Source organism: Procambarus clarkii, chromosome 41, assembly GCF_040958095.1.
Source record: "Procambarus clarkii isolate CNS0578487 chromosome 41, FALCON_Pclarkii_2.0, whole genome shotgun sequence".
NCBI lineage: Eukaryota > Metazoa > Arthropoda > Malacostraca > Decapoda > Cambaridae > Procambarus > Procambarus clarkii.
The window spans coordinates 10,584,165-10,728,343 of NC_091190.1; the positions used below are offsets into that span (position 1 = coordinate 10,584,165).

The 144,179-nt window shown below is 42.5% G+C and overlaps 1 protein-coding gene across 1 annotated transcript; it reads right to left on the reverse strand.

Moving 5' to 3' along the window:
• Nucleotides 1–30,322: 30,322 nt before the first annotated feature.
• Nucleotides 30,323–112,171, reverse strand: LOC138373091 (uncharacterized). Its single transcript, XM_069339116.1, has 4 exons — nt 112,055–112,171; nt 86,087–86,185; nt 83,290–83,388; nt 30,323–32,574 (listed from the first exon to the last, which is right to left on the reverse strand). Exons 1-4 carry the CDS (start codon nt 112,092–112,094, stop codon nt 32,381–32,383), a joined length of 432 nt encoding a protein of 143 aa, XP_069195217.1. The 5' UTR covers nt 112,095–112,171; the 3' UTR covers nt 30,323–32,380.
• Between the last annotated feature and the right edge of the window lie 32,008 nt (nt 112,172–144,179).

A 144,179-nucleotide genomic window follows, 5' to 3' on the forward strand; every position in this document is an offset into this window, starting at 1 on the left:
AAGAAACTGTAATACAAAGTTACAAAATATTGAATGAGATATCTGCATTATTCAAACAATATTAAATTTAGTTTAGCATAATAAGTAAATACTTTTCATTACATAGGAACACAATTAATCATCAAATCGTGTAGGGCGTTTAACATGACGTTTAGGACGAGAGTCCTTAAATGCAATAACATCCCTTGATGAATTGTTTGTCGGGTTATAACTATTTTTTTCTTTTTCTTTTGCATGACTTTGCACTTCATCATTTTCTACACTAGTTGGAATCACTTTGAAATAAGCCATATTACGTGTTATACTATGATCTCTATTACTAGCTGTTACCATAGTTCCTTTTACACTAATCACTTTATATGGTTTTGTATCATACGGCATATCTAACTTTCCCTCTTTTTTCTTTTTAACGAGAACAGTGTCACCAACCTTTATGAACTGTTCCTTTGCACGTTGATCATGAGCAATTTTCATTTTGCCCTTGGCTAGTGCATCCTTCTGAGCGAGACGTTTATCCGTTACCTCGGCTGGCATGACGGGTAGTGCGATTCTCATAGGACGTCCAAATAAAAGTTCACCAGGTGACTTGCCCAGTGTTCCATGCGGTGTTGCACGGTAGTTCCTGAGAAAAGCATACATAGCTTGTTTCCAGGATCGTCCTTCGGCATGAGCACAGCGTACCGCTTTCATGAGAGGTTGCATGAATCTCTCAACTTCTCCATTTGCTTGAGGATGTAGTGGCATCACACGGCGGTGTTTGAATCCAATATGCTCAGAAAAGTTGACGAAGTCTTGTCCATTGAATGGCGGTCCATTGTCTGTCTTGACAACTTCGGGAATGCCAAAGTTTGAAAAGATCTTGTCGAGTTTCGGGATGACAGCCTTTGCAGATGTGGAAGTGATGATTTCTACTTCTGGATAACGTGAGTGATCATCAATGACTACCATCAAGTACTCTCCAGTTGGTAGTGGTCCGCAGAAGTCCATTGATACTTCCGTCCATGGTGCAGCAGGTAGTGGTGAAGGTTGTAGAGGTGTTGGTCTTGAAGTATCCACTGCAGCTTGGCAAGGGATACAGGCATCATGCATATCCTTTGCTTGACGATCAATGCCAGAAAACCACACCTTTTCTCGTAGCAGCTGTTTGGTCCTAACAAGACCTTGGTGTCCTTGATGTGCAAGCTTCAGAGCACGTTGCTGGAGAACAGCTGGAATCACGATACGAGTACCTCGCAGCACAGTGTCGCGTTGTTGCGTAACACTTAATTCTGTCTGGATGCGTTCAAGTGCTTTGAATGCATCTTGGTCAACTCCTGAGGGTGGGATGCGTGGAAACTTTTTCTTAGTCAATGCATCCACTGTTGCTTGCAGAGTTGGGTCCTCTAGGGTTGCAGTACGGATTTCATCAAGAGTAAGAGCCTTAGGGACTGCATCACAGGTTACAGAGTGTACATATTCCTCGGCAACTTGCTGATGCTTGGTGATGGTGAAACTGTTTGCAGGATGTCGACTGATGTAATCAGCGGGATTGCCTGCACCCGGCTTGTATTTCACCGTAAAGTTGTATGGTTGCAGACGAAGAGCCCATCTCTCAATGCGAGCTGGTGGTTTGGACTTTGGATTATTGAAGATGGTCTCCAACGGTTTGTGGTCAGTGACCATCGTGGTGAAGGGCGCACCAAGCAGATACACATTGAAGTGTTCACAGCCCCATACAAGAGCAAGAGCTTCCTTCTCTGTCTGACTGTATCGTTGCTCAACATCTGTGAGAGAACGGCTGGCGTAGGCAATTACTACTCGGGAATCTGGTTGACCAGGTTTGTGTTGGGCTAAAACAGCACCTAAACCAACAGGACTAGCATCCACCGTTAACTCAGTGTCCATTGATGGATCAAAGTATGCAGCAGTCGCATTCTCTACTAGTGCATCTTTCACAGCATCAAATGCATTTTGCTCGATATCGCTCCAGTACCATGATGCATTTTTCTTCAGGAGCTCACGTAGAGGCTTTGTAATGGTAGCAAAATCTGGAATGAAGCGAGAACAGTAGTTTGCCATTCCCAGAAAACTATGTACTTCAGTGGACGTTGAAGGAGGTGCAGCATTCTTGATATCTGCAACTTTCTTAGGATCTGGAGACAGACCTTTGTCACTAAGTACATGTCCAAAGAATTCAATTTTATGTTGATTGAACTCACACTTTGCTCGGCTTAGCGTCAAATTCTTTTCTCGTAAGCGTTGCAATGTTGCACGAAGAGCTTTGTCGTGTTCAGCTTGGGTACGGCCATAAACAATGATGTCATCAGACATGTTGTCAGCATTAGGTATGTCTTGCAATACCTGGCTGATGATGTGCTGGAATACCTCGGCAGCACTGTTAATACCAAAACTCAGGCGCTTGTACCTATACAGACCTCGATGTGTCGTAAACGTTGTGATGAAGCGACTCTCATCATCAAGTTCAAGCTGATGATAGCCCTTGTTTAAATCTAACTTGCTGAATATAGTTGCACCATTCAAGCGGTAGATCATATCATCTACAGTCGGTGTAGGATGGCGTTCACGCATTATTGCCTTGTTGGGAACACGCATGTCCACACAAATGCGTATCTCATCTGGATTCTTCGGCTTTGGTGGAGTGACAATTGGGCTTACCCATGGTGTTGGGCCTGTTACTGGTTCAATGATATCTAGTTCTATCAGCCTATCCAGTTCAGCATCGACTTTCTTGCGAGTATGGAATGGTTGTCGGCGATGTGGTTGGGCAACTGGAATTACATCTGGGTTGATATGCAGATGTACTTTGCTATCAGTATAACAACCTATGGATTTAAATCGATCAGAAAATTCAGCAACAATACCATCAACATTGTTTGCAGATTCCACTGCTACAGCATTAGAAAGCTGAAGTAGCCCCAATTTGGTTGAAGTCTTGTAACTGAGTAAAGACTCCTTTGCATTCCTAACAACATGGAATGTAGTAATGAGCATTGCATTCTTTGACTTAATCTCTGCAGTGAAAGTTCCAATCACTGGCAAGGCTACCTTTGAAGCATAGGCAGTGGCTTTGCCATTATAGTTCTCAAGCTTTGGGAACTGTTTTTTAATTTTTTCATAGTGGCACTCAGCAATGGTGTCAATGTTTGATCCAGTGTCAATGAGAACCTTGAGACAAATACCAGCAATGTATACACATGTCTCTGGGTTGTTTGGAAGATCATTCCATTCTGTGATTGCTTGTACTCCATAAGTATAATCACATTCACTGTCATCTGAGACTGGTTGTAATGAAATGTTGTCTTGTACATTATTAACATTCTGGATATGAGGTGCAATATTGTGTTTACCACCTCGACCCCTATGACCTGATCCTCGTACAGTGCTTTTATTCATTGACTGTGGTTTCTTTAGTGCAGAACGACACATAGCACCAAAATTACCTAGTTTTCCACACTCATAGCACTTCTTACCTTGAGCAGGACAAACATTATCTTGGTGTGGGTAGTCTCCTCCACAATTGTAACATTTATTGTTGACACCCTCTGATGTGGGTCGTTGTGACTGCTTGAGCCTTGTTCCTTGACCCCAGTTGTGACGTGGTTCTCGGCTAAATTTACTGTTAGGTTTGCCATGATATCTTCTTTGATCACGGTGTCCTCCCTGAACCTTACGTACCTCATCACTGTTAGTAACAGTGGCAGAACCGTTATTAGCACTGCACTCCATGACACGAGCATCACGTGCAGCATCTTCCATTCGACGAGCCATATCCAGTATCTTGGTAAGAGAACTGTCATCATCAACAAGTTCTAGAGCTCTTCGACGAAGACGTGTAGATGTGCATGATTCAATTATTTGCTGTTTGATTTCTTTGTCAACATCAGCAAACTCACAATGGGCTGCTAAACCCTGCAGACGTGTGTGGTATTGATCCACAGTTTCATTAGAGAGTTGTTTTGCTCTCCTGAAATGCATAATTTCCATAGCAGTATTTTGCCTTGGTTTGAAATGCTCTGTTAGTTTGGCTTTGGCAGTGTCATAATCTTTGGCACCACCAGTGTCTTTCAGTGTGTCAAAGATGTCACAAACTCTATCACCTGCATAATGAAGTAGAAAGGCACGCTTTCTTTCAGCACTTTTGATGTCAGAAACTATCAACAAATTTTCAAACCTTTTAAGCCATTTGACCCACCTCTGTGACAGGTTTGTCTGGTCACAGTCAGGATCAAATGCAGGAAACTGAGGTATATTTGCCATTTTTACTGAATAAATGTAACTTATCACTTAAATGTTCCTCAGAATATTAAACACTTACTGCACTGTATATGTTAGTCAAGAATTCACTGTAATTACTTTAATTTTGCAAAGCACACAAGCATTTTAATGCAAAAATTCACAACAGTGCACAATATAGCAGCAACTGACTTCTTACCTAGCCCTTGTGTACATGTGTTGTTCCTACTCACAGCAGCAGCACAGCAGTTGGTACAGCAGCAGTTGGTACAGCAGTTGGTGCAGCAGTTGGTACAGCAGTTGGTGCAGCAGTTGGTACAGCAGTTGGTACAGCAGTCAGTTCAGTGTGATGAATTTTGTAGCACGAAGCGTCGTTTCGTAACCAAAACATCAGGTTTTGTACACATCAATGCGTCGTTTCGTACACAACGTCGGCAGATTCCTCAGTACACAGTTTCTTCAGCACAGCTTGGGTAGCACACAGCTTGGGTAGCACACAGCATCGGTTAGCACACAGCATCGTTTAGCACACAGCATCGTTTAGCACACAGCATTGGTTAGCACACAGCATCAGGTTAGCATACAGCATCGGGTATGGCGCTCACAGCTTCTCTTCCTCCTCCAGGCAGCATGCTTCTCCCTTGTGTTTGAAACTGAACAAATACCTGCGTTCACAGTTCATCCTCGTCGCCAATGTGGTGTTTGTGTGTTACTGAGGAAGTCTTGGTTGTAGGGTTGATGTAAAGTCATGACTTGGTTACTGACTTTAATACTTAATATGATTACATGACTAGTAGCTACCAAGCTTGGCGGGCGTCCTGTACGCTCTATTGTTTACCTTCTTTCCTCTGGCGTCTCAGCCGCCGCACATAGAAAACTGGATGGTACCATTTTCTGTGAACATGACAGAATGGAACACAAGTACTGACGAGATAAATGTCAAGTCAGTACAAACCGATAATTCATCCCTTACCATGAGAAAATTACTCTCGTATGTCAGTCAACCTTTTGACAGTTTAGGCTTACTTAGTCCTATATTAATAAGGGGCAAACTCCTAATGCAGGAATGCTGGCAGAAACATATGGGATGGGATGATCCGTTACCAAGTGAGTTACAAGCTAAATGGCAGATACTCACAACGGATTTTAATCAGTTAGGTGTTTTGAAATTTCCTCGTAATGCTTCAGGACCAAACTTGCATGTTTTTTGCGATGCCTCTGGCAAAGCGTATGGCACTGTAGCCTACTTAGTTAATAGTGCACAATCAATTTTGCTCACATCTAAAGCAAGAGTTGCTCCCATTAAGAAGAGATCTTTACCTCAAATGGAGTTAACTGCATTGCTGGTGGGAGTCAGATTGGCTCATTGCCTGGCCAAGACACTCAATAATATCCACTTTGGTGAGATTGTCGTGTGGTCAGACAATGAGGCAGTCTTACAATGGGTAAGAAACAACAATAATAAAACTCCCTACGTCAGTAATCGTGTTAGGGAAATTCATGAATTATCTGCTGGATATAAATTTAGACATGTTCCTACTAAGGACAATCCTGCAGATTATTTATCTCGAGGATTAACACTAAAACAACTTATCAAGTCTTCGATGTGGTTTAATGGACCCCCCTTTTCTCACTTCCTCTTTAGCATACCAGATATTCCCCCTCCCCCCAAAACCCTCTCACACAGTGGGACCCCCTCCATCTCCCTCACTCCCTCCCACCACCTGACCACCTGACCTGAAGTGACTGTCTCTGCCCCCCTCCCCCCAACAGTTTCCCACGCACCCCCCCCCCCCGCTACAAACACACACACACACACACGTCATGTCCAGAGGGACATGACGAGGGAGGAGAGGGCCATGGCGGCAGGAGCAAGGAAGAAGCGCAGGCCGAGAGGGGAAAACCAGGAAATCACAGCTCCCAACACATCACCCCCAGAGGCGAAGGGGGAACCCACAATCAGCTACCCAGTAACACCAGCGGGAAGGGCAACCCCACCACCCTCCTCTACATAGAAAACCCCCCTACCCCAAACCCTCCCTGCCCCCCCCCACTCAAATACCCAGCCAAATCTCCCTCCCCCCACACCCAATCCCCACTCTACTACCTCTCCCCTCCTCCTGCCGAGTCCCCCCTCCCCCCCTTTCCTTCCTGTCCTCCCTCCCCTTTCACCCCATACCCTCCCCCTTTACTTGACCCCCCCCACCCATCATCCCAGTATCCTCTGCAACCCTGTTATCCACCTCACAAATCCTCACACCCATGGAACAGCTTCCCCCAACAGCAGAACACTCAAGGAGGAGATTTGAGAAGGGAAAGAAGAAAGTGAGTCTCAAGGCAATGTACACTAATATAGATGGAATTACAAATAAAGCAAATGAACTTGGAGAATGGGTACTAGAGGAAAACCCAGACATAATAGCTCTCACAGAATAAAGCTAACGAAAACCATAACAAATGCAGTGTTCCCCACAGGACTATTATGTTATGAGGAAAGAGAGAGAAGGAAGAGGTGGTGGTGGTGGTGGTGTAGCCCTGCTGGTAAGAAAAGGCTGGGATTTTGAGGAGATGGTTGTTCAGGGATGTGAAGGTTTCAGTGACTACATAACAGGTACAATAACAACTGGAGGGCAAAAAATTATAGTCGTAGTCATATATAATCCACCACCAAATGACAGAAGACCTAGACAGGAATATGATAGAAACAACATGGCCACCATTAACATAATAGAGAGAGCAGCTTCTGTTGCTATCAGGAATGGATCTGGACTACTAATCATGAGAGACTTCAACCATGGGAAGATAGATTGGGAGAACAGAGACCCGCATGAAGGACCAGAAACATGGAGAGCTAAGCTGCTGGGCCTGGCAACAAGAAACTTTCTAAGCCAGCACATCAAGGAACCAACAAGAATGAGAGGAGAAGATGAACCAGCAATGCTTGATTTGATATTTACCCTAAATGAGTGGGATATAAGGGAAGTCAAGATGGAAGCACCCTTGGGAATGAGTGATCACAGTGTATTGAACTTTGAGTACCTGGTAGAGCTAGGAATTATCTCCCCCAAAAAAGAACTAGGAAACAAAAGGCTGGCATACCGAAAGGGAAATTATGAGGAGATGAAAGGCTTCCTAAGGGAAATACCTTGGGACACAGACCTCAGAGATAAGTCTGTACATGATATGATGGACTATGTCACCCAAAAGTGTTAGGAGGCAGTAAGCAGATACATCCCGGCCCAAAATGTAAAATCCGAGAAGCAAAAGAAGAATCCATGGTATAATAGGGCATGTATGGAAGGAAAGAAACTGAACAAAAGGGCGTGGATGAACTTCCGGAATAACAGAACACCAGAAAGCAGAGAGAGATACCAGAGAACCAGGAATGAGTATGTCAGGGTGAGAAGAGAAGCAGAGAAAAGTTAAGACCAAGACCAAACCACAGCTACTCCACAATCACATCAGAAGGAAAACAACAGTGAAAGAACAGGTAGTGAAACTTAGAACAGGCACGGACAAGTATACAGAGAATGACAAAGAGGTGTGTGAAGAACTCAACAAGAGGTTCCAGGAGGTCTTCACAACAGAACAAGGTGAGGTCACTGTGCTAGGAGAAAGAGAAGTAAACCAGGCGGCCTTGGAAGGGTTCAAAATTATGAGAGAGGAGGTCAAGAGACACCTGCTGGATCTGGATGTTAGAAAGGCTGTTGGTCCAGACGGGATCTCGCCATGGGTACTGAAAGAGTGTGCAGAGGCACTTTGCTTGCCACTCTCTATAGTGTATAGTAGGTCACTGGAGATGGGTGACCTAACAGAAATATGGAAGACGGCGAATGTGGTCTCAATATACAAAAAGGGCGACAGGCAAGAGGCACTGAACTACAGGCCAGTGTCCTTGACTTGTATACCATGCAAGGTGATGGAGAAGATCGTGAGAAAAAACCTAGTATCACATCTGGAGAGAAGGGACTTCGTGACAAATCGCCAACATGGGTTCAGCGAGGGTAAATCTTGCCTGACTGGCTTAATAGAATTCTACGACCAGGTGACAAAGATTAAACAAGAAAGAGTGGGCTGGGCGGACTGCATTTCTTGGATTGTCGGTAAGCTTTTGACACAGTACCGCATAAGAGGCTGGTACATAAGCTGGAGAGACAGGCAGGTGTAGCTGGTAAAGTGCTCCAGTGGATAAGGGAGTACCTAAGCAATAGGAAGCAGAGAGTTACGGTGAGGGGTGAGACCTCCGATTGGCGTGAAGTCCCACAGGGCTCTGTACTCGGTCCTATCTTGTTTCTGATATATGTAAATGATCTCCCGGAGGGTATAGATTTATTTCTCTCAATGTTTACGGACAATGTCAAAATTATGAGAAGGATTAAGACAGAAGAGGACTGTTTGAGGCTTCAAGAAGACCTAGACAGTCTGAAAGAATGGTCGAACAAATGGTTGTTAGAGTTTAACCCAACTAAATGTAATGTAATGAAGATAGGTGTAGGGAGCAGGAGGCCAGATATAAGGTATCATCTGGGAGAGGAAATTCTTGAGGAGTCAGAGAAAGAAAAAGACTTGGGGGTTGATATCACGCCAGACCTGTCTCCTGCTGCTCATATCAAGAGGATAACATCAGCGGCATATGCCAGGCTGGTCAAAATACGAATGGCATTCAGAAACTTGTGTAAAGAATCATTCAGAACATTGTATACTACATATGTCAGGCCAATCCTGGAGTATGCAGCCCCAGCATGGAGTCCATATCTAGTCAAGGATAAGACTAAACTGGAAAAGGTTCAAAGGTTTGCCACCAGACTAGTACCCGAGCTGAAAGGTATGAGCTACGAGGAGAGACTACGGGAATTAAACCTTACTTCGCTGGAAGACAGAAAAGTTAGGGGGGACATGATCACCACATTCAAGATTCTGAAGCGAATTGATAGGGTAGATAAAGACAGGCTATTTAACACAAGGGGCACATGCACAAGAGGACACAGGTGGAAACTGAGTGCCCACATGAGCCACAGAGATATTAGAAAGAACATTTTTAGTGTCAGAGTGTTTGACAAATGGAATGCATAAGGAAGTGATGTGGTGGAGGCTGACTCCATACACAGTTTCAAGTGTAGATATGATAGAGCCCAATAGGCTCAGGAACCTGTACACCTGTTGATTGACGGTTGAGAGGCACGACGAAGGAGCCAGAGCTCAACCCCCACAAACACAATTAGGTGAGTACACACGCACGCACGCATGCACGCACGCACGCACGTACGTATGAGGTATGAGCTACGAGGAGAGACTACGGGAATTAAACCTCACTTCGCTGGAAGACAGAAGAGTTAGGGGGGACATGATCACCACATTCAAGATTCTGAAGGGAATTGATAGGGTAGATAAAGACAGACTATTTAACACAAGGGGACACAGGTGGAAACTGAGTGCCCAAATGAGCCACAGAGATAGTAGAAAGAACTTTTTTAGTGTCAGAGTGGTGGACAAATGGAATGCATTAGGAAGAGATGTGGTGTAGGCTGACTCCATACACAGTTTCAAGTGTAGATATGATAGAGCCCGATAGGCTCAGGAATCTGTACACCTGTTGATTGACGGTTGAGAGGCGGGACCAAAGAGCCAGAGCTCAACCCCCACAAACACAACTAGGTGAGTACACACACGTACATGCTCAAAAACACACCCATAAGATGCACACACACACACATCTCACTCTCCCCCCCCCCCCAACCTTCTCCCTCTCTCCCATCCCCTACCCTCCCCCTTTCCCCCCCCCCAAGCCCTTCCCCCTCCACCAGTCTCCCCGTACCAGATCCTCCCAGCCCCCGCTCTCCCCAGATCCCACAGGTTCCCTCAGAGGAGAAGCATAAGAGAGTCAGTTTCTGGGTAATGTACTCGAACATAGATGGGATCACAAGCAAGGCAAGTGAACTAAGGGAAAGAACACAAGTAGTGAACCCAGATGTAATCGGACTCACAGAAACAAAACTCTCAGGAATCATAACGAATGCCGTGTTTCCCCAGAAGTACACAGTAATAAGGAAAGAGAGGGAAGGAAGGGGAGGAGGCGGAGTGACCCTACTAATAAAAAAGGAATGGAGTTTCAAGGAGATAGCTATTCCGGGCTGTGAAGGTTTCAGAGACTACATAGAAAGCACCATATCAATGGGAGGACCAAGAATAGTAGTAGCAGTAATATATATACAAGCCCTCCACCAAATGACAAAAGACCCAGTCAAGAGTATGACAACAACAACATGGCAGTTAACAGTATAATTGAGAGGGCAGCCTCTGCTGCCTGTAGAAATAGATCCGACCTGCACATCATGGGGGACTTCAATCACGAAAGGATTGACTGGGAGAACAAGGAACCGCATGAAGGCGAGGATACGTGGAGAGCCAAACTATTGAAGGTGGTGACTAGAAACTTTTTAACCCAGCATGTCAGAGAACCCACAAGGATGAGAGGAAATGACGAACCAGCGAGACTCGACCTAGTCTTCACTCTGAATGACTCCAACATAAGAAAAATCGGTTTTAAGAACCCAGTAGGAATGAGCGGCCACAGTGTACTGGCGTTTGAGTACCTGATTGAAGAAGGGTTATTGAACTCGAGGAATAGGAGTACTGAAAACAAGAGGCTGGCATTCCGAAAAGGAAACTATGAGGAGATAAGAAAATTTATAACAGATACAGCATGGGAAACAAAGCTCAGGGGAAAGACGGCCCAAGACATGATGGATTACATCACGCAGAAGTGCAACGAAGCAGCAAACAAGTTTGTCCCAGTCAAAAAAAAAAAAAACAGTGAAATGAAGATGAGAAACCCATGGTTTAATCAGAGATGTAGGCAAGCTAAGCAGGAAAGTAAAAGGGCGTGGAGAAACTATAGGAATAACAGGACACTTGAAAGCAGAGAAAGATACCAGAGTGCCAGGAATGAATATGTCAGGATGAGAAGAGAGACAGAAAAACAATATGAAAATAACATCGCAAACAAGGCTAAGACTCAGCCTAAATTGCTGCACAGCCACATCAGGAGAAAAACAACAGTAAAGGAACAGGTTATGAAATTAAGGATAGGGGCAGAAGGATTTACTACAAACGACAAGGAAGTGTGTGAGGAACTGAACAAGAAAATCCAGGAAGTCTTCACCTTAGAGGAAGGAGAAATTCCAGAGATAAGAGAGGGAATAGTTAACCAGGAACCACTGGAAGAGTTTGAGATTACCAGCGGGGAAGTAAGGAAGTGTTTACTAGAGTTGGATGATACAAAGGCTATAGGCCCAGATGAAATCTTCCCTTGGGTACTAAAGGAAGGAGCAGAAGAACTGTGCCTGCAACTCTCCATAGTGTATAACAAATCACTGGCAACAGGGGAATTGCCAGAAATTTGGAAAGCAGCTAATGTAGTCCCGATATACAACAAAAGGGATAGACAGGAGGCACTGAACTACAGGCCAGTGTCCCTAACCTGCATACCATGCATTCTGATGGAGAAGATTGTGCGAAGAAAGGTAGTGGAACATCTGAAGCAAAAGAACTTTGTAACACAGCATCAACATGGGTTCAGGGATGGCAAGTCCGGCCTCACAGAGTTACTTGAATTCTACGACCAGGCAAGAAAGAGAAGGGTGGGCAGACTGCATATTTTTGGATTGCCAGAAAGCCTTTGATACAGTACCACACAAGAGGCTAGTGAAAAAGCTGGAGATGCAGGTTGCAGTGAAAGAAAGGTACGCCATTGGATAAAGGAGTACCTAAGCAACAGGAGACAACGAGTCAATGTGAGGGGTGAGGTCTCAGATTGGCGAAATGTTACAAGCGGAGTCCCGCAGGGGTCAGTCCTTGGACCTGTACGGTTTCTGGTATATGTATATGATCTCCCAGAGAGAAATAGACTCGTTTCTCTCAATGTTTGCTGATAATGCAAAAATTATGAGGAGGATTGAAACAGAGGATGATAGTAGGAGGCTACAAGATGACCTAAACAGACTGAATGAATGGTGCAACAAATGGTTGTTAAAGTTCAACCCGAGTAAATGCAAAGTAATGAAACTAGGCTGTGGAAAAAGGAGGCCAGACACTGGATACAGAATAGGAGATGAAGTACTTAGTGAAACTGACAGAGAGAAACATCTAGGAGTTGATATTACACCGAACCTGTCTCCTGAAGCCCATATAAAAAAAATTATGTCTGTGGCATATGCGAGACTGGCTAACATCAGAACAGCCTTTAGGAACCTGTGTAAGGAATCATTCAGACTCTTGTATACCACATATGTAAGACCAATCCTGGAGTATGCGGCCCCAGCATGGAGCCCGTACCTTGTCAAGTTCAAAACGAAGCTGGAAAAAGTTCAAAGGTATGCCACTAGACTAGTCCCAGAACTTAGAGCCATGAGTTACGAGGAAAAGATGCGGGAAATGCACCTTACGACACTGAAAGACAGAAGAGTAAGGGGAGACATGATCACTACCTACAAAATTCTCAGCGGAATCGACCGGGTAGACAAGGATAAACTATTCAACACTGGTGGTACGCAAACAAGGGGACACAGGTGGAAACTGAGTACCCACATGAGCCACAGGGACATTAGACATTTTTTTTCGGTGTCAGAGAAGTTAACAGATGGAACGCATTAGGCAGAGATGTGGTGGAGGCTGACTCCATACACAGTTTCAAATGTAGATATGATAGAGCCCAGTAGGTTCAGGAATCTATACACCAGTTGATTGACAGTTAAAAGGCGGGACCAAAGAGACAAAGCTCAACCCCCGCAAGCACAAATAGGTGAGTACCCACACCAACACCCACCTTCCAACACCAACATCCACCTCCCAGCACCCACAACAACACCCACCTCCCAGCACCAATACCAACACCCACCTCCCAGCACCCACACCAACACCCACCTCCCAGCACCCACACCAACACCCACCTCCCAGCACCCACACCAACACCCACCTCCCAGCACCCACACCAACACCCACCTCCCAGCACCCACACCAACACCCACCTCCCAGCACCCACACCAACACCCACCTCCCAGCACCCACACCAACACCCACCTCCCAGCACCCACACCAACACCCACCTCCCATCACCAACACCAACACCCACCTCCCAGCACCCACACCAACACCAACACCCACCTCCCAGCACCCACACCAACACCAACACCCACCTCCTAGCATCCACACCAACACCAATACCAACACCCACCTCCCAGCACCAACACCCACCTCCCAGCACCCACACCAACACCAACACACACCTCCTAGCATCCACACCAACACCAACACCCACCTCCCAGCACCAACACCCACCTCCCAGCACCCACACCAACACCCACCTCCCAGCACCCACAACACCACCCACCTCCCAGCACCCACACCAACACCCACCTCCCAGCACCCACAACAACACCCACCTCCCAGCACCCACACCAACATCCACCTCCCAGCACCCACACCAACACTCACCTCCCAGCACCCACACCAACACTCACCTCCCAGCACCCAAACCAACACCTTCCTCCCAGCACCAACACCAACACTCACCTCCCAGCACCAACACCAACACTCACCTCCCAGCACCAACACCAACACCTTCCTCCCAGCACCCACACCAACACCCACCTCCTAGCATCCACACCAACACCCACCTCCCAGCACCCACACCAACACCCACCTCCCAGCACCCACAACAACACCCACCTCCCAGCACCCACAACAACACCCACCTCCCAGCACCCACAACAACACCCACCTCCCAGCACCCACACCAACACTCACCTCCCAAGACCCACACCAACACCCACCTCCCAGCACCCACACCAACACTCATCTCCCAGCACCCACACCAACACCCACCTCCCAGCACCAACACCAACACCCACCTCCCAGCACCAACACCCACCTCCCAGCACCCACACCAACACCCACCTCCCAGCACCCACAACACCACCCACCTCCCAGCACCCACACCAACACCCACCTCCCAGCACCCACAACAACACCCACCTCCCAGCACCCACACCAACATCCACCTCCCAGCACCCACACCAACACTCACCTCCCAGCACCCACACCAACACTCACCTCCCAGCACCCAAACCAACACCTTCCTCCCAGCACCCACAACAACACCCACCTCCCAGCACCCACACAAACACCCACCTCCCAGCACCCACAACAACACCCACCTCCCAGCACCCACACCAACACCCACCTCCCAGCACCCACACCAACACCCACCTCCCAGCACCCACAACAACACCCACCTCCCAGCACCCACACCAACACCCACCTCCCAGCACCCACAACAACACCCACCTCCCAGCACCCACAACAACACCCACCTCCCAGCACCCACACCAACACTCACCTCCCAAGACCCACACCAACACCCACCTCCCAGCACCCACACCAACACTCATCTCCCAGGACCCACACCAACACCCACCTCCCAGCACCAACACCAACACCCACCTCCCAGCACCAACACCAACACTCACCTCCCAGCACCAACACCAACACCTTCCTCCCAGCACCAACACCTTCCTCCCAGCACCAACACCAACACTCACTTCCCGGCACCAACACCAACACCCACCTCCCAGCACCCACACCAACACCCACCTCCCAGCACCAACACCAACACTCACCTCCCAGCACCAACACCAACACCCACCTCCCAGCACCAACACCAACACCCACCTCCCAGCACCAACACCTTCCTCCCAGCACCAACACCAACACTCACTTCCCGGCACCAACACCAACACCCACCTCCCAGCACCAACACCAACACCTTCCTCCCAGCACCAACACCAACACTCACTTCCCGGCACCAACACCAACACCCACCTCCCAGCACCCACACCAACACCCACCTCCCAGCACCAACACCAACACTCACCTCCCAGCACCAACACCAACACCCACCTCCCAGCACCCACATTAACACCCACCTCCCAACACCCACACCAACATCCACCTCCCAACACCCACACCAACACCCACTTCCCAGCACCCACACCAACACCCACCTCCCAGCACCCACACCAACACCCACCTCCCAGCACCCACACCAACACCCACAACAACACCCACCTCCCAACACCCACACCAACACCCACCTCCCAACACCCACACCAACACCCACCTCCCAGCACCCACACCAACACCCACCTTCCAACACCCACACCAACACCCACCTCCCAGCACCAACACCCACCTCCCAGCACCAACACCAACACCTTCCTCCCAGCACCCACATTAACACCCACCTCCCAGCACCAACACCAACACCCACACCAACACCCACCTCCCAGCACCCACACCAACACTCACTTCCCGGCACCAACACCAATACCCACCTCCCAACACCCACACCAACACCCACCTCCAAGCACCCACACCAACACCCACCTCCCAACACTCACACCAACACCCACCTCCCACACCAACACCCACCTCCCAACACCCACACCAACACCCACCTTCAAGCACCCACACCAACACCCACCTCCCAACACCCACACCAACACCCACCTTCAAGCACCCACACCAACACCCACCTCCCAACACTCACACCAACACCCACCTCCCAGCTTCAACGCAAACACCTTCCTCCCAGCACCCACATTAACACCCACCTCCCAGCACCCAACTCCCAACACTCACACCAACACCTATCTCCCATCACTCACACCAATACCCACCTCCCAGCATCGACACCATCACCCACCTCCCAGCACCAACACCAACACCCACCTCCCAGCACTCACACCAACACCCAACTCCCAACACCCACACCAACACCCACCTCACAGCACCCACACCAACACCCAGTTCTCAGCTTCAACACCAACACCCACCTCCCAACACTCACACTAACACCCACCTCCTAGCACCCACACCAAAAGAATATCATCAGCGGCATATGCTAACCTGGCAAATATAAGAACTGCCTTTAGAAACTTGTGTAAGGAATCGTTCAGGACCCTGTGTACCACTTCCCGGAACTGAGAGGAATGAGTTACGAGGAAAGGCTAAGGGAGCTGAACCTCACAACCCTGGAAAACAGAGGAGTAAGGAGAGACATGCTAACCACCTACAAAATTCCCAAGGGAATTGACAGGGTGGACAAAGACAAACTCTATACCGCGGGCGGAATACGAACAAGGGGACACAGGTGGAAACTTAGTACCCAGATGAGCCACAGAGACGTTAGAAAGAATTTTTTCAGTGTCAGGGTAGTTAACAAATGGAATGCATAAAGTAGTGTTGTGGTGGAGGCAGACTTCGTACACAGTTTCAAATATAGATATGATAGAGCCCAATGGGCTTAGGAATCTGTACACCAGTTGATTGACAGTTGAGAGGCAGGACCAAAGAGCCAGAGTTCAACCCCCGCAAACACAACTAGGTGAGTAACTAGGTGAGTACCAACACCCACCTCCCAGCACCAACACCATCACCTACCTCCCAACACCAACACCAACACCCACCTAGCTCCTAACACCCACCTAGCTCCTAACACCCACCTCGCAGCACCAACACCAACACCCCCTCCCAGCACCCACACCAACACCGACCACCCAGCACCCACAACAACACCCACCTCCACGCACCAACACCAACACCCACCTCACAGCACCCAAACCAACACCTACCTCCCAGCACCTACCACAACAACACCCACCTCCCAACACCCACACCAACGCCCACCTCCCAACACCCACACCAACACCCACCTCCCAGCACCCACACCAACATCCACCTCCCAGCACTCACACTAACACCCACCTCCCAGCACCCACACCAACACCCACCTCCCAGCACCTGCACCAACACCCACCTCCCAGCACCCACACCAACACCCACCTCCCAGCACCCACACCAACACCCACCTCCCAGCACCCACACCAACACCCACTTCCCAGCACTCACACCAACATCCAATCTCCCAGCACCCACACCAACACCCACCTCCCAGCACCCACACCAACACCCACTTCCCATTACTCACACCAACATCCACCTCCCAGCACCCACACCAACACCCACCTCCCAGCATCAACACCAACACCCACCTCCCAGCACCAACACCAACACCCACCTCCCAGCACCCACACCAACACCCACTTCCCAGCACTCACACCAACATCCAATCTCCCAGCATCCACACCAACACCCACCTCCCATTACTCACACCAACATCCACCTCCCAGCACCCACACCAACACCCACCTCCCAGCACCCACACCAACACCCACCTCCCAGCACCAACAGTAACACCCACCTCCCAGCACCCACAGTAACACCCACCTCCCAGCACCCACAGTAACACCCACCTCCCAGCACCCACACCAACACCCACCTCCCAGCACCCACAGTAACACCCACCTCCCAGCACCCACAGTAACACCCACCTCCCAGCACCCACACCAACACCCACCTCCCAGCATCAACACCCACCTCCCAGCACCAACAGTAACACCCACCTCCCAGCACCCACAGTAACACCCACCTCCCAGCACCCACAGTAACACCCACCTCCCAGCACCCACAGTAACACCCACCTCCCAGCACCCACACCAACACCCACCTCCCAGCATCAACACCAACACCCACCTCCCAGCACCCACATTAACACCCACCTCCCAGCACCAACACCCACCTCCCAGCACCTGCCTCCCAGCATCCACACCAACACCCACTTCCAAGCACCCACATTAACACCCATCTCCCAGCACCAGCACCCACGTCCCAGCACCTGCACCAACACCTGCCTCCCAGCATCAACACCAACACCCACCTCCCAGCACCCACATTAACACCCACCTCCCAGCACCAACACCCACCTCCCAGCACCTGCCTCCCAGCATCCACACCAACACCCACCTCCCATTACTCACACCAACACCCACCTCCCAGCACCAACAGTAACACCCACCTCCCAGCACCAACAGTAACACCCACCTCCCAGCACCCACAGTAACACCCACCTCCCAGCACCCACAGTAACACCCACCTCCCAGCACCCACAGTAACACCCACCTCCCAGCACCCACACCAACACCCACCTCCCAGCACCCACAGTAACACCCACCTCCTAGCACCCACACCAACACCCACCTCCCAGCATCAACACCCACCTCCCAGCACCAACAGTAACACCCACCTCCCAGCACCCACAGTAACACCCACCTCCCAGCACCCACAGTAACACCCACCTCCCAGCACCCACAGTAACACCCACCTCCCAGCACCCACACCAACATCCACCTCCCAGCATCAACACCAACACCCACCTCCCAGCACCCACATTAACACCCACCTCCCAGCACCAACACCCACCTCCCAGCACCTGCCTCCCAGCATCCACACCAACACCCACTTCCAAGCACCCACATTAACACCCACCTCACAGCACCCACATTAACACCCACCTCCCAGCATCCACACCAACACCCACCTCCTAGCACCCACATTAACACCCATCTCCCAGCACCAGCACCCACGTCCCAGCACCTGCACCAACACCCACCTCCCAGCATCAACACCAACACCCACCTCCCAGCACCCACATTAACACCCACCTCCCAGCACCAACACCCACCTCCCAGCACCTGCCTCCCAGCATCCACACCAACACCCACTTCCAAGCACCCACATTAACACCCACCTCACAGCACCCACACCAACACCCACCTCCTAGCATCCACACCAACACCCACCTCCCAGCACCCACACCAACACCCACCTCCCAGCACCCACAACAACACCCACCTCCCAGCACCCACAGTAACACCCACCTCCCAGCACCCACAGTAACACCCACCTCCCAGCACCCACACCAACACCCACCTCCCAGCATCAACACCAACACCCACCTCCCAGCACCCACATTAACACCCACCTCCCAGCACCAACACCCACCTCCCAGCACCTGCCTCCCAGCATCCACACCAACAACCGCTTCCAAGCACCCACATTAACACCCACCTCACAGCACCCACATTAACACCCACCTCCCAGCATCCACACCAACACCCACCTCCTAGCACCTACATTAACACCCATCTCCCAGCACCAGCACCCACGTCCCAGCACCTGCACCAACACCTGCCTCCCAGCGTCCACACCAACACTCACCTCCCAGCACCCACACCAACTCCCATCTCCCAGCACCAACACCCATATCCCAGCACTAACATCCACCTCCCAGCACCCACAGCAACTCCCACCTCCCAGCACCCACAGCAACACCCACCTCCCAGCACCAACACCCACCTCCAAGCACCCATCTCCCAGCATCCACACCAACACCCACTTCCCAGCACCCACATAGGGCACGGCGGGGTGTGGGAAAATCCTAGCAGGGTTTATTCCTTTTCCTTTTATGAATATTCAAATTTTACTTCATTTTAATTTTTGTTACTTGAATATTATAATATTATTTTTTGATTAATTTCTTAGTTTGTTAGTGGACTGTATATTATAATTTAGCCTGCTAAAACTTATCACACACAATGGGAGGGACAAATGCTTACACCACTGTGAGTAGATAACTGTAAGCATGTTTACCTTATTGTTAATATATAAACTATAAATCATACCACATATCGTGGCCTAATCTATTATTTTTATAAGTAATTTAATCATGTCTACTACTATCTACAGTATAAAATAAAAAAGGCCTTAGCTGAGTGGTTGTAATGGCCCAATTAGGCTGTCTATGTTCCACTTCAGATAAGGGTGTGGCCCTGTGCCTCAGAGTGCATAATATGGCGTCCTGAGCAAGCTGGCATAATAAGAGAAATAAGAGTTTAATATATATATACACGTCTGTTGGATGACGTCACGGAATACCCGTTCTCTGATTTCTTTAATGGGTAGCTGATGTTGTGTGTCGGATTTCCGACATAACTCAGGGGAAAGGGGGGCGGAGAAACACGGGTCGAAGTCCTGGTAAAGTCTACGAACACTTGATTCCTCTCATTCAGAATTTTAGTGTTGCTTTAATTTGAGCTTGCATTGTTGTGCAGCGGTCCGCTCGGGACGGACGTTCCTTACTGGGTCTTTGGGTGCTGGAAGTCGTTGCACATCTTCTTTTCCTGCGAGTTCTAAAGGAACTAATTTCTCTAATGTTGTGAGAATAGTGATGTCTCGGCATTTTACTTTCACTATTCTTGAGATGCCCTGTCTCGATGAACAGAGATGATTTGGCCTGTAGCCCACTTTGAGCGTGGCCCATTGCTGTCCACCAGAACTAAGCCACCAGGGTTCAAGTTCATTCTATTAGGGGTTGTTTGCCCCGTAATGATACTTCTTCAGAGCAGTAAGGTATTCTCGAGTCCATACGTCATTCCACCGACTTATCACCCCTGATAGATGTTTGAAACGTTGAACCAAATCACCCTCTCGGACATATGAAGGATCCTCTGGTTCCTCGTATGTAAGGGACACTAGGGTGATGAGAGGTCTCCCATACATCAGATGAGCTGGACTTAATAGTTCACGCTGTGAAACATCATCAGAGAGGTAGGTAAGTGGTCGGTTATTAACTCAAGCTTCTATCTCTATGGCAATGGTTTGGAGCTTCTACAGGTCAATCTTTTTCCAGTGTGGGGTTTTCCATAGAGAACGTTTCATTGTACCAATCATGCGTTCATAGAAGCCATGGTGCTCTGGGTTGTATGAATTTCCAGTAGAACTGCCGTTGATTTAGGGCCGTGCACACCTTTGGGTGGTTCCAGATTTTCCTCAGACATGCTTCTCCTGCCACTAAGTTGGACCCATTGTCTGAGATCATTAACTTAGGACAGGATCTATGTGAAGCAAACCTGCAGAAAGTCTGTAAGAATGCCTCGGCACTCATATCGAGAGTCACTTCTAGATGGACTGCCCTTGTTGTGGCACAAGTGAAAAGACAGATATATGCCTTCACTGGAATTTTGTCCTTGGTGCCTGTTAGTATTAGTGCTCCTGTGAAATCTACTCCTGTAGTCTCAAAGGGACGAATATGTACAACTCGTTCCTTTGGGAATGGAGAAGGTCCCGGATATGGACACACTCCGGCATCGTATCTCCGGCAACGTATCTCCGGCAAATTACACAGGATTTAATTATGGATTTACAGTCTGCCTACCTTGGGGTAGCCAGTACTGTTGTCTTAAGTCTGTGAGAGCATCTAATACCCCACCATGCAGAGTGTTGTATTTGTGTAGGTGTAACACAATCAGCTTGCTTACTATATGGTGATGAGGAAGCCATCTTGGTTTTTTTGCTTCCAGATCTATGTCCACATGCAGTAAGTGGCCTCCGCATCTGATTATGTTATAATTGTTGGTGTCCACTCAGAGACCCAGATCATTTTGTAGCTTCTTAGGGACATTGTTAAATTCTGTCCCGAAGGTCTCTGTCTGAGCTCTTTTGACCCAGTATCTTAGGGCACTAGGGAATTGATGCTTGATTCCTATTTTCTTTAGAAATTCAAACACAACTTGGGTGACACCTATTAGCTTGTTCAGTTCAGAGTACCGATTAGGATTAATTACCAGAGTCCGAGGTGGTTCTGGATTCTCGGTGGGAACAGTGACATTGGTCACAATGACTTGTGGCTTTTGTTCAGGTCGCTGACTAGCCACTGAGGTCCATTGAACCACATCTCTGCCTTTGTTAATTGCTATAAAGTCAGGCCTCGGGAGAGATAGTTAACTGGATTCTCTTTGGTGGGTACATATCTCAGTTTATACCCTGCCGACAACTCTCGTATTTCCTTAATGCGTTTACTCACGTAAGGATTTTTACTATTATTGTTTTTCACCCACTGCAGCACTGCCTCATTATCTGACTATATCACTGTTTCTTCAAAGTGAATGTTGCTTAAGGCCTTGATCAGATAATGAGTCAATCTTGTTCCTAGTAGTAAGGCTGTTAATTCCAGTTGTGGCAATGATCATTTCTTTAATGGTGCCACTCTGGCCTTTGATGTGACCATCAAAGAGACCAGGTAAGCTACTGTGCCATAGGCCTTTCCCAAGGCATCACAGAATACATGTAGCTTAATTGGTTCTTTTTCATTTACTGTGTTTCGAGGGAACTTAACAGACTCTAGGATACTTAAATCTTTCACTAGCCCCTACAACTTTTCTTGTAAAGTAGGTGTTAGAAGATCATCCCAGCCATTCTTTTGTTACCAACATTCCTGGATTATCAACTTCCCATTTATTAAGATTGGACTTAATGGGCTTAATTGGACAACCCAATGGGTTGAAGGGTTTGCTGACTTGGAGAGTAATTTTCTCATTATTAGGTTGGTGGTATCTGGCTCCACCGACTTGATTGTCAACTGATCTGCTGTCGTATCCGGCTCCACCGACTTGATTGTCAACTGATCTGCTGTCGTATCCCATTTGACACCTAGTACTTTTGTTTTCTCAGGTACCTGGTAGTTGGGAAACTCCTTTTCGATCAGTTGATTTAATTTGGCATTGCTGGAGACCCACAACTGGAGAGGCATATTTGCTCCCATTAATTCTTGATTGGCCTCATCATATATTTTCAGCAGATTGCTTTCACTGGTGGTTGTTCCTTGGAAATTGTCCACATACAAGTTATTGCTAATTTCTGTTTTAATTGGGCTATTTGACTTCATCAAGTGCATGTCTAAGGTAGCTTGAAGCAGAAATGGAGAAGAAGTGGCACTAAACAAAACAGACGCAAACCTGTAAGTAATTAATTCACTGTTTGGATCGTTAGGATCCTTAATCTATAGGAACTTGGTGTAATTATGGTCTTCTTCTTGGAGACCTACCCTAAGGAAAACTTTGCTAATGTCGGCCGTATATGCATAAGTCCTGATGCGGAACTTTAACAACATGTCGTATAGCCTTTGTGTCAGGCTAGGGCCAGTTTGAAGGTAGTCATTCAGTGATACACTCTTCGGCTTGGTCTTAGCACTGCAATTAAATACTATTTGTAGTGGGGTAGTAGCTGAATTTTTCAGTACAGGGTGATGTGGCAAGTAGTGTCCTTCCTTTGGGTTATCATTTGTGACAACTTCGATAAATCTGTCATCGAGTTGTTTCGTGATTATTTCATGGTACAATTTCAAGTTCTCAGGATGTCTTTGTAAGCACATTATCTGTGACCATAATTGATTTTGTGCCATAAAAGGGTTGACTGGTAGCTGAGGGTGATTCAGCTTCCATGGTAACCTGACCCAAAATTGTTTATCTCTGTTGACAACGGAATCTAAGTATTGTTTGTAAGTCCAGTCATCATCTGGACTAGGTTATTCAGGGACAATGCCGAGAGTTGCCAGGTCCCACAATTTATACACAGAGGGATCAAGCTCATCCTCGGACATGTCTCTGAACTGTAGTGGAGACTGTCCTCCTAGTCATGCAACCATTACTGGGTTGGCATGTTGGTGGTCTACAGGTATGGGTTGCTTCAGCCGTAATACTGGGCCTGTTAGCAAGTAGCCACCTGCAGATGGTAACAGGTTCATTCCCTGCTTTTCATCCTTTCCTTTGATAAACTTATGGTAGACATCTGATCCCATAAGGATTCCAATATTGGAGAGGTTGTCTGATGTGATTTTGTCAGACAATTTGATTCCCTTTTCTTCCAGGAATTTGGCTGTTGTTCCTAGACCATACACATACAGGTCTGATGCGAATTTATCTACTACAAGCTTGTATCGTTCAGACATAATCGCCTAAACGTACTTTAGGTTGTACTACCTTGAAGACTTGGACTTCGGAGTTAGTCAGGAATTCTGCTATGTTTATTCGTGTCTTGCATACAGGCTTGAGTTTCAAGGCATTGACCAACTCTTGTGAGATAAAAATCATTTGTGATCCTTGGTCAAATAATCCACGTATGGTGACCTTGGACTTTCCATTTTTAATGATCAATTGGGCAGTGGGTAAAGCTGATTTATGTTCAGATCTTGTTGTTAAGACACTTATGTCGGGCATTATTGTACAAAGCTGTACTGAAGTGGAAGTTCCTTCCTCCACTTGTGGTTTGGGAGACTTTGTACTTGAGTCCCCACACAGTGCTGAATGGTGTTGACCCTTATTCCACCTATTGCAGCTGCGTATTTGAGTTGCACAGGTATCAGGATTATGTGACCTTATACACCTGGTGCATTTATGTAACTCCTTAAGTCGTTTGATACGTGAAGCATGATCAGGGTAAGTTTTGCAGTTGTACATGGAATGTTGTTCTTCACAGAACAGACATGGCCTCAAAAACATTAATAGCATCTTGGGGAGTCACCGTTTTGGGTGACACATTAACTGTAGGTTTGGAGGGGACCCACTGCATATGTGCCCACGCTGCCTTGTTTCCACCTTGGGGATGGGGAAGTTGTTTTAGATTTATTTGCAGTACTGTTTGTGCTCTGTTGTTTAGTATTAGTGGTTAAAGAAGGTTTAGATGTTGTTTTTCCATCTGTGTTAAGTGATGGTAATTTGACTAAGTGATGATAATTTGACTTTTGGTTCTGCCGGGTTTTGGGAAGATGTGGTTGCAATGTTTGTAGTGGCCTTGTGTTTGGTTAATAACTTGATAAAGTGTTGTAACTTTGTATTGTATCTTCATAATCTGCATTGTTTTGTACGACAGCATCCATTGCTTCTTCATCTATGGTAGTATCAGCAAGAACATCCTGATATTTCAATATTTGGTTTCTTACATCCTCAAATTTGCTCTCTGCAACCTTATGATGGCCCTCCAGTTCAACATAATCAACTGGAGTTTGTTTACATAAATCATCACATTTATTGATCTGTCGGGTTAAATGCCTTTCATGCCTGTGTGGGTCGCTTTTTACAATTTTTGCAGAAGACATGATGCTGTATTTGCTAGCCGTGTTGCAGTTGTGCTAGGGCCAAGTCTTGTTGGACTTGAATTTGAACTGTTTCTAGTACTTGAGCTACTAGAGCTATTAGATTCCAAACTAGAGCTGTTTATCATTTAAATACACATTATATATAATCATACACACTATAATTTGAGTGGTAACCTTGTATCTATGCTGGATTTACCTCAAGTTAGCTCTTCTAAATCACTATTAGTTGGTACAGAGACACAGATTAACACTCAAAGGTGAAATGATTATAGTTAAATTGCATATGTTTATGGTAATATTATGTAGACAACACAACTCTGGTTATCTTGAGTACTGCACAGTAAAATATATATTCTTGCTAGGCTGTAATATAGGTTCAACTCTAGACAAGTGTAAGATCCTATCTTTACATCAGGTTAGCACAATAAAATAAGTTAAACTAGGTTGCTGTAAACCACCAGTCTAAATGTCCTACCCTTGTGTAAAAATTGGTTGAAAATTATGGCAAAAAATGCAGTAATTGTATAGAGCAATATTAAGTAATGTAATGTTTGTATATAAACACTTAAGAATTATGAAAATCATATACATTAATGGGTAAATTAGCCTCTTAGCAGCCTCTTGTAATGAAAAAGCACAATTGTTCTTTTAGTTAAGTCCTCAGAACAATAATATACAATAATATATAACTATAAGTTGTGTTCACTGTTAGCAGAGATTGAAAAAGTTAGGCAAGAAAATTGTATAGCAGTGTCTTCCTGCTATTATTAATATATGTGTATATTGCACTAATGTTAATATTCTATCCAGTTCGTTGAGGACCATATTTATGTTGGAAAATCCTAGCAAGTTTTATTCCTTTTCCTTTTATGAATATTCAAATTTTACTTCATTTTAACTTTTGTTACTTTAATATTATATTATTATTAATTGATTAATTTCATAGTATGTTAGTGGACTGTATATTATAATTCAGCCTGCTAAAACTTATCACACACACAATGGGAGGGACAAATGCTTACACCACTGTGAGTAGATAACTGTAAGCATGTTTACCTTATTGTTAATATATAAATTATAAATCATACAACATATGGTAGCCACATATCTACTATTCTTCTAACTAATTTAATCATGTCTACTAGTATCTACAGTATAAAATAAAAAAGGCTTTAGCTGAGTGGTTGTAATGGCCCAATTAGGATGTCAATTTTCCACTTCAGATTAGAGTGTGGCCCTGTGCCTCAGAGTGCATAAAATGGCGTCCTGAGCAAGCTGGCATCTTTGTGTACAACAGAGTAAAAATCACTCTTATATTGGTCTGCTCAGCTTTCAGTAACCTCCCTTACAATTGCCTGTTGCCTTACTCCAAGCTTGTACTAAAGAGGCACCCTTCTTGAGCCCGGATGGGCACATGTATAAGCAAGTAGATGGGGTCGCCATAGGTTCTACCCTAGGTGTCCTGTTTGCAAACTTCTACATGGGTACCATCGAGCAAAAGGTCTTAGCCGACATGAACTTGAAACCGGCCATATACTGCAGGTATGTTGACGACATTTTTACACAGGTGCCTGATGTCAGACATATGCAGGAGCTGAAGGAGGCATTTGAGCAGAATTCTGTGTTGCGTTTCACTTACGAGATGGAGAAGGAAGGGAAGCTGCCCTTTCTAGATGTAACAGTCATGGAAAGGAGCGGAGGTTTAAACACTGCAGTCTACACTAAGGAAACAAACATAGGAATGTGCCTAAATGCCAACAGTGACTGCCCAGACAGGTACAAGAGGAGTGTTGTTAATGCTTATGTCGACTGTGCTCTCAGCCACAGCTTAGGATGGAAGCAAGTCGATGAAGAACTCTGTAGGGTAAGGCAGGTCCTAGTCAACAACGGCTTCTCCAATGGTTTCGTTGAAGACATCATAAGAAGGAAGGTGAAACGCCATGCAACCTTTGAAGAGACAACTAACACAACACCTATACCCCCTATTAGACTATTTTACAGGAACTTCTTTTCCACAGCTCATAAAACGGAGGAAAGGGTCCTGAAAGATATTGTTATAGAAACGTCATCCCTACAGACAAAAATCAGAAGATACAACCGACGATTTACTATAAAACCAAAAAAAGGCCAACCTATTCATGAGAAACTCTCCAGACACAAAGCAGAATGCTTTAAAAGAGACCAACGTCGTCTATGCCTTCAAATGCCCACTTGGGGACTGTAAGCCTGAAAGAACTCGGTATATAGGCAAGACAACAACATCTCTTTCCAGGCGATTAACGATGCATAAGCAACAGGGCTCCAATAAGGAACATATAATCTCTTCCCACAACCAGACCATCACCAGTGAAATCTTAGCAAAAACACAGAAATCATCGATAGATACAGCGATAGTAGGCGGCTTGACATCTGCGAGGCACTACACATCAAGAAGTCAACACCAGCAATCAACAGCCAATTAATGCACAACTATATTCTACCCACTTCAAGACTCCGCTCCAATATAGAAACATCACGAAATATGGGCCAATAGGCCCTCTGCAGTTACTTCCATTCTTACCTTCAATTTACCCAATTAACACCCATTGTTTCGTGTTCTGTCCTGTGTTGAAAGTTTTGTTCACCTCATCCAAAACTGTTGTAACATATCACATCACCCAAAATGCAGGTATAAAATAAAATGAAAGCTGTTTAAATCATAGCATACTATGAACTCTGTTTAGTGTTTGCAGGTTATAGTTGTGTGTGTAAACTAAAAGTCTTTGAAAATGTAATAAGTTATTACGAAACGCGTTCAAGTGTCGCGTCAGACTAGAAATAAAAATGAATTTTGGAGAACTGATTTTTCAATTACCATCAACAGTGAAAAAAAACATACAAAAAATATTGAAAAAATTCATGTTAGAATTATTAATCTTACTTTTTCGGTCATATTTAATAATATATATATATATATATATATGTCGTACCTAATAGCCAGAACGCACTTCTCAGCCTACTATGTAAGGCCGAATTTGCCTAATAAGCCAAGTTTTCATGAATTAATTGTTTTTCGACTACCTAACCTAACCTAACTTTTTCGGCTACCTAACCTAACCTAACCTATAAAGATAGGTTAGGATAGGTGAGGTAGGGTTGGTTTGGTTCAGTCATATATCTACGTTAATTTTAACTCCAATAAAAAAAAAATTGACCTCATACATAATGAAATGGGTAGCTTTATCATTTCATAAGAAAAAATTAAAGAAAATATATTAATTCAGGAAAACTTGGGATATTAGGCAAATCGGGCCTTGCATAGTAGGCCGAGAAGTGCATTCTGGCTACTAGGTACGACATATATATATATATATATATATATATATATATATATATATAAATATATATATATATATATATATATATATATATATATATATATATATATATATATATACATATATATATATATATATATATATATATATATATATATGTCGTACCTAGTAGCCAGAACGCACTTCTCAGCCTACTATGCAAGGCCCAATTTGCCTAATAAGCCAAGTTTTCCTGAATTAATATATTTTCTCATATTTTTTTCTTATGAAATGATAAAGCTACCCATTTCATTATGTATGAGGTCAATTTTTTTTCTTTGGAATTAAAATTAACGTAGATATATGACCAAACCTAACCAACCCAACCTAACCTAACCTATCTTTATAGGTTAGGTTAGGTTAGGTAGCCGGAAATGTTAGGTTAGGTGGGTTAGGTAGTCGAAAAATAATGAATTCATGAAAACTTGGCGTATTAGGCAAATCGGGCCTTGCATAGTAGGCCGAGAAGTGCGTTCTGGCTACTAGGTACGACATATATATATATATATATATATATATATATATATATATATATATATATATATATATATATATATATATACGGATTATTTCTTCGTAAAGGAGTAAAAAGCACTACTCCTAACCAAAACATAAACCTGATAATATTCTACAAAACCAAGAAGACTTCCGAATTCCTTATCAAAAACAGCCCGAAGCCGACGGAGAACCCTCTACAGCAGTCAAGCGTTGTATACATGTACACTTGCCCCCACGAAGGATGTAACCTTCAATGTAAGTACATAGGTATGACGTCGACCAAGCTGACGAGGCGTTTGACATGCCATCTTCAATCTGGTGCCCCTAGGAATCACATGAGACAAGCCCATGACATTACTCTAACAAGAGAAATGTTGAACAAGAATACTTGCATAATAGACAAAACCCAAGATTCAAGAAGATTACAAATTCTTGAGGCAATTCACATAAGAATAGAGCGACCTACCATGAACACCCAAATCACGGAACTATTTACTCTACCCACCATGAGAGTAAGGACAAGACAAGAACATATCGATGCCAACACAGAAGACAATGTCCAACATAACAGGCCAATTACACTGGATTAATCTTTGTGTTTAGATAGGAGATGCCTCGTATGGGCCAATAAGCCTTCTGCAGCCCCTATGTTTATCCCTTATGTATCCCCCCATGTTTTTCACCTTCATTGTATTATCACCTGACCTAATGCGGGTATAAAATCAACTAGTATTGTAAGATCTGTTCACTTGAGAATGAACCATGGAGGTTCGAAACGTCGTGCAAATTATACAAATAAGTGTAATACACTCTATAATAAATCACTTCTTTTCTTCACCTTAAAAGTACGAAAATGAGTTTTGGAGAACTCCTATTCCAATTAAGCCCTGATGCTAAGAAAATAGTTAGAGGGATAGAACCCCTAAACCAGAAAATAATAAATACAGAATATGCGGTCATATTCAATGAAATTATATATATATATATATATATATATATATATATATATATATATATATATATATATATATATATATATATATATATATATATATATATATATATATATACTGTTACAATGAATTAGTGAGACAAATGTGTTCCAATGATCTTACTTAAATCGCCCTTTAATTGATCTATTATCAATTACAGGATAGATAGAAAAAAAAGGATTTTAATAGATCAATTAAAGGGCGATTTAAGTAGGATATATATATATATATATATATATATATATATATATATATATATATATATATATATATATATATATATATATATATATATATATATATATATAGTCACCCCCAGAAGTGACTCGAACCCATACTCCCAGGAGCAACGCAACTGGTAACTACAGGACGCCTTAATCTGCTTGACCATCACGACCAGACATAAGGAAGTGATAGCCAAAGCTATTTGAACCACTTCCCCGCCAGCACTCGAATGGTAATCTTGGGCATAGCATTTTATCAAATCACCTTATTCTTTGGGGCACACGTGAGAAACACAAATGCAAACAAGCCTGAATGGTCCCCAGGACTATATGCGACTGAAAATTCTTCTGAAAGTGACTGAAAGAGTCACTTCTGGGGTGTGAGTTTTCAGATTGAGGTAACAGGCCTTGTGTAACAAACCTAGTTTGTTACACAAGGCCCGATTTGCCTAATAAGCCAAGTTTTCCTGAATTTATATATTTTTCTAATTTTTTCTTATGAATTGATAAAGCTATTTATTTCATTATGTATGAACTCATTTTTTAAAATTTGAGTTAAAATAATGTAGATATATGACCGAACGTAACCAACCCTACCTAACCTAACCTAACCTATCTTAACCTAACCTAAACTAGCATAACTGAATCAATAATTTATGTTCTTAAGATAATATAGTAATAATATATAAAATAGACCAATAGGGCACAATTTATTGAAAATAAAAAAATCACTCGGCCTGTTAGGCAAATCGGGCTTTGCATAGTAGGCCGAGAAGTGCGTTCTGGCTACTAGGTACGACATATGTTTATATATATATATACATACATACATACACAAACACACACACGCACGCACACACACACACACACACACACACACACACACGGGGGCCTCGTAGCCTGGTGGATAGCGCGCAGGACTAGTAATTCTGTGGCGCGGGTTCGATTCCCGCACGAGGCAGAAACAAATGGGCAAAGTTTCTTTCACCCTAAGTGCCCCTGTTACCTAGCAGTAAATAGGTACCTGGGAGTTAGTCAGCTGTCACGGGCTGCTTCCTGGGGTGTGTGTGTGTGGTGTGGGGGAAAAAAAATAAGAAAGTAGTTAGTAAACAGTTGAGAGGCGGGCCGAAAGAGCAAAGCTCAACCCCACAAAACACAACTAGTAAATACACACACACACACACACACAGAAGAAAAAGAGGTGATATGATCACTACGTACAAAATAGTAACAGGAATTGATAAAATCGACAGGGAAGATTCCTGAGACCTGGAACTTTAAGAACAAGAGGTCATAGATTTAAACTAGCTAAACACAGATGCCGAAGAAATATAAGAAAATTCACCTTCGCAAGTAGAGTGGTAGACGGTTGGAACAAGTTAAGTGAGAAGGTGGTGGAGGCCAGACCGTCAGTAGTTTCAAAGCGTTATATGACAAAGAGTGCTGGGAAGGCGGGACACCACGAGCGTAGCTCTCATCCTGTAACTACACTTAGGTAATTACTTAGGTAATTACGCACACACACACACACGTCTGTTGGATGACGTCACGAAATACCCGTTCTCTGAATTCTTTAATGGGTAACCTATGTTATGTGTGTCGGATTTCTGAGAGGGGGTGTAAGAGTTGGAGGAGTGGGTTCAGTGGAACCTCGACCCTTCACCATGGGTGATGGTGACTTACTTGTGTACTGGTGGGTGTAGTTGAGCCTGGCCCCGTCACCATGGGTGATGATGACTTACTTGTGTACTGGTGGGTGTAGTTGAGCCTAGCCCCGTCACCATGGGTGATGGTGACTTACTTGTGTACTGGTGGGTGTAGTTGAGCCTGGCCCCGTCACCATGGGTGATGGTGACTTACTTGTGTACTGGTGGGTGTAGTTGAGCCTGGCCCCGTCACCATGGGTGATGGTGACTTACTTGTGTACTGGTGGGTGTAGTTGAGCCTGGCCCCGTCACCATTGGTGATGGTGACTTACTTGTGTACTGGTGGGTGTAGTTGAGCCTGGCCCCGTCACCATGGGTGATGGTGACTTACTTGTGTACTGGTGGGTGTAGTTGAGCCTGGCCCCTTCACCATGGGTGATAGTGACTTACTTGTGTACTGGTGGGTGTAGTTGAGCCTGGCCCCTTCACCATGGGTGATGGTGACTTACTTGTGTACTGGTGGGTGTAGTTGAGCCTGGCCCCGTCACCATGGGTGATGGTGACTTACTTGTGTACTGGTGGGTGTAGTTGAGCCTGGACCCTTCACCATGGGTGATGGTGACTTACTTGTGTACTGGTGGGTGTAGTTGAGCCTCGACCCTTCACCATGGGTGCAGATGCAGGCCAATACGTAGCCCTTGAAGATATGTACCCGCCCATTCGAGCCACAATTCTCTTCTGTTTAAGAAAATAAAGCAACTCAGTTTTATATTAATATTATGTCATATTTTGTAGGTTATGATTTCAAGTGTTTATGTAAGGTCTTGTGAAGACATTTTTATGTAAGGTCTTGTTTATGTAAGGTCTTGTTTATGTAAGGTCTTGTTTATGTAAGGCTTTGTTTATGTAAGGTCATTTTATGTAAGGTCTTGTGCATATAAGGTCTTATTTATGTAAGGTCTTATTTAAATAAGGTCTTGCTTATGTAAGTTCTTGTGTATATAAGGTCTTGTTTATAAGGTCTTGTTTATGTAAGGTCTTGTTTATGTAAGGTCTTGTTTATGTAAGGTTTTATATATGTAAGATCTTGTGTATATAAGGTCTTGTATATGTAAGGTCGTGTGTGATTATAAGGTCTTGTTTATGTAAGATCTTGTTTATGTAAGGTCATGTTTATATAAGGTCTTGTTTATGTAAGGTCTTGTTTATGTAAGGTCTTGTTTATGTAAGGTCTTGTTTATGTAAGGTCTTATTTATGTAAGGTCTTGTTTATGTAAGGTCTTGTTTATGTAAGGTCTTGTTTATGTAAGGTCTTGCTTATTTAAGGTCTTGTTTATGTGATGTCTTGTTTATGTAGGTTATTGTTTATTTATGGATGTGTTTATGTAAGGTCTTGTTTATGTAGGTTCTTGTTTATTTATGGATGTGTTTATTTAAGGTCTTGATTATATATGGTCTTATTTATATAGTCTTGTTTATATATGGTCTTGTTTATATAAGGTCTTGTTTATGTAAGGACTTTTATGTAAGGACTTGTTTATGTAAGGTCTTGTATATGTAAGGTCTTGTTTATGTAAGGTCTTGTTTATGTAAGGTCTTCTTTATAAGAGGTCTTATTTTTGTAAGGAGGTGTTTTTGTAAGGTCTTGTTTATTTTTGGTTGTGTTTATATAAGGATTTATGTAAAGTCTTGTTTATGTAAGGTCGTGTTTGTGAAAGGTCTTTTTTATGTAGGATCTTATTTATGAAAGGTCTTGTTTATGAAAGGTCTTGTTTATGTAAGGTCTTGTCATGTAAGGTCTTCTTTATGCAAGGTCTTGTTTATGAAAGGTCTTGTTTATGTAAGGTCTTGTCATGTAAGGTCTTCTTTATGCAAGGTCTTGTTTATGAAAGGTCTTGTTTATGTAAGGTCTTGTCATGTAAGGTCTTTTTTATGTAGGATCTTATTTATGAAAGGTCTTGTTTATGAAAGGTCTTGTTTATATAAGGTCTTGTCATGTAAGGTCTTCTTTATGTAAGGTTTTGTTTATGTAAGGTCTTGTTTGACATTTCGAGTTTATTTTTTGCTCATATTTATTTAAACTCGTGTTTAAGTCTGGTCGTTTTCATGAATGATCGTTTTTTTATACTGTTGTTTTACCCCGATCTTTTATGAACGTGACCATCCATAAACACAAACCTAAATAAACATAATCAATCCCAACCATATATTACCACGACCATACATAATCATAACAATATATAAACACGACCTTACATAATCACAAACATATATTAACACAACCATACATAATCACAGCCATATGTAAACACAACCATACATAATCACAAACATATATTAACACAACCATACATAATCACAGCTATATATAAACACGACCATATATAATCACAGCCATATATAAAAACGACCATACATAACCACTGCCATATATAAACACAACCAAACATAAACATAGCAATATATAAACACAACCATACATAATCGTAGCCATATAAATGCAACATGTGGGGAATATTTCCCCACATTTATTTATTCCCCCATATTTATATATTTCAAAATTAACTAACGGAAAATGGTGAGTACATTTGTTTTGAGGTTTTTATGTGTTTGATGAATATTGTACATGTGTAAACGTTATCTAAACTGTTATTCTTTATTTACAGAGATGAGGAGTGAATAGGACGGATATTATACAAGCGGATTGAGGAGCGAGCTTCTTAGAACTTCAGGATAAATGAGTTATTTATTATAAATTGTGTAAACTAAACTAAAATTAGATGAATAAATTAAATAAAAATAAATAAATATGTTTTATTAACGCCTAATGTATATATATAAATTATTACGGTGGTGAACGCAGACAATGACTGGCAGATGACGGGGCAGGTAATCAGGTGATGAAGGCCTCGGGGCAGGTAGCCGGCGGCAGCTTAGATAGTCTCGGCGGCAGCTTAAGTATTAAAGGTTACATTGAGATGACTCGGTTGATTTGTGTGTAAAACTGACTCGTTTAATGAAAAGGAACAAACGTAACGATGTATAAAATAGCTGTAAGGAATTATGAAGAAAAAACAATATGAAAGGAGAGAGGGAGTACTGTAATAGGCAGAGAGAGAGGGGGGGGGGAGGGATGGTCCAGATATTACGGAGACACACTGATAAGATTATGGAGGTGACCTGAAGGCAGCGTCTGGCTGGCGGCGTAAGGTTAACACAGGTGACGCGGGAGGTAGGGAGGGAAGGGGGTGTGAGGTATGAGCATGAGATGCAGGGGGGGAGGGGGATGGCAGGGTAATGATTCAGTTATATAGTCATATACTAGTTTCTAAGTAAGAATCCTACTTAAATGTATAAGGCCTAAATATCTGTTTATTCTTGGTATGATCTCTGAAAAATTGGAATTTCTCCCATAAGATCTCTTAACAAACTCATATGAACTTATTTTCATCATAAGAACTTTTAACAAACCTCTAAAAATCTCAGAAATTACTTTTCTCATAAGAAATCCTTAATTCCAAATCTGTGTCTGTCCAAATTCACCTAAAAACCCTGACTATTCACACACGATATTTGCCCAAAACAAAATATCGTGTGTGGATAGTCATCCCTACTACTGTTGTTAGTGGGTTGTGAGTCATTGTGTTGTTGGTAGTGGGTTGTGGGTCATTGTGTTGTTGCTAGTGGGTTGTGAGTCATTGTGTTGTTGTTAGTAGGTTGTGGGTCATTGTGTTCTTGGTAGTGGGTTGTGGGCCATTGTGCTGTTGCTAGTGGGTTGTGGGTCATTGTGTTGTTGCTAGTAGGTTGTAGGTCATTGTGTTGTTCCTAGTGGGTTGTGGGTCATTGTGTTGTTCCTAGTGGGTTGTGAGTCATTGTGTTGTTCCTAGTGGGTTGTGGGTCATTGTGTTGTTCCTAGTGGGTTGTGGGTCATTGTGTTGTTCCTAGTGGGTTGTGGGTCATTGTGTTGTTCCTAGTGGGTTGTGGGTCATTGTGTTGTTCCTAGTGGGTTGTGAGTCATTGTGTTGTTCCTAGTGGGTTGTGGGTCATTGTGTTGTTGCTAGTGGGTTGTGGGTCATTGTGCTGTTGTTAGTGGGTTGTAGGTCATTGTGTTGTTCCTAGTGGGTTGTAGGTCATTGTGTTGTTCCTAGTGGGTTGTAGGTCATTCTACAGCTACCACTGATCTTTTTCTTTCTAGCAGCTGACTGGTTCCTGTGAGGTGGCTGTTTGAATGGCTACCTCCCTCACTGTGGCCAATGCTTTTGAGCTCTTTTTCAGTATTTCCACAAATGTTTCATGTACAGAGGAATTTCTTTCCAATGCATCATTTCAATCTTCCCTTTGGATGATTACCTGATGCTCTGTCTCAGTATTTTCTCTGTAGAGGTTTTTATCTCCTCCTTTGCTGCTGTCAGCTCACTTTGAAGGTTATTTATTTTACCCTTTATTTCATGCATCTCCTTCCTGATTTCCTCCCAAACTTGGGTTAACATTTTCTTCATTAGGTCACTTTGACTTTCCCTGAGTCCTTGGTGCCCCCACCCTTGCCATTGCTTAATATGTTGTGATAGAGCTAGCCAGGGGTCTCTCTCTCTCTCTCTCTAGAGACAGAGAGAGAGAGAGAGACGTTTCCCTTCACAGACCTGATATCGATATAGTATGTATATACAAACCTATTCGTATGCAAATGGAACGATGTGTGAAAATTTCAAAGCAATCGGTGAAGAACTTTCAGAGATTAGCGATTTTGAAAATAAGAACATTTCCAATTTTATTTATTTAGATGAGAGTGCATTAGTGATTACGGTATGATATTATACAAACCTTGCACATTGTTGTAGACGTCAGAGAGTCATTTGCCAGTCCCCACAAGCACAGCTAGGCAAGTTTCGCGGCAGGTCTCCTCTCGTCCAACGATGTGTTGCCACTCCAGTTTGGTTTCTTTACATTGTTTGTTCTATCGTTAGCGAGTTCACCATGGCACGTTGCACCCTGCTTGCAGCACACTGCGTGAGGTACAATATTATGATCTACCCTGAGCCGGTCGGCCGAGCGGACAGCACACTGGACTTGTGATTCTGGGTTCGATCCCAGGCGCCGGCGAGAAACAATGGGCAGAGTTTCTTTCACCCTATGCTCCTGTTACCTAGCAGTAAAATAGGTACCTGGGTGTTAGTCAGCTGTCACGGGCTGCTTCCTGGGGGTGGAGGCCTGGTCGAGGACCGGGCCGCGGGGACACTAAAGCCCCGAAATCATCTCAAGATAACCTCAAGATCTCAAGAGGATACCCTCTATATCACTGCAATGTCCCGACTATTTGACATTTGCACTCACCTAGTTGTGCTTGCGGAGGTTGAGATCTGGCTCTTCGGTCAGTAGTAGGGATGACATGCCAGCGGCTCCTTTTTTTTTTGGGGCAGAGGACCCCTGTGGACTGTAGAGTCCAGCGGCTCCTTTTTTTTTTGGGCAGAGGACCCCTGTGGACTGTACAGTCCAGCGGCTCCTTTTTTTTTTTGGGCGAAAAGTTACCTGTGTGAGCCAAGGTTTTCAGGTAAATTTTGTCAGTCACAGATTTTAGAAGTAAGGATTTCTTATGATGAAAATAATTTCCAAGACATAGAAGTTTGTTAAGGGCTTATGGGAGAAATTCAAATATCGTGTGTAGCGCTTTAGGGTTTCCAGGAGAACTCTACGGACATATTTTACCTGTTTTCAACTTACAAAAATCGTCTATGTAAGCCATAGTTTTTCAGGTAAATTTAGAAAATCACCTGTGCGGACCAAGGTTTTCAGGTCTCGTACCTCACACCCCCTCCCTCCCCCTTACCTCACAATCTCTCGCGTCACCTTTATTTACCTTACGCCCGGCCAGCCAGACGCTTCGTGTAGGTCGCCTCTTATCTTATCTTATCTTCTCCATAATAATATCTGGACCGTCCCTCCACTCTCTCTCTCTCTCTCCTCCTATTTCCTTACAACTATTTTCAGAGTTTCAAATAATCATAGAAGTTTATTTATATGTTTATGACCGAATTTGTAAAAGGACCATTTTCAGAGAATATTGTCTTAGATGTTTTGTTAAGGAAAACAGACAACTTAGCCATAACATTTAGTTTTATATCCATTTACGGCTATTTCACCTGTAAAGACCAAAATTAGTCAGAGACAGTTTTAAGCTCATATTTCATCAGAGTCCAATTATCAACAGAAATTCGCCAGAGTCTACTTTGAGAGCAAAATTAGTCAGAGACAGTTTTAAGCTCATATTTCATCAGAGTCCAATTATCAACAGAAATTCGCCAGAGTCTACTTTGAGAGCAAAATTAGTCAGAGACAGTTTTAAGCTGAAATTTCATCAGAGTCCAATTATCAACAGAAATTCGCCAGTGTCTACTTTGAGAGCAAAATTAGTCAGAGACAGTTTTAAGCTCAAATTTCATCAGTGTCCTGTAATCTGTGAAAATTCATCAGAGTCCAATTAAAGACCCAAATTTGACAGAGACCACATTTTCACTACTAACAGTCCAATCCCCCTGAAATTTTAAACAGTCATATTTCAGACGTAGTAAATAAGATCAAGTCAGTTACTGAGCTCCAGCTCTTGTCCCCCTGTATTTGCATATTTTCTCTATATTCACTGTGTTCTTCGTATTCTCATCCGTGTTCACTCCATGTTCTTCAAATGTTCACAGTCCCATTCAGTTCATATTTTCACAAGTATCTCCATTTTTTCTGTAATCTTTCTCTTAGTCTCATTATGTTCTCTACAAATTCTAGTCATATTTTCTATGTTTTCATGTTCATCACATGTTCTCTTTACAACTTTTATACTCAATATTCATGCTAACCTCCATATTTTTGTGTTCTTTGTCAATATTCATGTTCCTCTACAAGTTCATGTTCCTCACAAGATCACTTCGTTTTTCACCTTCACTTACATGTTTTCTACATTCTTTGTCATATTCTCCATGTTCTTCACAAGTCCATTGTTCATTCTTTGTATTCCCTATTCTCCTTATCATGTTTTCATGTTCTCTGTAAGTTCATATTCCCAGCATGTTCACTGTATTCATCAACTTTTCTTACAAATGTTCTTTGCCATGTTCCCCATATGTTCTCTGGGTTTTTCCCCTTACATGTTATTTAACGTTCCTTAACTAAAAAATCTTTCGCCAATCAACTAAAACATAGTCACTTTCGTCATTTCTCAACTAAACTTATTATCCAGTCAACTAAAAATAGTCAGAAATAGCCTCGTTCAACACTGTTCTTAACTAAAACAACCTTTCTCTTAGCTAAAAATTGTCAAAGGAAACTTCTTTCAGCACTTTCTTAACAGCCGCTATGTTTCATCAAGTAAGAAAAAATTGTCAAAGGAAACTTTCCAAAACTGTTCATAACTAAACTTATTCCCTAGTCATCAGAAAATAACCATGTTCTTCATGTTTCATTTTCATTTCATAACTAAAATTATCCATCAATCAACAGAAAAAGCCATGTTCATCATGTTTTGTCTTTTTGCTTAACTAAAATTATGTTTTGTCAAGTAAGAAAAAATAACCAAAGATATCTTTCATCGCTGTTCTTAACTGACATTATACTTTGGGGAGCACAAAAAATAGTCTCCCTCGTCATGTTTTGTCTTTTTCCTTAACTAAAGCATTCATCAGTCAACTAAAAAATAGTTACTTCATCACGTTTCCTTGTCATTTCTTAACTGAAATATCACTTCTCTCATCTAAATAGTCATGTGTAGCCTCTTTCCAACATTGTTTTTAACTAAAGTAACCTTTCACTTCGCTAGAATAGTCATATTCATCGTTGTTCCTAACTAAAATTATATATCGTTAAGTAAGAAAAATAGTCAAAGGTGCTCTCCGTAACACCAAAGTTACTCTTCGAGATAACAAAAGACACTCTCAAACACTCAAAAATTTACTCGCATCCTCAAAGTTATTCTCAGAGTCATCAAAAAGTTAATCTCAGTCATCAAAATGCTATTCTCTAAGTAGCCTTTCATTCATCAGAGAAACTTTCTAAGACATCTTCGTTCATTAAAGTTAATCTCAGAGGCATAAAAGTTATTCTAAGAGTCATCAAAAAGTTAATCTCAGTCATCAAAATGCTATTCTCTAAGTAACCTTTCGTTCATCAGAGAAACTTTCTAAGACATCTTCGTTCATTAAAGTTAATCTCAGAGGCATAAAAGTTATTCTCAGAGTCATCAAAAAGTTAATCTCAGTCATCAAAATGCTATTCTCTAAGTAACCTTTCGTTCATCAGAGAATCTTTCTAAGACATCTTCGTTCATTAGAGTTAATCTCAGAGGCATAAAAGTTATTCTCAGAGCTATCAAACTTGTTCTCGATGCCATCAAAAAGTATTTTCTCGTTCATCAAAGTTAATCTCAGAGTTAACAAAGGTAATCTCTAACTCACTTTCGTTCAACATATTAATTCGCTAAGTCCTCAAAGTTATTCTCTAAGACGACAAAGTCTTTCTCAGAGCTATCAAACGTGTTCTCAAAGTCATCAAAGTTATTCACAGAGTCATCAAAGTTAATCTAAGACATCATTTTTTCATCAAAGATATTCTCTCTAAACCATCAATGTTCTTCTCTAAGACATAAAAGTTATTCTCAGAGTCACCTTCGTTCTTCAGAGAAACTTTCCAAAACATCTTTGTTCATCAAAGTTATTCTCGGAGTCATCAAAAGGTATTCTCTAACTCACTTTTGGTCATTAAAGTTAATTTCTATGTTATAAAAGTTTGTCTCAGAGACATCTAAAGTTAATCTTAGAGTTATCAAATGTAATCTCTAACTCACTTTTGTTCATCAAAGTTGATCTCAGAGTTAACAAAGGTAATCTCTAACTCACTCTCGTTCATCAAAGTTGTTTCAAAGACATCAAAGTTAATCTCAGAGTTATCCAAAGATATTCTCATGTCCACAAAAGTTATTCCAAGAGACGTCAAAGTTAATCTCAGACATCTTCGTTCATAAAAGTTATTCTCAGAGACATCTAAAGTTATTCTCTAAGACATCAAAGTTATTCTAAGAGCTATCAAAAGTTATTCTCAGTCATGATATGTTATTCTCTAAGTAACCTTCCATTCATCAAAGACATTCTCTAAGTCCTGAAAGTTATTCTCTAAGACAGCAAAGTTATTCTCAGAGTCATCAAAGTTATTCTCTATGTCATCAAAAAGTTATTCTCTGAGCTAACAAAATACTACTCATGTTCTCAGAAGTCATTCTCAAACTCATCAAAGTTATTCTCAGAGTCATCAAAAGTTGTTCTCTAAGACATCAATGTTGTTATCTACGACATCAAAGATGTTCTGTAAATCATAAAAGTTAATCTTTAAGTCACCTTCGTTCATTAGAGAAACTTTCCAATCCATATTCGTTGACCAGAGTTATTCTCAGAGTCATCAAAGCGATCTCTAATTCATCTTCGTTCTCCAAAAAGTTGTTCTCTAAGACACCTTCATTCATCAAAGAAACTCTCCTTCTTCCATCATGTTATTCTTTAAGACATCTTCAGTCATAAAATTTTCTCTCCAAATGTAACTAGTTCAGCTTTTCATACCAAACCTGCACTTGTTAAAATATATTTCCTTAGTCGCTTTACCCTAAACTGTTCTCTGAACTACACTGTTCAAACCTCCGTAACCTATCCTCTCCACCCAATGTTACTTACCTAACTTAACCTGCATAACCTAACTTTACCTATCTTACCTTACCTTACCTATCTTACCTAACCTAACCTAACTTAACCTGCATAACCTATCCTGCTTAACTTAACTTACCTTACCTATCTTACCTAACTTACCTACATTACCTAACTTAACTTAACCTGCTTAACCTAACTTCCTTACATTACCTATCTTAACTTAACCTGCACAACCTAACTTTACATATCCTAACTTACCTTACCTATCTTACCTAACTTTACCTATCTTACCTAACTTACATAACTTATCCTGCTTAACCTAACTTACCTACATTTACCTGACTTAACCTGCCTAACCTAACTTACCTTACCTTACCTATCATACCTACATTACCTAACTTAACCTGCATAACCTAACTTGCTTTACCTAACTTAATCTTACTTTCCCAAACTGATGTATCCTAACTTATCTAGTCAAACCAGACATGATCTAACTTACATAATTATTCCTTCTTGTCTTTTGTGTTTCGTCAATCATAGTCTCAAATTCATTTACTCATTTCATTAGTTAATTTCTCAAATGGTCACTTATGCATTTCAAGTGCTATTTGTTAGAGATTGGATATTTAAGCATTTCAAAGAATTTTTGTTATATATGGGCATTTACTCATTTCAAGGGATAAATTCTCAAATGGACGTTTTTGCATTTCAAGTGTTATTTGTTTAAGATTTGGTGTTTAACCATTTCAAAGGATTTTTGTTATATATGGGAACTTACTCGTTTCAAGGGCTAATTTCTGAAATGGTAATTTTTGCAGATCAAGGGTTATTTGTTAAAGTTCATCATGTTGCTCATAAGTTGTATTTATTATGTTTGTTATCATTTATTCTTATTCCCCAACCCCTTAACCTAACCTCTTGTAATCTTAGTGTATTTAGTAGGTTCTATCATATGTTCTTATTCCCCAACCCTTTTCCTAACCTTTCAGATGTAGTGTATTTAGTAGGTTCTATCATATGTTCTTATTCCCCAACCCCTTAACCTAACCTTTCAGATGTAGTTTATTGTGTTTTTTGACGTATTTGTTGAATATATTATCCTTTTCCTAACCTTTCAGATGTAGTTTTGTTTCTCCTTTTTGTATATTTTTACCCAAACCCACCATCCCACTTAACCTTCTTTCCTTCTTTTACTTTGTTTTACTCCTACTCCTTCTAACCCTCGTTTTCTATCTCTCTCCCTTATTCTCTCTCTTCCTCCCCCTCTCTTGTTTCTCAAATTCAAGTCTTAATGCTCCCATTCTCTCACCCTCACTCTCATTCACTTAGTTTTTCTTTTTTCTAAAATTCAAGTCTTAGTGCTCCCATGCTTTTCCACCCCCCTCTCTCTTACTCTTTTCTCCTCTTTTCATGCTCTCACTCACTTGCTCTCTTGTTTTTCTCAATTTCAAGTCTTAGTAGATCTGATTCTTTACTATTGTAATTTTTTTATTATTACTAAGATAAAGAATGAACTTATATGTGAAAACAAAGTAAAAGAAGGAAAGAAAGTTAAGTGGGATGGTGGGTTTGGGTAAAAATATACAAAAAGGAGAAACAAAACTACATCTGAAAGGTTAGGAAAAGGATAATATATTCAACAAATACGTCAAAAACGCAATAAACTACATCTGAAAGGTTAGGTTAAGGGGTTGGGGAATAAGAACATATGATAGAACCTACTAAATACACTACATCTGAAAGGTTAGGAAAAGGGTTGGGGAATAAGAACATATGATAGAACCTACTAAATACACTAAGATTACAAGAGGTTAGGTTAAGGGGTTGGGGAATAAGAATAAATGATAACAAACATAATAAATACAACTTATGAGCAACTTGATGAACTTTAACAAATAACCCTTGATCTGCAAAAATGACCATTTCAGAAATTAGCCCTTGAAACGAGTAAGTTCCCATATATAACAAAAATCCTTTGAAATGGTTAAACACCAAATCTTAAACAAATAACACTTGAAATGCAAAAACGTCCATTTGAGAATTTATCCCTTGAAATGAGTAAATGCCCATATATAACAAAAATTCTTTGAAATGCTTAAATATCCAATCTCTAACAAATAGCACTTGAAATGCATAAGTGACCATTTGAGAAATTAACTAATGAAATGAGTAAATGAATATGAGACAATGATTGACGAAACACAAAAGACAAGAAGGAATAATTATGTAAGTTAGATCATGTCTGGTTTGACTAGATAAGTTAGGATACATCAGTTTGGGAAAGTAAGATTAAGTTAGGTAAAGCAAGTTAGGTTATGCAGGTTAAGTTAGGTAATATAGGTATGATAGGTAAGGTAAGGTAAGTTAGGTTAGGCAGGTTAAGTCAGGTAAATGTAGGTAAGTTAGGTTAAGCAGGATAAGTTATGTAAGTTAGGTAAGATAGGTAAAGTTAGGTAAGATAGGTAAGGTAAGTTAGGATATGTAAAGTTAGGTTGTGCAGGTTAAGTTAAGATAGGTAATGTAAGGAAGTTAGGTTAAGCAGGTTAAGTTAAGTTAGGTAATGTAGGTAAGTTAGGTAAGATAGGTAAGGTAAGGTAAGTTAAGTTAAGCAGGATAGGTTATGCAGGTTAAGTTAGGTTAGGTTAGGTAAGATAGGTAAGGTAAGGTAAGATAGGTAAAGTTAGGTTATGCAGGTTAAGTTAGGTAAGTAACATTGGGTGGAGAGGATAGGTTACAGAGGTTTGAACAGTGTAGTTCAGAGAACAGTTTAGGGTAAAGCGACTAAGGAAATATATTTTAACAAGTGCAGGTTTGGTATGAAAAGCTGAACTAGTTACATTTGGAGAGAAAATTTTATGACTGAAGATGTCTTAAAGAATAACATGATGGAAGAAGGAGAGTTTCTTTGATGAATGAAGGTGTCTTAGAGAACAACTTTTTGGAGAACGAAGATGAATTAGAGATCGCTTTGATGACTCTGAGAATAACTCTGGTCAACGAATATGGATTGGAAAGTTTCTCTAATGAACGAAGGTGACTTAAAGATTAACTTTTATGATTTACAGAACATCTTTGATGTCGTAGATAACAACATTGATGTCTTAGAGAACAACTTTTGATGACTCTGAGAATAACTTTGATGAGTTTGAGAATGACTTCTGAGAACATGAGTAGTATTTTGTTAGCTCAGAGAATAACTTTTTGATGACATAGAGAATAACTTTGATGACTCTGAGAATAACTTTGCTGTCTTAGAGAATAACTTTCAGGACTTAGAGAATGTCTTTGATGAATGGAAGGTTACTTAGAGAATAACATATCATGACTGAGAATAACTTTTGATAGCTCTTAGAATAACTTTGATGTCTTAGAGAATAACTTTAGATGTCTCTGAGAATAACTTTTATGAACGAAGATGTCTGAGATTAACTTTGACGTCTCTTGGAATAACTTTTGTGGACATGAGAATATCTTTGGATAACTCTGAGATTAACTTTGATGTCTTTGAAACAACTTTGATGAACGAGAGTGAGTTAGAGATTACCTTTGTTAACTCTGAGATCAACTTTGATGAACAAAAGTGAGTTAGAGATTACATTTGATAACTCTAAGATTAACTTTAGATGTCTCTGAGACAAACTTTTATAACATAGAAATTAACTTTAATGACCAAAAGTGAGTTAGAGAATACCTTTTGATGACTCTGAGAATAACTTTGATGAACAAAGATGTTTTGGAAAGTTTCTCTGAAGAACGAAGGTGACTCTGAGAATAACTTTTATGTCTTAGAGAAGAACATTGATGGTTTAGAGAGAATATCTTTGATGAAAAAATGAAGTCTTAGATTAACTTTGATGACTCTGTGAATAACTTTGATGACTTTGAGAACAAGTTTGATAGCTCTGAGAAAGACTTTGTCGTCTTAGAGAATAACTTTGAGGACTTAGCGAATTAATATGTTGAACGAAAGTGAGTTAGAGATTACCTTTGTTAACTCTGAGATTAACTTTGATGAACGAGAAAATACTTTTTGATGGCATCGAGAACAAGTTTGATAGCTCTGAGAATAACTTTTATACCTCTGAGATTAACTCTAATGAACGAAGATGTCTTAGAAAGATTCTCTGATGAACGAAAGGTTACTTAGAGAATAGCATTTTGATGACTGAGATTAACTTTTTGATGACTCTGAGAATAACTTTTATGCCTCTGAGATTAACTTTAATGAACGAAGATGTCTTAGAAAGGTTCTCTGATGAACGAAAGGTTACTTAGAGAATAGCATTTTGATGACTGAGATTAACTTTTTGATGACTCTTGGAATAACTTTTATGCCTCTGAGATTAACTTTAATGAACGAAGATGTCTTAGAAAGTTTCTCTGATGAATGAAAGGCTACTTAGAGAATAGCATTTTGATGACTGAGATTAACTTTTTGATGACTCTGAGAATAACTTTGAGGATGCGAGTAAATTTTTGAGTGTTTGAGAGTGTCTTTTGTTATCTCGAAGAGTAACTTTGGTGTTACGGAGAGCACCTTTGACTATTTTTCTTACTTAACGATATATAATTTTAGTTAGGAACAACGATGAATATGACTATTCTAGCGAAGTGAAAGGTTACTTTAGTTAAAAACAATGTTGGAAAGAGGCTACACATGACTATTTAGATGAGAGAAGTGATATTTCAGTTAAGAAATGACAAGGAAACATGATGAAGTAACTATTTTTTAGTTGACTGATGAATACTTTAGTTAAGGAAAAAGACAAAACATGACGAGGGAGACTATTTTTTGTGCTCCCCAAAGTATAATGTCAGTTAAGAACAGCGATGAAAGATATCTTTGGTTATTTTTTCTTACTTGACAAAACATAATTTTAGTTAAGCAAAAAGACAAAACATGATGAACATGGCTTTTTTCTGTCGATTGATGGATAATTTTAGTTATGAAATGAAAATGAAACATGAAGAACATGGTTATTTTCTGATGACTAGGGAATAAGTTTAGTTATGAACAGTTTTGGAAAGTTTCCTTTGACAATTTTTTCTTACTTGATGAAACATAGCGGCTGTTAAGAAAGTGCTGAAAGAAGTTTCCTTTGACAATTTTTAGCTAAGAGAAAGGTTGTTTTAGTTAAGAACAGTGTTGAACGAGGCTATTTCTGACTATTTTTAGTTGACTGGATAATAAGTTTAGTTGAGAAATGACGAAAGTGACTATGTTTTAGTTGATTGGCGAAAGATTTTTTAGTTAAGGAACGTTAAATAACATGTAAGGGGAAAAACCCAGAGAACATATGGGGAACATGGCAAATAACATATGTAAGAAAAGTTGATGAATACAGTGAACATGCTGGGAATATGAACTTACAGAGAACATGAAAACATGATAAGGAGAATAGGGAATACAAAGAATGAACAATGGACTTGTGAAGAACATGGAGAATATGACAAAGAATGTAGAAAACATGTAAGTGAAGGTGAAAAACGAAGTGATCTTGTGAGGAACATGAACTTGTAGAGGATCATGAATATTGACAAAGAACACAAAAATATGGAGGTTAGCATGAATATTGAGTATAAAAGTTGTAAAGAGAACATGTGATGAACATGAAAACATAGAAAATATGACTAGAATTTGTAGAGAACATAATGAGACTAAGAGAAAGATTACAGAAAAAATGGAGATACTTGTGAAAATATGAACTGAATGGGACTGTGAACATTTGAAGAACATGGAGTGAACACGGATGAGAATACGAAGAACACAGTGAATATAGAGAAAATATGCAAATACAGGGGGACAAGAGCTGGAGCTCAGTAACTGACTTGATCTTATTTACTACGTCTGAAATATGACTGTTTAAAATTTCAGGGGGATTGGACTGTTAGTAGCGAAAATGTGGTCTCTGTCAAATTTGGGTCTTTAATTGGACTCTGATGAATTTTCACAGATTACAGGACACTGATGAAATTTGAGCTTAAAACTGTCTCTGACTAATTTTGCTCTCAAAGTAGACTCTGGCGAATTTCTGTTGATAATTGGACTCTGATGAAATTTCAGCTTAAAACTGTCTCTGACTAATTTTGCTCTCAAAGTAGACTCTGGCGAATTTCTGTTGATAATTGGACTCTGATGAAATTTCAGCTTAAAACTGTCTCTGACTAATTTTGCTCTCAAAGTAGACTGGCGAATTTCTGGTGATAATTGGACTCTGATGAAATATGAGCTTAAAACTGTCTCTGACTAATTTTGCTCTCAAAGTAGACTCTGGCGAATTTCTGTTGATAATTGGACTCTGATGAAATATGAGCTTAAAACTGTCTCTGACTAATTTTGGTCTTTACAGGTGAAATAGCCGTAAATGGATATAAAACTAAATGTTATGGCTAAGTTGTCTGTTTTCCTTAACAAAACATCTAAGACAATATTCTCTGAAAATGGTCCTTTTACAAATTCGGTCATAAACATATAAATAAACTTCTATGATTATTTGAAACTCTGAAAATAGTTGTAAGGAAATAGGAGGAGAGAGAGAGAGAGAGTGGAGGGACGGTCCAGATATTATTATGGAGAAGATAAGATAAGATAAGAGGCGACCTACACGAAGCGTCTGGCTGGCCGGGCGTAAGGTAAATAAAGGTGACGCGAGAGATTGTGAGGTAAGGGGGAGGGAGGGGGTGTGAGGTACGAGACCTGAAAACCTTGGTCCGCACAGGTGATTTTCTAAATTTACCTGAAAAACTATGGCTTACATAGACGATTTTTGTAAGTTGAAAACAGGTAAAATATGTCCGTAGAGTTCTTCTGGAGACCCTAAAGCGCTACACACGATATTTGAATTTCTCCCATAAGCCCTTAACAAACTTCTATGTCTTGGAAATTATTTTCATCATAAGAAATCCTTACTTCTAAAATCTGTGACTGACAAAATTTACCTGAAAACCCTGGCTCACACAGGTAACTTTTCGCCCCCAAAAAAAAGGAGCCGCTGGACTGTACAGTCCACAGGGGTCCTCTGCCAAAAAAAAAAAAGGAGCCGCTGGCATGTCATCTCTACTACTTCGGTCCTGTCTCTCAACTGTCAATCAACTGGTGTACAGATTCCTGAGCCTACTGGGCTCTATCATATCTACATTTGAAACCGTGTAACGTCCATGTGGCTCATTTGGCTACTCAGTTTCCACCTGTGTCCCCTTGTTCGCGCACCATCGGTGTTAAACAGTTTATCTTTATCTACCTTGTCAATTCTTCTGAGAATTTTGTAGGTAGTGATCATGTCTCCCCTTAGTCTTCTGTCTTCCAATGTCGTGAGGTTTATTTCACGCAGCCTTTCCTCGTAACTCATGCCACTTAGTTCTGGGACTAGCCTAGTGGCATACCTCTGAACTTTTTCAAGCTTTGACTTGTGCTTGACAAGGTATGGGCTCCATGCTGAGGACGCATACCCCAGGATTGGTCTTACGTATGTGGTATACAAGGTTCTGAATAATTCCTTGATAAGGTTCCTGAAGGCAGTTCTGATGTTAGCCAGCTTTGCATACGCCGCCGATGTTATTTTTTTTATGCGGGGCTTCAGGAGACAGGTTTGGTGTGATATCAGCTCCTAGATCTTTCTCTGTTCATTTCACGAAGTACCTCATCTCCCATTCCGTGTGTTGTGTCTGGCCTCCTGTTTTCACTGCCTAGTTTCATTACCTTATATTTACTCGGGTTGAACTTTAGTAGCCATTTGTTGAACCATTCATTCAGTCTGTCTAGATCATCTTGCACCCTCATACTGTTTTCCTCTGTCTAAATCCTCCTTATAATTTTTGCATCCATCAGCAAACAATTAGAGGAACGATTCTATACCCTCTGGGAGATCATTTACATATATCAGAAACAGTATAAGTTTAAGGATTGAACCCTGCAGGACTCCATTGGTGATGCCTCTCCAATTTGAGGCCTCACCCCTCACAGTGACTCGCTTTCTTCTGTTACTCAGGTACTCCCTTATCCAATGGAGTGCCTTCCCTTTCACTCCTGCCGGCATCTCCAGCTTTTGCACTAGTCTTTGGTGTGGTACTGTGGCTTTCTGACAATCCAAAAATATGTAATATGCCCACTCCTCTCTATCTTGCCTGATTCTTGTTGCCTGATCCTAGAATTCAATTAATCCTGTGAGGCATAACTTTCCATCCCTGAACACATGTTGATGTTGTGTCACAAAGTTCCTTCACTCCAGATGTTCCACTAGGTTTTTTCGCACATCCTTCTCCATCAGCTTGTGTGGTATGCAAGTTAGGGACACTAGCCTGTAGTTCAGTGAGTCCTGTCTACCCCCCTTCTTGTATATCGGGACTACATTTGCCGATATACCAAATTCCAAATTTGGACTTTCCCCCCCCAAAAAAAAAGTCCCAAATTTGGGACCTCCAAATTTCTGGCAGTTCACCTGTTACCAGTCATTTGTTATACGCCATGGAGAGTGGCAGGTAGGGTGCTTCTGCTCATTCCTGTAGTATCCATGGCGATATTCCATCTGGGGTTATAGCCTTTGTCCCATCCAACTCCAGCAAAAGCTTTCTTACATCCTTACTGGTAATCTCAAACTCCTCTAGTGGTGCCTGGTTAACAATTCCTTCTACTATCTCTGGAACTTCTCCATGCTCTAATGTGAAGACCTCTTGGAATTTCTTATTGAGTTCCTCACACACTTTATTTTCGCTTGTAGTGAATCCTTCTGCCCCTATCCTCAGTTTCATTACTTGTTCCTTCACTGTTGTTTTTCTCCTGATGTGACTGTGCAGCAATTTATGTTGAGTCTTTGCCTTGCTTGCTATGTCGTTTTCATTTTACCCTTCTGCCTCTCTTCTCACCCTGACGTATTCATTCCTGGCACTCTGGTATCGTTCTCTGCTCTCAAGTGCCCTGCTATTTTTATAGATTCTGCATGCCCTTTTACTTAGATGCTTTGCTAGCTTACATCTCTGATTACACCATCGGTTTCTCATCTGCATTTAATTTTTTCCTTTTGGACAGGGATAAACTTGTCTGCTATCTCCTCACATGATTTGCATGGTGTATTCCATCATGTCTTGGGCCGTCTTTCCCCTGAGATCTGTTTCCCATGTTATATCCGTTAGGAATTTTCTTATCTCCACATAGTTTTCCTTTCGGAATGCCAGCCTTTTGTTTTTAGGTCCCTTCCTTGAGTACTGTAACCCTTCTTCGACCAGATACTCAAACGTCAGTACACTGTGATCGCTCATACCTACTGGGGCCTCGAAGTTGATTTCGCTTATATTGAAGTCGTTCTGAGTGAAGACTACGTCGAGTCTCACTGGTTCATCGCCCCCCCCCCCCCCCCTCATCCTCTTGGGTTCCCTGGCATGCTGGCTTAAAAAGGTTTTTGTTGCCACCTTCAGTAGTTTAGCTCTTTAGTTTTTAACTCTATAAAGAGAGTTTAGCACTCTTTAGTGTGTGTGTTTACTCACCTAATTGTACTCACCTAATTGTGCTTGCGGGGGTTGAGCTTTGGCTCTTTGGTCCCGCCTCTCAACTGTCAATCAACTGGTGTACAGATTCCTGAGCCTACTGGGCTCTATCATATCTACATTTGAAACTGTGTATGGAGTCAGCCTCCACCACATCACTTCCTAGTGCATTCCATTTATTAACTACTCTGACACTGAAAAAATTCTTTCTAACGTCTCTGTGGCTCATCTGGGTACTAAGTTTCCACCTGTGTCCCCTTGTTCGTGTCCCACCCGTGCTGAAGAGTTTGTCTTTGTCCACTCTGTCAATTCCCCTGAGAATTTTGTAGGTGGTTATCATGTCTCCCCTTACTCTTCTGTTTTCCAGGGATGTGAGGTTCAGCTCCTTTAGCCTTTCCTCGTACCTCAATCCTCTCAGTTCCGGGACGAGCCTGGTGGCATACCGCTGAATCTTCTCTAACTTTGTCTTGTGTTTAACTAGGTATGGACTCCAGGCTGGAGCTGCATACTCCAGGATTGGTCTTACATAAGTGGTATACAGGGTTCTGAAAGATTCCTTACACAAGTTTCTGAAGGCAGTTCTTATGTTGGCCAGTCTAGCATATGCCGCTGATGATATTCTTTTGATGTGGGCCTCTGGGGACAGGTTCGGTGTGATATCAACCCCCAGATCCTTCTCTCTATTTGATTCTTGCAGGATTTCCCCTCCCAGATGATACCTTGTGTTCAGCCTCCTGCTCCCTTCGCCTAATTTCATCACCTTACACTTTCCAGAGTTGAACTTCAGCAGCCATTTTCTAGACCATTCCTCCAGTTTATCCAGGTCATCCTGTAGTCTCTGTCTATCTTCATCCGTCTTGATTCTTCTCATAATTTTTGCATCATCAGCAAACATCGAGAGGAATGAGTCTATACCCTCTGGAAGATCGTTCACATATATTAGAAACAGGATGGGTCCAAGTACTGAGCCCTGTGGGACTCCGCTGGTGACATCTCGCCACTCTGATGTCTTACCCCTCACCGTTACTCGCTGTTTCCTGTTGCTTAAGTACTCCCTTATCCACTGGAGCACCTTCCCTTTTACTCCTGCCTGTTGCTCCAACTTTATTAACAGCCTTTTATGGGGTACTGTGTCAAAGGCTTTTTGGCAATCCAGGAAAATGCAGTCGGCCCACCCTTCTCTTTCCTGCCTAATTTTCGTTGCCTGGTCATAAAATTCTATTAAACCTGTGAGGCACGATTTACCATCTCTGAACCCATGTTGGTGGTGCGTTACAAAAATATTTCCCTCCAGATGCTCTACGAGCCTTTTCCTCACGATCTTCTCCAGCACCTTGCATGGTATACAAGTTAAGGAAACTGGCCTGTAATTCAGTGCCTCTTGCCTGTCACCCTTTTTGTATATTGGGACCACGTTAGCTGTCTTCCAACTTTCTGGTAAGTCTCCCGTTTCCAGTGACCTTTTATACACCATAGAGAGTGGCACACTTAGTGCTTCTGCACCTTCCTTTAGTATCCATGGTGAGATTCTATCAGGCCCAACAGCCTTTGTCACATCCAGCTCCAGCAGACACCTTTTGACCTCATCACTGGTGAAGTCAAATTCCTCCAAGGTTGCTTGGTTTGCCGCCTCCTCATTTAGTGCAGGGGCTTCTACTTGTTCTATTGTGAAGACCTCCTGGAATCTCTTGCTGAGTTCTTCACACACCTCCTTGTCATTCTCTGTGTATCTGTTCTCCCCTTTCCGCAGCTTCATCACTTGTTCCTTCACTGCTGTTTTCCTCCTGATGTGGCTGTGGAGCAGCTTTGTTTGGGTCTTGGCTTTACTCGCGATGTCATTTTCAAACTGTCTCTCTGCTTCCCTCCTCACTCTGAGGTACTCATTTCTGGCCCTCTGGTATCTCTCCCTGCTCTCTAGTGTTCTGTTATTTCTGTAGTTTCTCCATGTTCTTTAATCTCAGTTGCTTCGCTACCTTACATTCCTGGTTGAACCATGGGTTTTTCTGTTGTTTTTCGTTTTTCTCCTTTTGGACGGGGATAAACCTGTCTGCAGCTTCCTGGCACTTCTGGGTGACAAAATCCATCATGACCTGCACATTCTTGTCTCTAAGTTCTGTTTCTCATGATATTCTCCTGAGGACGTTCTTCATCTCGTCATATTTTCCTCTTCGGTAATTTAGTCTTTTTCCCTCTGCTCCCATCCTTGGATAGGTTATCCTTACCTCCACCAAGTACTCAAAGGTCAGTACACTGTGGTCACTCATTCCTATGGGGGCTTCAACTTCGACTTCCCTTATTTCTGACTCATTCAGGGTGAATATTAAGTCGAGTCTAGCTGGTTCATCATTGCCTCTCACTCTTGTGGGTTCCTTGACATGCTGGCTCAGAAAATTCCTTGTTGCCACTTCCAAGAGTTTAGCTCGCCACGTATCTGCACCACCATGTGGGTCCCCATTCTCCCAGTCTATCTTTCCATGGTTGAAATCACCCATGATTAAGAGTCTTGAGCCATTCCTGCAGGCAACTGAAGCTGCTCTCTCTATTATATTAATGGTTGCCATGTTGTTCCTATCAAACTCCTGTCTAGGTCTTTTGTCATTTAGGGGAGGGTTGTAAATGACTGCCACTATTATCTTAGGTACACCCATTGTTATAGTTCCTGTTATGTAATCTCTGAATCTCATGTGTGTGTGTGTGTGTGTGTGTGTGTGTGTGTGTGTGTGTGTGTGTGTGTGTGTGTGTGTGTGTGTGTGTGTGTGTGTGTCTGTGTGTGTACTCACCTAGTTGTGCTTGCGGGGGTTAAGCTCTGGCTCTTTGGTCCCGCCTCTCAACCGTCAATCAACAGGTGTACAGGTTCCTGAGCCTATTGGGCTCTATTATATCTACACTTGAAACTGTGTATGGAGTCAGCCTCCATCACATCACTTCCTAATGCATTCCATTTGTCAACCACTCTGACACTAAAAAAGTTCTTTCTAATATCTCTGTGGCTCATTTGGGCACTCAGTTTCCACCTGTGTCCCCTAATGAGTGTGCCCCTTGTGTTGAATATCCTGTCTTTATCTACCCTGTCGATTCCCTTGAGAATCATTAATGTGGTGATCATGCCCCCCTACCTCTTCTGTCTTCCAACGAAGTGAGGTTTAATTCCTGTAGTCTCTCCTCGTAGCTCATACCTCGCAGCTCGGGTACTAGTCTGGTGGCAAACCTTTGAACCTTTTCCGGTTTAGTCTTATGATTGACTAGATATGGACTCCATGCTGGAGCCGCATACTCCAGGATTGGTCTGACATATGTGGTATATAATGTTCTGAAAGATTCCTTATTCAAGTTTCTAAAGGTCGTTCTTATGTTTGCCAACCTGACATATGCTGCTGATGTTATCCTCTTGATATGAGTTTTAGGGGACAGGTCTGGCGTGATATCAACCCCCAGGTCTTTCTCTCTCTCTCTCTCTCTGACTCTTGAAGTATTTCATCTCCCAAATGATACCTTGTATCTGGTCTCCTGCTTCCTACCCTTATCTTCATTACATTACATTTGCTTGGGTTAAACTCTAACAACCATTTGTTCGACCATTCCTGCAGCTTGTCCAGGTTTTCTTGAAGCCTCAAGCTGTCCTCCTCTGTCTTAATCAGTCTCATAATTTTGGCGTTGTCAGCAAACATTGAGAGGAATGAGTCTATACCCTCTGGGAGATCATTTACGTATATCAAAAGCAGGATAGGTCCGAGTACAGAGCCCTGTGGGACTAACTAACATACTCGTTCCTGGTTCTCTGGTATCTCTCTCTACTTTCTGGTGTTCTGTTATTAAGGAAGTTCCTCCATGCCCTTTTGTTCAGCTCCTTTGCTTTCATACATTCCCTATTAAACCACGAATTCTTACTTCTACTTACTTCTCTTACTTCTAAAGGGTTTTGCTTCTCTGTTTTTTCCTGTCGGGCTGGAACAAACCTGCTTACAGCCTCCTGACACTTTTGGGTGACATAATCCATCATGTCTTGTACGGACTTGGTTCTGAGTTCTGTGTCCCAATGTATATCCCTTAGGAATTTATTCATCTCCTCATAGTTTCCCTTTCGGTACGCCAGCCCTTTGTTTCCCAGTTCTTTTTGGAGGGTGATAATTCCTAGCTCAACCAGGTACTCAAAGCTCAATACACAATGATCACTCATTTCCAGGGGGGCTTCCAACTTAACTTCCCTTATATCCGACTTATTTAGGGTAAATATCAGATCAAGCATAGCTGGTTCATCCCCTCCTCTCATTCTTGTCGGTCCCTTGACGTGTTGACTTAGAAAGTTTCTTGTTGCCACATCCAGCAGTTTAGCTCTCCAAGTGTCTGGTCCTCCATGTGAGTCTCTGTTCCCCCAATCTACCTTACCATGGTTGAAGTCTCCCATGATTAGTAGTCTGGATCCGGTCCTGCTAGCAACAGAAGCTGCGCTCTCCATTATATTGATGGTGGCCAAATTGTTTCTATCATATTCCTGTCTGGGTCTTCTGTCATTCGGTGGGGGTTATATATGACTACTACTATAACTTTCTGTCCTCCATTTGCTATGGTGCCTGATATGTAGTCACTGAAACCTTCACAGTTCTGAATTACCATATCTTCAAAACTCCAACCTTTTCTTATCAGCAAAGCTACACCACCTCCTCCTCTCCCTTCTCTCTCTTTCCTCACTACATAGTAGCCCTGTGGAAACACTGCGTTTGTTATGGTTTTCGTTAGTTTTATTTCTGTGAGTGCTATCATCTGGGTTTTCTTCTAGTGCCCATTCTCCAAGTTCACTTGTTTTATTTGTAATCCCATCTATGTTAGTGTACATTGCCTTGAGACTCACTTTCTTCTGTTCATTTTCTTGTCCCCTTCTTGGCGAGCATTCTGCTGGTGTGGAAAGCTGTTCCCTGGGTGAGAAGATCTGTGAGGTGGTTTGCAGGGTCTCACAGGATTTTGGGGTGTGGGTTGGGGTTCAAGGGAAGGGGTGACAGGTAGGGTGTGGGTTAAGGAGATAGGGGGGACATGGAGGTTACGGGGTGAGGGGGGAGGAGGGATAGGGAGGGTATGGAATGAAAGGGGAGGGGGGCAGGGAGGGGGGAAGGCGGGAGGGGGGGGGTTATGGTGGGAATGGGGAAGGGGTGACAGGGTCAGAATGGGATGGGGGGAAAGGGAGGGTTGGGTGAACATTTGAGTGGGGGCAGGTAGGGTGAGGGGGAAGGGAGGGTTTCTATGCAGAGGGGGGTGGTGGTGTTGCCCTCCCCTCTGGTGTTGCTGGTATGCTGGTTGTGGGTTCCCCTCTTGTCTCTGGGACTATTGTACCAGTGTGTGTGTGTGTGTGTGTGTGTGTGTGTGTGTGTGTGTGTGTGTGTGTGTGTGTGTGTGTGTTTGTGTGTTTGTGTGTTTGTGTGTGTGTGTGTGTGTGTGTGTGTGTGTGTGTGTGTGTGTGTGTGTGTGTGTGTGTGTGTGTGAGTGTGTGTGTGTGTGTGTGTGTGTGTGTGTGTGTGTGTGTGTGTACTCACCTATTTGTACTCACCTATTTGTACTCACCTATTTGTGCTTGCGGGGGTTGAGCTCTGGCTCTTTGGTCCCGCCTCTCAACTGTCAATCAACTGGTGTACAGATTCCTGAGCCTACTGGGCTCTATCATATCTACATTTAAAACTGTGTATGGAGTCTGCCTCCACCACATCACTGCCTAATGCATTCCATCCGTTAACTACTCTGATACTGAAAAAGTTCCTTCTAACGTCTCTGTGGTTCATGTGGGTACTCAGTTTCCACCTGTGTCCCCTTGTTCGCGTCCCACCAGTGTTGAATAGTTTATCCTTGTTTACCCGGTCGATTCCTCTGAGGATTTTGTAGGTTGTGATCATGCCTCCCCTTACTCTTCTGTCTTCCAGTGTCGTAAGATGCATTTCCCGCAGCCTTTCCTCGTAACTCATACCTCTTAGTTCTGGGACTAGTCTAGTGGCATACCTTTGGACTTTTTCCAGCTTCGTCTTGTGCTTGACAAGGTACGGGCTCCATGCTGGGGCCGCATACTCCAGGATTGGTCTTACATATGTGGTGTACAAGATTCTGAATGATTCCTTACACAGGTTCCTGAACGCTGTTCTGATGTTAGCTAGCCTCGCATATGCCGCAGACGTTATTCTTTTTATGTGGGCTTCAGGAGACAGGTGTTGGATATTTCCAACATCGAATACAACATTGTTGTATTCTCATTACTTATTACTAATCATATTAATATTGTAGTAAGTAAAATTAACAACTCGTAGAATTCTCCTGTACTAATAATTCATCTGTGCATTAGGCTAGAATTCTCACGTCATCTAACGCTAGTATTGCGTCAGATTTCTTTACAGTAAAACACATTATATACAATTTGTGTGAGAATTAAATACGATTCTCCATAATTAAAGCATTCTGTATGACAACTGATTGCAGACGAATTGTTTTCTAACTAAAAGCCGAATAGAGCGTTAGAATTATACCGTCTACCTCGCGATAGTGTTAACGTCATCAATGAATGCTATGGGGAGACATTAATTCCTCTCCCTTATATATTTACTATTCTTAAATAGTTAAATAATAATATTTCGTTCCTCTAAATAATAAACCCGTCCAGTCTTTAGAGTTTCAAGCGCGAATGCGAGAAATATTAATGTTCATGCCAATAATTTGTGTAATGAACGTCGACTCGGCGTGGGGGGAGGGACGCGACGCCATGCTCACTCGGTGAGGGAGTCGGGACGCGTACACGTGGGGAACCGAAGAGAGGCAGACCTGCGCTTAACGTACGCACAAAAGACGCCATTGTCCAGTAAATAGGACACGTGTGTCTATCTACAGATGAAAGCCGCCACTGTGAGGCGTGAACGACCTTGCAGATAATATCTTCAACTAGTGCTGGTGTTAAATAAGGGACCCCTAGACTTGGTTCCTGACGACACGTGATCAGCCAACTTGAAACGCATCAATCCAGGATAGGTTCACCGGAGCCTGGGATGCGAAATTACGGCAATCTTAATACTTACACAGTGCCCACAGCTAAGTACCTTTTATTTGATGCATCATTTACAGGTTTAACAATAGCGGGGTGATTGCGCGTCACGCGGCACGACAACACCTAATAACAGGTGATTAGAAATTTCTCTGTAGATATCAATAATCTTGAATATGTATTGAGTAGTTAAATCAATTGCTACTGGTAGTTATTTATTTTGCAGCTCGAGAGACGAATTCCTCATGCTGTCTTCTCCATGTTAACCGTGTCTGACGTCGGTGTACCAGACTTGGAGATTAAGAGGACTGCCAGGGTTATCTAAAGGAATCTATTACCAGCTAAGGCTTATTTCTTTTACTCATAACATTGCAATTTGATACATTCAGAATGTTTTCAACATAATGTGTGATTTACTGTAATTCATTATTATGCTCATATTCATGTTCTTCTTTGTATGAATAATATTATATTCTACATTAATTATAGGATTAGATTATTATTAATAGAATTAGTGAACGAACCACACTGATTCCTGGACGTACTGACCTCCAGTAATAACCCCCCAATGTAGGTGTTTGAGGTTTGGTTTTAATAATACAGTCCATTAATTATTCTTATGATCATACTTTCTAGTCATATCCATAGTCACTGGTTTTCTCTAGAATTTTATCTAATGATCTGAAATTCTCAGTTTCCCTCTTTACTTTAAAAGCGGGTGGTCCTTCGTAATTTAATTTACTACTTTAATTATTAATTAATCAGAATCAAACCCAAATATCCCACAATATGGTCCTTATCGAACCGGATAGGCATTAAATTTATAATTAAAATATTAACCATTAATAACTAATCCTTGTGTGATAGAAGCTAAACTAACTATTTAATTAATTGTGTCAACTAACAGTGTAACACATCAGTTAGTCTAGATCACACTAACATAGCTACCTTATACATAGCTTTAGTGGGTCATAACCAAGTACCCACAACATTTAGACCTACACTTCATACTGAAGTAGAATCCTTAGGTCACCAAGAGCAACAGCTCATAACCTTATATTAATCACTAACACCAATTAAGTGTTAACCATTTAGGCTATACCAATGTTTCAATACATGGCTGTCAGCAGACTGTCCATTATAGCCTGAATCCATGTTAAAGTTACTGGTTCACTCAAGTCAGTGGATCATTAACATTTAGGGATCCAGTATACTAATATAAATTACTGATCTCATATTAGTTAATCATTACTAACCCTGATAACATTTTATTCCACAATTAGGAGTACATTTAGGAGTTAGATAATATTTACGGCAGTAGAATACTTGCCAAACACAATTAATTCTTTTGTGTTCATTTAATTTCTTATGCACATAATTACACAAGTGTATATTATATAAAATACAAAAAACCCCAAAACACAGCACAATTATTTGCACATTACTGCACCATAATATAATCTTTGCCAACCTTAGGTAGGTAGCAATTTAGGCTGTGATTGTGTTGAAATTGGCACAAGCACAGACTAAATATAGTTGTAGTTTCTCAAGTAGAAATTCTCACGACTAGGCTTGAGCTAGTTAGTGACACATATATTATTCTTTTGTGCTGACCCTATGAAGGGTGGGATTAACCATTTATTGTGTAATTATTTTATTGCATATTTCTATGTATGTCTTTGAGTGTTACTGTAAGTCCACTACCCATCCGAGGCTGATTTAGAAGAGCTAAGCTGAGGAACACCTGTAGTGAGACCAAGGTACCACTCAAATCTTAGTTGCTTATTATTAGGTAGGTAGCTAACCTCTAAATGAGGTAAATTACAACCAGCCTCAAGAAACATTAGGCTGTCAATACTTATACCTGCTCTACATCAAGGAGCAGACCATAGCTATACCACTAGCTATATAAGCCCTATCAGGCTGTCAATAATTATACCTGCTCTACATCAAGGAGCAGACTATAGCTATACCACTAGCTACATAAGCCTTATCAGGCTGTCAATAATTATACCTGCTCTGCATCAAGGAGCAGATTATAGCTATACCACTAGCTACATAAGCCCTATCAGGCTCAATTTACCGCAAGAATGAATCCTTTAGAAAGGAATGCAAGATTCTTGACAGCTCTTCAAGCTCCTTTAGGAAAACTGCTTGTGAAATGTCATTTCTGTGTCGAAACTGACCCAGGTGACGTCTACAGACTAGCAAGTTCCATAAGGATCGCCAGCCAAAAATATGACTACATCAAGACTGTAATCGAGACCCACAGGAATTTACTCCAAGCCGGTCATACTGTCTCAGACCACTTACGTCTAACAGAATCTGATCTCGATAACTATGAACATTCTGTTCAAACCAGTTTAGACCGATATAAGGAGGTGCTTGCGAAGCAAGATATTCCCGAGTGGGTGGATCAGATCATTAATAGACCTGTATCCAAGTTAACACTCAGCTCAGATGAAATACTTGAGCTAAATCAAGACGAGGAGAATCCTCTAATCAATGCTGATCACTATACAAGATCAACAACTGAAGATCAACCTTCATTTTCTAACCTCTCATCTAATACAGCTTCATGTGATGATTTGTTTACAGAGTCTGATCAAACTTCAGACCACTCTTCTCAATGTTCCCTGGATTCTATAAGTTCAATACATAATGCTACTGAATTAACTAGCTTATCACCAGAACCCAGAGAAACAAGTGAAGCTGCAGATGAAACAAGTGAAGCTGGAATGATCAGTGAATCTGAACCAGAAAATGATAAAGCTAATGCTGCAGCAGCAGCCGAAGCTGTAATCAAAACTGAGGCTAAACAAGAAGCCTTAAGCAACACAAGTAATGGTCACAATTGCTCACAACAGCCTTCTAAAGTAAGTGCTGACAATGAGAAGACTATTATAAACCTTGTGCACCAATTATTAAATTTATCTTCACCAGAACAATCAGTTAACTCTTTACAAGCTTTTAGTTTTCAGCTTGAGACTCTGATAAATTCTTTCAGTAAAGAGGTGGATCACCCAACTACTGAGTGGATGACTAAAATTATCATCCAAAGAAAATTGTCTGGTGACACACTTAATAAATTATATGTATGCCAGAATGGTAATACCCTGTCAATGCAGGATATATTTACAGGTTTGCGTAATATGAGCAATCATACAGCAGACCAAGCAATTAATGCTAAATCTGAATGCACCAAAACTGTACCTACATCAGTTTCCTTGCCTGAAACTCCTAAAGTGACACTGTCACTAGGTAACCAAGGTGCTAATACTCAATGTAACAACAATCAGTTAAATACTGATTCATCAGTGAGGCCTAAGAGTCCCACAGGTGCTCCTAAGAGACCTAATAGTCCAAAGAGCACTCCCAAGAGCCTGTTAATGGTTCCCCAGAGTACACCAAGTACTCACAAGAGAATAAATAACAAGCAAATGCAAGCAGCAAAACCATCACAACCTGCTAATACTGTTTTACCTAAACCGGTAACACCTAAACGATCTGCAGGATGGGGAATGTGTTTGTTTTGCAATCAAAAACATTCTCTGTACAAATGTACTAATTATCCTAATAGAGACACAAGAGTCAGACGACTCAAACATTTACACAAATGTACTAGGTGTCTCAAACCACATAATGTTAACAGCTGTGACACCCCACTGAACACCTGCAATAGGTGTAGAAGGGGCAAGCATCATGCTGCACTGTGCAAATTAGTTAGGACTAACTATGTCAATCCTAGAATAGGACGTAGAGAATCTACACCAGTACAGTGCTGCAAGGTGCGAGATGTGTACAGCGTAACTTCCCAAGCATCTCAAGTGGATGCTGCTTTGCCTACTGCCCAACTTCAAGTGAAGAACAGAGGAACCAAGATCACCATACGTGGATTATTTGATCAAGGTTCCCAGAGAACTTTCATTACTCAAAGGGCAGCAGAGGCACTTAATTTACAACCAATAGGACAGGTAAAATTAAACTTGTCAGGGTCCATGATAAATCGAGGAACCCATGAATACACAGTAGTTCAACCGCTTGTACGACTAGGTAGTCAAGCCAAGGCTGTCCAAGCCATTGTTGTAGATCAAATACCTTTAGACTTAAATATTAAGGGTCTGGGGTACACAGCCCACTTCCTGCAGGAACGTGAAATTAAATTGGCTGACAACAAATTAATGTCTGACCGCCTTAATAATGTAGATGTACTAGTAGGAGCCGACTACTATTACCAGTTCATAACTGGACATGTTAAACGATTGGGAATGAATATGCTCCAATCTGCAGGAGGCTACTTACTTACTGGTAAAGTTCTGAATGTGAACAAGCCTAAACCTGCCAACAATAATAAATTAGTCAGCAGTAAATCAATTCTCCAGCAGCAAGCTAAAGGGAGAAATACAGCTGAGTAATAAACTCAGATTGAATGTAGTACAATTGATACTCGCCGAGATGTTTCATAGCTCTCAGTGAAAATCAATGGTCCGTACTCAAACAAGTACAAGTCACAGCGACCAAACTATTGAATTCACTGCAGAGCTAGAATTATTCTCGACAAGTAGTAATTGACCACACTCAGTCTTCCTAGTTAAATTGTAATGTTAGGCTAGAGAAACTAGTACTCCCTAGGAATTAATCATGTTAGGCTAGAGAATCTAGCACTCAATGCCACTGGCATTTCCTGAATTTAATTATAAATTCACTAGGACCACTGGTCCACTATACTTGCGCTTAAAGGTTTGCCAAGAAAACCTTCTTAATACCATGTTTTCTGCACTAAGAGTTAGTGATAAATACTTGCATTAATTGTTTGAGTTGTTTTTCTTTCGTTTCTGCTTATTTAGTGTAGGAGCGCAACACGAACAAACTTGCAAACTTACTAATAGGTAAGTGAATTTTCAGAGAACTAATATGTTTAATGCATTACCGTTAAACATTAGCATTGTTAATTAACATGCTTCATGAGCTTAACATAGCTCACCTTAGAATTAACGTAATATTATGAGTGCTCGTTCACCATGCGCACGAGCTTAATATTGCTCGCCATGATAACTGAATGACAAAGCTCCACCTCGTTAATTCGAGTTCACTGAACTCACCCTGTTAACTGTTAACGAGCTCCATGTAGCTCACCCTGTCAGCACTGCTGACGAGATCACTGTATCTCACCCTGTCAACACTGTTGACGAGTTCACTGAACTCACCCTGTTAACTGTTAACGAGCTCAATGTAGCTCACCCTGTCAGCACTGCTGACGAGCTCAATGTAGCTCACCCTGTCAACACTGTTGACGAGTTCACTGCAACTCACCCTGTTAGCACTGCTAACGAGCTCACTGTAGCTCACCCTGTCAGCACTGCTGACGAGCTCACTGCAGCTCACCCTGTCAACACTGTTGACGAGTTCCATGTAACTCACCCTGTTAGCACTGCTAACGAGCTCACTGTAGCTCACCCTGTCAGCACTGCTGACGAGCTCAATGTAGCTCACCCTGTCAACACTGTTGACGAGTTCACTGTAACTCACCTTGTTAGCACTAGCTAACGAGCTCACTGTAGCTCACCCTGTCAACACTGTTGACGAGTTCACTGTAGCTCACCCTGTCAGCACTGCTGACGAGCTCAATGTAGCTCACCCTGTCAACACTGTTGACGAGTTCACTGTAACTCACCCTGTCAGCACTGCTGACGAGCTCAATACAGCTCACCATGTTCACGAGTTCAATATGACTCGACCTGTTAATGAGCTTAATACTGCTCACAATGTTAATTCGAGTACATTTTGCTCACAATTAGCTTAGTCCCTTACTTAGGTAGGTTAGAAATTCAAACCATTTATTTAGGTAGGCTTAGGGACTTTAGTTAGTGTCAACTGAGTACTAGCCTAATCTGTACTCACCATTAATTACAGTTGACTATACTTATAGAGACTGATTTAATAAACTCAAATTCATGTAAAGGTGATTTCGTACTAACCAGTTTACAGTGTCAAGCCTATGAGCTACCATTTAATTAGCTCATAAGTCAGAATGACTAGGCTACTAATCTCACTGTCGGCTCAGAATTTTCCTTGATTTTAATGAATAAACTTTTCAGTTCTCTACTTTCTATTATTTAGCTAGTTAGCAAATTATTTGTACCATCAGTCAGCATGACTACTGCACGGCAGTGCACATTAAATTCAACTTCCTCATTTGAATTTGAGGTGATCGTGATGCTGCGTGATGTTATTGTCTAGTAACTCAATAGTTACAAGTCACAGCGACCCTAGACAGTGACCTTACTGTAGTGTCATAGTCTCCTTGATCTTGAATGACTAATAATACTTTACTGTATAATCATACAATAGTGTTATCAGTTCTTAGGAACTTATTCTGAGTTTACCTACGATTCAGCAGCTACGTAATACACCATTACATGTCACTGCGACCCTAGTTGTTGAGTTTATTGTGAGCTTTAGAGTGTTCCTGATTAACGATAACTTAATCATTTAATGTTTCAATATTTCATGCATGTTTCCACTAAGGGAAACTGCAAGCCTATTACAACTCTGAAGAAGAATAATTTCTTTCACATCCCACTGAGAAAACTGTGATGAAACTACGATGTGATATCACGTAACGAAACATTACACGTCACTATGACCCAAGATATCGCATCACTGTAGATTCTGTTAGTTTAAATTGTGAGAGTTGAATTCTATAAATATCGTGTAGGCTACAAACAACATGTTTCAGTTGACATGTAAATAGCAAGACTCAAGTTCTTGTAAGTCCTTGATAAATCCGGGACGTTCGTTATGTGTGTACTAACATACTAACATACTAATGTATTAATCTTAATTTTACTTCGGGATAGGTCAGTACAACACAGTACACTGCGACCCTGGGAATCCCCCCCCGGAGTTATGTTGGATATTTCCAACATCGAATACAACATTGTTGTATTCTCATTACTTATTACTAATCATATTAATATTGTAGTAAGTAAAATTAACAACTCGTAGAATTCTCCTGTACTAATAATTCATCTGTGCATTAGGCTAGAATTCTCACGTCATCTAACGCTAGTATTGCGTCAGATTTCTTTACAGTAAAACACATTATATACAATTTGTGTGAGAATTAAATACGATTCTCCATAATTAAAGCATTCTGTATGACAACTGATTGCAGACGAATTGTTTTCTAACTAAAAGCCGAATAGAGCGTTAGAATTATACCGTCTACCTCGCGATAGTGTTAACGTCATCAATGAATGCTATGGGGAGACATTAATTCCTCTCCCTTATATATTTACTATTCTTAAATAGTTAAATAATAATATTTCGTTCCTCTAAATAATAAACCCGTCCAGTCTTTAGAGTTTCAAGCGCGAATGCGAGAAATATTAATGTTCATGCCAATAATTTGTGTAATGAACGTCGACTCGGCGTGGGGGGAGGGACGCGACGCCATGCTCACTCGGTGAGGGAGTCGGGACGCGTACACGTGGGGAACCGAAGAGAGGCAGACCTGCGCTTAACGTACGCACAAAAGACGCCATTGTCCAGTAAATAGGACACGTGTGTCTATCTACAGATGAAAGCCGCCACTGTGAGGCGTGAACGACCTTGCAGATAATATCTTCAACTAGTGCTGGTGTTAAATAAGGGACCCCTAGACTTGGTTCCTGACGACACGTGATCAGCCAACTTGAAACGCATCAATCCAGGATAGGTTCACCGGAGCCTGGGATGCGAAATTACGGCAATCTTAATACTTACACAGTGCCCACAGCTAAGTACCTTTTATTTGATGCATCATTTACAGGTTTAACAATAGCGGGGTGATTGCGCGTCACGCGGCACGACAACACCTAATAACAGGTGATTAGAAATTTCTCTGTAGATATCAATAATCTTGAATATGTATTGAGTAGTTAAATCAATTGCTACTGGTAGTTATTTATTTTGCAGCTCGAGAGACGAATTCCTCATGCTGTCTTCTCCATGTTAACCGTGTCTGACGTCGGTGTACCAGACTTGGAGATTAAGAGGACTGCCAGGGTTATCTAAAGGAATCTATTACCAGCTAAGGCTTATTTCTTTTACTCATAACATTGCAATTTGATACATTCAGAATGTTTTCAACATAATGTGTGATTTACTGTAATTCATTATTATGCTCATATTCATGTTCTTCTTTGTATGAATAATATTATATTCTACATTAATTATAGGATTAGATTATTATTAATAGAATTAGTGAACGAACCACACTGATTCCTGGACGTACTGACCTCCAGTAATAACCCCCCAATGTAGGTGTTTGAGGTTTGGTTTTAATAATACAGTCCATTAATTATTCTTATGATCATACTTTCTAGTCATATCCATAGTCACTGGTTTTCTCTAGAATTTTATCTAATGATCTGAAATTCTCAGTTTTCCTCTTTACTTTAAAAGCGGGTGGTCCTTCGTAATTTAATTTACTACTTTAATTATTAATTAATCAGAATCAAACCCAAATATCCCACAACAGGTTTGGTGTGATATCAACTCCTAGATCTTTCTCTCTGTTCGTTTCATTAAGTACTTCATCTCCTATTCTGTATCCTGTATCTGGCCTCCTATTTCCACTGCCTATTTTCATTACTTTGCATTTACTCGGGTTGAACTTCAACAGCCATTTGTTGGACCATTCACTCAGTCTGTCTAGGTCATCTTGTAGCCTCTTACTATCGTCCTCAGTTTCAATCCTCCTCATAATTTTTGCATCATCGGCAAACATTGAGAGAAACGATTCTATACCCTCTGGGAGATCATTTACATATATCAGAAACAGTATAGGTCCAAGGACCGACCCCTGCGGTACTCCACTCGTAACGTCTCGCCAATCTGAGACCTCACCCCTCACACTGACTCGTTGTCTCCTGTTACTTAGGTACTCCTGTATCCAACGGAGTACCTTCCCTTTCACTCCAGCCTGCATCTCCAGTTTTTTCACTAGCCTCTTGTGTGGCACTGTATCAAAGGCTTTCTGACAATCCAAAAATATGCAGTCCGCCCACCCTTCTCTTTCTTGCCTTATTTTTGTTGCCTGGTCGTAGAATTCAAGTAACCCTGTGAGGCAGGACCTGCCATCCCTGAATCCATGTTGATGCTGTGTTACAAAGTTCTTTCGCTCCAGGTGCTCCACTAGCTTTCTTCGCACAATCTTCTCCATCATCTTGCATGGTTATCTTGAGGTTATCTTGAGATGATTTCGGGGCTTTAGTGTCCCCGCGGCCCGGTCCTCGACCAGGCCTCCACCCCCAGGAAGCAGCCCGTGACAGCTGACTAACTCCCAGGTACCTATTTACTGCTAGGTAACAGGGGCATTTAGGGTGAAAGAAACTTTGCCCATTTGTTTCTGCCTCGTGCGGGAATCGAACCCGCGCCACAGAATTACGAGTCCTGCGCGCTATCCACCAGGCCCTACGAGGCCCATGGTATGCAAGTTAGGGACACTGGCCTGTAATTCAGTGCCTCCTGTCTATCCCCTTTCTTGTATATCGGGACTACGTTAGCTGCTTTCCAAATTTCTGGCAGTTCCCCTGTTGCCAGTGATTTGTTATACACTATGGAGAGTGGGAGGCACAGTTCTTCTGCTCCTTCCTTTAGTATCCAAGGGGAGATTCCATCTGGGCCTATAGCCTTTGTCACATCCAACTCTAGTAAACACTTCCTTACTTCCCCGCTGGTAATCTCAAACTCTTCCAGTGGTTCCTGGTTAGCTATTCCCTCTCTTATCTCTTGGATTTCTCCTTGCTCTAAGGTGAAGACCTCTTGGAATTTCTTATTTAGTTCCTCACACACTTCCTTGTCGTTTGTAGTGAATCCTTCTGCCCCTATCCTTAATTTCATAACCTGTTCCTTTACTGTTGTTTTTCTCCTGATGTGGCTATGCAGCAATTTAGGCTGAGTCTTTGCCTTGCTTGCGATGTCATTTTCGTATTGTCTTTCTGCCTCTCTTCTCATCCTAATATATTCATTCCTGGCATTCTGGTATCTTTCTCTGCTCTCCAGTGTCCTGTTATTCCTATAGTTTCTCCATGCCCTTTTACTTTGCTGCTTAGCTAGCCTACATCTCTGATTAAACCATGGGTTTCTCATCTACATTTCACTGTTTTCCTTTTGGACTGGGACAAACTTGTTTGCTGCGGCCTTGCATTTTTGCGTGATGTAGTCCATCATATCTTGGGCCGTCTTTTCCCTGAGCTATGTTTCCCATGCTATATCTGTTAGGAATTTTCTTATCTCCTCATAGTTTCCCTTTCGGTATGCTAACCTTTTGGTTTCGGTATCCCTCCTCGAGTTCAATAGCCCTTCTTCAATCAGGTACTCAAACACCAATACACTGTGGTCGCTCATTCCTAGTGGGGCCTCAAAACCGATTTCTCTTATGTCAGAGTCGTTCAGGGTGAAGACTAGGTCGAGTCTCGCTGGTTCGTCATTTCCTCTCATCCTTGTGGGTTCTCTGACATGCTGGGTTAAGAAGTTTCTAGTCACCACCTCCAGTAGTTTGGCTCTCCACGTATCCTCGCCTCCATGCGGTTCCTTGTTCTCCCAATCAATCCTGCCGTGATTGAAGTCCCCCATGATGAGCAGGTGGGATCTATTTCTACAGGCAGCAGAGGCTGCCCTCTCAATTGTAGTGTTAACTGCCATGTTGTTGTTTTCGTACTCTTGACTGGGTCTTCTGTCAGTGTGTGTGTGTGTGTGTGTGTGTGTGTGTGTGTGTGTGTGTGTGTGTGTGTGTGTGTGTGCATACTCACTCACCTATTTGTACTCACCTATTTGTGCTTGCAGGATCGAGCATTGGCTCTTGGATCCCGCCTTTCCAGCCATCGGTTGTTTACAGCAATGACTCCTGTCCCATTTCCCTATCATACCTAATTTTAAAATTATGAATAAGAGTTTTCTTCCACAACCTGTTCTCCAAGTGCATTCCATTTTTCCACTACTCTCACGCTAAAAGAAAACTTCCTAACATCTCTGTGACTCATCTGAGTTTCCAGTTTCCACCCATGTCCCCTCGTTCTGTTATTATTATGTGTGAACATTTCATCTATTCCCACTTTGTCAATTCCCCTGAGTATTTTATATGTTCCTATCATATCTCCTCTCTGCCTTCTTTTCTCTAGTGTCGTAAGGTTCAGTTCCCTCAGACGGTCTTCATATCCCATCCCTCGTAACTCTGGTACAAGCCTCGTCGCAAACCTCTGAACGTTCGCTAGTTTCCTTATGTGTTTCTTCAGGTGGGGCTCCATGATGGCGCGGCATACTCTAAGACTGGTCTCACGTAGGCAGTGTAAAGCGCGCTAAAAGCCTCCTCACTTAGGTTTCTGAATGACGTTCTAATTTTCGCCAGTATAGAGTACGCTGCTGTCGTTATCCTATTTATATGTGCCTCAGGAGTTAGATTAGGTGTCACATCCACTCTCAGGTCTCTTTCTCGAATCGTTACAGGTAGGCAATTCCCCTTCATTGTGTACAGTCCTTTTGCTCGTCTATCACCTGATCCCATTTCCATAACTTTACATTTACTGGTGTTGAACTTCAGTAGCCATTCCCCTGACCATCTCTTCAACCTGTTTAAGTCCTCTAGGAGGATCCTACAATCTTCATCTGTCACAACTCTTCTCATTAATTTTGCGTCATCCGCAAACATTGACATGTATGATTCCACTCCTGTAAACATATCATTTACGTAAATTAGAAAGAGGATTGGGCCCAGCACCGATCCTTGAGGTACTCCACTTGTTACTGTTCGCCAGTCCGACTTCTCGCCCCTTACCATTACCCTCTGGCTACTTCCTGTTAGGTAGTTCCTCACCCATGCTAGGGCCTTTCCGCTTACTCCTGCCTGCCTCTCAAGTTTGTAAAGCAGTCTCATGTGCGGTACTGTATCAAAAGCCTTTTGGCAGTCAAGAAATATGCAGTCTGCCCAGCCTTCTCTGTCCTGCCTTATCCTTGTTACTTTGTCATAGAATTCTAAAAGGTTTGTTAGGCATGATTTCCCTGTCCAGAACCCATGTTGGTGCTTGTTTACAAACCCAATGCTCTCCAGGTGCTCAACAAGTCTTAGCCTAATTATTCTTTCAAGTATTTTGCAGGGGATGCTTGTCAGTGATACGGGTCTGTAGTTAAGTGCCTCCTCCCTATCACCTTTCTTGAAAATCGGTACGACATTGGCCTCCTTCCAGCAACTGGGCAATTTTCCCGACATTAGTGACTCATTAAAGATCATTGCCAGAGGCACGCTGAGAGCCTGCACTGCCTCTTTTAGTATCCACGGTGATACTTTGTCTGGTCCAACCGCTTTAGTTGCATCCAGCGTTGTCAACTGTTTCATTACCTCCTCTGCTGTCACCTCTATATCTGATAGTCTTCCGTCTAGGGTCATCTCTTCTAACAATGGGAGCCACTCAGGCTCGGTTGTGAACACTCCATGGAAACTTGCATTCAGTACCTCACAGATTTCCTTGTCGCTTTCTGTATATGCCCCTTCTGTTTTCCTCAATCTTGTCACTTGGTCATTTACCGACATCTTCCTTCTTGTATGGCTATGTAGTAATTTAGGTTGCATTTTCGCTTTGATTGCAATGTCATTCTCATAATTTCTTTCCGACACTCGTCTTATGTTAATGTAATCATCCCTAGCTCTGTTACATCTAATCCTGTTGTCCTCTGTCCTTTGTCTTCTGTACTTTCACCACTCCCTCCTGCTTCTCACTTTTGCTTCCTGACACTGTCTATTAAACCATTATTGTGTGTGTCTGTGTGTGTGTACTCACCTATTTGTGCGTGTGTGTGTGTGTACTCACCTAGTTGTGCTTGCTGGGGTTGAGCTCTGGCTCTTTGGTCCCGCCTCTCAACTGTCAATCAACAGATGTACAGGTTCCTGAGCCTATTGGGCTCTATCATATCTACACTTGAAACTGTGTATGGAGTCAGCCTCCACCACATCACTTCCTAATGCATTCCATTTGTCAACCACTCTGACACTAAAAAAGTTCTTTCTAATATCTCTGTGGCTCATTTGGGCACTTAGTTTCCACCTGTGTCCCCTAATGCATGTGCCCCTTGTGTTAAACAGCCTGTCTTTATCAACCCCTGTCGATTCCCTTGACGATCTTGAATGTGGTGATCATGTCCCCCCTAACTCTTCTGTATTCCAACGAAGTGAGGTTTAATTCCCGAAGTCTCTCCTCGTAGCTCATACCTCTCAGCTCGGGTAATAGTCTGGTGGCAAACCTTTGAACCTTTTCCATTTTAGTCTTATGCTTGACTAGATATGGACTGCATGCTGGAGCCGCATACTCCAGGATTGGTCTGACATATGTGGTATATAATGTTCTGAAAGATTCCTTACACAAGTTTCTAAAGACCGTTCTTATGTTAGCCAACCTGGCAAATGCTGCTGCTGTTATCCTCTTGATATGAGCCTCAGGAGACAGGTCTGGCATGATATCAACCCCCGGTCTTTCTCTCTCTCTGACTCTTGAAGTATTTCATCTCCCAAGTGATACCTTGTATCTGGTCTCCTGCTTCCTGTCCCTATTTTCATTACATTACATTTTCTTGGGTTAAACTCTAACAGCCATTTGTTCGACCATTCCTGCAGCTTGTCCAGGTCTTCTTGAAGCCTCAAGCTGTCCTCCTCTGTCTTAATCCTTCTCATAATTTTGGTGTCGTCAGCAAACATTGAGAGGAATGAGTCTATACCCTCTGGGAGATCATTTACGTATATCAGAAACAGGATAGGTCCAAGTACAGAGCCCTGTGGGACTCCACTGGTGACTTCACGCCAGTCTGAGGTCTCACCCCTCACTGTAACTCTCTGCTTCCTATTGTTTAGGTACTCCCTTGTACACTGGAGCGCCCTACCAGTTACTCCTGCCTGTTTCTCCAGCTTATGCATCAACCTTTTATAGGGTACTGTGTCAAAGGCTTTCCGACAGTCCAAAAAAATGCAGTCCGCCCACCCTTCTCTTCCTTGTTTAATCTTTGTCACCTGATCGTAGAAATCTATCAAGCCTGTAAGGCAAGATTTACCTTCCCTGAACCCATGTTGATGGGTTGTAACGAAGTCTCTTCTCTCCAGTTGTGTTACTAGGTTTTTTCTCACAATCTTCTCCATCACCTTGCATTGTATACAAGTTAAGGACACTGGCCTGTAGTTCAGTGCCTCTTGTCTGTCACCCTTTTTGTATATTGGTACTACATTAGCAGTCTTCCATATTTCTGGTAGGTCCCCCGTTTCCAGTGACCTACTATACACTATGGAGAGTCGTAAGCAAAGTGCTCCTGCACACTCTTTCAATACCCATGGCGAGATTCCATCCGGCCCAACAGCTTTTCTCACATCCAGCTCCAATAGGTACTTCTTGACCTCATCTCTTGTAATTTCGAACCTATCCAAGGTCACCTGGTTTGCTGCCACCTCTTCTAGCGCCGTGACATCTCCCTGTTCTATTGTAAAGACCTCCTGCAACCTTTTGTTTAGTTCTTCACACACCTCTTTGTCATTCTCTGTGTACCTGTCCTCGCCCACCCTAAGTTTCATCACCTGTTTTTTCACTGTTGTCTTCCTCCTGATGTGACTGTGTAGTAGCTTTGGTTCAGTCTTGGCTTTATTAGCTATATCATTTTCATACCTTTTCTCAGCTGCTCATCTCACACTGACATACTCGTTCCTGGTTCTCTGGTATCTCTCTCTACTTTCTGGTGTTCTGTTATTACGGAAGCTCCTCCATGCCCTTTTGTTCAGCTCCTTTGCTTTCATACATTCCCTATTAAACCACGGATTTTTCCTTTGCTTCTCTGTTTTTTCCTGTCGGGCTGGGACAAACCTGCTTACAGCCTCCTGACATTTTTGGGTGACATAGTCTATCATGTCTTGTACAGACTTGGTTCCGAGTTCTGTGTCCCAATGTATATCCCATAGGAATTTATTCATTTCCTCATAGTTTCCCTTTCGGTACGCCAGCCCTTTGATTCCCAGTTCTTTTTTGGGGGTGATAATTCCCAGCTCAACCAGGTACTCAAAGCTCAATACACTATGATCACTCATTCCCAAGGGGGCTTCCAACTTAACTTCCCTTATATCCGACTCATTTAGGGTAAATATCAGATCAAGCAAGGCTGGTTCATCCCCTCCTCTCATTCTTGCCGGTCCCTTGACGTGTTGACTTAGAAAGTTTCTTGTTGCCACATCCAGCAGCTTAGCTCTCCATGTGTCTGGGCCTCCATGTGGGTCTCTGTTCCCCCAATCTATCTTCCCATGGTTGAAGTCTCCCATGATTAGAAGTCTGGATCCATTCCTGCTAGCCACAGAAGCTGATCTCTCTATTATATTGATGGTGGCCAAGTTGTTTCTATCATATTCTTGTCTGGGACTTCTGTCATTCGGTGGGGGGTTATATATGACTACTATTATAATTTTCTGTCCTCCAGTTGCTATGGTGCCTGATATGTAGTCACTGAAACCTTCACAGTTCTGAATTACCATCTCTTCGGAACTTCAACCTTCTCTTAGTAGCAAAGCTACACCACCTCCTCCTCTCCCATCTCTCTCTTTCCTCACTACATAGTAGCACTGTGGAAGCACTGCGTTTGGTGTACTACCTAGTTGTACTCACCTGGTTGTACTCACCTAGTTGTGCTTGCGGGGGTTGAGCTCTGGCTCTTTGGTCCCGCCTCTCCACCGTCAATCAACAGGTGTACAGGTTCCTGAGCCAATTGGGCTCTATCATATCTACACTTGAAACTGTGTATGGAGTCAACCTCCACCACATCACTTCCTAATGCATTCCATTTGGCAACCATTCTGACACTAAAAAAGTTCTTTCTAATATCTCTGTGGCTCATTTGGGCACTTAGTTTTTACCTGTGTCCCCCTAGTGCGTGTGCCCCTTGTGTTAAATAGCCTGTTTTTATCAACCCTGTCGATTCCCTTGAGAATCTTGAATGTGGTGATCATGTCCCCCCTAACTCTTCTGTCTTCCAACGAAGTGACGTTTAATTCCCGTAGTCTCTCCTCGTAGCTCATACCTCTCACCTCGGGTACTAGTCTGGTGGCAAACCTTTGAACCTTTTCCAGTTTAGTCTTATGCTTGACTAGATGTGGACTCCATGCTGGAGCCGCAAACTCCAGGATTGGTCTGACATATGTGGTATATAATGTTCTGAAAGATTCCTTACACAAGTTTCTAAAGACCATTCTTATGTTAGCCAACCTGGCATATGCTGCTGATGTTATCCTCTTGATATGAGCTTTAGGGGACAGGTCTGGCGTGATATCAACCCCCGGTCTTTCTCTCTCTCTGACTCTTGAAGTATTTCATCTCTCAAATGATACCATGTATCTGGTCTCCTGCTTCCTACCCCCTATCTTCATTACATTACATTTGCTTGGGTTAAACTCTAACAGCCATTTGTTCGACCATTCCTGCAGCTTGTCCAGGTTTTCTTGAAGCCTCAAGCTGTCCTCCTCTGTCTTAATCCTTCTCATAATTTTGGCGTCGTCAGCAAACATTGAGAGGAATGAGTCTATACCCTCTGGGAGATCATTTACGTATATCAGGAACAGGATAGGTCCAAGTACAGAGCCCTGTGGGACTCCACTGGTGACTTCACGCCATTCTGAGGTCTCACCCCTCACTGTAACTCTCTGCTTTCTATTGCTTAGGTACTCCCTTATCCACTGGAACGCCCTACCAGTTACTCCTGCCTGTTTCTCCAGCTTATGCATCAACATTTTATGGTGTACTGTGTCAAAGGCTTTCCGACAGTCCAAAAAAATGCAGTCCGACCATCCTTGTCTTTCTTGCTTAATATTTGTCATCTGATCGTAGAATTCTATCAAGCCTGTAAGGCAAGATTTACCCTCCCTGAACCCATGTTGATGGGTTGTCACGAAGTCTCTTCTCTCCAGATGTGTTAATAGGTTTTTTCTCACAATCTTCTCCATCACCTTGCATGGTATACAAGTTAAGGACACTGGCCTGTAGTTCAGTGCCTCTTGTCTGTCACCCTTTTTGTATATTGGTACTACATTAGCCGTCTTCCATATTTCTGGTAGGTCTCCCGTTTCCAGTGACCTGCTATACACTATGGAGGATGGCAAGCAGAGTGCCTCTGCACACTCTTTCAGTACCCATGGTGATATCCCATCTGGACCAACAGCCTTTCTCACGTTCAGCTCCAGCAGGTGCTTCTTGATCTCATCTCTCGGAATTTCGAACCCTTCCAAGGCCGCCTGGTTTACTGCCCCCTCTCCTAGCACAGTGACCTCACCATTTTCTATTGTGAAGACATCCTGGAACCTCTTGTTGAGTTCCTCACACACCTCTTTGTCATTCTCTGTATACCTGTCCTCGCCTGTTCTAAGTTTCATTACCTGTTCTTTCAATGTTGTTTTCCTCCTGATGTGACTGTGGAGAAGCTTTGGATCGGTCTTGGCTTTGCTTGCTATATCTTTTTCATAATTTTCTCTGCTTCCTTTCTCACACTTACATACTCATTCCTGGTTCTCGGGTATCTCTCTCTCTCTGCTTTCTGGTGTTCTGGTATTTCGGAAGTTCCTCCACGCCCTTTTGTTCAGTACCTTTGCTTCCATACATGCCCTGTTAAACCATGGATTCTTCTTTTGCTTCTCGGACTTTTCCCTTTGGGCCGGTATAAACCTGTTTACTGCTTCCTGACCCTTTTGGGTGACATAGTCCATCATATCATGTACCGACTTAGCTCTGAGGTCTGTGTCCCATGGTATACCCCTTAGGAAGTTTCTCATCCCCTCATAATTCCCCTTTCGGTATGCCAGTCTTTTATTTTCTAGTTCTTTTTGGGGGGTGACAAGTCCTAGCTCTACCAAGTACTCAAAGATCAATACTCTGTGATCACTCATTCCTAAGGGTGCTTCCATCTTAACCTCCCTTATATCCCATTCATTAAGGGTAAATATCAGATCAAGCATAGCTGGTTCATCCTCCTCTCTCATTCTTGTCGGTCTCTTGATATGCTGGCTAAGAAAGTTTCTTGTTCCCGCGTCCAGCAGCTTAGCTCTCCATGTATCTGCTCCTCCATGCAGGTCTCTGTTCTCCCTATCAATCTTCCCGTGGTTGAAATCTGCCATGATTAGTAGTCCAGATCCATTCCTGTTAGCAACAGAAGCTGCTCTCTCTATTATGTTAATGGTGGCCATGTTGTTTCTATCATATTCCTGTCTGGGTCTTCTGTCATTTGGTGGCGGGTTATATATGACTGCGACTACAATTTTTTGTCCTCCAGCTGCTATTGTTCCTGCTATATAGTCACTGAAACCTTCACAGCCTTGAATAACCATTTCCTCAAAATCTCAGCCTTTTCTTACCAGCAGAGCTACACTACCACCTCCTCTTCCTTCTCTCTCTTTCCTCACAACACAGTAGGCCTGTGGAAACACTGCGTTTGTTATGGTTTTCGTTAGCTTTGTTTCTGTGCGTGCTATTATGTCTGGGTTTTCTTCAAGTACCCATTCTCCAAGGTCATCTGTCTTATTTGTAATCCTCTCTATGTTAGTGTACATATCCTTGAGACTCACTTTCTTCTGTCCCTTCTCATGTTCCCTTCTTGGTGAGCGTTCTGCTGATGGGGGAAGCTTTTCCATGGGCGTGAGATGTGAGGTGGGTAACGGGGTCTCAGAGGATACTGGAGTGAGGGGTGTGTGTATGTGTGTGTGTGTGTGTGTGTGTGTGTGTGTGTGTGTGTGTGTGTGTGTTTGTGTTTGTGTGTGTGTGTGTGTGTGTGTGTGTGTGTGTGTGTGTGTGTGTGTGTGTGTGTGTGTGTGTGTGTGTGTGTGTGTGTGTGTGTGTGTGTGTGTGTGTGTGTGTGTGTGTGTGTGTGTGTGTGTGTGTGTGTGTGTGTGTGTGTGTATTAAAGCACCTGTCTGTGATGATGGACAGAACGCGATAAGCCTCTTATGACCTACTCCTGATGCTGCTGCTGCTGCTGAATGCCGGCCCCCCTCTCATCCTGCAGGAGGGAGGCGCCCCTCACTCACTCCTGAAGGTCTTCCTATCGTATGTGAGTTTATAATCATATTTTACCCCACCACCACATGGAATAGCATACCTACTCAACAAAACACAAATACACACACACACACAAAGGCTGGGATTTTGAGGAGATGGTTGTTCAGGGATGTGAAGGTTTCAGTGACTACATAACAGGCACAATAACAACTGGAGGGCAAAAAATTATAGTCGTAGTCATATATAATCCACCACGAAATGACAGAAGACCCAGACAGGAATATGATGGTTACCTTGAGGTTACCTTGAGGTGCTTCCGGGGCATAGCGTCCCCGCGGCCCGGTCGTCGACCAGGCCTCCTGGTTGCCGGACTGATCAACCAGGCTGTTGGACGCGGCTGCTCGCAGCCTGACGTATGAGTCACAGCCTGGTTGATCAGGTATCCTTTGGAGGTGCTTATCCAGTTCTCTCTTGAACACTGTGAGGGGGTCGGCCAGTTATGCCCCTTATGTGCAGTGGAAGCGTGTTGAACAGTCTCGGACCTCTGATGTTGATAGAGTTCTCTCTCAGAGTACCAGTTGCACCTCTGTTTTTCAACGGGGGTATTCTGCACATCCTGCCATGTCTTCTGGTCTCATGTGATGTTATTTCTGTGTGCAGGTTTGGGACCAGCCCCTCTAATATTTTCCATGTGTAAATTATAATGTACCTCTCCCGCCTGCGCTCAAGGGAGTACAGTTTTAGGCTCTTTAGTCCCAATAGTTTAGATGTTATTGATTCTGAGTGGATTCTAGCAGTAAAGGATCTCTGCACGCTCTCCAGGTCAGCAATTTCTCCAGCTTTGAAAGGTGCTGTCATTGTGCAGCAGTACTCCACTCCAGAGAGCACAAGCGCTTTGAAAAGTATCATCATCGGTATAGCATCTCTAGTGTGAAAAGTTAACATAAGACCATAAGAACAAAGGTAACTGCAGAAGGCCTATTGGCCCATACGAGGCAGCTCCTCAATACGAGGCCGCTCAATAAAAGTTCTTGTTATCCAACCTGTCATTTTTCTTGCAGTTGCGACGGCTACTTTATTGCGTTCTTTAAAGGTAAGGTCTTCCGACATGAGTACACCCAGATCCTTTACATTGCCTTTTCGTTCTATGTTATGATTTGCCTGAGTTTTGTACGTGGTTTCCGTTTTTATATTTTCATTTTTTCCATAACGCATGAGCTGGAACTTATCTTCGTTAAACACCATATTATTTTCTGTAGCCCATAGAATGATCTGATCTACATCTGACTGGAGGTTCGCCGTGTCCTCTATGTTGCCTACTCTCATGAAGATCCTAGTGTCATCTGCAAAGAATGATACAGTGCTATAGGTTGTATTCTTGTCTATGTCCGATATGAGGATGAGAAAAAGTACTGGAGCAAGCACAGTACCCTGGGGGACTGAGCTCTTCACGGTTGATGGGCTGGATTTTATTTTGTTGATTATTACACATGATAGAAACAACATGGCCACCATTAACATAACAGAGAGAGCAGCTTCTGTTGCTAACAGGAATGGATGTGGACTACTAATCATGGTAGACTTCAACCATGGGAAAATAGATTCGGAGAACAGAGACCCGCATGTAGGACCAGAAACATGGAGAGCTAAGCTGCTGGACGTGGGAACAAGAAACTTTCTAAGCCAGCATATCAAGGAACCAACAAGAATGAGAGGAGAAGATGAACCAGCAATGCTTGATTTGATATTTACCCTAAATGAGTGGGATATAAGGAAAGTCAAGATGGAAGCACCCTTGGGAATGAGTGATCACAGTGTATTGAACTTTGAGTACCTGGTAGAGCTAGGAATTATCTACCCCAAAAAAGAACTAGGAAACAAAAGGCTGGGATACCGAAAGGGAAATTATGAGGAGATGAGAAGCTTCCTAACAGAAATACCTTGGGACACAGACCTCAGCGCTAAGTCTGTACAAGATATGATGGACTATGTCACCCAAAAGTGTCAGGAGGCAGTCAGCAGATACATCCCGGCCCAAAAGGAAAAATCCGAGAAGCAAAAGAAGAATCCATGGTATAATAGGGCATGTATGGAAGCAAAGAAACTGAACAAAAGGGCGTGGAGGAACTTCCGGAACAACAGAACACCAGAAAGCGGAGAGAGATACCAGAGAACCAGGAATGAGTATGTCAGGGTGAGAAGAGAAGCAGAGAAAAGTTATGAAAATGATATAGCAAACAAAGCCAATACCGAACCAAAGCTACTCCACAGTCACATCAGAAGGAAAACAACAGTGAAAGAACAGTTAGTGAAACTTAGAACAGGCGAGGACAGGTATACAGAGAATGACAAAGAGGTGTGTGAAGAACTCAACAAGAGGTTCCAGGAGGTGTTCACAATAGAACAAGGTGAGGTCACTGTGCTAGGAGAAAGAGAAGTAAACGAGGCGGCCTTGGAAGGGTTCGAAATAACGAGATAGGAGGTCAAGAGACACCTGCTGGATCTGGATGTCAGAAAGGCTGTTGGTCCAGATGGGATCTCGCCATGGGTACTGAAAGAGTGTGCAGAGGCACTTTGCTTGCCACTCTCCATAGTGTATAGTAGGTCATTGGAGACGGGAGACCTACCAGAAATATGGAAGACGGTGAATGTGATCCCAATATACAAAAAGGACGACAGACAAGAGGCACTGAACTACAAGCCAGTGTCCTTGACTTGTATACCATGCAAGGTGATGGAGAAGATCGTGAGAAAAATCCTGGTATCACATCTGGAGAGAAGAGACTTCGTGACAAATCGCTAACATGGGTTCAGGGAGGATAAATTTTGCCTGACAGGCTTAATAGAATTCTTCGACCAGGTGACAAAGATTAAGCAAGAAAGAGAGGGCTCGGCAGCTTGCATTTTCTTGGATTGTCGGTAAGCTTTTGACACAGTACCGCATAAGAGGCTGGTTCATAAGCTGGAGAGACAGGCAGGTGTAGCTGGTATGGTGCTCCAGTGGATAAGGGAGTACCTAAACAATAGGAAGCAGAGAGTTATGGTGAGGGGTGAGACCTCCGATTGGCGTGAAGTCCCACAAGGCTCTGTACTCGGTCCTATTTTGTTTCTGATATATGTAAATGATCTCCCGGAGGGTATAGATTCATTTCTCTCAATGTTTGCGGACGATGCCAAAATTATGAGAAGGATTAAGACAGAAGAGTACTGTTTGAGGCTTCAAATAAGACCTAGACAAGCTGAAGGAATGGTCGAACAAACGGTTATTAGAGTTTAACCCAACCAAATGTAATGTAATGAAGATAGGTGTAGGGAGCAGGAGACCAGATACAAGGTATCATCTGGGAGAGGAAAATCTTCAGGAGTCAGAGAAAGAAAAAGACTTGAGGGGTTGATATCACGCCAGACCTGTCTTCTGCAGCCCATATGAAGAGGATAACACCAGCGGCATATGCCAGGCTGGCCAACATACGAACGGCATTCAGAAACTTGTGTAAAGAATCATTCAGAACTTTGTATACCACATATGTCTGGCCAATCCTGGAGTATGCAACCCTAGCATGGAGTCCACATTTAGTCAAGGATTAGACTAAACTGGAAAAGGTTCAAAGGTTTGCCACCAGACTAGTACCCGAGCTGAGAGGTATGAGCTACGAGGAGAGACTACGGGAATTAAACCTCACTTCGCTGGAAGACAGAAGAGTTAGGGGGGACATGATCACCACTTTCAAGATTCTGAAGGGAATTGATAGGGTAGATAAAGACAGGCTATTTAACACAAGGGGCACATGCACAAGGGGACACAGGTGATGTTGCCCGAAACGCTGCACGTACTAGTGGCTTTACAAGATTGTAATTATGTACCATATTATGTATCCTCACAATCCCAATGCACCTTCTTGTATATGCATAAATAAATAAATAAAATATATTAATTAATTTACCTTGAAATGGTTTCGGGGCTTAGTGTCCCCGCGGCCCGGTCATCGACCAGGCCTCCTCGTTGCTGGACTGGTCAACAAGGCTGTTGAACGCGGCTATGTTTAAGAATTTGTATAAGTACATGTATGTTACGATCCTGTACAATTATTATTCAGTGTTGACTACCATGCTATGTTTGGCAGACTGAGTCAGTTAGGTCACATGTTCGCCATGCGGTATTTCTGTTGCCAAGTACTCGTAAGTGTAAGTTACTAAAATGTCTTGTGTAATGACAGTAGTAAGTTAGGAGTATACCTTTTGTAATCCCTTATTCATGTTCCCATCATATGTGATTGTATGTTTATTCTTTAGTTTTTTTATGGGTATTTTAAACAGACCTTGTATTAACTAAGGTATCTAGGCTGGCCGGTCAGTGCTGCCAACAACTCTATAGTATCCACATGTTATTAATTAAGCTACTCATATGGCATGTAGACACAATGTCTTACCTGTGGAACCGAGCAAGTAAATTACATGCATTACTGTACTTGGAAATTTTTAGTGAATGTTTGTGGGTTAAAGAGATATGGTTAATCTTTGAGTTCCCAAGCCTATTGCTTCGGGAGTGTTGGTAATTATGAGCGCACCTGTTCCGGAACGCGGGAACATTCCCTCAGTTGTGTTGGGACAGTTGGTAGAGATTAGAGGTCCTCCCCTGCGAGCGTAGCTCAGCTTATTTAAGTTAAATGTAGCCATTAAGACTTTGGTTTATAGGAATAGTGATCTTAGGTGTTTCAAGTTACGTGTGTTCTCTAGTGGAGTGTTTGCCTTAAGTCATGTTATATTGTGCCTTGAGTTTGATATTGGTCCTAAAGACTGAACCGGTCACATATTTTAGTCTTAGCTGTATACATGTTTGTTGTATGTCGTGCCTATATATAATTCTGGAGAAAGCTTATAGTCTTTCCTTGCCTTCTTCCCTGTAATTATCTTGTGCACGGACGATTCTGGGGCATTTAAGGGGCTACTCAGCTGTTCACGAGCCTTCGAAATCCTTGCACCTAACACTGGCCATCTTGTTGTTAGTTGTTAGAGGGTTGGTGGTCACCATGTTGTTGTTAGAGGGTTGGTGGTCACCATGTTGTTGTTAGAGGGTTGGTGGTCACCATGTTGTTGTTAGTGGGTTGGTGGTCACCATGTTGTTGTTAGAGGGTTGGTGGTCACCATGTTGTTGTTAGAGGGTTGGTGGTCACTATGTTGTTGTTAGTGGGTTGGTGGTCACCATGTTGTTGTTAGAGGGTTGGTGGTCACCATGTTGTTGTTAGAGGGTTGGTGGTCACCATGTTGTTGTTAGAGGGTTGGTGGTCACCATGTTGTTGTTAGAGGGTTGGTGGTCACCATGTTGTTGTTAGAGGGTTGGTGGTCACCATGTTGTTGTTAGAGGGTTGGTGGTCACCATGTTGTTGTTAGAGGGTTGGTGGTCACCATGTTGTTGTTAGAGGGTTGGTGGTCACCATGTTGTTGTTAGAGGGTTGGTGGTCACCATGTTGTTGTTAGTGGGTTGGTGGTCACCATGTTGTTGTTAGTGGGTTGGTGGTCACCATGTTGTTGTTAGTGGGTTGGTGGTCACCATGTTGTTGTTAGTGGGTTGGTGGTCACCATGTTGTTGTTAGTGGGTTGGTAGTCACCATGTTGTTGTTAGAGGGTTGGTGGTCACCATGTTGTTGTTAGTGGGTTGGTGGTCACCATGTTGTTGTTAGAGGGTTGGTGGTCACCATGTTGTTGTTAGTGGGTTGGTGGTCACCATGTTGTTGTTAGAGGGTTGGTGGTCACCATGTTGTTGTTAGAGGGTTGGTGGTCACCATGTTGTTGTTAGAGGGTTGGTGGTCACCATGTTGTTGTTAGTGGGTTGGTGGTCACCATGTTGTTGTTAGTGGGTTGGTGGTCACCATGTTGTTGTTAGTGGGTTGGTGGTCACCATGTTGTTGTTAGAGGGTTGGTGGTCACCATGTTGTTGTTAGTGGGTTGGTGGTCACCATGTTGTTGTTAGAGGGTTGGTGGTCACCATGTTGTTGTTAGAGGGTTGGTGGTCACCATGTTGTTGTTAGTGGGTTGGTGGTCACCATGTTGTTGTTAGTGGGTTGGTGGTCACCATGTTGTTGTTAGAGGGTTGGTGGTCACCATGTTGTTGTTAGTGGGTTGGTGGTCACCATGTTGTTGTTAGAGGGTTGGTGGTCACCATGTTGTTGTTAGAGGGTTGGTGGTCACCATGTCAGCACCAACCCTCGTCACTGCACGCCTGGTCCTACAATTAATGGTGTTTACTTACGAGGAAAGAGAAGCTCTCTCAGGAAGTTGTCGTTAGGGTAGCCTGAAGCGTCTTTCCTCGTGGAGTTTCCAGGAAGGACGAGATCAAGTGCTGTACTTCCTGGAGGTAAAGACTGTGCATTAAAGGAACTAATCATCATATGAGTTTTGTACCTTGCATGACTATTGAGCATGACTATTGATATAATACCATACATACACACACTTGTAAATTACTATGTGTATATTATATGAATGTTACTGATTGTTTTTGTGAACACCCTTAGGCATACACAACAATGTGCTGCTACCCTATTCTTTATGAAAGATTACACAGTGCAGATAAAAAACTAGCTATACGTTCATCTAATATCCTCATCTCACAGAATGGTTAGTTATACATGGAATTAGGAGAGAACATGAAATGTTAGACTGATCTATTAGCCTTCACTGGTAAAATCTGGGCACAGCACAAGAATATCTTCCAATATTTCTTAGTGTATGATGTAATTACAGAGCTCAAAGTCCCTCATACCATTTGGTCTGAAGTCACTTACAACAGGGCAATCACAGATATAGTGTTGGAGAGTATGTCTCAGCTCTTGTTCACATAGTTTACAATTGGAATGTTCACCATTGGGGGACTCATTACCTGGAGCCACCTGCCATAGAAATCGATATCCCAGCCAAATTCTGGCAATTACAAAGTCACACTGTCTAGTGGATATTTAATGCTGCCCGTACATATAGTTCTCAGTTCTAAACATGTCATAGGTCTTATCCTCCTGTTTCTGGGCTTCGAATGTCAGCGACTGTTCCTCTGTTTTACCCCAATTTCCTGAAATATTGCGGTTTTTAAAGCAGAGATTGGAATGCCCATATCCATCTCAATTTCAGGCTTATCACGTACAGTTTTAGCTGCTTTATCTCTTATCGTGCTGAACAACACTTATGTGAGATGGTATCCATACAAATGAGACTCTGAAACTCTTGCTCTTTGCATTAATATTGTTGTTTATAATGGATGTTACAACATTCCTAGTGTCTATTTTGTATGTTGGGTTTTTAAGGGCCTGAAGAGTTGACTTTTAATCACAGAAAATTACTCCTTCACTGTTCTTCAGTGCGTTAGTGGCAAGTTGTAGTGCAGCTAATTCTGCATGTGTGGAGCTAGGCCAGTTATTCAGTCTCACATTTGTGGTATTTGTGCATATGATGTCTTTGTATATTCTACAGGCTGCTGCAGTGCGACCTGTTGACATTTGAACAGACCCATCAGCGTAAGCATAGTGTTTATGAGGCCATAAGGTTAATATAAAGGAATCAATGGTTTCAAGTGTGGTTGCTTTTAGGAGTGCTGGGTTTTCCTTGCTCGTTTTGCTGATGGTCGTGTAAGACACTCGTATTTCAGGGTACACATATAATGGGATATCATTGGCTATTACGGTGTATACAATAGGAATATTCAGCTTAATGAGATTGGCAGCACTTCTACTCAACCAGCTTGCATATAGGTTGCCCGCTGGTGCGGTGGCAACACTTTCCGGCCAAAAACAGCACTAGTCAGTTTTTCTCTAAGTAATAAGGGTGATGTTGGATCTCTCATCACCCTTACACAGAAAGTACCACTGAGCTGCTCTATTCTTTCACAAATGGTTGGGAGTTACAGCTCCTCCCTCATGTTGATGATTCTTGTGCATCTTGGGGGGCTCCAAGAATTATCATTATGGCTTCATTTTGAATTTTCTCTAAAACTTTCAGCCTATTGCTAAAAAAACTAATAAGGTATAGGGCTTGGTAGTCAACTAGTGACCTGATGAACATCATGTAGAACATTCTGGCATATTTTACAGTTATACCAAAGTGCTTTCCAGCAAGCGTTTTAAGAGGATTTAACCTTTCTTAAAGCTTAAGCTGTAGTTCACTTACAGTGTCACTATTAATATTCACCCCGAGATATTTGTAATGCCTACAATTTTCAATTCGCTGATCATTGACTTTGAAAACTAGAGGATTATTGATTTTGGGGAGGAATAAGGTCCTAACCTGTGGAGACGATAAGCCTCCATTCAACACATTTATTTGCAAGTGTATCAATGAGAGTCAGCAGCCAGTTGTCACTGTTAGCAAGTGTATCAAGGAGTCAGCAGCCAGTTGTCACTGTTAGCGAGTGTATCAAGAAGTCAGCAGCCGGTTATCACTGTTAGCAAGTGTATCAAGAAGTCAGCAGCCAGTTGTCACTGTTAGCAAGTGTATCAAGGAGTCAGCAGCCAGTTGTCACTGTTAGCAAGTGTATCAAGAAGTCAGCAGCCAGTTGTCACTGTTAGCAAGTGTATCAAGAAGTCAGCAGCCAGTTGTCACTGTTAGCAAGTGTATCAAGTGTATCAAGTGTATCATCTAGCGGCAGTGACTAGTGTTTTAAGATAACTTGATTAATGGATAACTTTGTTGTGTTTTTTTCAATTTTGTATATAAACTGTGTCATGTAGATTAAGTTCACAACAGTATACTGGTGGTTTTTCGTAGACTTTCATTCAATCCCAAGACTTTAAAATGTGATTTACTTGAGGCCAAGAGTTCAATAGTTGGATGGGGGAAAGGTCAACACCACGAGCCTTACTTGGGAGTCATCACATAACAAATGTCACAATATAACGCAACAGTGTAACAGACTTGCCCAGTATGCTGGGCAAGAAGAACTAGGCCTCTCTTCCCTAGTCACACTTAGATGAGCAATCTTAGATAACAACAAAAAGGAAGAGATGGCTTATGCTATATGTCCTAAATTTAAGCTGTACAAAAGTAGTGTCGGAACAAACCATTTTTATTGGGGACGGAGACGTTTTGGCAGTACCGGAGAAGGGCGTAGACAGCCTCCAGGTTCTTGATCTTGACAGCCACGTGCAGCGCCGTATTGCCTGCCCCGTCCACACAACGACAACATGAAAGGTTAATATATCTACTCTATTGTTGAAATGTCACCACTCTCCACAGACATGATGTGCCAGGAGCTGTCGGAAATCCGACACACATAATAACATAAGTTACCCCCATAAAGAAAAAGAGAATGGGTATTCCGTGACGTCATACAACAAGACGTATATTATATATCTCATCTCTTTTTAAACAACAGTCTAGTGTTTAAACTTAATAAAAAGGTCTTCACTAGCACTGAATATAATTTCCAACAACAGGAATATAGCTTAACTCTCTATTCCTTAAACATAAATAGAACCACCAAACATTTGGTGGGACTCTTCATTGATTGGACTCTTCATTGACCTAAGAAACGCCTTTGATACTGTTAATCACATCTACCTCTTACTTAAACTCCAGCATTATGGAATCCGAGGCCTTGCCCTTGACTACATCCGATCCTATCTTAGTGACAAACACCAATGTGTAACCATCAATGATACAACTTCTTCCACTCTACCAATTACCGTTGGAGTGCCACAGGGCAGTATCTTAGGACCTCTTCTATTTCTTATATATATAAACGATCTGCCTAATGTCTCTAATATCCTTAAACCTATTTTGTTTGCTGAGATACTACCCTTATCTATTCAGACCTCAACCCACATACACTAAATAATGTTGTGAATAATGAATTAAAAAAAAGTCCACTTATGAATGACAACTAACAAACTAACATTAAACATAGAAAAGACTTACTACATCTTATTTGGAAGCAAATCATCAAATGCAATTCAGCTACAGATAGACAACATTAACATAAGTAATAAAAATGATGGCAAGTTTCTTGGCCTATTCCTAGACAAGAGACTCAATTTCAGCACCCACATTCAACACATAACTAAGAAAGTCTCTAAGACAGTTGGTATACTCTCTAAAATAAGATATTATGTTCCTAACTCTGCCCTCCTCTCACTATATTATGCACTAATCTACCCCTATCTTAATTATGGTATCTGTGCATGGGGGTCTACCACTGCAAACCTCCTTAAGCCCATCATCACCCAGCAAAAATCTGCTATCAGAATAATAACTAACTCTGCTTTCAGACAACACTCAGCTCCCTTGTTTAAATTCCCAAACTTGCTAAATATTAACTCCCTCCACACATTCTCTTGTGTCAACTACATTTACAAAACCCTGTTCTTAAATGCCAACCATGCTCTGAAACTCTCCCTGGACAGATTTAATAGGACTCATTATCACCACACCAGAAATAAATATCTCTTTGATATCCCCAGGGTCAAACTTAATCTGTGTAAACACTCTATGCAAATTAAGGGACCTAGTCTATGGAACTCACTCCCTAGTGAATTGAAAAGCTGTCAAACTTTTGCCTTCTTTAAAAGCAAAACCAAAAAGTACCTAATTTCATCTTCTTAGTTTCCTACACTGAGCTTTAAATTTGCTCTGTACCTAGTGTTACCCAATCTCCTAATTTTTATGTATTTAACCAAACAACCTTATCATTGTGTTCATTGCTGTCTTCATTTATGTGCTAGCCATATGCTGTATTGTGCCTACCAATTTTTGTCAACTACCATTCACGCTGTCATTGCAATCAATCTGAGCTACCTATGTGCTTTAATATACCTACAATTTTCTCTCATCTTTTTTTTCTTGCCTTGTAACTGTTATAATTTTTTTTAAATTTTGCATGTATTTACCTACTTAAAATTTTCTTAGATTAAGGACCAATACCCGAAACGCTGCGCGTACTAGTGGCTTTACAAGATTGTAATTACCATATTATGTATCCTCACAATCCCAATGTACCTTCTTGTACATGCATACATAAATAAATAAATAAATTTGAGGTCGTCTTCCTTAGAGCGTCGTCACGTAGACTAGAATCATAACAAACCAACACACTGTAGATATGGCTCCCTCCATGTGAGCTGGTATAACATGTTAGACACCCAGACTACGTGTCAACAAGCGAGTAACCAGCACAACAGCCTCTCAACAACCACAGCAACACCAGTATCTGTCTTACCAAGTATTTTGTATATATATTCTGGCCATTTTATATAACATAAATAGGTAGGCGGTTATACTGTGGGATGAAAATCCCTAACACGTACGTACTCTACATTACACAGCTCCTCTTATTCCATGTCATACCTGTACTTATATGTTTAGGGAACCATTATTAATTCCTTACATCCCAAACAGGTAATTGTGAGGGAAGCTACTGAAGCAGACAGCTGGCTCCCAACATAATTATAGGGAATGCAGCCAATAGCTGTCCATCAAGCCTTGTAGGCTTCCAGACAGCCACCATTAAGTGGCACTCAGAGGCACAGGGCCACACCCTTATTTGATGCTACAAATACTCAGCCTTAGCAGGCCCCATCAACAGGAACAGTTAAGGCCCTTTTGTTCAATATTGTAGACATAGTATTAGTAGTTATTAATTTAATTTGCTGTAACAATAGTAGATTAGATCACCATATGTGGTATGATTTATAATTTATACATCAAAGACTAGGTAAACAATTTGTGGTTTATGAAGGAGCCACCTCAAAGTGGTTTAAGCTACAAATTGTCCCCGCAATTGTGTGATAAGTTCTAGCAGCTGAATCAGTATATACAGTCCACTCACAACTAACTAACTAACTTACTAAGAACTCAGAAGAAAAATAATCAAATAAAAATAATATATTATTAAAGTCAATTAAAAAATAAATAAATATTTGAATATTCACAGAATAAAAACAATTAATGCTTGCTAAGATTTTCCCACATAAATTATGGTCCTTTAAACCTAGATTCAAGATCCCGATTAGGATCTATATAAACATTAGTGCAATATTTACACAATATTTACGTATACATTAATTATAGCAAGAAGACACTGCTATACATTTTACATTTTTCTTGCCTAACCTTTCCAATCTCGGCTAATAGTGAACAGAACTTACAACAAGCACTATTATTGTTCCGAGGACTGTACCAAAAGAACAATTGTGCATTTTCATTACAAGAGGTTGATAAGAGGCTAATTTACCCATAAATGTTTATGATTTTATAATTTTAAGTGTTTATTTAAACATTACTTTTTAATATTGCACCATTACTGTAACAATTACTGCATGTCACGTTATTTACAACTAATTCTTGCACAAGGGTAAGACATTTTAGGCTGGTGTTGTACAGCAACCTAGTCTAATTTATTGTGCTAACCTGGTGTAAGGGTAAGAATTTTACACTTGTCTAGAGTTGAACATATATTACTACCTAGCAAGCACATATTTTTATGCAGTATTCATGACAACCCAAGTTGTGTTGTCTACATAATATTACCATAACTATAGTAATAATTTAACTATAATCATTTCACCTTTGAGTGTTAATCTGTGTCTCTGTGCCAACTATGAGTGATATTGAAGGGCTAACTTGAAGTAAATCCATCATTGATACAAGGTTACCACTCAAATTATAGTGTGTACGATTATATAGGGTATTTTTTTAAATGATAAACAGCTCTAGTTCGGAAACTAGCAGCTCTAGCTCAAGTGCTAGAAACAGTCCAAATCAAAGTTCAACAAGGGTTAGCACTAGTACATCTGCAACACGGCTAGCAAATACAGCCATTATGTCTACTGCAAAAAATGTAAAAGCGACCCACACTGGAATGAAGGGCCACTTAACCCGACAGATCAAAAAATGTGAGGATTTATGTAATCAAACTCCAGTTGATTATGTAGAACTGGAAGGCCATTATAAGGTTGCACTGATCAAATATCAGCATGTACAAATACAAATCCTGAAATATCAGGATATACTTGCTACTACCAACATCGATGAAGAGGCAATGGACGCTGTAGTACAAGAAAACGCAGATTACGAAGATACTATACATACAAAGTTACAGCACTTTGACAATTTAATAACCATACACAAGGCCACTACAAACATTGCAGCCACAGCTTCCCAAAACACGACGCAACCAGAAGTCAAATTACCATCACTCAGTCTCCCAACTTTCTCTGGTACAGAGGACGAGAGCTGGGACAACTTCTGGAACAAATTTGTCGATTCTGTGGATTCTAATGCCAATTTAGCAAAGACAACAAAATTGACATATTTGCAAGATGTCTTAAAGGATGAAGTGTTAAAAAGTTGTCTGTAATTTGACCTTTACTGATGATGGGTACGATAATGCAGTACAGCTCCTTAAGGATAATTATGCTAAGCCAGAAAGGACTATCAGACTTCTAACCCAGAAGCTGTTGATATTAACCCTCCAGATGAAACAGCTGACTCACTCCAAGCCTTTAGATTGGAGCTTGAGTCCATGCTCAAGGCACTTAAAAATAAGGTAAATTTAGAGGAATTGGACTGGATAATCCAAGCCCATTTGAAATGCAAATTACCCAGTGACGTACTGGATAAGTTGTTTGTCTTATATAACAAATCTTCTTTGAGAGTAAAGGAGATAACCGAAGGTTTTCGTTCCGTAATACAAAGACAACGAGATAAAACAGATGGAAAAGCACACATCTAAACCTTCTTTAACTATTAATAGTAAACAACAGAGCACAAACAGTACTCCAAATAAATCTAAAACAACTTCCCCTTCCCCAAAGTGGAAAAAAGACAATATGGGCACATATGCAGTGGGTCCCTCCAAACCTACAGTTAATGTGTCACCCAAAACGGTGACTCCCCAAGATGCTATTAATGTCTGGAGGCCATGTGTGTTCTGTGAAGAACACACCATGTACAACGGCAAAGCTTACCCCGATCGTGCTTCACGCGTAAAGCGACTCAAGGAGTTACGTAAATGCACCAGGTGTATAAGGTCACATAATCCCGATACATGTGCAACTCAAATACGCACCTGTAAAAGATGCCATAAGGGTCAACACCATACAGCACTTTGTGGGGACTCAAATACAAAGTCTCCCAAACCACAGGTGGAGGAAGGAACTTCTGCTTCAGTACAGCTTTGTACCGTATTACCTGACGTAAGTGTCTTCTCAACAAGGTCTGATCATAAATCAGCTCTACCCACTGCTCAATTGATCATTAAAATGGAAAGTCCAAGATCACCATACGTGGATTATTTGACCAAGGATCACAAATGACTTTTATCTCAAAGGAGTTGGTAGATGCCTTGAAACTCAAACCTGTATGAGAGACACGAATAGACATAGCAGGATTCCTGACTTACTCAGGAATGTTACGCGAGTGTTCAAGGTAATACAACCAAAAGTACGTTTAGGCGGTTATGTTCACACGATACAAGCTCTTGTATTAGATAGATTACCATCAGACCTGTATGTATATGGTCTAGGAACAACAGCAAAATTCCTGGAAGAAAAGGGAATCAAATTGGCTGACAAAATCCGGTCAGACGAACTCTCCAATATTGGAATCCTTATGGGATCAGATGTCTACCATAGGTTTATCAAAGGACAGGAAGAAAAACAGGGAATGAACTTGTTACCATCTACAGGTGGCTATTTGCTAACAGGCCCAGTATTATGATTGAAGCAACCCGCACCTGTAGACCACCAACATGCCAACCCAGTAATGGTTGCATAACTGTACATGGAACTGTTACCAGTCTCTCCCAGCATGATGTACATGGAACTGTCACCAGTCTCTCCCAGCATGATGTACATAGAACTGTCAACAGTCACTCCCAGCATGATGTACCTGGAACTGTCACCAGTCTTTCCCAGCAAGATGTACATAGAAATATCACCAGTCTCACTCAGCATGATGTACATGGAACTGTCACCAGTCTCTTCCATCACGATGTACATAGAACTGTCACCAGTCTCTCCCAGCATGACGTACATGGAACTGTCACCAGTCTCTCCCAGGATGATGTACCTGGACTGCAACCAGTCTCTCCTTGCATGATGTACATGGAACTGTCACCAGTCTTTCCAAGCATGATGTACCTGGAACTGTCACCAGTCTCTCCCAGCATAATGTACCTGGAAATGTCACCAGTCTCTCCCAGCATGATGTACCTGAAACTGTCACCAGTCTCTCAACATGATGTGCCTGGAACTGTCACCAGTCTCCCAGCATAATGTGACAGGAACTGTCATAAGTTTCACCCAGCATGATGCCAAGGAACTGTCACCAGTATCTCCAAGCATGATGCACATGAAACTGTCACCAGTCTCCCAGCATAATGTGCCTGGATCTGTCACCAGTCTCTCCCAGCATTATATACCTGAAACTGTCTTCAGTCTTTCCCAGCATGATGTACATGGAACTGTCACCAGTCTCCCAGCATAATGTGCCTGGATCTGTCACCAGTCTCTCCCAGCATGATAGACCTGGAAATGTCTCCAATCTCTCCTAGCATGATGTACATGGAACTGTCACCAGTGTCTCCGAGCATCATGTACATGGAACTGTCACAGTTTCTCCCATCAAGATGTACCTAGAATGTCACCAGTCTCTCCAAGCATGATGTGCAAGAAACTGTCACCAGTCTTTCCCAGCATGATGTACATTTAACTGTCACCAGTCTCTCCCATCTTGATGTACCTGGAACTGTCACCAGTCTCTCCCAGCATGATGTCCCTTGAACTGTCACCAATCTCTCCCAGCATGATGTACATGGAACTGTCACCAGTCTCTACCAGCATTATGTACCTGGAACTGTCACCAGTCTCACTCAGCATGAGGTACATGGAACTGTCACCATTCTCACTTAGCATGATGTACAAGGAACTGTCACCAGTCTCTCCCAGCATGATGTGATAGGAACTGTCACCAGTCTCTCCCAGCATGATGTACCAGGAACTGTCATCAGTCTTTCCCAGCAAAATGTCCATGGAACTGTCACCAGTCACTTTCAGCATGATGTATATAGAACTATCACCAGTCTCTCCTAACACGATGTACCTGGAACGGACACCAGTCATCCCCAGCATGATGTACCAGGAACTGTCACCAGTCTCTCCCAGCATGATGTACCTGAAACTCTCAGCACTCTCTCCCAGCATGATGTACCTGGAACTGTTACCAGTCTCTCCCAGCATTATGTACATCGAAGTGTCACCAGTCTCACTCAGCATGATGAACATGGAACTGTCACCAGTCTCTACCAGGATGATGTACATGGAACTGTCACCAGTCTCTCTCAGCATGATGTACCTCGAACTGTCACCAGTCTGTTCCATCATGATGTATATACAACTGTCATCAGTCTCTCCCAGCATGATGTACATGGAACTGTCACCAGTCTCTCCCAGCATGATGTACCAGGAACTGTCACCAGTCTCTCCCAGCATGATGTACCTGGAATGTCACCAGTCTCCCAGCATGATGTGCCTGCAACTGTCACCAGTTTCCCAACATGATGTGCCTGAAACTGTCACCAGTCTCCCAGCATGATGTGCCTGCAACTGTCACCAGTCTCTCCCAGCATGATGTACATGGAACTGTCACCAATCTCTCTTAGCAATATCTACATGAAAGTGTCACCAGTCTCTCCAAGCATGACGTAACTGGAATTGTCACCAAACTCTCCTAGCATGATGTGCCTGCAACTGTCACCAGTTTCCCAACATGATGTGCCTGGAACTGTCACCAGTCTCCCAGCATGATGTGCCTGCAACTGCCACTATTCTCTCCCAGCATGATATACCTCGAACTGTCACCAATCTCTCCTAGCATGATGTACCTGGAACTGTAACCAGTCTCTCCCAGCATGATGTTCATAGAACTGTCACAAGTCTCCCAGCATGATGTACATGGAACTGTCACCAGTCTCTTCCTGCATGATGTGCCAGGAACTGTCACCAGTCACTCCTTGCATGATGTACCTGGAACTGTCGTCAGTCTCTCTCAGCATGATGTACCTGGAACTGTCAATAGTCTCCCAGCATGATGTACATGGAACTGTCACCAATCTCTCCCAGCATGATGTACCTGGAACTATCACCAGTCTCTCCCAGCATAATTAACATGGAACTGTCACCAGTCTCTATTAGCATGATGTACATGGAACTGTCACCAGTCTCTCTTAGCATGATATATCTGGAACTGTCACCTCTCTCTCCCAGCATGATGTACATGGAACTGTCACCAGTCTCTCCTAGCAAGATGTGCCAGGAACTGTCACCTGGTTTCTCTCAACATGATGTACATGGAACTATCACCAGTCTCTCCCAGCATGATGTACCTGGAAATTTCACCAGTCTCCCAACATGATGTGCCTGGAACTGTCACCAGTCTCCCAGCATGGTGTGCTTGGAACTGTCACCAGTCTCCAAGCATAATGTGCCAGGAACTGTCACCAGTCTCTCCCAGTATGATGTCAGGAACTGTCACCAGTCTCTGCGAGCATGATGCACATGGAACTGTCATCAGTCTCCCAGCATGATGTGCCTGGAACTGTCACCAGTCTCTCCCAGCATGATGTACCTGGAACTGTCTTCAGTCTTTCCCAGCATGATGTTGTTACAGACCCAAGTCCAGCGTCGTAGCACGGAGCAGTGACGACAACGCCATCTATGAGTCCGCTCCAGAAACCCCCTCCAAATGGACGACGCCATCTAGTGAGGACGGGATATACCGGCCACAGGTGCTGGATTCTCGTCTTAATCAGCTCGTAACATAGTTGCTGCTGACCTCTGGTGAGGTGGCGCTTAGACAGCAACGCCATCTATGGAGTGGATAGGTGGACGTTTGTGTCTAAGCCTGTAAGTGAGGTTCCCTAGTCCCAGTATTAATGACGTGTCTGATTGCAGAGTCGACCTGGGATTGCTGTATTGGACGATGGATCAGTCTACCGAAGGCAGCCAAGGTCTCTCCACAAGTTTGCTGAAGAAGCTGTGAGTCACCCCTGGACGAACACTGCTGAGAGTGTTAGCCTGCCTGTGACGTGGCAGTATCAGGGGTCACCTTATCCGGGACTGGCTGGTGGAAGAGACTAGCCACTGTGGTGCTGAGAGAGGAGAGTGATCAGCGGAATCACACGAGGCTCCTGCCTACGGCTCGCAACCTGCCAGCTACAGGCTGGATTGTGGTTGAAGGCCTCCACGACGGAGCACCCAGTGGGACTGATTTGGCTGGCCTGTGGCCAGGGTAGATTCGCCGAGAGAATCCAAGAGGATTCATCGTGGGCCAAAGAAGAGAACCAGGGCTACTCAAAGTGCGCACCGTGGAGCATCCTGTGTCTTCAGAGGAAGACAACTCTGTACATTTGTGTATTTATAACCCCCTGGGGGGGGGGGGGTTATATAACGAGGAGGGGGGCCTCGTAGCCTGGTGGGGGGCCTCGTAGCCTGGTGGATAGGCGCAGGACTCATAATTCTGTGACGCGGGTTCGATTCCCGCACGAGGCAGAAACAAATGGGCAAAGTTTCTTTCACCCTGAATGCCCCTGTTACCTAGCAGTAAATAGGTACCTGGGAGTTAGTCAGCTGTCACGGGCTGCTTCCTGGGGGTGGAGGCCTGGTCGAGGACCGGGCCGCGGGGACACTAAAAGCCCCAAAATCATCTCAAGATAAGATAACCCTGTGTGACTGTTTATATATTTATTTATGGTGATGGTTAATATATATATATAAATCAGACCATGTGTATCCCTCCCCTTTTAATTTAACTTGCGTTACGGAACACATCCCTGGAAAGCCTCTACTAGCTTGGGGCCGGATTCCCAAATTCTAATAACACCAGAAAAGAACCCGGTTACGCCCCAGTAGGGCCGAAACATAATTGGCATCCCCAGCGGGATCCGACCCCCATGTCAAGTAAGTTTGACAGGGGTGGTGAAGTAGCGCAATCCCCTGTAAATAATTCCCCCTGTTTGTAACTATTAGGACGTTATACGTCCTGTGCGGTGCTCGGTGTGATTCAGTGCAATATTGTAGAGTGCGGTGCTCGCTGTGATTAAGCGCAATATTGCGTAGTGCGGTGCCCGGAGTAATTACGTGCAACAGTGGCAAGTGAAGTGCTTGGTGCGTTAAGTGCTAAAGTGAAAGCGGTGTGTTAAGTGCTAGTGCTCCATCTAAGTGACAATGGCAGAAAAAGCGACCATCGACGATCTGGACGATGTTCAGGCCTTTCTGAACAACGAGGACTGTCTTGCCAGATTGAAATATCTGGGAAAACCAGAACTTGTATTAGTGAGTGCCTATCTGGAGATAAAGATACGTGCCAGTGATTCCCGTGTGGAGATCTTGTCCAAGGTTCACCGGCATTTGAAGGCCGAGGAGAAACAGGAAAGCAAGGCACATAGTATAAAGGAGAGTGAGGAGATAGCTTCCACTGAAAAGGAAGATAAGGGCAGTGACATTGAAAGCGATGCAGGTGAGCTGAATATAAGCTTGCTGACTGTCAAATTACGTGCCTTGGAAATAAATCGTGAGATAGAATGGAAAAAATTAGAAATAGAAAGAGAGAGACAAGAAAAAGAATTAGAGATGAGGCGTTTAGAACTAGAAAGAGAAGAAAAAAGAGAAGAGCGAGAAAGAGAAAGAGAAGAGCGAGAAAGAGAAGAGAAACGAGAAAGAGAAGAGCGAGAAAGAGAAGAGAAACGAGAGAGAGAAGAGCGAGACAGGCAAGAACGACGAGACAGAGAGGAAAAAGAGAGACAACATGAGCTAGAAGTATTGCGATTAGGTGGTCGGAGGCAAACAACGGACACAAGTATTTTCGATCCGGTAAGGAACATCAAAATGGTCCCGAAGTTCAACGAGAAGGAAGTTTCGAAGTTCTTCGCGGCCTTCGAGAAAGTCGCAGCCTCTTTGGAGTGGCCAAAGGAGAATTGGGCCATCATGATACAGTCCGTCTTGACTGGGAAGGCCCAAATCGCCTACTCCACGTTGTCCCTTGATGACTCCGGCGATTACGACAAGGTGAAGAAGGTAGTGCTCATGGCTTACCAATTAGTACCTGAGGCTTACAGGCAGAAGTTTAGAAACCTGAAAAAGACCTCGGAGCACACGTTCACCGAATTCGCGACCATCGAGGAACTGCTTTTCCAGGAGTGGTGTGCCTCTCGGAAGGTGGAGACCAAAGAAGACCTCGAGCAACTCATACTGTTAGAGGACTTCAGAGACTGTCTGTCTGGTGATCTAAAGACGTACTTAGAGGAACAACAGGTAGAGACCTTAAGTGCGGCAGCCACCATGGCTGAAGAGTACATCTTAACGCATAGGCCTTCCACTAAGTATGTCCCGAGGAATTACCCACGTCTGTTTGGCAAGCCTCGTCAGGAAGAGGAGAGACCCCTCCCGCAAAGCGCAAAGAAGACGCCCCCAAGTAGCCCTTGAAGGACTAGTCCTAACAGTCCTAAACACCGGAGTCCGAGGAGGAATATGGTGTGCTGGACTTGTGGGCAGAAAGGGCATGTAGCTGCTATGTGCCGAGGCAGAAGAGGTAGCGGCCCACGTAGGGAGGTGATGTTGATGGGCTGTGTGACACCACCAGTAGGAACCCAGTCTCTGATGACTAATCAGGAAGGACCAGGAGTGTTTGCCCCTCACACTTCAAGCGGGAATGTAACGAGTGATCATACTGGTAGATCAGTTGTAGTGCTCAGAGATAGTGGAGCAGCCCAGTCCCTGATCATGAGAAAATTGTTACCCGAGGGAGTGAGTGTGGACGGGAGACAAAAGGTTGTCCTGGTTGGGTTTCCTAGGACGTGGTACCTTGCCCCCCTTAGTGCCGGTACATCTAGACTCGCCTTACTTCAGCGGCACATGTGTGTTGGCAGTAGTTGATACCTTGCCTATAGCTGCGATTGACGTGATACTAGCCAACGACTTAGTGACAGGTTGGGACTACAAACATCTCAAGGTTGTGGACGAGTCAGCCGGAACAGCAAGGTCCGAGGTAACAGCTGGAAATGATAATATCCAGGTACAGACAGACATGGAATTAGATAAGATGTTTAATCCTTCCTCTCACCCACAGATCGACAGCATTCTAGCAGAGTCTCCTGATTCTTCTCCCGACAAGAAGCATGAGGTTATGATGACAGATGCGACTGAGCGAGAAGAGAGGCCTCGTGTACAAACACCCACGGATACCCCAGAGTCTGGATTGAAGGCACCTGAGTACTTGTGGTATGGCAAGGTACAACGTTCATTGAACCGGCCAGAGATTCCCCAGACGCCAGAGGTATGTGAGGTATGTGCAAAGGTTCTAGTGCCCTCTTCGGTCCAAACGAAGCTAATGGATATAGCCGGCTATGGACATTACAGGCTCATGAAACTTATCCCTAAGTTAACCAAATGTTTCTTAACGGTATTTTTTGTTCCCGTGTGTGTTCTCAGTAAGGACCAGTGGACGACCCGACAGATGATGGCTCCCATGAACATCGCAAAGAGATCCCTGGGATTAGAGACGTGCACTGTGAGTGTTGCAGTCAAAGAAGGGACCTGGAAGGTGATGGTAGATACAGGAGGTGGGAGTAATGACATTATGAGTAACTGTTTCCGACAGGTTGAGACCCCCCCCCCCCCCCCCCCCCCCCCGCGTGATTGCTGAGCCTGGATGCAGCGTTATGCGGAACGTTGGTCGACCTGACGGTAGCAGAGCGAACACCATCTTCGATGTACAAGCAGCTCTGTTGGGACTAGGTGTGGGCCTAGTAGGTGCGTATGCTGTGAGTACTGATTTAACTATCGCTGTCACTCTAAATTATCAGACCCCTGTATTCCAGGTTCCCGTCTCCCTGAAGGACTACCAGACCTGTACCAGAAATGCCGTCTGTGACCAGCCATCAACGGTGCCACGAAACAGGGAAGTGTCGATTCACCCCAGATCGCGTCTATACCGATCCTTACTCGAGGCACGTGAAATTATGCCCCTGCTTGACGTCCCAGTGAAGGTATGGGAAGTGACATCAGGCAGGTCATTGCCTTACATCTTCAAGTTTCTTTTATGCCAGAGTCTCTCATTAGGACAGTTTTTCGGACAAGACATCCTCGCCACTCCAGTTCATAGTTTATGTGAGTCCATTTGGAGTTGTACCCTCGCACTAATTTGGTTTGTTTCCTCTTTTATAGAAACCCAAACCAAATTCTTTTTGGTAGGGAGGTGTTACGGACCCGAGTCTAGCGTCGTAGCATGGAGCAGTGACGACAACGCCATCTATGAGTCCGCTCCCGAAAACCCCTCCAAATGGACGACGCCATCTAGTGAGGACGGGATATACTGGCCACAGGTGCTGGATTCCTGTCTTAATCAGCTCGTAACATAGCCGCTGCTGACCTCTGGTGAGGTGGCGCTTAGACAGCAACGCCATCTATGGAGTGGATAGGTGGACGTTTCTGTCTAAGCCTGTAAGTGAGGTTCCCTAGTCCCAGTATTAATGACGTGTCTGATTGCAGAGTCGACCTGGGACTGCTGTATTGGACGATGGATCAGTCTACCCAAGGCAGCCAAGGTCTCTCCACGAGTTTGCTGAAGAAGCTGTGAGTCACCCTCGGACGAACACTGCTGAGAGTGTTAGCCTGCCTGTGACATGGCAGTATCAAGGGTCGCCTTATCCGGGGCTGGCTGGTAGAAGAGACTAGCCACTGTGGTGCTGAGAGAGGAGAGTGATCAGCGGAATTACACGAGGCTCCTGCCTAGGGCTCGCAACCCTAGTATCGGTCGTGGAGTGGCCTACACAGCGGAGCTGATCGGAACCTGCCAGCTACAGGCTGGATTGTGGTTGAAGACCTCCACGACGGAGCACCCAGTGGGACTGATTTGGCTGGCCAGTGGCCAAGGTAGATTCGCCGAGAGAATCCAAGAGGATTCATCGTGGGCCAAAGAAGAGAACCAGGGCTACTCAAAGTGCGCACCGTAGAGCATCCTGTGTCTTCAGAGTAACCCCCCGTATGATTGTTTATATATTTATTTATGGTGATGGTTAATATATATATATATATATATATATATATATATATATATATATATATATATATATATAAATCAGAGCATGTGTATCCCTCCCCCTTTAATTTAACTTGCGTTATGGAACACATCCATTGAAAGCCTCTACTGGCTTGGGGCCGGATTCCCGAATTCTAATAACACCAGAAAAGAACCCTGTTACTCCCCAGTAAGGCCGTAACAGATGTACATGGAACTGTCACCAGTCTCTCCCAGCATGATGTACCTAGGACTGTCACCAGATTCTCCCAGTATGATGTACATGGAACTGTCACCATTCTCTCCCAGCATGATGTACAGGGAACTGTCACCAATCTCTCTTGACAAGATATACATGAAAGTGTCACCAGTCTCTCCCAGCATGACATACCTGGAACTGTCACCAATCTCTCCTAGCATGATGTACATTGAACTGTCACCATTCTCTCCCAGCATGATAGACCTGGAACTGTCAACAATCTCTCCTAGCATGATGTACATGGAACTGTCAACATTCTCTCCCAGCATGATAGACCTGAAACTGTCACCAATATCTACCAGCATGATGTACCAGGAACTGTCACCAGTCTCTCCTAGCATGATGTACATGGAACTGTCACCAATCTCTCCTAGCATGATGTACATGGAAATGTTACCAGTCTCTCCCAGCATGATGTACATGGAACTGTCACCAGTCTCTCCCAGCATGATGTACATGGAACTGTCACCAGTCTCTCCCAGCATGATGTACATGGAACTTTCAAAAATCTCTCCCAGCATGATGTACCTGGAACTGTAACCAGTCTCTCCCAGCATGATGTACATGGAACTATCACCAATCTCTCCTAGCATGATGTACATGGAAATGTTACCAGTCTCTCCCAGCATGATGTACATGGAACTGTCACCAGTCTCTCTCAGCATGATGTACCTGGAACTTTCAACAGTCTCGCCCAGCATGATGTACATGGAACTGTCACCAGTCTCTTCCAGCATGATGTGCCAGGAACTGTACCAGTCACTCCCAGCATGATGTACCTGGAACTGTCACCAGTCTCACCCAGCATGATGTACATGGAACTGTCACCAGTCTCCTAGCATGATGTACCTGGAACTGTCACCAGTCTCCTAGCATGATGTACCTGGAACTGTCACCAGTCTCCTAGCATGATGTACCTGGAACTGTCACCAGTCTCCTAGCATGATGTACCTTGAACTGTCACCAATCTCTCCCATCATGATGCAAATGGAACTGTCACCAGTCCCTCCCGACATGATGTACCTGGAACTGTCACCAGTCTCTCCCAGCACTATACACTAATTAATGTTAATTATGGCTTTGCACTGACAGAGAGAGTAAGCCCTAAAGATATTTGTATGATAATCTCCAGCTTTGGCAGTAGTTTCTGCCTATTCTTTTACCGCTTATTTATCAACATCAACAACAACAACAACAATACATGCTCAGATGCCTGTGTCTAGACATGACACCACTTCCCTCCACCCTCAAGTACCCGAGACACCTGGACACCTGCTGTCTTCGGCCAACTCCACTCGCAGATCGACCAGCTGAACGGCTTGTTTAAGACTGCTGGCGATAGTTACCTGCAGATTAACGCTATCTTCTCTATGCCTGGCCACATATATAAGCAGCTCACCACCGGCCAGACCTCAGAATACTCTTAGTGGTCTCAGCAGTAACATCTACTGTAGCCTTCCCAGGAAACGGTAGATGTGTATAGGTATTGTACATTGTAATGTTTTGCTCCTCTCTTTTGCCATTAACGTAACTGTCACATGTTTATATTTCTTTTGCATTTTATATTGTGGTAACGCCAAGTTGATAAGGGATTATTTGTTTGTTATTAAAGTCATTTTGTTACAGTAAATATTAACAGTTTTTCATTCTTGGACTTTACCCGCAGCTCTCACGTTGTAAAGTGGTCAGTTGTAGTGTTATTTAGTTTGTATTACTAGTTTTATGTAATGTGATTGGCACACACCAGCCAGAAGAGCCACTGCTCTATTCTTTCACTTTTACTTCACAACATACCTAGGTCCCACCTGACCTCGTCTTTCCCTGCATGCAACCCACAATAGTCGACTTTCTCAGGGGTACCTATTACTATTTTTTATTTTTCAAAACACTACAATCGAGTTCCTGATCAAGAGAGTTATCTGCCTACATAACGTGTCCTGATGCTACACCATGTGTCCCTTAGATACACCGTGTGTCCACTATTTACACCATGTATCTCATGGCTACACTGTGTGTCCCCTGGCTACATGTGTCCCATTGCTGCACTGTCATATGGCTTCTCCATGTATCGCCTGACCACATCATGTTTTCCCTGACCACTTCCGAGTGTCCCTTGGCTATACCATGTCTCCCCTGCCTACACAAAATGTCTCCTGGCTACACTATGTGTCCCGTTGCTACACTTTGTGTGCCCTGGCTAAGGGGCCATGGTACCCGAAAATCCGATGAAAAATGGAATATTTACGAAAAATTACGAAAAATACTACAACGTTCTGGCAACACTGTGGTCCAAACCGTTTAATGATATCTTGAAAAATAACGTAATTAGAGTCAAATTTCCCGCTGCAACTTTCGTGAATCTGGTCCTCGCGCCGTGAGTGCGCCGCGGGGTATTGTATCTTACGTTGTAGATGTCTTATTTTTCGTAATAGCGTTGAAAATAACATGTTATGCATAAAATGAATATAAACTCACACATATGGCAACAGTATCGTCTGACAGAGAGGGTGCTGCCCCTCAGTGACTGTGTGTCTGTCATGGAGAGAGGATGTATGCTGACGCGCTCTCACAATATCTCCCAGAACATGCTATTTTTGCTATTTGTACTGCAATATGACTTACCAAACGAACAAGAGAAAAGCATTGACAGCTAGATGCATGCGAGCTCTCCATACGAGCTGGCCGCAATGCGTAAATCACCAGTCACGAGTGACCGCAGGTAGAGTAACTTGTCGCGCGCGCTACGCAACTCCAACTTTTACAACTAGATCTGCCTTCACAGCCTTTATTTATTATTCAATTTACATGAAACTTGCACATTATATGTAGAGTTTACGCCTCTAAAAACTCTAGTATGTTTTCTTATCTACGTAGATTTATTGATTTTATAAATAATGATACACTTCATTTTGTTGCATACGTTTTTGGGAAACTTTTAAAAATCTGTATTATTGCACTAAATACATCTGGGATAAAGATCATACTACACAATCTTTATTATATAGTAAGGTCATAGCGAGTGTCGTAGAAATGATTTTGGTTCACAATTGTGGGCTGTGAAAGCAATTGAATATTGTTGAAAAATATTTATTTTTTTTTCTCCTCTATTTAGGCTGAGATGCTGAAACTTGGCCTAGGTGCAGCACCTTTCACATGTATCAGGATAATAAATTATGAATACCCTACAACAACTTTAATATTTCGGGGGAGATGCCCCCTAAACTGTATCCTATGGCTACATCTTGTATCACCTGGCTTCATAAAGTTTAGCCTAGCTGCACTATGTGTGTACCGCAGCTGAGTGGACGTTTGACAGCTGAGTGGACAGTGCTTCGGATTCGTAGTCCCGAGGTTCCGGGTTCGATCCCCGGTGGAGGCGAAGACAAATGGGCAAAATGTTTCTTTCACCCTGATTCCCCTGTTACCTAGCAGTAAATAGGTACCTGGGAGTTAGACAGCTGCTACGGGCTGCTTCCTTGGATGTGTGTAACAAAAAAGAGGCCTGGTCGAGGACCGGGCCGCGGGAACGCTAAGATCCGAAATCATCTCAAGATTACCTCAAGATAACCCTGGCTACACTACACTACGCTGGGAGTATGATGCTCCTGCATCTCCCATCGTGGCTGACGGTGCTGTGGGGAGGGGGGGGGGGGCTCTGTGTTGCTTCCTGTGTCGCCCCCCTGCGCCTCCTGCTTTTGGCTTCCCACAGTGGGAGGTTGCCCCTGATGATCAGGACCTCGTCGTGGTGCTGAGGAAGGATGTGCGCCAGGGGGCCTCTGCTCCTGTGCCTGGTTGCGGAGGGCCTTGGTGCGTCTGCGCCCTCTGCAGATCCCCCCAGCGCGTAGCCCAGTGAGAAGCCAAGTGCGAAAACCAGTGCGAAACCCTCCTAGTGTAGAACCCCTCTCTGTGGTCACGGCCTCCGGGGAAGTTGTCCTTGGACTTAGTCTTTGGAACTCTCTTTGGATGACAGGGTGTGTCCGATCCCGTGGTGCTCTTCTACTACTTTGGTGTCGCAGGGAAAGGGGTTTGTTTATGGGTGCCGGATTTAATGCCTCGGCCTTGTGCGTCTCCTGGTCGACAAGTACCCGATGACGTCATGCTGATTTGAGAGGCTTACTGCTTGCGCTTTCCATCGCAGGAGTTCCCTGATAAATATGCATAGTACTTGTGCTTGATTTGTGTACTCCCTGTAGTTTTGTATTTGTTGCCTTGTCTGCTATATGTATATTTTGTATCCATGTTTTTGGCTCGCCCCGTTTGGACGTTGTGTTTTGTTGAGTTTTGTTTGTACTGTACTGTTTTGATTCCTATGTGTGCTTTATATGTTATGTTTCTAACATAACGTATAAAACTATATGTGTTGTTTTCTAGTGCTGTTGGGTGTGTGTGCTTTCTGGTATATGTGTTTGTGTGTGTGTTTTGTGTTTCTTTGCCGGTTCCTGCGTGTTCTGTTTTTTTTCAGGTGTGTTTGGGATGTGGTTGTAGCATTGTTTCCCGGGATCCTGTGCGTTCCAGAGTTTGTTTTTGTTTTTGTTTGTATGTGTGAGTGACTTTTCATTATGTTCTTCCCGGTTCTTGTGTGTTCCTGTCCTGCATTACTGTCTGTATGGGCTTTTGCCCTTTACATTTGGTCCTTCTGGCTGGATTTATCTCTCATGCTATGTAGCGTTCTTTAACCGTGTTTATTTTGCTGCGGGCTAGTTCTGTGTATATATATATATATCATTTGTGTGTATCTTTGTGTTTCCTGTGTTATTTCAGTGTTTCCTGTTTTGTGCATGTTTGTCTTTCAGTTTTGTGTTTCCTTTTTCTGTTATCCTCATGTTCTTGCCTTCATGCTTTCAATGGATCACTCCTTGTAATGTTTTTTGTCAGATTGTTTTTATTGTATTTATTGTGCTTTGTAAATAGAAAGAAAAAAGGGAGACCCGTGGTCTCCTTAGTTGCTGGCCAACAACTAGGAAACCCGTCTAAAAGCGACCTTAAGTTTATCTCGACATCCTCATTTCGTCCCGGGCGTCCGTCTACAGAATCTGGTATAGTGCGGGACCGAAATTACCGATATACGAGTGATAACGAGAGATATAAAGTGTAACTCCACACATGGTCCCAGCAGAGTGATACAAACTACCCGGGATCATCAGCTGTTATCTCAACCATCCATCTCCATCCGCAAGCCTAACGCAACGTAGGTGCAGAATAGGGTCGCTAAGCAATTGTTCCCCAGTGTGAAAGGAATTTCCCAAATTGGAAAGGAAGTGTGAAATATCTTAATTACATACAGTTTGGGAAAATAGTCTTTTCCCGCCACTGCCGTGCCTGTCACCCCATGGGCCCCACAGACGTGTCATCACCCCGTGTATGCATTCACACTTCCCACCCGCGTGTACAAAATCGCCTCCCAGCTGTGTTTATACCGAGTTACGTGCCGGAGCGCTTGACTCATCAGACGCCAACATCACCTGGTCACACTCCACGTAGTCTTGCATGTACCACATGTGGTTAAGCTTGAATCGACCTAGTTGCACCACCGTGTCATTGATTACGGCATGATATACCACATCCGGAGATTGCCGGAGAAGCCTCTACAAAGTTCAAATTTATGTATGTATGAGTTTGAGTGACAGAAGGCTGGTCTTATATGTGAGTACAAATATTTATCTCACTGTTTATTGAAGTGCATTTTCCTTGTGTTGATTCTATGGGTTATTTTCCCAGCAGGATTTTGCTTAATTTATATATATATTAAATTATTGATTTATTAAACTTTCTTTAATTTATTATTATTAATTCGAAGTGGATTGTATATATAAAGTGGGCTATATGTTCTGAAATTATCTTGCTAGGTGTTTACCTGAACGCAAGTTTGAGGGGGGGGGTTATATACGTAGCCTATTAATCAAATAATTGATATTGGTAATAAACTACTGAGGTATTAATGTTAGTTGTACTATTTCTGGTAATAGTGTAATACAGAACACAGCTTAGCTGTAAAGGAAGTTGCGGTTGAGTTATCCAGCCATGCACACGTCCTAGTCATGTGAGTTGTGTTATCACGTGTTTGAGCAAATATGGCATCGGTACAGACCAACGTAGATGCTAACATCTCGCTGTGATTTCTTCCTTCCTTGAACCACACCTGTGGAGTAACTAAGGAGTACTAAGCTGTATCCAAAAATGCGTTATATAACAAGGAAACTTTGTGTGATTAGTGAAACCATGTTTACCCTTGTGGGTGTTTTTTCCATGCGTCCTAATGATCTATCCAAGACACAAACTATTGGCCAATATAATCTGAACTAATGAACAAACTGAACTGGCACTTCCTTCTGAACTGGCACGTTCTTGCAACAATTAATGACTAATGTGAGTCACGTTACCTTTTGGGATTTGCTGGTAGAGTTAGAGGTCCTGTGGTACGTTCATTGTCACCTCAACAACCTCGTGACATTTCAACTCCCCAGCAGTGCACTCTCACAGGCAGCCTTTGTTTACACACACAATGTCCGCTCCACCCTTACTCCTCTCAGCGTCCCAAAAAATACTGTTCTATTTTTTGTCTTTTTATTGACAACTAGCTGTACCCGGCCACGCGTTGCCGTGGCTCAGCAACGCATTTACGATGAACCTTCCCCTGTCTCCCAGTCCTCCCTACCATTCCCCCCTCCCCTCGTCCTCCCCACTCCCTTTGTCCCCAACTCCCACTGTTCCCTCGTCCTCCCCACTATTACCCCCACTCCCATCCCCTCGTCCTCCCCACCATTCTTCACTTCCTCATCTGATGCATTCCCAAATGATCTGATGTTCCCATCAGAAAATTGGGAACATCAAATAATCTGATGTTCCCATCACTGAAATATATGAAAAATAGTTAAAAAAAAAACGAAATGAAAAACAATGAAAAAATAAAAAATATACTATACTCATGAAATGAATGGTATGGTAAACAACACAGTTCAATTCCAATGCAATGTCACAAAAATATTTAAATCAAAATGAAAATAAATCGAAAATATATTAATCGAAAATCGAATAAATTTATCAATGAAATCGGAAACATTGAAATGGAATTGTAACATATTTAGTATAGCGTGTGTTGCTCTTAAATGCAACAGATGGCACTGTTTTCCAAGAAAAGAATGTTTTTACCTGTCACAGGTGTGGCATCTATACTTATACTTACGAAATGAACGATATGATAAACAACACAGCTCAATTCTAATGCAATGTAACAAAAAATAATTAAATCAAAATGAAAAAATATCGAAATATGAAAATTCAACTTATCAATGCAATCGGAAACATTGAAATGTACTGTAACATATTTAGTATAGCGTATGTTGCTATTATGTGCAACAGATGGCACTGTTTTTCAAAAAACATGTTTTTACCTGTCACAGATGTGGCATGCATATATTCGAAATGGAACGTTGTGTCAAAATTTCAAAGCAATTGGTAAAGAGGTTTCATAGATTTCCCTCACATATAAAACACAGTTTAAAAAAAAAACATGTTTTTTCCTCGTCACAGACGTGGCATCTTTATAGTATGTATATAAAACCCCACTCGGACGCAAATGGAACGTTGTATGAAAATTTCAAAGCAATCGGTGAAGAACTTTCGGAGATTATCTATTTTGAACAAACGAACATTAACATTTTTATTTATATAGATGAAAGGGAGCCTTTAATATTATGGTAGATTTTAATTAAGTCAAATCATAGAGAACACTTTTCTATCGAGTTTTATCCCTAGACTGTTAGTTTTAAGTACTCATAAGGGTGAAGTGACTAGCATCCATTCTCTCTGAGAGATCACTGTAACCTATTTCCTTCTAATGAAGTTAGTAGTTAGTAATGTTAGTATGTCCCTAGTATAACCATGTTTGCTGGTTATAGTGGGTGTTAGTAGTCTGGTGTCGGATTTTCCGACAGCATAGCCTGGAAAGGGTGCAAGAAATGAGTCGAGGGAGTAATAGAGCCAGTGGAAGATTATAGCTGTCTGTGATTCTGTAATTCTTCGCCACGAGTGTAAATGTGTTACATGTAACTCCACATTTAGTTATTTTTAAACTGTGTTTTGTTGAATAGTTCGATTATACCAATACGTATTATAGAATTTCCATGTGATGTTATGATCTCGTTTCAGAGAAACCAGAATTTGTATCAAGTAAGTGGGGTCGTCCGAGTGATACAATAAAATTAATTATATTGTGATTATTAATTAATCTGTGATTACATTCATATTGTGATGACCAAATGACAAACACTAGAAAGTGAAGAGACGACGACGTTTCGGTCCGTCCTGGATCATTATCAAGTCGATTGTGATGAGAGGAATGAGGCAAAGGCAATAAATAGGCAAGAGAGAGGTGAGAAGAAGGAAATCTTAGAGGAAGAAAAAGCAAGGCAACAGGAACGGAAGGTAATGTGTAATAAAGGGGGTAATAATAGGAATAAGAAAGGGATCGTAAGAGAAAACAAGGGAAATAAATAGAAAGAAAGATAAAAGGAAGGGGTAGTCTTATGTTAGGTCAAGTTTGTTAGAAAGTTTACAACATTTGAGTATATACTGTGAAAGGGCAACAAAGCCAGGACTCAAGTTCATGCTGGGTATGTTGTGTATCTGAGCCGATTCGACAAGACGGCGTCTGTGTAGAGTAGAGACAGGTAAGATTATTTTGGAGGAAGACCAATCAATAGGATGATTAGAATCCCAAACAAAACAATGAGAGCATTGTTTGTGTCTGCAGACTTAACACTTCTATGGTGTTCCTTAAGTCTGTCGTTAGGTGTACGGCCAGTTTCACTAAAGTACTGAAGTCTTAGTGCAAACCCGATGTTCAATTAGTTAATTGATCTTCTTTTGCCCATGCAAGAGGGCTGAGACATGTTCTTATACAACCAGACGAAAACGGTGTGAGAGTAGTCCCAGTACACTGGTATTGGTTAGCTGTCATAGTGTCACTCAGGACATTAGCGTAACGTTAAATTGTTGTGCCTTTCTATTTGTACTAAGTTTTGTTAATAAACTATTATTGTTGCAAAATAATACATGTCAACACTTTTCAAGAGTATTGCCCCCATAACTCTTGCTGCTACAAACTGATACTAGATCTTGCACTTATTGAGTGCCGGCTCCTGGATTCAAACCTAATCATAGCCCAAACACTGAATACCAACTTTTGGTGTGAGGAGCCGGCGACGACCCTCAAGTTTGCAATATGCAATTGAGGAGTCAACGACCTCCAATTGATATGGAGTATCAGGTAACTGAACTCCGGCGTTTGCTCTCGCCTATATTGCAGTTGGAAGTATTAATCTCACATCTAACATCACATCCCCTGGCTACACTGTGTGTCTCTTGGCTTCACTGTGTGTCCCTTGGCTACACTGTGTGTCCCCTGGCTACACTGTGTGTCCCCTGGCTACACTGTGTGTCTCTTGGCTTCACTGTGTGTCCCCTGGCTACACTGTGTGTTCCCTGGCTACACTATGTGTCCCCTGGCTACACTGTGTGTTCCCTGGCGACACTGTGTGTCCCTTGGCTTCACTGTGTGTCCCCTGGCTACACTGTGTGTCTCTTGGCTTCACTGTGTGTCCCCTGGCTACACTGTGTGTTCCCTGGCTACACTATGTGTCCCCTGGCTACACTGTGTGTTCCCTGGCTACACTGTGTGTCCCCTGGCTATACTGTGTGCCCCCTGGCTACACTGTGTGTTCCCTGACTACACTATGTGTCCCCTGGCTACACTATGTGTCCCCTGGCTACACTGTGTTCCCTGGCTACACTGTGTGTCCCTTGGCTTCACTGTGTGTCCCCTGGCTACACTGTGTCCCTTGGCTTCACTGTGTGTCCCCTGGCTACACTGTGTGTTCCCTGGCTACACTGTGTGTCCCCTGGCTACACTGTGTGTCCCTTGGCTTCACTGTGTGTCCCCTGGCTACACTGTGTGTCCCCTGGCTACATTGTGTGTCCCTTGGCTTCACTGTGTGTCCCCTGGCTACACTGTGTGTTCCCTGGCTACACTGTGTGTTCCCTGGCTACACTGTGTGTTCCCTCCCTACAATGTGTGTACCCTCCCTACACTGTGTGCACCCTGGCTACACTGTGTGTACCCTCCCTACACTGTGTGCACCCTGGCTTCACTGTGTGTCCCCTGGCTACTGTGTCCCTTGGCTTCACTGTGTGTCCCCTGGCTACACTGTGTGTTCCCTGGCTACACAGTGTGTCCCCTGGCTACACTGTGTGTCCCCTGGCTTCACTGTGTGTCCCCTGGCTACACTGTGTGTCCCCTGGCTACATTGTGTGTCCCTTGGCTTCACTGTGTGTCCCCTAGCTACACTGTGTGTTCCCTGGCTACACTGTGTGTTCCCTGGCTACACTGTGTGTTCCCTCCCTACAATGTGTGCACCCTGGCTACACTGTGTGCACCCTGGCTACACTGTGTGTACCCTGGCTACACTGTGTGTACCCTGGCTACACTGTGTGTCCTCTGGCTACACTGTGTGTCCTCTGGCTACACAGTGTGTCCCCAGGCTACACTGTGTCCCCAGGCTACACTGTGTGTCGCCTGGTTACACTGTGTGTTCTCTAGCTACACTGTGTGTCCCCTGGTTACACTGTGTGTTCTCTAGCTACACTGTGTGTCCCCTGGCTACGCTGTGTGTCCCCTGGCTACGCTGTGTGTCACCTGGCTACGCTGTGTGTCCCCTGGCTACACTGTGTGTCCCCTGGCTATACTGTGTGTCCCCTGGCTACACTGTGTGTCCCCTGGCTACACTGTGTGTTCTCTAGCTACACTGTGTGTCCCCTGGCTACACTGTGTGTCCCCTGGCTACACTGTGTGTCCCCTGGCTACACTGTGTGTCCCCTGGCTACACTGTGTGTCCCAAGGCTACACTGTGTGTCCCCTGGTTACACTGTGTGTTCTCTAGCTACACTGTGTGTCCCCTGGCTACACTGTGTGGGCCCTGGCTACACTGTGTGTCCCTTGGCTACACTGTGTGTCCCCTGGTTACACTGTGTGTGCCCTGGCTACACTGTGTGTCCCCTGGCTACACTGTGTGTCCCCTGGCTACACTGTGTGTCCCCTGGCTACACTGTGTGTCCCCTGGCTACACTGTGTGTCCCCCTGGCCAAAGTTTGGTAACCTGGCTACACTGTGTGTCCCCTGGCTACACTGTGTGTCCCCTGGCTACACTGTGTGTCCCCTGGCTACACTGTGTGTGCCCTGGCTACACTGTGCGTCCTCTGGCTACACTGTGTGTCCCCTGGCTACACTGTGTGTGCCCTGGCTACACTGTGTGTCCCACTGGCCAAAGTTTGGTAACCTGGCTACACTGTGTGTCTCATAGCTACATTGTGTCCCCTGGCTACACTGTGTGTCCCGTGGCTACACTGTGCGTCCTCTGGCTACACTGTGTGTCCCCTGGCTACACTGTGTGTCACCTGGCTACACTGTGTGTCCCTTAGCTACACTGCGTTTCCCCTGGCTACACTCTGTGTCTCCTAGCTACACTGTGTGTCCCCTAGCTACACTGTGTGTCCCCTGGCTACACTGTGTGTTCCCTGGCTGCACTGTGTGTCCGCTGGCTACACTGTGTGTCCCCTAGCTACACTGTGCGTCCCTTGTGTGTACAATATTCACACTGACGTCCTTGTCTGGCAAGAGTCAGGGAAGACATTTGGTGATACTGACCAAATTTGTCAGCGGCTGATGTGTTGGCTCCGCGCTCCATCAGCAGGTGTATGAGGTGCAGAGGCCAGGTGGTATAGCGAGCTGTGTAGTGCAGTGCTGCCAAGCCCACGTTCTGCTCCCAGTTGTTCTCGCCTTACAAGCCAAATGTTAGTAAATAGCCGTAGGATAATTATCACTACTGACCTTATTATTTAATTATCGTTATGTGACTAAATCTTTGATGGCTCTCTTAACTTTAAAACATTTTACTTTTTTGGGCAGATTGATCATAAAACTAAGCATGAGAATTATCAAATTAAAATGTTCTTTCCTTCTATAATACCACAAGATAGAAAAAGTAACAAACGATGGCATGTAGGTGACGAAAATCGTCTGTAAATATGATGTTACACTCTAAATCAATTTGCTTTAATTCAAGCATCACTCACTCTTGATTATAATATTTAAAACAGAGGAGGACAGCAGGAGGCTACAGGATGATCTGGACAGACTGAATAAATGGTCCAACAAATGGCTAGAGTTTAACTCGAGAAAGTGCAAAGAAATGAAGATAGGCGTAGGGAGCAGGAGGTCAAACACAAGGTATCAGCTGGTAGAGGAAATCTTTCAGGAGTCAAAACGAGAGAAAGATCTCGGGGTTGACATCACACTAGACCTGTCCCCTGAATCCCACATTAAAAGGATAACATCTGCGGTGTATGCAAGACTGGCAAACATAAGAACTGCCTTCAGAAACTTGTGTAAGAAATCCTTCAGAACATTGTATACCTCATATGTCAGACCAATACCTAGTCAAACAAAAAACGAAGTCAGAAAAAGTTCAGAGGTATGCCACCAGGCTAGTATCTGAGCTGAGAGTTATGAGCTACAAGGAAAGATTACTGAAACTAAACATCAGGTTACTGAAAGACAGAAGAATTAAGGTGAAATATGGTCATTACTTATAATATTCTCTACCTATAAAAAAAAAATTAAAGGGAAGATAAAGATAAGCTATTTACACGGGGGGTAAGGGAACATGGGACACAGGTGGAGACTGAGGACCCAAATGATCCACAGGGACGTTAAAAAGAACTTTTTTAGTGTCAAGAGTTGTTTGTAAATGGAATGCACTAGTAAATGATGTGGTGGAGGCTAACTCCATACACAGTTTCAAGTGTAGATATGATAGAGCACATTAGGCTCAGGAACCTGTACACCAGTTGATTGCACGTTGAGAGGTGGGACCAAAGAGCCAGAGCTCATCCCCGCAAGCACAAGTAGGTGAGTACAACTAGGTGAGTAGAAAGACACTCACCAGTGTTGGGGATGGTAACGTTGGCGCTGTGCTCCAACAGTAGAGAGACTCACCAGTGTTGGGGATGGTAACGTTGGCGTTGGGATGATACACTAAACGGTAATTTAGTTGTTTTTTTTAATTCCCGTTTTGCGTGTCAGGGGGTTGCAGGTAAATTAGGGCAGTTTCTCATATTTATCGGGATTCCTTATAATTTCGTCTCGGGTTTCCCAAAAAATTTCAAAGACCATTTTCGGATGAAGTGTTCATAAAAGTTTGTTAAGAGTTCTTACGAGAAAAATAATTTCCAAGATCTTAGAAGTTTGTTAAGAGCTCTTATGGAGTAAAGTACAAAAATTTCAGAGTTCAGTTTTTATGAAAATATTTTAAAGTTCATATGATCATAAAAGTTTATTTACGAGTTTATGGCCGAAAATCGTAAAAAGACAATTTTCAGATAATATGTTCTTAGAAGTTTTGTTAAGGAAAACGGACATCTTAGCAGTAAGTTTTAGTTTTTATATCCATTTACAGCTATTTCACATGAAAAAATCCGAGAATAATTCAGAGCCCATTTGAAGACCGAAATTTACAGAAATTTGACAGAGATTATTTTAGACCCAAATTGATGGAGATTACTTTAGACCCAAATATGACAGAGATATTTTATATCAAATAATTTCAAAGATCATTTAAGACTGAAATGAGACAGAGATTATTTTAGACCCACATATTGTTAGAGTCCAGTAAAAGACCTAAATTATTCAGAGTTCATTTGAAATCCGAAAATAGTCAGAGACCGGTTAAAAGAGCAAAATTAGTCAGAGTCCAGTTCATGACCATAAATTAGGCAGAGTCCGTTTTAAGACCAAATTTGTTAGAGACCGCATTTACAAGTGTAGTTTCTCTACTAACAGCCCAATTTTAGCCCAATTTTAAGCAGTCATATTTCAGACATAGTAAATTAAATAAAATCAGTAAGCAAGTTCTAGCTCTTGTTCCCCACCTTAGTTTCCTGTCGTAGATTCATTACTAACAGTCCAAACCTCCTAAAATTTAAAACAGCTATTTCAGACGTAGTAAAATACAATAATTTAGTTACCAAACTCCAGCTCATGTTCCCCGCCATACTTTACTGCTGCAATTCTGTCAACACCCGGTCAATTTTCCCGAAATTTAAAACACACCTACTTCTAACTGAGCAAGTAAAGAAATTAGTGATACTGAACTCAAGCTCCTGTCCCCCTACCTTAGTTTCCTCTCAGATCTTCTTTAGTATCTAATCAAATCAGAGACTTAAAACTGCTGTATTTCAGACATAGTAAAATATATCCAATCAATTACCAAGCTCCAACTCTCGTCCCTCGCATTAGTTCATTTATACATGTTCTTTATTATCAGACCAAATACTCTGAGATTTAAGATCACAATATTTCTGACGTAGTAAAAATAAATCATAAGCAAATTACCAAGCTTCAACTCATGTCCGCCTCAGTTCATCATATATAAATATTTCAGATGAAGACCCTCTCCATTCTATCAAAAGTAAACATCATGTCCTTTAATACTCTTTTTTTCACCCAGCTATGTAAATAATCACGTGCTAATATTCTCACGGTCAGATCGCACCCCTACTCTCAATACCTTTTGTTTACTCAATTAAGCAATAACTCCAAGGTCAAATTACACCTTCATCTCGCTTATTCCCCAACTTATCCAAACCTTCAATAATCCTACTGTATTTGTATATTTTCTCTATATTCTCTGTGTTCTTTGCATTCTCATCCATGTTTTCCGTGTTCACTCCATGTTCTGCAAAATGTTCACAGCATGTTCAGTTCATATTTTTCACATTTTTTTTTAATTTTTTCTATGATCGTTGTCATATTTTCATAACGTTCTCTACAAATTCCCTTCATGTTCTCTATGTTCTTCACAAGTTCATTGTTCATTCTTTTTATTCCCTATGTTCTTTATCATGTTCCCTGCATTTTCACTGTGTTCATCAGCTTTTCTTGCATGTTCTCTGTGTTCTTTGTCAAGTTCCCCATATATTCACTGTGTTTCCGTATTCTCTTATATGCTCTTTAAAATCAAATGTTCCAAGACATTCATTTCTTAATATTCCTTAACTAAAATTATTCGCCAATCAACTGAAAATAGTAACGTTCATCATCTTTTCTTGTCAAGTGTAGCTTCGTTCAATGGTTTCTTAACTAACAGTATACTTCTTAGAGTACAAAAATAGGCAACGGGGAGTCTTTCAACACTGTTAATAACTAAAATAATACTTCATGGAGTAAGAACAAAATAGTCAAGGAGACACTCAGAGACATAAAAGACACTCTTCGAGACACAAAAGTTACTTTTTAGGACATCAAAGACACTCTTCAAGACATCAAAGACACCAAAAATACTCTTCGAACCATCAAAGACATCAAACGTTATTCTCAGAGCCATCAAAAGTTATTCTCAGAGTCATCAAAGTTAATCTTAGTCATCAAAGTTATTCTCTAACTCGCCTTCGTTCATCAAAGAAACTCTCCTTCGTCCATTAATGTTATTCTCTAAAACATCAGGGATTAAATAACACTCCCAAATGTAACTAGTTCAGCTTTTCATATAAAAGTTACACTTTTGTTAAAATATATTTTCGTAGTCACTTTATCTTAAAACCATTCTCTGAACAACAACGCATCATCCTATCTAACCTAACCTAATGTAACTTACCCAATCTAACTTAACTAACCTAACTTAACCTAACCAAACCTAACCTAACCAAACCTAACCTAACCAAACCTAACCAAACCTAACCAAACCTAACCTAACGTAACTTACCCAACCTAACTTAACTAACCTTACTTAACCTGACCAAACCTAACTTATTCAACCAAACCTAACGTAGCTTACCCAACCTAACTTACCTAACCTAACCTAACTTAACTAACCTAACCTAGTTTACCCAACCTAACCTAACCAAATCTAACCTAACCTAACTAAACCTAACCTAACCTAACTTGACCAAACCTAACTTATTCAACCAAACCTAACGTAACTTACCCAACCTAACTTACCTAACCTAACCTAACTTAACTAACCTAACCTAGTTTACCCAACCTAACCTAACCAAATCTAACCTAACCTAACTAAACCTAACCTAACCTAACTTACCCAACCAAACTTAACTAACCTAACCTAACTTACATACCCTAATGTAACTTACCTAACCTAACCTAACTTATCCAGACCTAACCTAACTTAATGCAAGTTACCTAACCATACCTAACTTAATGCAACTTACCTGACCTAACCTAACTTAATACAACTTACCTAACCTAACCTAACGTATCTTACCTAACCTAACCTAACTTAACTTTCTAACATTCCTTGACTATTTTTTTCTTACTCCATGCAGTAAAATTTTAGTTAAGAACAGTGTTGAACGAGGTTAATCCTGACTATTTTTAGTTGATTGGAGAATAAGTTTAGTTAGATAATGACAAAAGAGATTATTTTTTAGTTGATTGGCGAATGATTTTAGTTAAGGAACGTTAAGAAAATATGATGAACATGGCTATTTTCTGTTATTTGGCGAATAAGCTTAGTTAAGAAATTATGAAAGTTAATATTTTTTAGTTGATTGGCAAATGATTTTAGTTAAGGAATATTAAGAAAAGAATGTCTTGGTACATTTGATTTTAAAGAACATAAAAGAGAATGCGGTGAACACAGTGAACATATGGGGAACTTGACAAAGAACACAGAGAACATGTAAGAAAAGCTGATGATCACAGTGAACATGCGGGGAACATGATTAAGAACAGGGGAAAAAAGAATAAACAATGAACTTGTGAAGGACATAGAGAACATGAAGGGAATTTCTTGAGAAAGTTATGAGAATATGCCAACGAACATAGAAAAATGAAAAAAGAGGTGAAAAATATGAACTGAACATGCTGTGAACATTTTGCAGAACTTGGACTGAACACGGAAAACATGGATGAAAATACAAAGAACACAGAGAATAGAGAGAAAATATACAAATACAGTAGGATTATTGAAGGTTTGGATAAGTTGGGGAATGAGCGAGATGAAGGTGTAATTTGACCTTGTGATTATTGCTTAATTGAGTAAACAAAAGGTATTGAGAGTAGGGGTGCGATCTGACCGTGTGAATATTAGCACGTGATTATTTACATAGCTGGGTGATAAAAGGGTATTAAAGGACATGATGTTTACTTTTGATAGAATGGAGAGGGTCTTCATCTGAAATATTTATATATGATGAACTGAGGCGGACATGAGTTGAAGCTTGGTAATTTGCTTTTGATTTACTTTTACTACGTTAGAAATATAGCGATCTTAGGGGATTTGGTGTGATAATAAAGAACATGTACAAATGAACTAATGTGAGGGACGAGAGTTGGAGCATGGTAATTCATTGGATATATTTTACTATGTCTGAAATACAGCAGTTTTAAATCTTTGATTTGATTTGATTAGATACTAAAGAAGATCTGAAAGGAAACTTAGGTAGGGGGACAGGAGCTTGAGTTCAGTATCACTAATTTCTTTACTTGCTCAGTTAGAAGTAGGTGTGTTTTAAACTTCGGGAAAATTGACCGGGTGTTGACAGAATTGCAGCAGTAAAGTATGGCGGGGAACAGGAGCTGGAGTTTGGTAACTAAATTATTGTATTTTACTACGTCTGAAATAGCTGTTTTTAATTTTAAGGGTTTGGACTGTTAATAATGAATCTACGACAGGAAACTAAGGTGGGGAACAAGAGCTAGAACTTGCTTACTGGCTTTATATAATTTACTATGTCTGAAATATGACTGTTTAAAATTGGGCTAAAATTGGGCTGTTAGTAGAGAAACTACACTTGTAAATTCGGTCTCTATTAAATTTGGTCCTAAAATGATCTCTGTCAATTTTTTTATCTCAACTGGACTCTGATAATATTTGAATTTCCTCTTTAAGAACTTTTCAAGAACGCAGGTGTAAGTAAAACTCTGAAATCTTTAGGGTCTCAAAGTTAACTTTGATTAATTTTGGTCTCAAAGTGGTCTCTGTCAAATTTCTGTCTTCATACAGACTCTGCCTAATTTTCTGTCATGAACTGGACTCTGACTAATTTTGCTTTTTTAACCAGTCTCTGACTATTTTTGAATTTCTAATGAACTCTGAATATTTTAGGTCTTTTACTGGACTCTGACAATATTTGGGTCTAAAATAATCTTATTGTCTCGTTTCGGTCTTGAAATAATCTTTGAAATTATTTGATCTAAAATAGTCTTGGTCATATTTGGGTCTAAAATATTCTTGGTCATATTTGGGTCTAAAATAATCTGTCAAATTTCGGTAAATTTCGGTCTTCAAATGGGTTCTGAATAATTTTCGGTCTTTTTCATGTGAAATAACTGTAATTGGGTATAAAAACTAAAACGTACTGCTAAGATGTCTGTTTTCCTTAATAAAACTTCTAAGAACATATTATCTAAAAATAGTCTTTTTACAAATTTCGGTCAGAAATTTGTAAATAAACTTCAATGATAATATTAACTCTTGAAATATTTTCCTAAATCTTTGAAAAAAAAATTAATATTCTCCATAAGAACTCTTCACATACTTCTAAGATCTCTGAAATTATTTTTCTCGTAAGAACTCTTAACAAACTTTTATGAACACTTTAGCCGAAAATGGTCTTTGAACAATTTCGGGAAACCCGACACGCTAAATGGGAATGGAAAAGTTATATGGAAACCCGACAGAATATGAGAGACTGGCCTAATTTACCTGGAACCCCTGACACGCAAAACGGGAATTTAAAAAAAAAAAATCCCGTTTAGCGTGTCATCCCTACTACTGGCGCTGCGGTATGGTAACGTTGGGGCTGTGCTCCAACAGTAGAGAGACTCACCAGTGTTGGGGATGGTAACGTTGGGGCTGTACTCCAACAGTAGAGAGACTCACCAGTGTTGGGGATGGTAACGTTGGGGCTGTGCTCCAACAGTAGAGAGACTCACCAGTGTTGGGGATGGTAACGTTGGGGCTGTACTCCAACAGCAGAGAGACTCACCAGTGTTGGGAATGGTAACGTTGGCGCTGTACTCCAACAGTAGAGAGACTCACCAGTGTCTGGGATGGTAACGTTGGCGCTGTGCTCCAACAGTAGAGAGACTCACCAGTGTTGGGGATGGTAACGTTGGCGCTGTGCTCCAACAGTAGAGACTCACCAGTGTCTGGGATGGTAACGTTGGGGCTGTACTCCAACAGTAGAGACTCACCAGTGTCTGGGATGGTAACGTTGGCGCTGTACTCCAACAACAGGTGAACGATGGACATCCTGCCGGCCTTGACTGCCAGGTGGAGCGGTGTCTGCGACCCTTCAGGGGAACTCTTATTTTATTATTGCTCAAATATTTTACCTTGTTCACTGTATAATAATATGCACTGTATAGTTGAATAACATTATTCACAGTATAGCTGGATAACATTATTCATTGCATAGCTGGATAACATTATTCATTGTATAGCTGTATAACATTATACTGCTGGCACTATATATCACTGTATAGCTGAATACCATTATTCACTATATAACATTATTCTCTGTATAACTGTATACAATTATTCACAGTATAAACGTATAACAATAATTATTTTATATCTGTATAACATTATTCATTGTATAAAATTATTCACTCTATAACTGTATAACACTATGCTCAGAATAACTGTATAACATTATTCATTGTATAACTGTATAACAACCTTCACTGTATAGCTGAATAACATTACTCACAGTATAACAATATAACATTATACACATTATAGCTGTATAACATTATTTACTGAATAAAATTCCAAACATTCTGGCACACAACCAGTGTTCCAAACATTCTGGCACACAACCAGTGTTCCAAACATTCTGGCACACAACCAGTGTTCCAAACATTCTGGCACACAACCAGTGTTCCAAACATTCTGGCACACAACCAGTGTTCCAAACATTCTGGCACACAACCAGTGTTCCAAACATTCTGGCACACAACCAGTGTTCCAAACATTCTGGCACACAACCAGTGTTCCAAACATTCTGGCACACAACCAGTGTTCCAAACATTCTGGCACACAACCAGTGTTCCAAACATTCTGGCACACAACCAGTGTTCCAAACATTCTGGCACACAACCAGTGTTCCAAACATTCTGGCACACAACCAGTGTTCCAAACATTCTGGCACACAACCAGTGTTCCAAACATTCTGGCACACAACCAGTGTTCCAAACATTCTGGCACACAACCAGTGTTCCAAACATTCTGGCACACAACCAGTGTTCCAAACATTCTGGCACACAACCAGTGTTCCAAACATTCTGGCACACAACCAGTGTTCCAAACATTCTGGCACACAACCAGTGTTCCAAACATTCTGGCACACAACCAGTGTTCCAAACATTCTGGCACACAACCAGTGTTCCAAACATTCTGGCACACAACCAGTGTTCCAAACATTCTGGCACACAACCAGTGTTCCAAACATTCTGGCACACAACCAGTGTTCCAAACATTCTGGCACACAACCAGTGTTCCAAACATTCTGGCACACAACCAGTGTTCCAAACATTCTGGCACACAACCAGTGTTCCAAACATTCTGGCACACAACCAGTGTTCCAAACATTCTGGCACACAACCAGTGTTCCAAACATTCTGGCACACAACCGGTGTTCCAAACATTCTGGCACACAACCAGTGTTCCAAACATTCTGGCACATTACCAATGTTCCAAACATTCTGGCACACAACCATTGTTCCAAACATTCTGGCACACAAGCACAAATCTAAGTGGTTTCTACAGAGGAAGTAACTGTGATTCTCGTAGTGGTGTTGGTAAACACAGTACTGAGCATGAATGTGACACACTGAGAGCACTCAGTGCACACGTTACTGGCTCTGTATACACCACAAAACCCAATGCTGGCACTCCTGGTCCCCAACACCTACTGCTGGCACTCCTGGTCCCCAACACCTACTGCTGGCACTCCTGGTCCCCAACACCTACTGCTGGCACTCCTGGTCCCCAACACCTACTGCTGGCACTCCTGGTCCCCAACACCTACTGCTGGCACTCCTGGTCCCCAACACCTACTGCTGGCACTCCTGGTCCCCAACACCTACTGCTGGCACTCCTGGTCCCCAACACCTACTGCTGGCACTCCTGGTCCCCAACACCTACTGCTGGCACTCCTGGTCCCCAACACCTACTGCTGGCACTCCTGGTCCCCAACACCTACTGCTGGCACTCCTGGTCCCCAACACCTACTGCTGGCACTCCTGGTCCCCAACACCTACTGCTGGCACTCCTGGTCCCCAACACCTACTGCTGGCACTCCTGGTCCCCAACACCTACTGCTGGCACTCCTGGTCCCCAACACCTACTGCTGGCACTCCTGGTCCCCAACACCTACTGCTGGCACTCCTGGTCCCCAACACCTACTGCTGGCACTCCTGGTCCCCAACACCTACTGCTGGCACTCCTGGTCCCCAACACCTACTGCTGGCACTCCTGGTCCCCAACACCTACTGCTGGCACTCCTGGTCCCCAACACCTACTGCTGGCACTCCTGGTCCCCAACACCTACTGCTGGCACTCCTGGTCCCCAACACCTACTGCTGGCACTCCTGGTCCCCAACACCTACTGCTGGCACTCCTGGTCCCCAACACCTACTGCTGGCACTCCTGGTCCCCAACACCTACTGCTGGCACTCCTGGTCCCCAACACCTACTGCTGGCACTCCTGGTCCCCAACACCTACTGCTGGCACTCCTGGTCCCCAACACCTACTGCTGGCACTCCTGGTCCCCAACACCTACTGCTGGCACTCCTGGTCCCCAACACCTACTGCTGGCACTCCTGGTCCCCAACACCTACTGCTGGCACTCCTGGTTCCCAACACCTACTGCTGGCACTCCTGGTCCCCAACACCTACTGCTGGCACTCCTGGTCCCCAACACCTACTGCTGGCACTCCTGGTCCCCAACACCTACTGCTGGCACTCCTGGTCCCCAACACCTACTGCTGGCACTCCTGGTCCCCAACACCTACTGCTGGCACTCCTGGTCCCCAACACCTACTGCTGGCACTCCTGGTCCCCAACACCTACTGCTGACACTCCTGGTCCCCAACACCTACTGCTGACACTCCTGGTCCCCAACACCTATTCCTGGCACTCCTGGTCCCCAACACCTACTGCTGGCACTCCTGGTCCCCAACACCTACTGCTGGCACTCCTGGTCCCCAACACCTACTGCTGACACTCCTGGTCCCCAACACCTACTGCTGACACTCCTGGTCCCCAACACCTATTCCTGGCATTCCTGGTCCCCAACACCTACTGCTGGCACTCCTGGTTCCCAACACCTACTGCTGGCACTCCTGGTCCCCAACACCTACTGCTGGCACCCCTGATCCCCAACACCAATTGCTGGCACTCCTGGTCCCCAACACCTACTGCTGACACTCCTGGTCCCCAACACCTACTGCTGGCACTCCTGGTCCCCAACACCTACTGCTGGCACTCCTGGTCCCCAACACCTACTGCTGGCACTCCTGGTCCCCAACACCTACTGCTGGCACTCCTGGTCCCCAACACCTACTGCTGGCACTCCTGGTCCCCAACACCTACTGCTGGCACTCCTGGTCCCCAACACCTACTGCTGGCACTCCTGGTCCCCAACACCTACTGCTGGCACTCCTGGTCCCCAACACCTACTGCTGGCACTCCTGGTCCCCAACACCTACTGCTGGCACTCCTGGTCCCCAACACCTACTGCTGGCACTCCTGGTCCCCAACACCTACTGCTGGCACTCCTGGTCCCCAACACCTACTGCTGGCACTCCTGGTCCCCAACACCTACTGCTGGCACTCCTGGTCCCCAACACCTACTGCTGGCACTCCTGGTCCCCAACACCTACTGCTGGCACTCCTGGTCCCCAACACCTACTGCTGGCACTCCTGGTCCCCAACACCTACTGCTGGCACTCTTGGTCCCCAACATCTACTGCTGGCACTCCTGGTCCCCAACACCTACTGCTAGCACTCCTGGTCCCCAACACCTACTGCTGGCACTCCTGGTCCCCAACATCTACTGCTGGCACTCTTGGTCCCCAACACCTACTGCTGGCACTCTTGGTCCCCAACACCTACTGCTGGCACTCCTGGTCCCCAACACCTACTGCTAGCACTCCTGGTCCCCAACACCTACTGCTGGCACTCCTGGTCCCCAACATCTACTGCTGGCACTCTTGGTCCCCAACACCTACTGCTGGCACTCCCATAATGGTACCTGTAGGGCCATGGTGAGGACTCTCATCATGGTACCTGGAGGGTCATGGTGAGGACTCCCATCATAGTACCTGTAGGGCCATGGTGAGGACTCCCATCATGGTACCTGTAGGGTCATGGTGAGGACTCCCATCATGGTACCTGGAGGGTCATGCCGAAGACTCCCAGGCATGGTACCTGTAGGTCAGGTCTACTGATACATGACTTACTTAATGTTTGAGCGTCGAGGTCGGCCCCGGCGTCAATGAGCAGCTTGGTCAGGTTGTAGTGACCCTTGTTGATGGCCTCGTGAAGTGCGGTGTTACCTGTCCAACACACTCAGATTAGTTCACACACACTGTACTGGTATTGGTAGTGGTGGTCATGGTTCATGTGTACTGCTGATGGTGGTAGTGGTGGTCAACGGTCGTGTGTACTGCTGATGGTGGTAGTGGTGGTCATGGTTCATGTGTACTGCTGATGGTGGTAGTGGTGGTCATGGTTCATGTGTACTGCTGATGGTGGTAGTGGTGGTCATGGTTCATGTGTACTGCTGATGGTGGTAGTGGTGGTCATGGTTCATGTGTACTGCTGATGGTGGTAGTGGTGGTCATGGTTCATGTGTACTGCTAATGGTGGTAGTGGTGGTCATGGTTCATGTGTACTGCTGTTGGTGGTAGTGGTGGTCATGGTTCATGTGTACTGCTGATGGTGGTAGTGGTGGTCTTGGGTCGTGTGTACTGCTGATGGTGGTAGTGGTGGTCATGGGTCGTGTGTACTGCTGATGGTGGTAGTGGTGGTCAAGGGTCGTGTGTACTGCTGATGGTGGTAGTGGTGGTCATGGGTCGTGTGTACTGCTGATGGTGGTAGTGGTGGTCATGGGTCGTGTGTACTGCTGATGGTGGTAGTGGTGGTCTTGGGTCGTGTGTACTGCTGATGGTGGTAGTGGTGGGACACAGAACAAAGACATAGAACATAGATGGATGCTGAGTTCCTAAATGAGCCACAGAGACATTAGAAAGAACTTTTTCAGTATGAAGAGTAGTTAGTACATAGAATGCACTAGGAAGTGGTATGGTGTTTGAAATATAGATATTATAGATCTCACAGAGCTTAGGAACCTGTACACCGTTTGATTGACAGCTGAGAGGCATGACCAAAGGGCCGGAGCTGAACACCTGAAAGTACAACTATGCGAGTACAAATAGATGAGTAAATATAATGTGGGGACTAATTATTGAATACATTTTGTTCAAGACCATTGTACATTTAAGAATGTATGATGAGAAAAATTGATGTTCGTGCAGTCTCTCTAGAGCAGATGGAATGCCAATCATATAAACAAAAAAAAAAGCAAAAAAAAAAAACAAAGAAGAATTAGACTGCTGTTTAACTTCACTTTGTGACAACTGTAGGATAAACCACAAAAGAGAAAATACATTTAAAAATACTTTACTTATTAATAATGACTTTAAACTATTTACAAAACAAACAAAAAAATATCCAAGCTTGGCTTGATACAAAGAGTGCAAAGCAAACAAGACAAACAATTAAATTTACGTTACGTTAATGTGCAATTAAAAAATATGGTGCTAGAATACTATGAGCTAGACTGCATAAACCTGTTACCACACCGAGATATGTCAACAGGTCTATTCAGTAGAGCACTCAGGAGTAATCTGAATCATGGTGGTGGCCGGCTTCTATTTATATGGAATGATGGCCATCCAGGTGGCGCTGTGTTACGCCACTATGGGTCGCAACCGGGTTCTTTGCTGGAGGAACCAAAGTACTAGTATCCGACCCTAAGTCGGTAGTGGCTTTCAAGGAGTAGGCTTGGTAATGCAAGTAAAACACAAGGGGGGGGGGGGGAATAGTTGAAAGGAATACGACACTTCATCAATACATTCACATATCACTTTCCCATCACCTTAAATGAATCTGATGGATAAAACAAGTGTAGGTGTTCTGCTGTCCTCCCAATGGCTTGAGGTTATCTTGAGATGATTTCGGGGCTTTAGTGTCCCCGCGGCCCGGTCCTCGACCAGGCCTCCACCCCCAGGAAGCAGCCCGTGACAGCTGACTAACACCCAGGTACCTATTTTACTGCTAGGTAACAGGGGCATAGGGGTGAAAGAAACTCTGCCCATTGTTTCTCGCCAGCGCCTGGGATCGAACCCAGGACCACAGGATCACAAGTCCAGCGTGCTGTCCGCTCGGCCGACCGGCTCCCTGGCTGGTGTCAATGCCTATCATATTTAATAAAAAAGATGACTGCGTAGCTGTTATGTCCTGTGGCAAACTAAGGCAAAACAAGCAAAATAAATAGTATGAACAATGAAACTTTAAATTGAAAACAAATTATGAATAAGACAATTCCTTGGCTATGTACAGTGCAAACTCACAAGATCATAAATTCAAAAAACAACAAAATAATATAGTGGTGACGTTACTCTAAAATGGATAGAGACAAAATGAAATTAACAGGTGCTGAGAATAAAGAGCTGGCTGAGAACATCCACTAATAGACAGAGCGTATATCAGATGGTTGTTTCAGCTTGAGAGCACAGGATATTTTAACTCCAATGGCTGGTGCAGGCCCAGATATCGGCTAGGTAGATGGCGCTGAGGTGCAGAAGTGCAGTGGTGCAGACGTTGAGTCACCAATCAGAAGCGGGCAGGCTGGAAATGCTAGTTTGGTGATCGGCGATGATGGAGGGGGGAGGTGGAGAGCGAGTGTGTGATACGTTTGCGCCTGGCAAAACGTATTTGACTAAATATGTACTACACTTGCTTGTAGTATCTATATGTTGTAGATGTACTAAAGTAACATGACGATAGGAAAGAGCAGGCCAAATCTCTCGAAGGAGATTATCGTAACAAATCATAAACGAAGTATTACTACACTGATATACACACATGTGTCGCTCTCATAGAACACTAAGAGTTCCTTGATGCTCCTGCAATGCAGCCTTGTCAACTTTTGTGTTTCCTCAACACACACTACCGTCCTCAACCAGTATTGGGAAACACTAGCGAGTCTACCCTAGCCATGAGCCAGCCTATCTAACAGTCTCACTAGGTGCTCCTTGTGAACGCCCACAATCACTCTCCAGCCTGGTGCTGGCAAAGAACATCAGCCTCGCACTGCTGGGCCTCTACACGAATAAATATAGGAGTAGCAAACCCCTGGCAGGAGCTTCTTGCAACTAGCTTCTTACACTCCTCCATAGCACCTCACTGTCGGCCGTCTCTTCCTCTAGCCAGTCCCGGGATACACCGAATTCTGTCACTGCCACTTCACATGCAGACAGCAGATACTACTCAGTTCCTCTTTGGCAGGGGCTCACTGCTCACACAAAGCAAAATGAAGTAGAGAGATAATAGGCTGCCCTGGGTAGACTGACTGTCTTCGTACCACTGCAGCCCTACGTCGCCTCTGTGGATACAGACACGTCATCAGTAAACTGGCCAGTACATGGGACACTAGGAAATACCACTTACGAACTCTGACATTAACATACAACTCCTCCCACAATAGATGGCGCTGATTTTCTAGGCGCCACCTCACTAGAGGTCAGCAACAACGACTCTTCGGGCTGACCAAGGCAGGAATCTAGAATCTCTTGCAGGTATCATACTGCCACCACCAGATGGCGTCGTCCATTTAGTGGGGGTTTAGGGAGCAGACTCACAGACGGCGTTGACGTTGCTGCTCCATACTCCGACGGTGTAGTCGGATTCGTAACATGCTGGTATCGTCGATAACTAAGAACCGGCTCACTTTAACTGCTTGTTTCAGAGGTAGCATGATCCTGAGGCATCACCAGGTGTGAGGAGGGTGACGGGCCGTGGGGGAGGTAGACTGGTGGTACTGTCTAGACGTTTTGAGAGGTGTTGTTGTTGCTCGTGTGGCTGCAGTTTTTGAATATATAGACGTGGTATGATAGAATAGGTGATGACGGAGAAGGCCGAATCTCTTCCTAGAGAGATTACCATGACAGTTTTTTGAGATATATACAAGAGTTGTTACATTCTTGTTCAGCCACTAGTACGCGTAGCGTTTCGGGCAAGTCCTTAATCCTATGGTCCCTGGAATACGATCCCCTGCCGCGAAGAATCGTTTTTTCATCCAAGTACACATTTTACTGTTGCGTTAAACAGAGGCTACAGTTAAGGAATTGCGCCCAGTAAATCCTCCCCGGCCAGGATACGAACCCATGACATAGCGCTCGCGGAACGCCAGGCGAGTGTCTTACCACTACACCACGGAGACTGTCTCCATAGCACCCAGAAGCCTGCTCCTATTGCCTATTCAACTGCAGCAGAGTGTAGAATAGTAGGAATGGAATATTCCACCTCGTGGATTGTGGAAAGCGCGTCGGGGACGAAGTTGTCCCAGCCTTTGATGAAATAAATGGTAATGTAGAAGTTCTGCAGATACAGTGCCCAGCATAGCAGACGTTGGTTGGAGAACTGGGCCAGCTGCAGAAACCGGAGAGGATTGTAGTCCGAATAGATGGTGTGGGACCGGTAACCTTGTAGATAAGGTTCATAGTGTTGTATGCTCAGGATAATTGTCAGCAACTCCTTTTCGATGATGCTATAATTTCCTTGGTGAGGTTTCAGCTTGTAGCTGACAGGAAGAACCTCTTCGCCACGCTGTTGCATAAGGACACATCTGATGCCGGTACTGCTGGGACCGACATTGAGAACGAAGGGTTTCGTAACATCTGGCGAGGTGAGAATGGGATTAGTGCACAATACAGACTTTAGTTGTTCAAAAGCAACCGCCTGTGAAGTTGTCCAATGATATCGTTGTTTAGGGCTGGTCAGGTTAATGAGTAGTGTTGCTACTGTACTGAAGTTTTTGACAAATCTATGATAATACAACGCTAGACCTAGAAAGCGCATGAGCTGCTTCCTGATGGTAGGTCTTGGGTAATGCTGAATGGCTTGTTGATGAACTGTTAAGGGAGATGTGGGAAATTTTTACCCACCATATCTAATAATCATCTAAGAAATGTATAATTTCTATATCATTTCTATATCATATCAAAATCATATCTAAATCGTATCAAAATCATATTAGAATCATTAAAGATTCATTATATAGCTTGATCCTGGATGACAATGGCACCATGAACACGTACGCAACAGCTAGGGGCCCTTTTGATGCCTACGTGACTATGTACATGATCTCTCAAGGATCCAGAAGCTTCTAGAAGTATTTCTTAATTAAAAAACTATTGGAACATTGATTCAACATCCGGTAGGATTAAAAATCGAATCCTTAATAAGATTCAGTGGTACTTTCAAATACTACTTATAATCTTTAAATCTTATATCTAATTATATTATAATCACATCTTATTTCAATCATAAGTCTAGACTGTAAAAATAATCAATCAATATTCATAGAAGGCTACCGTGCACAGAGAGCATGGCAGGGCGATGGGGGGAGTGAAGCGCCCACCAACAAAGCCCAGGGGCACTCCGCGTCGGTACCCCTCCGCGTTTGTTTACAAATGAGTGAACAAGTGACTGATCCTTAGCGAACATTACCAGCTCAAGGACACCTTATCTAATATTTTTTATCGCCAGTGAATACTCTCTAGAACTGGGGGAGTACCTGGACAATATCTACAAGGAAAATCCTAGAACATTTATGTAAAATAAGAGTGTTTAGTGGAGATCACAGTGACGCGGTTTCCACCACCTTCATTCCTATTCTTTATCAAATATCATTCTTCTGCAACGCAGTTAAAGAAAAATCCAAGTAGCAACGCTACCAGATCATCATACAGCAACGCTGTAGCAAAATATAGTGCCTAAACTCGACAAGAGAGTTAATCAGTCTGGCAAACTTGTCAGACAGGCACCCCGACTGGCAGAGAAGTATATTGAAGGTTATTTGGTATATGATTGGCCAATTGTATGCTTGTGTGACTTTAATATCCGATAAATCTGTCTGTTGGTTAAAAAGCGAGGCAAAGCCTCATTCATCGGTACGTTTATTAAAATTGTAGTGTAGCTTTGAATCTTATCCAAGCACTGAACCTCATGAGTGTCCATTGTGTCAGAAAAGTATTCAGCCTCAATAAGTAAGAACCTCACAAGTGTCCATAGTCTTGGAAGAGATTCACTCAAGCTAACTGTATCATATAAATTGAATATATCTGCATATATATTTGAATATATAAATTAAGTTATCAATAGCTTGCTTAGTTAATTTTTAAGTTATCATATAAGTTCATTTAATTGAATATAATTTCTAGTACTTACTTAATAGTATTAAGACTATATTTAATGTCATTTATTATACTTTTACAATTTAATTTGTTGTTTATAGTATAAGTACATATTGGCTGTTAAGTTATGGTGCTAGGTTAGACTATGTATGTTTAAATCCCTGATTTAAACAGAGCCAGTGTTCAGTCATATAACTGAATTTAGTAAATCTTATCCTTGTATAAAATACAAGCTGATGTGAGATCCCTGTCTACAGGTGGACTGGAACTTCTATCAACAAGTCATTCACCCCACCTGTCCCTTACAGCCCACAATCTGTCATTAGGAAAAGAGGATCTAGGATTTACAACCCTAGCTAGAGATTTTAGTTGAATTAATTTGCAGACAGTAAATTTTTAATTTAGTTCAGTACAAGTCCCTGGTAGTCTCCTCTTATATCAATCCCAACAGGTTTTTCCCACATTAATGGTCCTTCGAACCTAGATAATAATGGTCTTTTGTACCTAGATATTTATGATCATTCTTTTACCGAATATTTCAATGCCAAATACATAAGAAACTTCTTGATTTTGCATTGGAATAATTCTTACATATTCTAGCCTAACCTAGCTATCAGCCAATATTTATCATAGCTATATATCTAAGTAAACAAATAGTTTGCAGTGGCTTAAGCCACCATATCCATTAACTAGTAAGCATTCATAGCATACTAATATTGTTTTGTGTTAAGAAACCACAGTACTTAATTATATCAGTGTCAAAGACACAATTACATCTTAATCATAAAATACCATTACCTACCTCACTTGTGGTAACATTACATATATATTTAAGTGTATTATCTAGCATTATCTCTAATCTACTGATTTTCAGAGCTGCTCATTACATAATATTCTTTAAAAAAGTGTTATCATCACTGTAAGAGCATTCATTACAATCTAACCATAATATACTGTACATACCCTATTACAGGTAAAACCAGTAGGCAATCTACTGTATTTTATCAAGCAACTATTAGGGTAACAGATCTTGTAATAACTTTGCAAAAATAGTGCCATTTACTATTTTTAAAAAATTATTACAGGATTTACCAACTTGGTGCATTCGTGCATTCGGGTCACAAATCAAATTATTACAGTACTTTTGATAATTGAACACCTGCTACAACCAGATTCCAGGGAGGAAATGAAGGACGATCTTTGGAATCATTACCTAAGTAGACAGGAAAGCTCATTTATCAAAATACATTAACATCATACATATTTATCAGAAAAAAGAGAAAAATCTCGGAATCTCCGAAACTCGGAAAAGGTCAAAATGGCTAACAGTATTCCACCAGCAACTGAAACAGAAAAGAAAAGGACACAAAGTGTCTAAAAAATCACTTGAATCTACAGCCTACAGACCATTTAAATCAGGTGATAGACAAATGTCATCATCACTTGGCTACAATAGTCTACAATTGGGGATTAAGACCAATCTTAATCTCACATCACAATCTGAAAGGCTAACAGCCCATTGACAATGTCAATACAAATATTATCATCCATCTAAGATAACTATCTTAATCCAAGAATATAGTCTTGATCACCTAATCTCATGCTTTCACTGGAGTGAAAGCAGCCTCAGAAAATCTGAAGTTAATCAAGCATCTCAAAGAGACTTACTTAATAGAAAAGGCAAAGCCGAGAAAAAGAAAAAGCAAAATGCTTCATCACATCATGAATAATGTAGATACACATTATTACAGATACAATTCATCCTTTAAGGAAATCCTTGGAGGAGTACAAGTGTTACATGCTTGTATGACCTACTTGCATGTAATTACTTACCTACAAGTGTTACATACTTGTAACAACATCTTATCACAAAGCCAAATCTTTGATGGACTTCGAGCTTACGTACAAAGATTACGAAGCCGAGGAAAACTTAGATCTCAAGAAAAAATCCACAAAGGTGAATCCACGGACAAAAATAAAAATGTCCAAAATGGCAGTCAAAAATCAAGGCAACAAAATTCCTCTTCTGCAAAGTGGAAAAAGAATAATGTTGGCTCTTATGCTATATCCCCCACAGTTAACAGAACTGTAGGAAACCAAGCTCCTAAGACAGATAAGACAAAAGGAGCTACAAGTGCCCCAAAATGTTTATTCTGTCAAGAAGCACATACCATTTATCAATGCACAGTTTATGTAGGCCGTGCCAGTCGAATCGATCGACTGAAATCTCTGAACAGGTGCATCCGTTGTCTACGGAAGCACGATACAAGTGAGTGTATCACTCAATTGCAGAACTGCCAATATTGTCATAAAAGTGTACATCACACAGCACTCTGTAGTGATATTAACACTCAATCCAGATCACAGACTTCCAATAATCAACCTGCATCTCAGGCAAAGCCCAAAGATGATAATACCACAACAGCCGTACAATTCTGTACAGTAATGAGCAATGTCAACGACTTGGATACAGAAATTGTTACAACAGCCATATTGCCTACTGCACAGCTAGAACTATGCAATCAAGGAATTTGTATTACAACTAGAGGCTTTTTTGATCAAGGGTCACAGAAAACCTTTATCAGTAAAAAGATGGCAGAAGATTTACAACTTAAATCTTCAAAGCAAGTATCTACATCTATATCAGGGTTTTTTACTAATTCTGGTCGTAGAACCTTTCCAGTAGTAAAACTCAATGTCTGTCTAGGTACATCCCAAAGGACAGTAGAAGCCATAGTAGTTGATAAAATTCCTACTGAAATGGAAGTGACTGGTCTGACAGCCACAATTAAATTCCTAAAAGAAAAAGAAATACAATTAGCAGATCCTCTGCTTGATTCTGACTACATAGGAGATATCGGAATCCTGATTGGAGCTGACTACTATCATCGATTCATTCTGGGATCAGAAGAATCTATGGGTATGAATATACTCAAATCAGCAGGAGGCATATTGATGACAGGACCTATACTAGATCTTGAACCTTCAACTCCTGAAAAATCACATCATACAGAAACTGTAATAGTGGCATGACTAGGCAAAGAACAGTCACCACTTAAAATCCCCCACATGATTGATGATGGATTGGAATCTGTACATCAATTGTGGGAACTTGATGCCATAGGAATAATTCCTGAACAACCAAGTCCTGATGATGTCTGTGCATACAATCAATACTTAGAAACTGTACAGTACCATGATGGACAGTACTGGGTAAGGCTACCATGGAAAATAAACCATAAAACCTTACCTACCAATTATCACATGGCTTACAGTCAATTTAAATCTCAACTAGCAAAGCTAAGAAAAAGGCCTGAGCATTTAAAACTCTATCATGAGATTATTGCTCAACAATTAAAGAATAAATTCATCGAAGTCGTGAAACATGACAATAAGCAAATAGGCCATTTTTTACCTCACATGGCTGTAATGAGAGAATTAAAAACAACTCCTTTACGGATAGTTTTTAATTGTAGCTCTAAATCTGGACCCCAAGGAACCAGTCTAAATGATTGTTTGCAAACAGGTCCAAGTCTAACTCCGAAATTGTATGACATACTGTTGAAGTTTAGACTTAACAAATATGCGTATTCAGCAGATATAAGTAAGGCCTTTCTAAGAGTTGGCTTACAAGAAGAAGATAGAGACTTCACTAAGTTTCTATGGGTAGAGAACCCAGAAGATGTCAATAGTCCTGTAGTGACTTTCAGATTCTCATCAGTTCTTTTTGGGGCGACAAGCAGTCCATTTCTATTGCAAGCAACTCTAGATACTCATCTGAAGAAATCATCAAGTCCCTGTAAGACTGAAATCAGTCAAAATCTATATGTAGATAATTTTCAAGGGACAGTTAACAGTACTACTGAACTGTTACAATTATATCAAGAGGCCAACAAGGAGCTACAAGGTGCCAACATGCCACTACAATCTTGGGCCTCTAATAATGCAACATTGAATAATCAAATAGCAAGAGATTACCCTGAATATCACGTACCAGAATCACAAAAGGTGTTAGGTATGGATTGGGATTTAATCTCGGACACAATATCGATCAAATCTGTGCCAGTAAATTACATCATCACTACAAAAAGGGATTTGCTTTCACAAGTTAGTAAAGTATTCGACCCACTTGGTCTACTAAATCCTTTGGCTATCAAGTGGCGTTTATTGGTGCAACAAGCATGGAAAGCTAAGGTTGGTTGGGATGATCCACTACCAATCCAGTTACAAAAAGCTTGGATGGAAGTGGCTCAAGAACAAACTTTAGTTGAAAAGATAATCTTTCCGAGACACATAGTCGAGGAAAATGAAGAAGTATCACTACATGTATTCGCAGACTCGTCAGCCAAAGCTTTTGGAGCTTGTGCTTACTTAGTGACTTCTAATCAATCATATCTTATCAGCTCTAAGGCCAGAGTCGCTCCATTAAAAAAGAGGACTTTGCCTCAGATGGAACTAACAGCACTGCTAACTGGAACACGCTTAGCAGTGCATATCAAACAAGTCTTGTCTACCATGAACATCAAAGATGTCATTATATGGTCTGACAATGAAGCTGTCTTACAATGGGTACGAAACGACAACTGTCCAACTCCATATGTAAAAAATCGCGTCTCGGAAATTAAAGAAATTTCCGCAGGCTTTCAATTGTTGCATGTACCAACAAAGGATAATCCAGCTGATCTCTTATCAAGAGGTATGACATTTAAACAGTTTGCAAAGGCAGATATTTGGTTTCATGGGCCTCGATGGTTAGTGAATGGTAGTTGGCCTGAACAAAAGCCACACGTCATTACGACACAAACCATAACTACCACCAGGCAGCAAGCTCAAATATCAGTCTTGGATTGTACTCGTTACTCCTCGCTCATCAAATTAATCAATGTAACACAGAACGTGTTTCATTATCTCAGGAAAAAAGGTATAAAATACACTTTTCCAGATGCACTTATCTATTGGGTAAGACAAGCCCAGAGAGAAACTTATGGGAATAACTATGAAAATCTTCCGCATAAGTTAAAACACAATCTCGGTCTGTGGATAGACCAAGAAAATCACAACATTCTGCGTTGTGGAGGGAGACTTAAACACGCAGATATCAATCTAGATACGGTGCATCCATGGCTTTTACCAAAAAATCATTGGATCACAAGGTTGATTGTGTTGCATACACATCAACAAATCATCAAACATGGAGGAGTGTTAGACACACTCACACAAATCAGACAGCAGTACTGGATTCCTCAGGGAAGACAGTCAGTCAAATCAATCTTGAAGAATTGCATGATATGCCGAAGGTACGATGCAAGAACTTGCTCTTATCCAGGGCCACCACCCCTACCAAAGGAACGAGTGGTCCATCTACAACCTTTCGAAACGACAGGAGTAGATTATACAGGAGCAATATATCTAACAGGGACTGCAGATAAGCAACCTATCAAGGCATACATCTGTCTGTTCACCTGTGCTACCACCAGGGCAGTACATCTAGAGGTAACACCCGATATGACTGCTCAATCATTTATTCAAGCTTTCCGCAGATTCGCAGCACGCCGATCATGCCCTAAGCTGATGATTTCAGATAACGGAGCAAACTTGGTAGCTGGAGAAGCATGTCTACGGGAAATCTGTTCCCACCCTGCAGTTACTTCCACACTGGAACAGCGTCATTGCAGATGGAAATTTATCCCTCCAAGAGCCCCATGGCACGGAGGATTTTATGAACGGTTAATAGGAACTGTAAAAAGATCCTTGAGAAAATCTCTACACCGTCAGAAAATCAATCTTCAAGAGCTCCAGACAGTAATCACGGAAATAGAATCAAGGGTGAATAACCGGCCGTTGACTTACTTGTCTGAGGATCCTACTCAACATGAGCCATTAAGTCCTGCCCACCTAATGTATGGAAGACTTCTGACTCCAGTACCATCTCTAGTGGATGATGAGATCAGAGATCCCTCATATGTGGGTCAGAGCGAGTTGGTTCAGGGGTATAAGCATCTGTCCAGCATAATCCAAAAATGGAATGATGTTTGGACAAAAGAATATCTTACATCTCTACGAGAACATTACTATGGGGCCAATGTCCCCCATAATATAGCTAATCTCCAACCTGGCGATATTGTCTTGGTAGACAGTGATGGCCCTAGGGCTGACTGGCCATTAGGTAAAGTTGTCTCAGTCCATCCAGATAGTCAGAGGATTTTGAGAATAGTCAAAATCCTGTCTAAAGGAACAACTTCCCTGAAGACATTGGACAAACTCATCCACATGGAATCAGTGAGCCAGTTGCAGTTAGATCCTGAGAGACCTCAAGACACTCTAACTCCACAAGACCCACAGACTCCTAACAGACACTATCGTCCACAACGGACAGCAGCACAAAAGTGCAAGCAAAATTTGCACTTGTATTATCAATCCAATGGAGAGTAAATAAATACATATGGTTACTATTGTCCTAAGTATTGGACTCTGTGCCAGTTCTCTCCCTCTGGAAGATGTGGGAAATTTTTACCCACCATATCTAATAATCATCTAAGAAATGTATAATTTCTATATCATTTCTATATCATATCAAAATCATATCTAAATCGTATCAAAATCATATTAGAATCATTAAAGATTCATTATATAGCTTGATCCTGGATGACAATGGCACCATGAACACGTACGCAACAGGGGCCCTTTTGATGCCTACGTGACTATGTACATGATCTCTCAAGGATCCAGAAGCTTCTAGAAGTATTTCTTAATTAAAAAACTATTGGAACATTGATTCAACATCCGGTAGGATTAAAAATCGAATCCTTAATAAGATTCAGTGGTACTTTCAAATACTACTTATAATCTTTAAATCTTATATCTAATTATATTATAATCACATCTTATTTCAATCATAAGTCTAGACTGTAAAAATAATCAATCAATATTCATAGAAGGCTACCGTGCACAGAGAGCATGGCAGGGCGATGGGGGGAGTGAAGCGCCCACCAACAAAGCCCAGGGGCACTCCGCGTTTGTTTACAAATGAGTGAACAAGTGACTGATCCTTAGCGAACATTACCAGCTCAAGGACACCTTATCTAATATTTTTTATCGCCAGTGAATACTCTCTAGAACTGGGGGAGTACCTGGACAATATCTACAAGGAAAATCCTAGAACATTTATGTAAAATAAGAGTGTTTAGTGGAGATCACAGTGACGCGGTTTCCACCACCTTCATTCCTATTCTTTATCAAATATCATTCTTCTGCAACGCAGTTAAAGAAAAATCCAAGTAGCAACGCTACCAGATCATCATACAGCAACGCTGTAGCAAAATATAGTGCCTAAACTCGACAAGAGAGTTAATCAGTCTGGCAAACTTGTCAGACAGGCACCCCGACTGGCAGAGAAGTATATTGAAGGTTATTTGGTATATGATTGGCCAATTGTATGCTTGTGTGACTTTAATATCCGATAAATCTGTCTGTTGGTTAAAAAGCGAGGCAAAGCCTCATTCATCGGTACGTTTATTAAAATTGTAGTGTAGCTTTGAATCTTATCCAAGCACTGAACCTCATGAGTGTCCATTGTGTCAGAAAAGTATTCAGCCTCAATAAGTAAGAACCTCACAAGTGTCCATAGTCTTGGAAGAGATTCACTCAAGCTAACTGTATCATATAAATTGAATATATCTGCATATATATTTGAATATATAAATTAAGTTATCAATAGCTTGCTTAGTTAATTTTTAAGTTATCATATAAGTTCATTTAATTGAATATAATTTCTAGTACTTACTTAATAGTATTAAGACTATATTTAAGGTCATTTATTATACTTTTACAATTTAATTTGTTGTTTATAGTATAAGTACATATTGGCTGTTAAGTTATGGTGCTAGGTTAGACTATGTATGTTTAAATCCCTGATTTAAACAGAGCCAGTGTTCAGTCATATAACTGAATTTAGTAAATCTTATCCTTGTATAAAATACAAGCTGATGTGAGATCCCTGTCTACAGGTGGACTGGAACTTCTATCAACAAGTCATTCACCCCACCTGTCCCTTACAGCCCACAATCTGTCATTAGGAAAAGAGGATCTAGGATTTACAACCCTAGCTAGAGATTTTAGTTGAATTAATTTGCAGACAGTAAATTTTTAATTTAGTTCAGTACAAGTCCCTGGTAGTCTCCTCTTATATCAATCCCAACAGGTTTTTCCCACAGGAGATAGGCTGCCACTGCCTATCACATGACCAAGGTAGCGTACTTTACCTTTGGAGAAGTTAGACTTGCCCAAGTTAATGGTGAGGCCGGCTTTCAGGAGCTTGGTGAACAACCGCTGTAGCTGGAGCAGATGTTCGTCCCAGATGGTGGTTGCCACAACGATGTCATCCAAGTAAGGTTTTGATATCTCTTACCATACCTGGCCAGTAGTAGTCCTGTCTAAGGGCGTGGTAGGTCTTGTTAAAGCCGTAGTGTGAGAGTGCTCCATGAGCCAGACGCAAGATGTCGGACTGTAGGTTGGTGGGAACCACCAGTTGATTAATGGTGGCCCAATCGTCGTCCTCCTTGAATTTGCTGGGTCAATATTTACGGTAGAATATTTGGTTCTCTACAAAGAACCCAGGGACACTATCTGATTGTGTTTCAGCATGAAAGAATAAGGTTGTTAAGGAGGGATCCTCTCTCTGCAACTTACGGAACTCCAGTATGGTAAGATTCGGTGGGAGGTTCTCAGAATCTTGAGAGACAGCTGAAGTAGATGGAGCAGCTGGTTGCGGGAGTGCGGCTTGAACACGCGTCGTCACCAAGACAGGGGGAAGACTTCATCACGATCATCTGTTGATGGGACCTCTTCCTTAACAAACTGCAAAACAGGATTTTCCAATGCAGAGTCACATACCTGGAGTTTGTCGATGATAATTTGATTCGTAGGTTGTTGACCTTCGGCCAAGTCGTTGCCCAGGAGAAGTTGAACTCCTGACATGGGAAAAGGCTTTTCCCAGATGGCGACTTGGACTTCGCCTTGTATAAAGGGACAATCCAGGCAGACTCGGGCAAGTGGATATGGAGTAGTAGCAGTTAGGTCCGTGATGAGAACAGTTTCTCCGGTGTAGGTGACGTTGGGTACAGCTTACTTCATAAGAATAGATTGTAGAGCAGTTGTGTTTCTCAAGATCTTCACTTTGAACCTTTCCTCCGAATCTTCACAGCTGGCAGAAACAGTTCCGGGATACAGGTGTCTATTGAAGAGAGAAAGATCATTGGAGGAAACATGAATATTCATAACAGGCTTACTGGGTTTAGGAGGAGTTGGTTTCGGTTTAGGAGTCTCACTGATGCCCTTGTTCTTAGGACACTTTTCTATGGCATGTCCATAGGTTCTGCAATATTTGCAATACAACAAGTTCACATTCCTGGTACTCACTTTTGCAGGACTAGACCAGGTTGACTTACTAGAAGGTGCTTCAGATGGTATTCTGTGAGTAAGACTGTAGGAGTCATCCAATTGAGCACATCTAGTAAGGTCGGTTTCTTCCTTGTTGGCTAGGTAGAGACGTATGGGATTAGGTACACACCTAAGGAATTCTTCCACCAGGATGAGGTTAACGAGATCTGTAAAGGTGGAGACTTGTGCGACTTCCTGACACTTCATAAAATTTCGCTTTTTGTTATTTGCAAACTCTAGGTAAGTGGGAGCTGCTCATGGCTACATCTCAAATTCCGAAAATTCTGTCAAAGTGCCTCTGCATTCAGTTTATAAGCTTGCAAAATCCTACATTTAACAAACTCATAATCAAAACGTTCTTCAAAGGGTAATGATGCAAAGATCTCTTGAACTTTACCCCGGAATTGGCCTTGCATAATGGGAACCCATGAATCTTCTGGCCACTTTAGGCTTGTGGCTAACTTGGAGAAGTGCAAATGGAATAACTCAGTTTTTTCATTAGAGTGTGGTAATTCGACCCCATTTGGATAACATCACCACCTAGGCTACTTACAGACACATCCCTACTATTTAATCTAGCTTCAATTCTTCTCTCAGCTAACCTTCTTTGGTCTGCAGACATCTGCTGCTGAATTTCTAACAGTTTAGTTCAGTCCTTCTCCCCTTGCTTCGGTCTAGTTTCTTCTTCCCTTTGCTTAATTGTTCTCTAGCTTCTACTTCCCCTACTATAGCTAAATCCTTCACAGCCTCTGTCTGCTTAAGTTTAATCTCTTATTTCCGTTATTTTATCTTTTCTTTCTGATTTCTACTCTGAGCTGCTAATCTGACAACTTCCAATTCAGTTTCATATTTATATCTCTCTAACTCACTCTAAGTTGAGCTTCTAGCTCCTAACGTCTGAATCTAGAAAGACTCTTTACCTCGTCAGGGAAATCGTTTAATACTTCCTCATCTAACTGGTTATTCTTACACTAAGTGTACAAGAATTGTCCTCAAAATGTTATCCTTAACCACATGGTTAGGAACATGCAATGCTAACACTTTCCCGAATTACACTAAAGTTGAGGTATTCACAGCATGTATTCTTTCACAGTTTGTATCCTGCTCCAAGGTAACACTTAAATACCAATTAATGCACTTAAACAAGAAATCAACAATAAAACCAGAACTCAAAAATAGAACTGCATGGTCCCATGAGCAAGCAATGACACTCACCTTAATAGTGTAGTGTTGGTGTGAGATTTTTCATTATGATTTTCTAGTATTACATCCGTCAAATTTAAACTGAAAGTCTAGATGGGCCTCCTGAGGAAGGACCTGCTTAGCTAACATATTAAGTGTAGTAAGTAAGCAGCTCATTCCCCACTCTAGAGACCATAGAAAAAATGACTAAGTGCGAGCAAACACTTAACGTCTAGACGAGCGAATCTAGCGAGTAGGGCATGGGTTCTCACAACGTATTATATGTTTGTTTTGTGGTGGTATGAATTTAGCCCAAATCTCATGAAGCAGTCTCAAATGAATAGCAATAATAATATCAGGCAACATGGCAGAACACATATAAATCAATAAAGTGTGGGGTGGTGTACGAAAAGACAGCATTCAACGTAACAACACAATATATTCAACAAAATACTAATTACTACATCAACGAAAAATATCACTAACGTTACTCGAAATCTTTCTTGTGACACCTTTACGAAAGCTAGACACCAGCCACGAGTATGACTACAGGATCCGACCTGCAATCGTGTTGTGCTGCATAAATGAACTAACTTGAACTTACTGAGTGTTCACAGAGGAATCAATCAAGCAAAACATACTAAGTCTATAATCACTAAAGCAACAACAATGAGGTTGGTTAGGAGACGCACCTCCAATAACCTCCTATTAGTTACTTTACACTTTTTGCAGCCCTCCCCTACAATAGCAGTTGCAATGCAATCAAACTGGTAGCCTATAAATGACATTACAATGACTAATGGCGTTATTGGCAGCTCCAGCAACCCTCCTTAATTAAATTTCTTACGTTAACACTTCGTCCCTCGGACGATCAACAAGGGGTTTGGGCAAAATATGACCCTGTGGGTGGTAGCTGCTCTTTCGTCAACTGAGAGCATGAGCCCTCAGGGGACAATGACAACACTTAAGTGAGTAATCCCCATTAATCTCTGTACTACGGACAGCTGATTAATCCCAGCGCAAGTTACGTTATCAGTTACTATCGCCCACTCGATAATTTACTACAATTCAATGTCCACAGTGCTAAGAGGACGGCAATCACCCTTAACTACCCTCGAGCAATTAATTACTATCTCGAAGATCAATAATTATTCATACACAAATAAGTTACCTTTCCCACTGGCTCAACAGTATATAACATCAACGAAATGAATTCCCTCTGAGGTCTTCCATACCCCGATGAACTCAGGTGACTTGATCACTATCCCACGGACCAATAACTATTCTCCACGTCTACGTTACTTAGCAATGACTTTACTCTCCCAAGAGTCAATCAAATTACCTGTCCAACTGACAGATATTAATAACTAACGTTACGTTAATGCAACAATGTAGCCTTCGTGTGAGTCTTTCAACCCTGATCGGAGTTAACTACCTTGACTTCCGTGAACCCTTACCTACCTGTCCAACTGACAGATAATATGCAACAGACAGTACTCAAATGCAAGCTTTCAACCCTCCCGGAAATTCCTGCAATACTGTCGGACTTTCCCTGAAGTGGCTGCTTAGCTAGACTCTCTGAATAACGAAACAGCTGTTCCTTGGAAAATAATTAACCTAAACGTATCTTACGTAAACTCAAATTGCCTTTTGAACAATTTCTCTATAAGTAATGGGTGTTCCCTTGGCTAAGTTACATTAATTGCACTCTCAATCAACGTTCACTGAATACTGGAGTTTGATGACAACCAAATATACAGAATGATAACGTCAAGTACTCCTCCCAATGACAAGTTCACCCACGACACAATAAACCCTCGATGATTTCAAACGATTACAATCCGTTTGCAAATGACAATTACTGCAGAACACCAGTGAATAACACCCACGGTGCTCTAAACCATTAGAACACGGCCCAACAATTTCCAACCAAGTTGCAATGTCACACACACGGTGATCTAATAACTATTTTAGAACACGACCCAACAATTTGCAACCCGGTTGCAATATTAATTAATGCACCCCACAGTAACAACACACTAGGCTCCGTAACACTATAATTATGTATCGTACCCGCTGACCTCACCTGTAGCACTCAGTTATCAAACGCTAATGTGGAACACGAGGGAGATAACACAATCCCTGTCAACTTGGGCAAGTGATTATCGATCCCACGGATCGATAATTACTCCCGTGAGTTTACGTTACTCTACAGAGCTATCAGGTGTCTCTCCCGACAGCGACGTTACTCATGCTCCACTATAAATCTACCAAATTACGTTAAACAGGTCAGCCACACACACACACACACTCTCACACACACACACTCACACACACACACACACACACACACACACACACACACATACTCGATGTTTCTATGTCATTTCTACCTTTCGCAAGAAGACTAGTAGGTCGGTTGGTTCGAGGCTCACTCGGAAGAGATGACATATATATATATATATATATATATATATATATATATATATATATATATATATATATATATATAAATATATATATATATATATATATATATATATATATATATATATATATATATATATATATATATTATTAAATATGACCGAAAAAGTAAGATTAATAATTCTAACACGAATTTTCTCAATCTTTCGTAGATTTCTTTTCACTGTTGGAGGTAAATCAAAAATCAATTCTCCAAAATTCATTTTTATTTCTAGTCTGACGCGACACGAGCGCGTTTCGTAAAACTTATTACATTTTCAAAGACTTTAGTTCACAAATACACAACTGAATAGAACTTACGCATCTCCGATTTTATATCTACATTTGAGTGAGGTGGAAGGGGTGATGTGGCATTAACACAAGACAGAACAAGATGTGGCATTAATAGGGTATTAATTTCATCAACACAAGACAGAACAAGAGGTGGTATTAATAGGGTATTAATTTCATCAACACAAGACAGAACACGAAACAATGGATATTGAATAGAAGTGTTTGTAGAAAGCCTATTGGTCCATATTTCTTGATGCTTCTATATTGGAGCGGAGTCTTGAGATGGGTAGAATATAGTTGTGCAATAATTGGCTGTTGATTGCTGGTGTTGACTTCTTGATGTGTAGTGCCTCGCAAACGTCAAGCCGCCTGCTATCGCTGTATCTATCGATGATTTCTGTGTTGTTTACTAGGATTTCTCTGGCGATGGTTTGGTTGTGGGAAGAGATTATATGTTCCTTAATGGAGCCCTGTTGCTTATGCATCGTTAAACGCCTAGAAAGAGATGTTGTTGTCTTGCCTATATACTGGGTTTTTTTGGAGCTTACAGTCCCCAAGAGGGCATTTGAAGGCATAGACGACGTTAGTCTCTTTTAAAGCGTTCTGTTTTATGTCTGGAGAGTTTCTCATATATATATATATATATATATATATATATATATATATATATATATATATATATATATATATATATATATATATATATATATATTGTGACGATAATCTCTTTCACGAGAGATTGAGCCTGCTGTTCCCTACATAAAGTTACGTACACATATTCAAGAATAAGATGCTACCTTCAAGATACGTCTACCAGTAGCACAAAACGTTTTGACCAGGAGGCAAAACGTACCATAAACCCCCCACTCCACACTCCCTCCATGC

Bases quoted from the DNA above. Each gene is read 5' to 3' on its own strand.
- LOC138373091 (XM_069339116.1), bottom strand. From the start codon at position 112,094: ATGGAGCGCGGAGCCAACACATCAGCCGCTGACAAATTTG. The intron at 83,389-86,086 runs GTTTGTTCCGAC...CTTTACCTCCAG, and splicing joins CTCCGTCCCCAATAAAAATG to GAAGTACAGCACTTGATCTC. The intron at 32,575-83,289 runs GTAAGTAAACAC...TTTCTTAAACAG, and splicing joins GAGAGAGCTTCTCTTTCCTC to AAGAGAATTGTGGCTCGAAT.